Below are 123,804 nucleotides of genomic sequence, written 5' to 3'. Positions count from 1 at the left end.
TTACAGTTACAGCAGTTTGCAGTAGAAGACATTCATTCATCTTTGTATCAGTTTGGAATATTATTATACTGGCTAATTACCTGGCAACTTTGTAGAGGTTATTTATAAAGTTGGCTACTTAAATTGTTTGAAATATATGCTTCAATCAAGTGAAGTAGTAGTGCTTCCAAAGAAGCCCTTTAGCAGTCAGATTTAAACTTTCTAGTTCCGGCATGTATTTCTGCTTTACTGAATGGCAGATGCACAGAAGCATGCCTAGTTCCTGACATGGGGATGCAGTTACCTGGTTTTTAGTAGCTCATTACTTAAAAAATGACTTACTCTTAGAAAAAGAGTATTTTGTGGTTACTTTATTTATACATTTCTCCTAGCAGAAATAAGCTACAACTGTGAATCGTAAGAAGGTGGCACATGTAGTGTACAGTCGATTGTGCTATTGCTGACTAGAAGCGGCAAACAGGAAAAAGAAAACAAGTAGTCTTGTTACAACTTTATGAAGCAGCACAAAATCTAAAGGCCAGGGTAAAGGCACTAAGATTCCAAGTACGTTTGATGATTTTTGTTTCAAGTGATTTCCTCAATTTGACTTGTTCTTTTGAGTTAAATATCTATTTTGTTTATAAATTGGATAGCAGAAAGTACACATTTTACTTTAAAAACTGGTCAGGATATAATGTCAAAGCATTTTTGTGTCGGATATTTGAAATACTTAAATACATACGTGAAGTAAGTATACATTGTTTTCAGTTAAAAGTTATTTTTCGTATTCCTACAGATGGATTTTACATTTTAAAAAAACACGATTGATTTACCTGATCTCAAATGCAGTTAGAGATAGTAAACTTTTAATGGGATATTCATACTCTTTTATTGACACCAGTGTTTTACAGTCAGTATAGAATTCATGTGAAAATAGTACAGTATCTGGAGTATATTTCAACTTTCTCATTCAGAGATCCCATTTTTTGAAAAAATTAAAGGTACAATGAGATCCGTAGTAATGCTAAACTACCAGTCAGTATTCACAGAAACAATATTTTGCCACATTGTTATTTTTGTGTAAAGAAATAGTTATTTTAAAGTTGCTCAGCTAGTGAAAGGTAAAAAGGTGAAAAACTTACATTCATAAGCGAAGAAGGAGGTGGCAGTGAACCTAGACTTAAAAAGCAAGTAACCTCAAATCAAAATTAACAACTTCGGTGTATGCGCAAGCCACACTTGCAGCATTAAGTATAATGCACCAGGACTCACTGTAAGGGGATTACTAGGCAGGGTGCATCTATTCACAGTTGTTCTTTGCCATCTTGTTGCTTTTTTCTTTTTCACCATGTGTTGCTATAAAATAGTAGAAAGTTAGTTGCCTCTAAAATCCATTATTAGTCCTAACAAATGCCAACAAATAATTCTTTCCCATATGCACAGAGATTTTTTTAACTGTCTCCATGCTGCTTGCCATGAGTTACCCACTCACAATTCCCATGGACTTTACCAGAGTTCTGCATGTGAAGTAATTATAGACGTAGTTTTTCTGAAAGCAAATTATTCCTCAGGTTATCTGCTTTAGAAAGCCTATGGTTGGCTTGGTTGCATGTTATGTAAGGGTTTTTAAGCACATTTCAAAGTCACCAACACTGCAGTCTTCCCCTTTCTTTAAGCTTTTGAAATATTTTCAGGTCTTCTGTCGCTGCCGTATCAGATGAACAGCTATTCACTTGCTGTTTGTTTAAATTAGATTTTATTCTGTGATATGAACTGTAACTTGCAGCTTTGTTTTGAATGCCTATACTGCTACTAAAGAGAAAAGTTTGTTCATACTAGACTATACTGAAAATAGGTGCATATTTCATCTTTCTGATTTATGCTTGGCCTGGAAAAATAGAGTGGGATTCAGTCGGAGTTATTGTATTTTCCTCTTTCAGAAGCACTTATTTAATCATTTTAAAAAATGTACAGCTGGTGCTCAAAGTAACATTTGTTAAGATATATTTAATAGAAATTTACATTTGCATTTGATATTCATGGACATGGGTACATGTATTTTTTTAAGAAAAGGTATTGTAACACTATGGCACTGCTTTTATAGCCAAAGTATAAAAAATTTAGAAAACTGACATGTAAAGACTGCAGTTAATTCTGATACTGTATCTTATTAAATAGGATGACTTCATTTTATAAAATTATCCAGCACATTAAGCTGCATGCCTTAAGCTCTCTCTAGGATTGTGTTCCTGATAGACGACTGTTTGGAACTATGAAGCAAAGTCTGTAGTAGTACTTTAACTACCTTCTGAAATACTGTACAATGTTAGAATAATTTATTTTGCTTTACAGGAGTTTGTCACGTATTGACTTTAATATTGTATTTTGGTAATAAACTTTTTTTGTTAAACACTTTAGTCATTTTTATTTGACCTGTATGAAGTATGAATACAGAAAATGCAAACGCTGAACCAGTGCTTGGGGAGATGGGAATCTGTTTAAATCAAAAAGTACTTGAAATACTTTACTGCCATTTCTCACTCTTGTGTCAAGTTATTACAGTTTTAATACTCTTAATACAAGTTTTATAAAATAACTGTAGTGATTAATTATGAGACTGTCAAGTCAAAATACTTGTAAGCCTGCATGCAGTTAGGATGGGACAATGCTGAAGGACAGAACTGCTCTTTCAAAATTTGTAATGAAGCTAGTGGCAATTTTTTCCCTAATTTAAATGGAGTGAAAGCCTTAGGCAGCTTTTTTCAGGTAAGTGATTGACGCTTGCTTGTCCATCAAATAAGCTAAAACATCTTGCAACCTGATTTTAAATATACAACATGTTTCTTGACCTTGCTGGAGCTTTTCTTCCCGTTTTTTAGAAGGAAAAAAAAAACAAACAAACAAACAAACAAAAAAAAAACACCAAAAAACCAAACCGCAAATCTAACTTAGTTGCTATTGCTGGCCAAGGAGAGGAAAGTACTGCCAGAGTACCCATTGCTGGTATTATCATGGTTTACATTTACATAAACAGGCTATCTTTTTTCATTTTGTTATTATTATGGCCCTGGGCCAAATAACATTGAAGTAAAAAAAAAAAAAAGCTGGCACTACAAATGGGTTTAGATGCAACGCTACAGAGTGGTGCACCGTGCAGCTTTTTCACATTTGCTTCATTAATACTGACTTGACTTAATATTTACTAGGTAAAAAACTCAGCATTGATAAAACTAAGATGCTTTTGCCCAAAAGCAAAACTTCAGGCACCTGACAAGCTTCAAGAGTTGAAAAAAGAGAAAACCTATAAATTTTACATGCTTGCAGCACATCATATGGCTACCAAACAAAAGGTTGCAGGTTTAGACTCAAAATTTACTTAGGCAGAACTTGAGTCCTCCTGTGTTCCTAATTCACAGTAGCTCTTTCTAGAGTATTGAATGTGACAATCCAAGAGAAGACACAAGTGTAAATAGTAAAAAGAAACTGAATGTGAAGTCTCATTCAACCATTTTGTGTACAGTATGGTTTGTAGAAGTTTGACTAACATTTGTTGGGATTATGGGTAACTTGGTACTAACATGAAGACTGCTACCGTATGATCTAGATGGAACACAATGAGCAACAAGAATATTGATAAATAATACCCTTTTGCTGCTTCGGCAAGTATAAAGCCAGCATTACAGTATTATAATACAGCATTACTGATTGCTTGCTACAGTTTGATATATTTTAATTTTCATTTTATAATACCATTTTCAGAGATTAATGTCAATCTAGACATTCTGTAGTTTTTCTATATACACACAACTTAAAACATTACATCTCATTATCAGTGGACACGTTGCCTAACTAATACGTTGTTTCAGTGAGAGTATGTTGAGTAATAACTCTCAGGTGTGGCTCCCTCGTGACACAGGTTTTCTGCTTTTTACACTAATATTGCTGTAGTCCCTGGCAAAAAGAAGCAGTAAAGAATGCTATAGTGTGATACTTTCCAGCTATTACTGTATTTCAGGTGTCGTCCCTAGAATATTATGCAAAACAGCATCAGATTCATCTGTTCTAAGTACTTTCAAACACAGAATCAGGGCAGAGGGGTTTTCTCCCACTCCATTTCTTTTTTCTAGTGCTGTACCAAAACACTTAGTGCAACAGGAAGCGGGACTTGTGTCGAGGTTTGCCCGCAGCCCGCAACAAAGAACCACGCAGCCGCTCGCTCGACTCCCACAGCCGTGGGAAAAACCGGCAGAAAAGGGCAAAACTCGTGGGTCGAAATATTATCATTTAACAACAGACAAAGGGAAGAAGAAATAAAAACAATAACACCGATAAAGGAGTATAAGAACGCGATTACAGTACCGCCGCGCAGCGCACCGTCCGGACCCGCACCACCGCAGCCCGCCCCCGAGTGGCGACTGCCCCCCCCGCCCCGGCTAGCGCCTCTTATAGCCGGGCATGGGTCACGTGGGATGGAATGCTTGCCTCCCCTGCCGGCTCCTTGGGGAAATTAACCCCATCCCTGCCGGAACCAGGACAACTTGTTAAAATATTATATAGAATTCAGGAAAAAAAAATATTTTTTATTTTCCTTACTGTCTAATCTTCCACTATTTGAAACGTGCATAATAGGCATTAATATTTCAAAATGATGGTTCTAATCGATTAGTTATTCTAAAATTACCTAAAGGTAACATTTACTCTTAGATACATTCACCACTGTGTAAGGCTGTCTAAAGCTTTGCTATTATACAAACTGTTTGCAATTTAAATAACACTGTTTTACAGCGTAGATTGTGTTAGTAGTTCAAGAATGTCAGTGGAATTTGTACTGCTGGTAATCCACAGTCATTTCCACAGATGTTACCACTGTCCGTAGTAACTTGTTTATCACATGCAAATATATTACTTATATGCAGTGTAATAAACCGCAGTAGAATTAAGATGACTGTAACCCCCCCCTCTTCCTACTACTGCCTGTTGGCAACCATGCTACGCAGCCCATCATTTAGTTCAAGATAACATCTACCCAAGTTTTAGTTCTACAGAGAACAGGCTTCTAGTGGTCCCAAATTTACTGAACAATTACCAGATTTCTAAAGCTCTAAAATGATTATGTTTTCTAAACCATTTCCACAACTTTTTGTTCTGGGTAGAATTTTACTTTGCATTGGCCTCTTTACAGGTAGCGGATAAACAGAATTTCCATTGTAGGAAACATCTGCCACAGCATTCCCTTTCTCAGAAATTTAAGTACGTTATCTGACCTCCTTTACACAAAAAAAAATGTACACAAGATTTTTTTTTCCTTTATTTACACTGTAAAATCACTTGTATGATCTGTATACGTTAATTTTAACAAACACCTGACAGGTATGATGTGGCAGCGATGTTATTACTGCTATTAGTGATAAAAATAAGGTAAGTCTAATGCCCACTGTAAAGCCCATAATTCTTCAGTTTCCACATTCTTAGTTTAAGCATTCCCCACAGGTGTACCACCTGCCTTACAGCTCAAAAAAAAGAAGTATGGGTAGTCTCTGTTGTGAATTGACTTACAGTAGAAATTTGTAACTGTTTGGAGAGCTTAATCAGAGGAATTAAGAGATAATCATTCTGTTTGTTCTAAAAAAAATACTTATAAAACATACTAAGTGTGCAAAGACAGATACTGAAAAATTTTCCGATTCTAATGTCAATGGCTTCAAAGCTCTGAATTACCAGGATGATTACTAGTTAGTTTACTTGGCATCTTGGAGCATGTTTTCTTTGAATTTCATGCCTTTTGATTCTCAAAATACCAACTTTCCCAATGAACCAAAGATGCAGAATGAAAAATAAATAAATGTGGGATGAAAAATAAATAAATAAATAAAAGTAGGTATTGCTGGACTGTAAAATGATGATGGAACATCAAATGAATATTGTCCTGAAGAAGTGAACTCTCATCTCCATCTATTCCACAGAATTTGTATGGATTATTGGGAAATCTGCTTTCTGTGCCAGGATCTGGGAGTCGGCACGTTGGTAAAGGCTTTATGGGGAATTTCTTTTTTCCCCTGCAATAACTGTCTTTAAAGACACTGCAAATAAAATTTACAATAAAGAATTATTGTAAGCATAGGTTGTACCTGCTAAGTAGCAAAATGCCTGGTGTTGCCATTATATTCCTGCTACAGAGATAAGGGTCCTTCCCCCCTCCCTTGCATGTTTATACTGCAGTTGATCAAGAAATACAATGGAGTGTATAGTAAACAACACAAAGTACATCTCTACTGTTTAGGATTATCATTTAAATTCAAAAACCACTTCACATATACCTGGAAATATATCTATTTGGGGAAAAAAACAAAACAAAACAAAACAAAAAAACCAACAACCCAAAACCAACCAACCAAAACACCACCACTAAAAATAAATTCCAAGTCACTATTTCAGAAAAGAACCTCCACACCCGTTGAAGTCCACCGGGACAGACGGACCCGAGGCACCGACTGCTCCCCCTCCGCAGGAGGTACCCACCCGCCTTTTGTCATTTAAACTAGTTAAACCCCTTTCGGGCCGGGTCTGATACCGGGGCGACTGTGCCTCACTCCGCTTCCGCGGACCACCCCGTCCCCGCCGCCCTTTCCCCCGCAGAGCCCGCAGGCAGCGGAGGAGGCTGCCGGCGCCCCCCAGGCCCCGCGGAGGAAGGTGCCGCCCTACCGCAGCCCGGCCCCGGCCCTCAGCCCGCCCACTCCCCACAGCTCCTCCCTGCCCGGGCCTTCCCCGTCCGGTGGTGCCTGCCTGCCCGCCTGCCGCCCAGCCCCGCGCCCTGGCTGCCTCAAGCCCCGCCGCTCCGCCTGACAGGGGCGAACAAAAGGCGCCGCGCCGCCCCCTGCCCCATCTCCTCCCCTCCCGGGCGGTTCCGCGCAGGCAGCGCCGGTAGGAGAAGCCGCCGCCCCGCTGCAGCGACCCGCGGCCCTCGGAGCTCCGGCAGGTATCGACCCCGCCACGAGGGATGCGGAAGGGAAGGGGAGGAGACGGGCGGGCGGCGGAGCCGCCGCCGAACAGGCCGCGCCGGGCCGGGCCTCGCAGGCCGCAGCGAGCCGCGCCGCCGCCGGCAGAAGGGCGGCGCTGTGGGGAGCTGCCCGCGCCCCGCGGGGCCCGCCCCGGCCGCCGGGAGAGCCGTGGCCCCAGGCCCGACCCTCCTGCCTCCGCTTCCCGCCCTTGCGCGGCCCCCGGCGCCGCTTTCCCTCTCCCCGTCGGCCCGAGCGCTGTCGCCCTCGGCCGCCCTCTCGCTTGTCCGCCGCGCTGCCCCGCCGCCACCGACGGCATCGCCCCGGCCTCCCCCTGGTGCCCAGCCTGCAGCCGCAGGGCCCGCCCCGCCGCGCCGCCCCAGGCCTCGCCTCACCTCGGGCAGCTGTAGGGACGGAGGCGGGACGCTCTCCTTCCTGGTGTCCTGTCGAGGCTTTCCCCGTGTGCGCCGGGCCAAAACCCTTCCCTCCGGCGTAAGGCACTGAGGAGGGTTGGCTGGGACTGGCGGTGCAAAGAAAGAGCATGCTTATGATGACTATCTTGCCTGTGTTAATTAATTGTCAGGTGTTCTACGAACCAGCTGTTTAAAATCAACATGGGTATATGCTCACGTAGCTCCCTCCATGTGTTGCCCCAGGCATGAGGGAAAGAGGTGAAGCTGATCCACTGCAAAAGCTCTAAAACAAGAAAGTTGTGAAATGGAGGCATATTTCTTAGATCGTTACCTTTACCGGTCAGTTACACCTTTGGTAACACAAATATTGGCGTTTGCGTTCTGGGAATGGTAGCAGACTTTGCATTCAGGATGGGACACCATTGATTTTTCAAATGGAGAATTTTCAAGGCCAGGCTGGACGTGGCCTTGGGCAACCTGGTCTAGTGGGAGGTGTCCCTGCCTATGGCAGGGGGGTTGGAACTCCATGATCTTCAAGGTCCTTTCCAACCTAAACCATTCTATGATTATATGAATGGCAGTTTGAAGCAGTTTTATGTATGGACCGTGCTGGCAGAGCAGAGAGCACCTGGAAATCGACAGGGGAAGGACTAGCTGCTCTTTTTGTCTTTTTTTTTTTTGGTAGTGTTCTCCAATATTATGGTGCTTTAATAGCATAGAACATCAAGGATTTTTTTAAATGCTCTTCAGTTTTTCATAGCACATTTTCTTTGGCATCATTTTTGCATCTTATGGCCCCCTTTTCCCGGTATTTCTTGAAAGCCAAGATTTAAACACTGGCTTTCTATTTTAGGTGTCTAACTAAAATACCCTAAAAGGACTATTTTTTCTTTGAAGGGCTTACACTTTTTCAGATAAGTGGAGCCTGGTGTGCATTTTGAGTCAAGGGCCAAAGGTGAGAGCAGTCAAAATAATGAATCGTTCCAAATACCTGTTCAACAGCATGTAAAATGTCTTTACAAATTTAAGATAATGAATATTGTAAACATTGATAATGTTGTAAAAAAAAAAAAAATTTGCATTTCTGTAAGGTACACTTCAACAACAGTATAGTTCTGTAAGTCAAAGTCTCTTATGGCAGTAAAATATGGTTCTGTTTTCATATATTTCATACAGTGAATGTTTCAGTGGGAAGATGCATTGCTTGTATGTGTCCATTTAGGAGTCAGACTGAAGAATAATGAATTAAAGTGAGTGACATCATGACAACCATAAGACAGAGAAGGATTGGAAAAGGCACAGAAGCGGCTGAAGATCAGCCTTCAGAGGAAAAGAATGTGAAGCCTGATGGGAAAATTCTGGCTGGTGGGTAATGAAAAGGATTGTAACATTATGGCTTTTTAGTAGCGTTTAGCTTTTGGTATCTATCCTAAGCACAGGTTAGAACTAGGTATGTACCAATAGGTATTCAAGTATGAAAACGTATCACCAAAATTAATTGGATGAGACAGAGGGCAAGCAGATTACTGCATGCCAATCTCCTCTCTGTTTTAAAATTGTAATTTAAACTGATGAGAACAATTTTTTTCGATTTAGTATCAGTGACACACTATCAGATTTCATGTAGCCATCATAGGTTGTTAACCAAAGCAAGCCCAGTTCAAATCATTGGTCACATAAAATGATTTGAAGACCTCTGATGGGTTGCACTTAAATATAAGCAGATTGCACATGAAATCTGAATTTAACTGCAAACCCTTGCTTTTTTACTATAGGAAAGAGTAATCAGGTAAATTTCAAAGAGAGACATTGAGTGTCAATTGGAGGATCTGTTTAAGTAATGAAATACTGACAACATTTTTGTTTGGAATGATAACTTTAAAGTTAGCAAAGTTTGTTTTGTTTGTTTTTCTTAATCAACTTATTTTAAGGGATGTTTTGATCTAAATTCTAAATGTTTGTATATATGCAGTTTGGGTCCATGGAAGGAAAGCTACATTGTTGTTTCCACACAAGTACACTTAGGCTACCTACAAAATGGGAAAGTGGTCATAGTTCTCATCCAGCCCAGCCCTTAGTTCTGTTGGATTGCATATTTGGTACCCATTATGTAGATGTCACACGCTGTATGAAATAGCCATTTCAAAGATATAATTCCAGATCACTAAGATTCATATTAAGCCTTATATTTAAAAAAAAAAAACAACCCACAAACAAAAAACAAAACAACAACAACAACAAAAAACCAACTAAAAACCCCAGGAACATAAGTGTACAATAAATTGCTTGAGCTACCTAGAAACACAAACTTTCTTTCCCAGCACTTCATCTATAATCTTATTCTGGTATCAGCAGGAGGTCATCTGCAATTCAGAGCATGACACCATTATCAAAGGCTGCTTTGGTCACTGTTCAGTCTCTTTGTTGGTATTTAGTGAGACTTCTGAACCTTCAGTGTTGTTTTTTACAAAAACCAAGCAAACCCCAAAAAAACAACAGGCGTGTGTTAGAACAACACATTCTAAGACGTGTGAAGAAGATTTTAATATCTTAGTTTTTGATCTAACAGTCATCCTGTGTTGCCTTAATTAAAAAAAGTTGTCCTGCAGGATATTTAAATTTAGATTTACAAATAGATATGGTATTTATCTAGATTTGTATAGGATCATGGTGTTCTTAGCTATAACTGAATTGTGCTAATTAAGGTACACCTTATTTCGCTTTGCATGAAAATAAAATACTCTGAGTTTGCTATATGAGAAAATAAAAACAAGATCTCCATAAAGAGCTCTTAAAACAAAGTGTTCTGTTACCAACAGAATGTAAACTGTACAAGCACCGGCAATGTATAAATGAGTTTCCAAAATTCCTTTAAATTGAATTATGTGTTTCACAATTACAGAGTGATATATTTTTTTCCCAAGATCATACAGGTGGAAAGCTGTGGAACATACTCTCAGTAACTGTTGGTGGAATTGTTGCCATCTCTCTTGGACTTCTTACTTCTGTTTATGTTGCTACATTGCATGAAAATGACCTGTGGTTTTCCAATATTAAGGTAACAGTCATTTTCATAGTTTCATCAGTGCTTTCATAGAGCATTAACATGAGTGTTAGTTGAAATTTCATTTATTTCTGTATTTGTCTTGTAACTTGCTCAAAAACATAGAATATTTAATTTTTTAAATTTTAATTAAAAAAAAAAACAACTGTGCTTCCTTTCCCCCTGCTTCTTAAAGACTTGATCATTTCTATAAATCTTTCCCCAGATTTTCTCTAAAAACATTGCTACACAGCTCCTGCCTGAGTTGTAGCTATGGTTCTTCCAACCATTGATCATTATGTAGAATAGGATTTCAACAATCTACTACATGTTGCTCTATAATCATCTTCCTTTTATCCAAAGCAATCCAAAACCAAACGAAAAAACAGTTAAACAATATACAAAAGCCTGGCACATGGTTCTTTAATTTTATTTATACTGTGATATTGTAATACAGTTTAGGCACAGTCTCTTACTATTCAATACTTATTTTTATAATGTTATCTTAAAATTGCAAACCTCAAAACATATTACAGACATTCACCAATGTAAAAGCAACCGTTCCCAAGATCCAGGATTGACTAGTTTTTTTCTAGAATCGTTGCATGGGAAAATAATGCAGCTGTACACATATCTAAATTTAACCAGGTGAGTCACTTTGTTTTTAAATGCCTAAAAGTCACTCTGTTGTGTCCATGTATTATATTATTCAAAGAGTATGTATATTTAATTGGGATACTTGCATTGCGATATATCTTTCCTATACTATGCACTTTTCCTGTCCCAGAAACATTTATATTCCTGAAAGAAAAATAGCTGGCCCTTACTGAAACAATTGCTGTTGGGTACAAAACAGTATTATATGTGTATTACATTCTCATCTTTCTTTGATTATATAGATAGATTGTATATGTACTGAGGGTACACTGCAGGTTTGTCTTTTCCTTCCAAAAGCAAGTATTGATTAATTTCACAGATAGCGTATATTTTGAAGTACAAACAGGCATGGACTTGCGGCAGTGTATGAACATAACAGAGTATTTTCATTCTGTTGAACCAATACAGAGGGACACAAAGTTCACTGAGAGAAGCAATTCTGTAGTTGCAATTAAGTTGCTCCCCATGGATGAAATGCTCATTTTATTTGATAATTATTGTGTTCATTTTAAGTACACTAGAATGCCATTAGCTATCAAAACTGAAGTAAAACCCTCTAAATATTTTTAGCCTGGATTCTGTTCTCTGTAGCTCTCATTTCATCCTAAGGAGTTGATAGGATCACTAGTAACATTGGAACATAAGCAATTTCAGCCAATTTGATGGAAAGATTCTAAAAAGCATTAAGTTCATCTGCCAGCAGGTTTAAGGAGAAAGAAATGCAGATATTCTCTGATCTCATATTATAACGTCTTCAGTAGGGCTTCATACGTACTGCTGCTTTTTGGAGCTATGGGTTCAGCGAGTGTATGCTCTTTGTGTTTTTCATATACACACTCTCAACTTACATTATTTCTAAGGATATCTTCCCAAATAGAAGGCTACAGCTCTAACTTGATTGATCAGACAAATGCAACGTGTTTTGTAAACACTTAAATCCCAAGTGAGATTCAAAGGTACTTTTAAAGATTTGTTCTCAAACGTATTACAGCTTGAGACCAAACAGGTAGTATCCCCTGCGGTTTATTTGCAAATACAAAGAAGGTTTGGGATGAGTCAAGTCTGATCACATTTTCTGCACTCGTCTGCCAAGTCAGACTCTGACTCTGCTTTCACTTTGATTAACACAAAGCTTTCCAAGGTTTTACTGTTAACTTAACTATAGTCTAAACTTGTTTTCTTGCCAGTATCCGTATCAGAGCTTTTTGTGGCCATTAGTGAGAATAGCAAGATAAGAAATCTGAACTGTATATTTTGATACACTTTCTCTTAACTAAGCAGAGAAAGAATACATGGGTGAGATAAAGTTTAAACAAAATACTATTTTATGAGTAGTATGGGAAGACTGCATATGAAAAGCCTGTGAAATTTCCTGCAAAGCTGAGACAGGAAGGCTCATCCTAACATCTGTAAAACAGTATATAGACATCTCTGTGCCTCTACGTATGAGTGGACATTGTAGTATCTCTGGATGCATGTACATGGTTTCCAGCATTTCTGAATTGGCTAATCTTATATAATTACAGGACATACCATATACCAATAAAAGACAAGAATAAAATACAGTATGGAACAATCAGAGATCCTCAAAAATTATGTAAAAAAAAAAAAAAAAAAAAAAAAAGGAAAATTTGCTTTTCTCTCTAACATTTTATAGTTTGGCCAAAGCATATATTTTTGCTTAATTAAGCGAATTTTCTAAATATTTTGAAAGAGTAAGTTTTATTTTGATGTGTACCCCAGACAGAATTCTCAGAAGGGAGGACTGTAGTCTAATCCTTGATACTCAATTATCGCATGCTTTGCTTAATGAAATGCAATGCTAATACACATCCAGTGTTTCATTAATCCCCATACCTATGAAACATAGCAGTGCATCAATACTGCTCTGAAACACAGAAAAGAAAATAAATTCTCAATCAGTTATATTTCCTTACATTTTAAATTAGTAACTTCAGTCACTCTGAATTGGCTGTAGACAGTGAAATTTGGGGATTTAATGTTACTGAACTCTGATATAAAAATTATATAACAACATATTATCCCCCAAACTTTATTCCTTTCTTCCCATAAGCTACAATTAGTCAGATGGTAAGAATTCATACCCAAAAGGGTATGTGTGGCTACTAAATTAATATAGTGAGATGGAATGGGAGACTTGTTTTGTTATTTTTTCTTTTATGTGAAGGTAATCCTGTCTTTGTACACTGGTAGAAGGAGGTCTGCAGGGTTGAGATGACACTTTTGCACTATACTGGACAGAGATTTTTACATACACCAATTACGTACAAAAGGTGGAGTCTTTGTTCTAAAGACCCCATTGATACATGGACATCATGATTGCATAGTTACAAAATGGTGCAGTTTGGCAACTGTATTCAACCCTAAAAATTGAAGGTAAAAAGAGTTCATTATGCAAAGTCATGATTCTTAACATCTAAGTAATTGAAGTCACAACTTGTGCATACACTTGTACTGATTGCCTTTCTGTAATTTCAATTGCAGTTCATAGAAAACCAGTTCAGTTTTGGGTGTCTTCCAGCAATGGTTCACCCAACTAGAAAAATTGTTCTGTGGTTGTTATACTGTTTTGTTCTATTTTGAATATGGCTTTCAACAGTGCTTTGATTTCAGCTGCTGCAGTATGTGTGAATCTTGTTCTTACTTGCTAATAAATAAGCCTGCTATTATAAATTTGCCATGGTCATTGGAGAAAGATGTAAAATTGTTTTCTTAAAAACTGAAAATGCAGGTCTCAGTGGTTTATGCTGTGAAAGAGGTACATGACTGGTGTTCTCTCTTTTTTTTTTTTTTTTTTTTTTGTAATTATTCCAAGACCTTCTGAAAGAACAATGAAAAAAAAAAAAAAAGAGAATGCACAATACCAAGTGACATAGTCAGAAGCTGTGCTTCCAGCAGCAATTGCAGAAGGTTATAATCACTTATCTTGACCAAACAATATTGAAGAAAAATGTTTGAATCACTTCTCGTATACATTAAAACAACAAAGATTTCTGCTTATGATGGTGAAAGCCAAAACAGATTTCTTATCCAAAAATCCCTTTTCAGTTTTCTGAAAACTTTCTGGCACTACACATATAAAATGGCTAGTCTATTTTCAGTAATTTCAATAGCAGTTTAATGACTGCTCCTCAAGTATAGTATCTTTTGGGAACAGGTTCTACTATGAAAATAACAAAATGGGAGGCAGGGGGAGAATTGCATCACCTCTCCTGTCAGCTGTTGTATTGCTTGTTCAAATGCAAACTCCAAAGAAGCTGAACAGGAGTGAGCCAAGGCCACATAGCAAATTAATGCTGTAATAAAAACAGGTAAACTTCAGAGCTCTCATTTGTTCTTCATCCCTTCTGAGTAAGCATTTAGACTATTATTACTGAATTTTCCTTTAATAAAACTGCTGCTTGCAAGAAGTCAGGGATAAAAATAGCAAATTTGAAATCTTTCAGACATGCAGGATAAGAATCCTGGGACTCCTTCTGTGAAGTGCTTCTATTTTCCCTTTTTATATTTTGAATATGAAAGAAAGATGAAAGAAAGTGGGGAAACGGGTAGCCAGCTAATTAGAACTCTACGAAGTGAACACGTAAGCCATAAAGAGAACGAGGGCAGACCAATACTTTGGTGGTACTTTTCCAAAGAAGAACCTGTTGAGTGGTTATGGGTACTTTTACTCTGGATCAAAAGTCTGACCTGAGTAGGAACCATGCCATTCTAACAGATGGGCATGAGGTTAACCAGCCAAGAGACCGTGTACAAGGAATAAATACATTTGCTGAAGGCATGATTCTCAACCAGGAACATTGATAACAGCCGTCTCTATTGAGTTTCCACTTGTATGGTTGAGTTGATTTTCAGATCTTTCTGATCTTAAATTGAACAACTGAAAAATATTTTCAATTACACAAATTGTGCTTTAGCTTTGTCAACAAATAAAAGTAATTGGAGCTTTGCTCTTTATTTATAGAAAAACTCACCTCATACTTTGTTTGCATGCTCGGTATCCTGAATGACTTAGTTAAAGAGTTTGAGGACACCTAAGCTCTAGAATTTTACACTGCCCTTGAGAGGAAAAGTCCTTTGTATTTTGTTTTGAATGCTTAGTATTTAGGATACAATTGCATAAACTGAAATCATATGCAACTCTATATGTATCACGGAGGACAGTAGTGTTCTTTTTTTTTCCCCCTTGTAACAGCAGTAACTTCTTTGTTCAATACTCACAAACTGAATATACAGAATGATAAAGGTGCTCTTACAATGCTTACCCATAAGTCTGTATGTTTTTATTGACATGGAATACTAGGAAAAGTATAAATTGCTGTAGAACTGGAAAAGTATTGTGAGTGAATAAAACAGATGTTATCTTAGCATGAAACAGATGTAAAACTCACTAGTGTTTGTCTCATAAAGTATAGCATTTGGTTGAATCCAGCTGGTGCCAGGATTACAAATTAATCATGTTTGAATGCATTTTTGCTAATTAGATCCCCCTCTGTGACTACTTTCTCCCCCTCAATAAATTCCAAATGTTAACATTCCTTCTTTTTTCTTTTTCCTTTTTTTTTTTTATGAGCACTTAGAATCAGCCATTTTTTGGTATTAGAAAACTTTTAAGTAGTGATGAATTCGAGACTAGAGCTCATTCAAAAGCCAGCATTCTCATTTGCTAAGTGTGTGGCTTTTAGTATTTTGTGCCATTGTCAGTTTCTTCTGCTGGTATTATAATGATTTGTATGTCGTAGAGCAGCTGGAGAGTTTAATTGTGAACTTACATTGAATCAGATGCGGTTTTATGTGTTGATTTTTCTCAGGCCAGAACTAACATTGGTTTAGTTTGTCAACAGTTGATTTCAACAAAACACATGTTTTGAGATAAGATTCTATACTGGGCAGTAGAGGAGGGAGGAACATGGTTTTTTTATCTAGCTTTATGTTAGCTCTGAAATACTATTGATTCTGTTCCAGCAAAAGACATGGGACTCTTCATTTAAGAAAGGTGAAAGTCCTGGGGTTCTATGCAAGGTTGCATTAACCAGAATGGCATTCATAAAAATCTCAGAAAACAGTAGCATTCTGTTATTTCAGTAATGTTCTTTTGTAAAGAAAGCTGAATTAATAAGATTATCTTTAGAAATCTTATATTTTTTAATAACTTGCTTACAACACATACAGGAATTGTATGGGTTTTCAAATCTGGATATAAACCTTTTCTAACTTACTGCTAATCAGAGGTATTTGCTGCGATGGTTTTATATAAACTACTAAAAGGATCACAAATAACAAAACAATTTTGTATAAGATGCCTATTATTTCTCTTCAGATTAGTTGTTCATGGAGTCTTATTTTGTTTAAACAAGGCTACCCAAGACTGAATTTGTTAAATTTCGTTAGGTCTTCACAACTAATGAGTTAACAAAAGGAGGTGTATTCCAAAGCAAAGATGCTGTACTGAGCACAGTTTTTTCCAGGAGAGCTTTCATATCTCACTAGACTCCACCTGCTGCAATATCAGCCAAGAAAGAGGCATAGTTTGAAGTGTACCTAGTTTAAATAATTTTAATATTATTAAATTAAAAATAATATCTTTACCTACACTTAAAATCAAGTAAAGAATCGCTTTGCCTTTAACCTATAATGTAAGCATGACAGTGATGAACAGCTGGCTTCTTGCAAGAAACAGCATTTAGCAAGTGGGCAGCAGCATACCCTGCCAGCTGAAATCTCAGTGGCATTATGGTGCAGTCTTGAGTATAGCACACTGAATTAATCGAGCCTTAATGTGGCAAAGCCATGGAACGCTATGGGATATCTACATCTGGAAGAAAAGGTTAAATGCATGGAGCAAACATGCAGTTTTAAAGTCCAACTATTGGCCTAGCTAAACGTTGAATATTACAAAAAAATAGTAAAAGATCCAAAATATTTCCAATATCCGAATCACAAAAGGTATATACATTTCCCCAGTTAACAGAGGCATTTACATCTCAAGCTGTTTGCCTCTCACCCTAATTTGTCCGTGTATTTTACCTTTATTTGAACTAAATTGTGTAGAATGCACAAACCCAAAGACTCAAGCCACTGTACAGGTCAATTTCCCTGGTGCAGCAGGACCTTAGGTTGAAGGCAGCTTGTGATTGTGAAATTGAATTTACTATTGAACTTTCACTTGCAGGAAGTTGAAAGAGAAATTTCATTCAGAACAGAATGTGGACTTTATTATTCCTACTACAAACAGATGATTCAGGCTGCTTCCATCCAGCAAGGTATTGTAAACTGTAAAGTAAGTTTTACTTTGTGTTGCCAGCTGAATATTTTTAATATTTTTTCAAATGTAGTTGGGAACAAGGAATACCATATCTGTAAAAGATTGTGTAACAATTGCACTGGAGACAGATTTATTCTGTTCATATGCCAGGGAGCCATTAAGTTATGGACATAATAAATTTCACAGTTATACATTGGTTTCTGTGCCACACTTTCACATTCTGATGAAGGCAATCACTTTGAGGGACAACTTTCATGTCTGTTAAGGTTTCAGCCTTGCTGGTTTATTTAGTATATTACTTTCATTTTTATTCTTCTCTTGTTTAATTTGAATTACAAGCTATTTGTGAGAAGGGGCAATTTTTCAGCTGTATCCCTGGACAGTAAGCGACATAATGAACAGCTTCCATGGAAATCATATACAATGATGGGGTTTTCTGTGACAGTCTCGTGTTTTCTAGACACTTAACTGTTGCTCCCTAACAATTTTGCTTATACTACACATTTGCCAATATTAACATCACCTGTGTTCAAAGTAGTGACAAGAATGGTTCTCAAGATCCAGTATGTACCACAGATTCTATGCTAGGAATGTAAGTGTAAAAATAAATGTCTTATACGTTGCTAAATATATAGTACTTGAATTAGCACTCTGAGCCACATTCGAAAACTTCACAAACTAAAGACCTCAGAAGGTCATGTTGATTCAGAGGTAATGTGATCTGAATCCTTGACTCAAAGTTTGCAGTTTTTGATAAGAGATCCTAAAATACCTTTGAAAAAGTTAATCACTGTTCAAATGAAGATGGAGGGGGAAAATGACAATCTCCTATTTCAATTTCTCTTTATCGTTAAGGTTTACATGGTTTAGTATATGACAATAAAACTGAATCTGTGAGGACAATTAACATACTTGAAAGAATGAATGTTTACCAGGAGGTGTTTCTCAGCATTCTGTATAGGATTCTTCCAATTCAGGTAGGCATTTATTTATGGCTTTAGACTGTAAGTGCATTATGAAGATTGCGCAGTGAATCATGGTTCCCCTTTTTAGTTATTTTCTAATTAGAAACATTCCTGATACCTTTTTAATTTGTAAAAGCAAATTCTTATTAAGTGTAATCCCCCTCATGAGTGTTTTATGTCAACATCAGTATTCTTCTATTTTACAGCAATACCTAGAGCCCGTTTATTTTTATATCTACACTTTGTTTGGACTTCAGGCAGTTTATGTCATTGCTCTGTATGTAACAAGCTGGCTTCTTAGTGGAACATGGCTTTCAGGGTTGTTGGCAGCTTGCTGGTATATTACAAACAGGTAAGTGATATTAAACATGCAATCTTTCTAAAATTGTACCTCATGTCAAAGGTAAGGCATCAAACCTTCAAATGCATGATTAATTTGACAAAAAATGAAACTGTAAGGCCTCTCTCCAGATTAGCCAGAAAATGGGGAAAAAAAAGTTTAAATAATACAAAATAATTAGAAAATAATCAGAAATGAGCTGACATTGCAGACTAGGATTTTAAAGTTTTAAGAAGTTTGAGTAGAAAATTTTGGCTTAAATTGGTCTCTGGAAGTGGACCTTTTCAGGTGTGTCTGGATCTCCAGATGATGTACCCTGTCTTCTCCAGCCTAGGATCTCTTAGATGTTAAAGAAAGCTGCATATATGCCCTTCAGGTTTCTCCTCACTGCCCCACACCCAACCTCCAGGGGTTCCTTCAACAACCTGAGATCATCAGAAGTTCAGCTTCTCTGTTCCCTTATTCCTCTAGACATCTGCACTAAGACTCAGAGAAAAAAGATGGTAATTGAGCTGTTGTAGTGCTTTATCACTTGAAGAATTCTCAATTTGGAGAGAAAAAGAGAAAAATTAAAGAACTGGCTTTAGGCCAGCAGTAAGCTGCTGGCGTGAAGCTAAGACCAGTGACATAGGCTGTTATCTGTAACTTAATCAAGAAAATCAAGTACAGTGTCAGTTCTGTCAAAACTGTTTGATATGTTAATCAGCAGCTGTAAAGAAGTTTATCTGCAAGCATGCCTGTTACAGAATAATTATAGGTATATAGTGGTAAAATGTTTCTTTCTCCTAAGATGAAAGTAATTAAAAAATACATGCACCATGTATAGTTGACATATATACTTCATGAGGTCATCTTTTCCATTTACAGAATATTTGGAGCAGATTTGTTTTATCCATCTTTCTAATAATTCATGAACAATGGAAGCTTGTTGTCCTTTATGCAAATAGAATTAAGTGCATAGAATTGATTTGGATAAAGACTTTCTGTCCAGATGAAATACATCTGAGGCTGAGTAACTCCATTTTAGAAGGTTTTTTTCATCCAGCTAAGCATCTTGGATGTGTTGCTTACCTTCCTTTTTAGCAAACGTTTTCTCTACACAAGAAAATAGGGAATTATTTTTTGTTTTTAGCTTTTAATTCAGATTTTGTAAATGACTGCCCTTTGAGGAACTTTTACTAACTTCCGTCACATACTTTTTATGTTAGAACATTAAAAAATGATTAGAAGTTTCTAACCAGTTCAGTGGTATTCAAATCCAATGCACTGGGATCACAGTGAAGAAATAAATACCTATTTATTCTTATATGTGCTTTTTGCAAATCAAAAAAATGAAGCGAAATTACGTATGGTGTAAAGACTCCACATGCTGGATTTTGGGACTGGTTTTGTTTGGGGGTTGGTTTGTTCATTTTTAATTGCCCAAGCTGTACTTAATAAGAAAGATTTAATCCATAGTATAAGTTTTTTAATAGTAGATGAAGCTAAAATACAACATTTGAGCTATAGAAACAACAGATGACTTGCAGAAACTTCATAATGATGTTTTTTCAGAGGCAGGTGGAACTAGAGCATAGAGCCTCCTTTTTTTATCAATAACCAGAATTATTTGTGGTTAAACTACCACAAAAATGCCTGTGACTGCAACATCTCTGTCAACAAGTTGGTGTTTTATTTGTTTTAAATTTATGAAACTCCATTTGTTTTGTACAGAGTAGATACTACAAGAGTAGAATTCACCATTCCTTTAAGAGAGAACTGGGCACTACCGTTCTTTGCTGTTCAGATAGCAGCCATCACATACCTACTCAGAACTCATTTACAGCCTGTTCAAGAAGTGAGTATTTCTGGTAAATATGACACACTAAAATTAGTATCAGAAAACTGTGTGTAAAACTTAGGACAAAATACTTACTAAGCAGTTATAGCAGTAGATATACACACACACAAATCACTTATAGCATTGAAAACATTATTCAGATGAGCCTTCTGTTAATTTAAATATAGTTGAAATACAAAGGAATACATGTGCTCACCATAGGAAAAAAAAAAGGTAAGCTCTAAAGAGTGCTAGACAACAGTACTGTGTATTTTAAAAAACATAAAAGACTAACACAAAATGGGCAGGAGAAAAGCTTGTAAAGCACAAGGATTAAAGATTTATTTTTTATTTCGTTTGTTTTACAAATATAGGAGGTTGTCCTGATCTGCAAGAATAAAAGCAAATTGGTGATACAATTTCTTTGACAAAAAGTTCTTAAGTCGTTACTCCTCAGTTTCTTCAAATAACTGCTATTTATAGCACAGTAGAACACGTATTGCATGTTAATCTATGGGCTGAAACTATTTGAGATCTTGCCATTTTCTTGCAAGTGGTAAAATACAGCCATAAACACAAGAATATGTAACCCTAAAAAAATGTTCTTTATCCTCCAAGCAGTTATTGCAGTTAGAAAACTCATATTAATGTTTTTAAGATGGATTTAAAATAAAATGAAATTAAGGTGAGTTTTGGTTGTTTTTGCTGGGTTTTTTGGGGGGGTTTGGTTGTATTTTAATGAAGGAAACTATAAAGTGAAATAAAACTACTTTGCCTCCTTCCAGAGATTGACACTTATGGCTGTATTCATAGCAACATTTCTCTTTAGCCTGACTTGGCAATTTAATCAGTTTATGATGCTGATTCAAGCATTGACATTATTCATACTGGACTGCTTTGACATGCTTCCCACAGCAAAGGTACGATCATATTTGGAAATAGCAAAACTCTTTTTTCTTTTCTGTCATAAAGCTAACAATTTTGGACATATTTCATTAACCAGTGGCCTGGATGCTTAAAGTAATACAGATTCTTCAGCTGACTTTATTTCACTTTACGTAATGCACTTCTGTTGATTAATGTTAGTCTAGTTTTGTTTAGATGCAGCTATATTTTGACACTGTTAAGAGATTGCTTTTGAACACCATCATAACAGTTGACCTAACACTGCAGCTTAAGCATGTCCTCTGGATGTGGCCAGAAAAAAATAATAGTAGTACAAGAAATCTATGCCTAAGCTGAAGTCATAACAATGCATGAATTTTGCCTCAATATTGTGCATCCTTGTTTGAAAGTTAGGTGTAGGCACTGTACCACAAAGAGAAGGAAGAAGGTAGACCAGATTGCTCAAGAGAAGCAGTTATTTTTTGCACATAGAAATTCACCAAAAAATAACAATGTTGTTGCTGCTATGTTGCTGAACTGAATGAGCCAAAAAGTAAAAAACATGTTACTAAGGAGATAAGGGATCATTTACTGTTAATCTTAGGAAATAGAAACATACTGTAGAAGATGAAAATATTGTCTTTGAATGTAATGTCACTGTGAAATTCTACTGAGATTATTTTAGCCCTCATAAATCTTACCCTAGTTGAACAAGGTTCTAACTTTAAGGAAGGTTGCAGTAGGATGAAGAGTAATATGTGTTAATGTCATTGTAAATTGAATATTAGTGATTGTATTAATTTAACTGAAAATTAGTATGGTAGCTACATATCAAAATAAATGTGGTTTATTTAACAGTTTCTAAACTCTTCATTATATCTGCAAGTGTAAGCTGAAGTTAGCAATTAATGTGACTAATCAGCTACCTTAAAAGCTGGCAAATTACCAACTTCATCCTGAATTAAACTAAAATGGACTTACTGCACCACTCTCATTCCATACTAATTTTCAAAGAAGTGCTGTTTAAAGCCGTTGGGAGTTTGTTGGGCTATTTGATACTGATTTACGCCACTGCTGTGAAATCAGAGTCTTTTGCATCAGGTAACATTTATGTTCTGGTACCACTGTATTGAAAAATCAGTGGGTTTTAGTGTTTGCATTCAGTTGAATGTTTGTAATAGTTTTGCATAGCTCAAAAAGGACTATATAAAACTATTATTAAAAAGTTAGAGAAATCAGCTAATGTTTCATTGCTGAACTTCACTGAGCCATAACTCTTTAGTTATAAAGACATTACAGAGGCTACAAAAGCACTTCCTTGACTAAACAAAATACAAAACATCTTCCAAATATTAAGTAATTAATGTTTTCCTCCCTGCAATTGTTTAACTCATCTGCTTTATTGTAGCATCAGGCTTCTCTAGCTAAAAAACATGAACCTAACTAGTTCAGGACATAAATATAGAAAGGACATAGTAATGGCTCTAAGCATCATGATTTAGTGCAAGATGATACATTTTTTGTAAAAATAGTTGATGTTGAAGTAAATACTAAAACATATTCAAAGAAAAACAGCTATGACTGTAGAGTTTTGTATACATAAGTATCTCATTATTGTTACAGGTTACATGGCTCTATATCATTCAGATTTCTGGATTACTGCTAGTGTGTGTCCTACAGTTCTTTAATTCTATGATTCTTGGATCATTGCTTATAAGTTTTAACACTTCTGTCTTGATAGCAAGAACAATCCAGGTAGGTACCAAAATATTTTTGTAGTACTAAATAAAGAGTGTGATATATGTAGATAAATGAGTAATTTATATGCGTTATAATCTTAAATTACTAATACCAGTTAGAGAAATTACTAAAGTGTAAAGCAACAAAAACATTGCATGATCAAATAATGAATTCAATTATGCTAACTACAGCATAACCAAGTGCATCAGACACCATAATTCTGTGATTACTATTAACATTCACAATAGTGCAAGCTGCAGTTTGGATCCTGCAAAAAACTTGCATGAATGGACTTTACACCTGTTTCAGTAGGACTTGTTTTGGATTTATGGATCTGCCTCCAACAAAATATTCTGTGTGAAGTAGGCACATGTCAAATTCAGTTTACCGAAATCTGTTGTTTCTTTCAAAGATTAGATTTTTTTCCCTTGTATTTACAATTCTCTCTTTTCTGATACTGGCATTGATGAGAGCTTCTAAACAGAATATATGAACTGACTGGGCCATTTCTGCTGTCTGTCACTCATGACCTTTTAAAATCAAGACTGTGTTTTTTATAGTTAGATGATGTCTGGACCTATTCTAAACTGCCCATTCTCAGATCTGGAGCTTTGAACTAGAAAATTGCTCAAAATCCTATGAACTGACAGTTAGAGCCAAAAGATACCTTTTCCACCTCATGACTAGATATTTCAAAAGGCACACAATACTATTGAAATTAGGGGAGTCTTGGAACCCAACCACAGTTGCCCTGGGTGCCAGCAGTTGTATAAATATCCTGCGGCCACCTCTGAAGGGAGGCTGTTTGGCTAGTTACAAAACTCTGCCAGATCAATATGCTGGGGAGTTCTTATTGTACCGTCTCTTCAGTTTTGTGGAAGAAATATGTCTTTATTCTGGATACTTGGTTATGTATACATTTTTGCTTACATGAACCTAATACTAATTTGATCCTGATCAGGCTTAGCAGAGAAGCTATTTCAAATAGTCTGTGTTGCTTTTGTTCCAAATACATACAAATGTACTGAAATCCTAATATCTTCTTTCTAGAAAAACCTAAAAAAGGGTGGCTTGCTTCAAAGGCTTGGGAAACTTATCCTTCATGTACTATTAGTCTTGTGCTTGACTCTCCTAATAAATAAATTCGTAAAGGTAAGCAAATAATTTTTAATATAGAAACTGACAAAATGTATTATGTTAAAAGCTATTTGTTAATCATGTAGAGTAATATTAAATAAAAATTGCAATGAAATTTCATTGCATTTCAGAGACTGCATTTTAGAAATGAAAGATTGTTTTGCTAATCCTTTTGGTGCGTGGATTTTAAAACGTATTCTTAAAACTTCATAAATTAACACCAAATAATCAAATACATATTCGTAACTTGAAGCTTGCCTGTAATTTTATTACAGGTTAGACTTACACTGCATTCTGATACTGCTGAGCATTTTCAAATTGTTTCACTGAATTTACTTTTCCATGAACGCAGTTAGAAATGAATACTTGTTATAAAAATGTTGTAGACCATACCACGCTTTTATTTGCTTCTGGTACACACAGATACCTGGAGACATTAGTGACAGTAACACTTTTTGTGCTTTTGAGTTTTAAGTCTCTTCAAAAGACCTATGTCACAAGATTAAAACGTAGTACATGTAGAAGTTAAGAGTATCACAGTGAGATGTGATAAGTCATTGAAATAAAAAATACAGCTAAAACCAACTTGTCCTGAATAATCTTTATCTGTAAATGAGAAACTAAATAAGAAACTCTTCTAAAAAATAAGTTACCCTTTGGACCGCAGGACCATAATTACAAACTGAATGCTTATTTGATTTCAGAGCACCCTATCTCAGTAAGCCTGTGTAGCTTCACCGTTTCATTTCAATGATGAAAAAACTGTTAACTGTGTGAAGCTTTTTTGATACTTAAAATTTTCCTTTCTTTTTCCCCCTTTTGTAGAAAATTCTTAATCTTGAGTCAGATGAACATATATTCAAATTCCTGAAAGCAAAATTTGGATTTGGGGCAACAAGGTATGATTTAGCTGCAATTTTACTTTTTTGTATGACTTCATTAAGTGAAGCCCAAAGGTTGTTCTCATTTAAAATCTTGGTGATAAATCATGGGGTTTTACCTCATGTTTATGTCATACATTTTCCTTCATAGTAATCTGCACAGCTGTGGCTTTTTAATTGCTTGGGAAAAAAAGGAAACTTTGGTCCTTTTTGACATCAAGTTGTGAAATACATGATGACAAGGATTATTCTTTTTTCTTTAGAGATTTTGATGCTAACCTGTATCTTTGTGAAGAAGCTTTTGGCTTACTACCATTAAATACTTTTTCAAGACTCTCGGATACATTACTTTTTTACACCTACGTATTTGTTTTCTTCCTTATGGCAGTAGCAGCTGTAATTGTTGCCTTTCAGAACCTCAGGTAAAATATGTTTTAAAAATAATTCACATTTTTATCAGTTTCGTCTTCTTCAACAGGCTAAGGAACTGACAGTTGAATATAGCAGCATACAGTATTCCTTTTGGCAGATACTAAGGAAACAGTGGGACATATAATAGAGAGGTCAAGCAAAATAAGTAACTTCCTATTAAACCTAAAAATGTAAAGAATATAATGAGACCAAACAAAGAAACATTCTTCCCTGCATTCCTTCAAGCTCTTTTGTTTGCTGTTAAGTTTTGCAGGATGTGTAGGGTTGTTTGCTTGGGTTTTTTTTGGGGGAGGGTAAGCAGGAGAAGGGTGTCTTTGTAGAAAACGTTAGTTTCTTTAGTTCATCCCATTTTCCCTGTGGAAAGCACTCCCAATCAAAGATTTCCCTGGTGGCATCCTCAGACTGCCCAGAAATGAGCTAGGATAGTCTGTGCTGAACTTCCTGTGATCTGTGTGAAGAAGTAGGAGTGGTAGACTGCAACTGTGCATCACTGCTGTCAGTTGCCATAGCTAATCTGTAGGATTTGGAGGAATTTACGGAACACTAGAAGAAAATTAGTACTGAACTGCTATTAAAAACAACAACAAAAAAAAAAATTAAATGGTTCATTATACACCTCTCAGTTTTACATTTACAACCTGAGCAAAAGTTAGAAAGGATGATATAAAACTTGATTAAGCAAAACTTCAAGGAGTGTCATGTAACTAATGCCGCTCTGTAGATTTTATGGAAGACAGAATAAAACGGGGGGAGAGAGAGAGTGGGGAAGAGTGAGAGGTTCCAAGACATTCTGATTTTGAAACTGTTATAATTGTGAAGTCTTAGTCATCTGTAAGGTATTTTGGTACTATTGAACCAGCCTCTTAAAAAGCTCACTGCATTAATCAATTTTAAAAACAAACAAAAAGACTGTGTAGCTCTTATTTTCTGTAATCCTAAATGTAATCTCCAACATTACCCTAATTTTTAACACTGCCCAGTTATCTCAATTATCCCCCATCCAAAAACAACGGGGAAAAACCCCACACAATTAAGGAACTTTTTTTTGATCACCCTTCCACGTACGTTCACATGACTAGCCACATCAAGCAATAACCAGTCCTTTCAGCACTTCTTTTCTATAAACTTACTTCCAATCTACAACTTTAGTATCATCCAGATATACCAGCACAGCCCCACAAAACACAGTTAAATTCTTCACGCTCATCAAAAGCCCTGTGAACCCTGTGGGAGTAGCTACTTCAAGCAATAAACCAAGCATGCCTTTCTGTAAACGGTTGTATCTCATTATAAAACAGGCCATTTAAACCCATTGCCTTTTCAGAAAATAAACACCTGATGCTACATCAAGTTGGTGGTATCAGGCTTAATTATATTATAGATTTAGTAGAAGCTTGCGGACTGATAGCAGTAGTAATTGCTTTTTAGCATCTGAAGGATTAAATGCTTTTTCAAATGCAGACAACTATTAAGTTACAGAACTTAATATAACACTTTTTATTTTTCCTGTGTAATTAGTGGTTCAAATCAAGTCCAGTGCATGGAAAAAATGGAAGAATGCACAATTACACTGAAGCCTGATGCTGCTTACAATTTAATTCACACAGTTCTTTTTGGATGTCTGGCATTAAGCACAATGAGGTATTATTTTTTTTTTAAATTCTACTGAAGGCTTTTTTAGACAATTGAGTATGTTTTGATAAGAGTGTAAAATATACTGACCACAAACTGATAGGATCATGAACCTTCTTTCTTTCCCTGGTGTGTTTCTGCTTGTAGACTGAGGTAATTCCCAAAATTCTGCCAAAAAGAATGTTTGAAAGTTTGGGAGCAGAGATGTTCTCAAGAGCACATAGAAAAGTGCAAAGTCAGTCTTTTACTTAGTTATTTCAGAGTCCTGAGAGTCCAAGATAACTGTGTTCAGAATTTGACTAACGTAAGTGCTCTTATCAGCACAGCTTAGCAGAGCTCCAGATGATCAGCAAAAACTTCTCTGTATTCTTTCAGAATGAAGTACCTCTGGACATCCCACATGTGTGTATTTGCATCATTTGGCCTGTGCAGTACAGAAGTATGGAAACTTATGCTGAAATGTATTCATCTCTACACGTCACAGAGGGTTAGCACTATACTTAAAGTATTTAATGAAATTTGGTTTTGCTCCATATCTAAACCAAATCAAGACTCAGAATTATAAGGCATCTGAAGTTAATATTGTTTGTAGTTCTCCAACTGGATATCTCTGAAATATATTTGTACAAATTTAGTAAGTAAAATGTATTTTCTAGTGGTTTATATAGTAAAACAATTCCATTTGAATACACTAGATGGCAATATAGACATGGCTATGAAAAATGACCACAATTTTATTAAAAAAAATCTTAGTCACCATATTAAGAAATCATCAGTGGTCTCAGAAGGCCTTTACAGTCTATTATACTGAATGATACAGCATTTTCCACATTGTAGAAGATAGATTTAGGTATATAGATATAAATCCATCATTTGTGGTGGGTCTGTAGTAAGGGTTTTACTTGAAAACAAAATCAGAATATAGTCTTAAAATTCAAACTCTGTAAATTCCACCACATTGTAAATATGTCACATATCAATACATTAAAAATTAAGTCCATCCAAATAAATGTATCATCAGAATAACCAATTTTTTTTTGCTATTTCTCTTAGACACGTGTGATTAAGTATTCTGTACCAATAATTACATTACTATACATTTCTTATAAGGTAAGAAATTTTTTTCTCAATGTTTTGTTGGCATTTTTTACTTGCATGGAATATTCCTTTTTTCATAAAGGAATGTTGTTTTGTAAATAATTACATACACAAGACTTGTAGATGAATTTTAAAAATTGGGATAGACTGCCCGTAGTGCAAGTGCCTTTATGCATATGAAATTATATGTAAAGGATCAGTTGGGCTCATTTGATCCAAAGTAGTTCGTAGATACAAATGTTTGATTGTATGTGTAAGTTACCAGGTGTGATTTACATGGCCAGTTTTGTGGAAATGTAAGTTGTCTGTTTTGGTTTAAACTAGGGTGCAGATAAGAGGCAGATTGTTAAATTGTGTAATGATTCACTGTAGGAGCAGAAATAATCATAACATTCTATACTGCTGTGCCTCATCTCGTGTTTTAAAGTATAGAACTGTAAATTGAGACAAGTACTTATGTTATCTTCAGCCTGTCCCAGAAAAAAATTATTACGGTCACACATTTAAATGTAAATACATAAAATATATTTTAAATAATAACATGTACAAGATTATTCGTCTTGTCGGTCTGTCATAGCAGTGAGATTTAGAATATTAATTTAATGGGCATACCATTATTTTAGTCTGTAATTACAAAGACAAAAAAAATCAGATGCTACTTTGAAGGAGAAGTTATTTCTGCAGTACCTAGTGTGAGATGAGAAGATTTGTTAAACAATTACCTTCAGAGAAACTCAAGGTGAATTTCATTATTAAATTTAAAACTGTTATGCTTTACTACTACATTTAAGAAAGCTGCTAATAGAATTCACTCTGGAAGTCTGTTTCCCCCTTTAAAACAGTGAAATGAAAAGTCAAAAAAGACCGTAACAGTTTGTTTAGTAAAGTTACACTGATGTATTCCACTTAAATTTTCTTATTATTCTGCTAGAGAACTACTTAGGATTTTTTTTCATTAGTATGCTGGTTAGAGGAGTCATTTACTATTTTCATCATCTCTGAAAATGATAGAAATAATGCCATTTATTTTGACATGAGTGATGCCGAGAGCATGACGTTCTAATAGATAGCCTAATGTGACAGATCAACAGGGAATAATTTTCCTCCCACTCTTCGTGAGCAGATGTGAAGTTCCTAAATCCTGTCAGATTCAATTCTGAAGTCAACAGAAGTCACTGATTTTCATAGGCTTTAGATCAGTCATTAGTTGTGCTCAGTCTGCCTGAAAAGCCTCATTTTTGTGTGTCGTCTAAATATAGGAAAGAATTTTTATTGACATTAAAAATACCATTTTTCAAAGTGCTCAGTGGGAGTAAAGGAATATATGACACCTCCGTGTTTTTGTCTTAAGTTGGTTCTTGCAGTTCAGCTACCAGAGGAGTGACTATCTTTTGTGTGTCCGTGTCTCTTCTGCAAAGCTGTAAGAGTTAGTGAGCCTTCAGGAAAGAAGCCTACCTGACAGACAGATAAAACTGCCACCAGATTCCCTGGCAATGGTCAGAATAAAAGTTCTTACACAGTGAGATCCAGAAAGTATCCATTGCTTCTGTGAGAATGTTTATATATTCTGTCTCTGAAACATTTAGCAACAAACTGACAGTGCAAGTAGATTTCAATAACAGAGACTTCTTATCTTTTTTCTTTTCCAGATAAGAATTTATCTGTTCATGCACTGTGACTGCTCAAATTGCATGAGCAGCTTCCATATTCACCACAAAGTTCAACTGGTCATCATGGCTAGTTTTCTTGAACTAGTAGTAGGGCAATTTTGTATTTCATTATCTGCTATGGTTACGTTTGTCAGAAGAATAATTCATTAGTGCTATTCCTCAAAATAGGAGTTTTATGGGATTATTAACTTAATCCTGAATAAGCTAATGAAAGCCTCTTTTGAGGCACGTAGTTACTGCAGTCCCAAATACATCACTTGAACACTACGTTAGTGAGATACAGATGCAGCTACAATGCTAGCTATCTTTCAGATTTCAGGTACGGTATGTTTCGAGACCTATAAGACATCTACATTTCTATTTACACAAGTTTTCTTCATTAGTATAGCGCAGATGTCTTAGATAAAGTGAAGTGCTGAAGTGTTTTCATGTATACTTTAGCTGTGCTGAAGGTAACACAGCATGTATATAATGTAGTACTAAATATTATTTATGTTTGAATTTGTACTCTTCATAGATAGATTTCAGCTGTATCTGTGTCCATTGCATTTAACTTCTCAACAGAATAATAACCATCAATTTTTGTTTGTATGTCAGTTATTCCTATACAAATGGTTGGTACTTAAAATTAGTTCCTAAACTTCAGTAAGTCTATATTTCCTGGTTTTGCCAAATGATCTTGATTTTTCTTTGCTAGTAAACTATCCATTCATGTAATTTCTCAAACTGCATTTTTATCTTCTTCATGGCCAAGTCCTTTTGCTCCAAACATATACATTTATTGCAGCACATAGCGCAACATATACCAATGATCTGAGCAGTCTTCAGCTGTACTGAAGAGCTCCCTATATGTACTGTATGTATTTATTCTTTAAACCTAAATTTTGTAAGCTTGACAGTTCGTAGAAGAAAACACAAAAGAAAATGTCATGTTTATTTCTATTCATAATATCTAATCCTGTTCCTCTAAGGAGATTCTTAATTTTCATTCTTAGGCCAACAGTAGTTATAAATAATGTACTTGCTTTTCACTTAGAGGCCAAAGAATTAATGCTTATACTTTTTGATTTCAAAATAAGCATCCTTGTGTTTGAGAAGTACTGAACTCCTGTAATCATCAATGGACCATTCAGCATCTCCACGTTTGTGGCTAGCACAGTTGCCTAAGGCTGGCCTTTCTAGCTAGAATGAACAAGATAGGTTGTTTGTTGGGAAAAGCTGCAAGCTTTTAAAAATATCTGGGTTGTTATCACAGGCATTGAGTTAAACATTATCAAATCTATATCCTCATTATATATATTTGGGGATAGTACGCTGAAAACCCAAAGCACAAGGAACATACAATAACAAACTTAAGCATTGTTATACTAGATGAAATCCATGATCATGAGCCAGAGGAAAAACAAATGTGAAAGAGAAAGCTGAAATCTCTCTACAGTATTGAGAGTTGGGGTAATGTTTTTGCTCACAAAAGACATAATTTTACTCCTGAAAGTTCAAGATTGCCTTATGTCCACCAAGGAGCTAGGGTAGGGGAACAAATAACAACTTTAGTACCTAAATCTCCTAATAATTCATTTTCTATCTATAGTCACATCATCAAATTTGGAGCTTATTATTTTGTTTATTTTTGCAGATTCTAGGTTTTAGTGATATTTTTCAGTGAGTAATTACATACCTTAGGAAAAATATTCCCCATTATCAGTTTAAAGTATGCCACCTTTCTATTTTCTTGCTTTGTTTCTAGTCTTGATGTGAGTCAGTAATAACATTTCATACTTCCTTTTCCTATACAAGTATGTTTTTAAGCCTTTTGGAAATTACAAGTCCTTAAGATTTTTCCAGTCCAGAACAAAATCCCTGTGTTGCTAATTTAAGTCGCTTGACAACAGGCTTCTTTTCCTGAAGACTTTGACCCCAGAGAGTGTGTTACAAGTTGGAAACCACTTTTACGTACCACTCATTATTCTGAACACTTGGTTACATCCCTGATATACTCCATTTATTCTTTTTCTCAATCTGATATATACTTGATTTACAAGCCGAAGTTGTTATATCAGTGTTAGTGGTCAATATTTTTGGATGCTTTACTTTTTACTTACTTTGTCATTGTTATTCTATTGTATTTGGAACTCCCAAAGTTCCTCTGTTTTCTCTTGGCTTGACTAATTAGATGTAGTGTTACCTGAAAATTTTGCCACCTCAGAATTCTCTTTCTAAATTCAGTAACAGCAAGCCCTGCTAATCAAAATTTACCTCCAGTGAAAACTGCTTGTGCTCACTCAAAAGGTGCGGTAGTATGACATTGTGACTTGAAAAACCTATATAGATCAGTGAATGCCATATAATAGCCACAGCATTCAGTAGATAATGCACAGAGGCATGAGATTCTCAGTAGGTTGCAGGGCAGGTTTGCAGCACAGCAGAGCCCATCTCCTTCTCTCTCCAGCCTGAAGGACTCCAAGCTCTCAAAATATTTAGCTATCCAGGGTAATTTACTAATGAAGAGAGGAAATTTTGATTTATTATGAGACTCTACAGCCTCGTTTTACAACCTTGTTAATTTATTTACTAATCTCTTGAGAGATTTTCTGAAGAGCAGAAATATGTCTATTACAATAGTACGGTACTTCCCGAAACTGTAAGGCTGTGGTACTGCATAGCTATCTTTTAGATGTTCCTCAATCTACCAGACAGTATTACTTTAACAAATATATCAAATAAACAGTTAAACTAATAAGTATCTTAATTGGCCCAATTATATCTCCTGCTCCCCAGTCCTCCTACGTAAGTACAGTTTTAGTGAAAGAACGCATCTTTTTACTAAGTAGTTCAGCAGTGTCACATTCAAATGCCTTCTGAACTCTTAGATGAATATTATCTGAATTGGATGATTTATAGCTTTTTAGATTATCAGGTGGGTTTTCTTACACTTTTTCCCTGTGACATTTTACTTTGCAAGCCAGCAATCATTAGTTAAAGAAAGCGGGTTTGGAATAGGTTTCACCATAACATCCTCTGTAGTAAAGACTGATGCAAAGCAATCAGTTATTCATTAGCATTGTCATTATCTCTGTTAATTGCTCCCATTTGCTCTTGAACATTCAGTAGCTAAAACAACAAGAAACCCTTAGATAAATCTGTTAGCTTTGGAGGGTTAAGCTTTTCAGAATCACTTTCAATCCTTATTTCTGTCCTCCAAATTTGATTTACGTATTCTTTGTCTTCATTAAATTTTGAAGTGTTTTCCCCCAGTAGCCTATTGGATGTTGCTGTTCAGTCATGCTTCTCTTTTTTCCCTTCAGTGGTTCTCTTTGAATTCAAACTTCTGAAATGCCATTAATGGCATCCACAGCACATTGAGTGATTTTAACTTCTGATACAGATTTCATACCTTTTTTTTTTTTAGTTAGTTATAAATCGCCTTTCCAAACTTAATGTTAATTCCTGGGGCCTTTTCTTTCTCCTGTAATCATAGGCTTTATTTAATGGATTGGCTGTTACATATTGAACTTTTACACAATGCTTCTTTATCTCGTTCCTTTTCTTAAAGCTTGGTCTGTCAAGAAAAAATTTAAAACATTAACATTCATCCTGTAGTCCAGGGAATTGAGCTGGATCACTTGTAAAGTAGATAGAATGCACAACAGTCATATTTGGTGGCAAATTTTAGTTTCCTGTAGATTTTAAGATACAAACTGATCTTAACTAGTAGAGTTCTGAAGACCTCCAGGGAGATGTGCATCTGAGAAGATCTGTTTTCAGGCTCACGACAACAGGTAATTCTGTTTCTTCTGGTCACCTGGCAGGAGCTGCAGGTCTCAAACTCTGCAACTGTGTATTCACACTGCAAGGGTATAAGAAGGGTAGATATGATTGTGTCTTGCAACTTCTCCATGAGCTGGACACGATCAGTTACTAGCTAAGAGGAAATAATATGTTTCAACATCCAGAACTTGTTTTGTTCATTCTGTCTTCAGTTTGTTTTATTTTGTTTTCATTATAGTTCTGGCCAGGAATAATGGATGAACTGTCAGAGCTGAGAGAATTCTATGACCCAGACACTGTGGAGCTGATGAACTGGATTAAGTAAGAGGATTTTTTCTCTATTTAAGTTAAATGCTATTTGTGTAGGTCTAATGTTCTTAGTTGTAGTGTTCTCCTTATTTGTCACAGCTCATCAGTGAACTCTGGTGACCGATGGAGATAGTTAAGGATGAATGGGTTATGGAGAGGTTAGCATATTAACGGCTGTGCAGAACAGCTATATGCAAAGTCCCCTGGACTGCTCTGTTCTGGTTCAGTATCATGCATGTGCGTCAGAGAACCAGTTGACTCCATTTGCTCCCATAAGTACACGTAGTTTTCCCAGCCGAAAGAGGTCAATTTGGAGGTGTTAAGCTTCTTCCATGATATTATAGCTACCTCTTTACATTAATAGACCTTTGCAGTGAAATAACTTTATTTTTATTTTTTTGCCCAACCTGCTGTCCTTCTCTTCTCAACTTCATAACATTAAGAAGCTTGGACATACACTTGTAGGGCTGGAAAATCTGTACTCTGATTCTTGAACTTTAAAATAATCTAAATTGTTTATACTTATTAGAACTAATCCCAACATGTGTTCTAAACTGTAAACAAAATATTTGTAATTGAGCTTGAACATGCCACAGATAAACATAGGTGCAAAGTCTCTTGAAAGAGAATGAGTCAATCATTCCAACCCCACCTCATCACTTCTGCTTTCTCAGAGAGCATAGGAATGTATTTTTTAGGTGGAAACAGTTTGGAATACTGCATTTAGAAAACCCTGAGAAAAAGGGCCAGGTAGGATGTTCTCTGGAGGACTGTGAATTGGGATCTGTTCTCTAGTAACATACAGTAACCACTAAAAACTTTCAGGTTAAGTTCTGAACAGAGATATTCCTGGGACTTGTATTTATTTGGAATTCTGACAAAGATTTTTTAAGAAGAAATCTGTTTCATGTTCTGGAGAAAAACCATTCTGAAAGTAAATCTGAATTTACTACATTTAACATTGAACTATTTGAAGTATTTCGTTGGAGCCCTGTATTGTGTTTTCATATGCAATGAACTTCAGTGAAACCGGTCCCCCAGCCTATTCTACCCATAGCAACAAATTTACACTCAGTAATGATGTATTTCTTTAATCCATAAACTAGAAGGAGTAATTTAGAAGTAAAATATATTACAAGCCCTCACTGACTCATTTTGAAAGCAGACCGTGTTTTTTTTCCATCATTTAGAATTTTTGCAGCCATATTGACACATTTTTGTGACTAATGTTTACCAGCCAGTTCCATTTAGCACTACTGTTTTATTAAAAGATGGTAAATGTCTGATAGTTCAGGCCTGCTGTGTACAATATATAGAGTTATATATAGATTTATACATAAAATATGCATGTGGAGTTATTCCCAGCCATGAACTGGATTTGACTGGATCCGATGAGAATAATTTTTCATATGTTCTTAGTGCTGAGAATGCTAAACTGGTGCTTGTCCTCTTTTCATTTTAAGTCATGACAGATGATTACAGAGGGAAATTTTCTACTTAGAATTTATTGGTTTTAGAAATACTATTTCTGTAAAGAAGAGTTAATTATCTATGCTTTAAATACAAGTCAACAAAATTTATGGTAAGTTTCTTGAAGTGGGGCAGATTTTCTTAAATTGATGTGTAAGAAAACTATTTTACTCTACTAACACTTGATATTTCTGCTGTAGTTAATGATCTGTCAAGGTTGGTGTCAGGAACTAATCATTCATTATTAAAACTCAGTAAGAGAAGCTCTAATTTGTCATGTATAACAGTGAACTAGGAATAACTCATCTGTCTTGCAATCTCTCCACAACAAGAAAACCCTTCTATTTGTGTAGATCTAAATGCATATTAACTTGTCTAAATATACAATCTGAATAATAGCCAACTGTTAGTCTGTCCACTGTGAAGTGTCTGCAGATGTATTTTTTACTCTTCCCCATACTAAAATTACCATAGCGCTTTCAGGAAGTTATACTGGTTTATATCTTTACAATAAAGCTACTGCATAGTATTGGACTGCATCTATTGCAGAGCACAGTTTTTTACATAATGATCTCGCATATCCCAGTCTCTTGCTTTTTCCTACCCACCACCTCATTTTATTAGCTTTTTTAAAAGGAAAAAAAAAAAGTCGAGAAGGTCCTGCCAGTGACCCAGGGATAGTTCACAGCTGTGTTCCCAGATGGGAGGTACATTAAAATTCTTAGTTTTGGTCTTTCTCCCTAAGACAACAGGAACAACATGCTCATTTGTGAGATGGGGAAGAATATCACTAGAATGAGCAAATCAATAGCGTGAACTTCCCTACTCTGTTTACTTCTGGTAAGTGTTTAAGAAGCAATGTCTTCTGCCTTTAAAGGGGAAACCTGTCTAGAATTGTGGAATATTTCATAAGCAGTTACCAAAAATCATAGAAAAGCTTTTCAGAAATCTCAAATAACAACCAAAACAGTGGAAAAGTTAACTGAGACTGAGATTTGGCAGAGCATAATTGTACGTCAGCTGTATTTGAATGAGGTGTGGGGGACAAGCAGGCAAATTTTCCTATTAGTGGAAACCCCACAAATTTCCAAAAAGCTCCTAAGGTTACAAAAATGGAATACCCATGTTTCAATGGTGGTTCTTTCATTTAGTAATTTATATTAATGGCTATATTTTAATTTCAAGCCAGCTATAAATTTTGACTTTTCACTCTTACTTACGTCCCTGATTTTCAAGGGTAATCACACTGAAATCAACACATATTCCAGACTTTAAAGGCAATATTACACTTTTTTTTTTAATTATTGTTCTTAAATTCTTGGGCTTATCCTTTGTCATTGACTGATTTGTCAGTAAAATTCAGGCATGAATTTCATAGTGCCTGAGAACTAGGTTTATACCAACTGTGTAGGTGCACTCCTTAATGTGAACAAAATATGCATGCATAAAACTGAGGTTGGGACTAACAAAAATGCATCTTGTTGCTCTTTCTTTGTGGCTGTCGTTTTCCATTTTTGCAATTTTCAGTCTTTCCAAACCAGAGGGAAAAAAAAGAACCATGACAGTTTGACTTAATTATGCTTTACTGACTATCATTTGCAGCTAAACCTGTAATATTTTAATACAGCATTCTGCAAATAAAAAGACTTTTAAAGAAAAAAAAAACAAAACAAAACACTGACATGGCATATTTGAGAACCCTTTTTCAGAATCAACCCCTTTGCTTTGTAGATGCAGATCACACCTAGGCACTTTGTAAAGGAATGATGTGAGATTTGGCAGATTTTATGGCTTTGAAAACCAACTACAGAGTTCAACTCTGGAGGCTTTTAATAGAAATAGACATTTTATTTCTATTGATGTAACCTATAATTGCAATGTTGACCATTTCTGTAGCGCTTCCTTAAAACCAACTCATAATAATTCTTTAGCAGCTTAATAAGAGAAAGAATTAATGCCACTTTGAGAGTGTCTGCAAGTTAGGCATAGACATCTAGTTCCTGTGAAACCCTTGTTTTTTTAATGAGTTATTCTTTAGTGTTTACATAATTCTCTAAATTCTTAAGTGTAGGTAAAGAAAAGCTTCATACGATATATTACAGTGCTTAGTTTACCCATTAGTTCAGCTGTAATTAACTTGTTGAAAGCTTATAGCTTCAAAAATAAATGAGATTATTTGTTTAAAACGCCATCAGGTCTGCTTGGAATGACATTTAAATTATATAATGTAAATCAGTTTGACCTATAAGTCCTTGTCATTATTTAGTGACATTTCGGAGAGAATAAATTGTTTGCAGGTTGGGCAGTGTGGTATGGAGCTTGGCAGAAAGCTATAAAACAAATTATCCTTTCATTTTATACATCATTTGTTCAGACATTTGTAAAAATTGCTTCGTTTTTCTGTAATAGAGAAGTGTCACTCAGTGGTTTGAAGCACATTAGCTGCCTTGGATACAGAGCACAGCAGTTAGTGTCTGACTCGGGTAGGAGCATTAGAGAAAGACGCTCACACGAAATGTAGAAATCATCCTGTACCTGAAAAATATTAGTTAATTGTCATGTCTCCCTCTGGTGGCTGTTTCAGAAGGTAAACGCTCAGTAACAGCCACCAGCTGAAGTTCTTTTAAGATGTAGTTAAGGAGGGCTGACATGGCAAGAAGCTCAGCGTCGCTTTCAAGTGTCTGTCCGCAGCAGTGAAATCCAGTGCCAGGTTTGTGTTCTTGGCATTGCCAGTAAAGCTTGGGAAAAGAGTGCCTCCCAGAGCTCTGGTAGCGGCTCATGTTGGTCTGGGAACCAGGCTGTCCCCAGTAAAATGTGGGCAGTGATATGTCTTAAGGCATATGATTTTCTAGTACTTCAAACACGTAAATGTGAGTCTCAGGGAAACATCTGCCTTCACGTGGAATACCTGATTTTGAACTCCATCCAGGACCAAGGCACGTAAGCCAGTTGTTTTGAAAAGCAAGCGATGGTCACGAGATTGCTTCTGAGGTATAGGAAGAGGAGGAAGTGCTGGGAAAATTCTTAATACCTGATAAATAAAGAATGCACTCAGCTATATTTCACCCCTTCCGAGCAAGGGTGAGTGCTTTTAGAAAGGGGAGGAATTGAACCCAGCATCTTCTACATTTTTGACGAGCATTTTTACCAGTAAGTTATGGAAAAAGGGCACTCTCACCATTTCCTCTAGCTTTCTTTTGTAAGAAAGAGGCTGCAGGCTGTTTCTTGGGAATGGTTTTTGTTGTTTTCTTGTGATTTTGCTTTTGATACTTGCTGTGGCGTTGTTTTTTTTAAGAAAGCTCGATTCTGCAAGTTTTCATTATATTGGGCTCTTTAGGAATCGGAGATGCAGGATTGCCTCGATAAGGCCAAGTGAGGAGATAAGTACTGCAGAGCATTATAAAACTTGAACTAATCTTGAACAAACGGAAACAGACTTTTCACACAAGAAGTTTCCTGGCCCAGGCAGAAACACGTTGAAGGTGCTTTGAGAATCGTCATTTTCAGTGAGGTGTCTAAGCCCTGTCAAGTCCCCCTGTGAACCTCATCCACATGCTTTTCAGCGTAGTCTAAACAGTAGTGCTTTCCTGCAGCTGCAGGGATGAGTGCTAGCTGACAGCCTGTCAAGGCCGTTATATTTGCATAATATTACATTCTAAGATGAATTCATTCCTTTTAATGAAACATTTACTTCATGACACTTGTGGCTTTGAATATTTTAAGTAAAAAAGAAATTTTTAAAAGAGATTAAATATTTTTAGACTTTAAACTGGTTTCATAAACTGCTGAAAAACTAGTCTACCAGTAAAGTTAAACTGGCCTATTAAAAATACTACCTCTGTTCTTGCTAGATGAGATTAATGTACCAGTGCAAGAATTTTTAGGAAGGGTTTGTAATTATTAATTCATTTGCTAAGCATAATCTCTTGAAAGGCAATAATAAAATTTAATACTTGTCTCTTAACATTTTCAAGCCGATCCGGAGCTTAAAGAAGGCTGAATATATAGCTGCAGTTTCAAAAGGTTCCCTAAAGCACACCCCAAAGTGTCACAGTTATTTGACTACTGTAGGTGCCATATGTGCATGTACGTGGATGTTGGGCAACTATTCACATTCCTTTCTAATTTCATTTTACTTGATTTAATGTATGCTTCTTTCTGTTGTTTTAGTCTTCATAGAACTTTTCACGGTTGTATGCCTACTAAGCGCTAGAAAACACTTAAGGCATACTCTGACCATTTTTTATTAGTCTAATTATGGTAGTGTCTGTTGCCTGTCATTTTTACTTTCTCTTTCTGCTATGCCCTTCTGTTGTGTCTTTATCTATATTTTAGATTGTAAACTTGTTGGGGGGAAGGTTAGCAAAAAAATAATTTTTCCATTGTGTGTATTTAAACAATCCTGAGATACCGAGCCTGTTAATTCTAGACATTGGCTTTGAATTTCAGATGAGATGACAGTACCAATAATTTACAGCATTTCTATCTGGCATCTTCTGCATCTCCTCCCCCCCGCCCTGCTTTTTGCAACTGGGGTGACTTCTTTGATGATTTCTCTCCCACAGTTGTCAGAATAGGAGGATTAATGTCTCACATAACAAAGTTTTCATTCCAAGTGAATGGTGAGTGCCAGGACAGTAACAAGAAGCTTTAGCATTCAGATTAAATAACCCATTTTATATACAATACCTTATATATCAGGCACAAATCTAAGTCACAGTAAGTTTCTTGAAATATTAAAAGAATTAGGATGTAGAAATTTACAAATATTCACAGGCTCTATGAACCCAAGAAATATGAAATATGGAAGTGCTTTGAAATTTTCAGGATCATGTTTTCCCTAAATTTCCTCATAGCGCATAGCAAATTTTTTATTTGCAGTTAGATAGCATTATCGTGATTTGTCTGCTTCATATTTGAAGAACACACAGTTGCTTGAACAGTTTGCTCCCTGAATAGAGGAGAGGCGGAAAAATATTTTTTCAGTCTTTTTTTTCCTTCTGATCTGTAACAAGCAATGCAAAAAATACCCCTACAGAGACTTCCTCAGACTTATCAACATTTGTTTAGGTCAAACACTCCAAACACAGCAGTGTTTGCTGGGAGCATGCAGCTATTAGCAGGCGTCAAACTGTGCACTGGACGGACATTAACTAATCATCCCCATTATGAGGATAAGAATCTGAGAGAGAGAACAAAACAGGTAAGAGTATTCTGATAGTTTACGTTAATTCTTATCTATATCAGTGGCTCCATTCCCGAAAACGTACGCAATCTCTAATGGCACGTTGCAAATGACATCGCGTCATTTACTCATTGAACTAACTTATTTTCAGATACAGTTCCAGAATTTAACTTCTGTGAAACTCATAGTACTTTGAGCATCTGCTAACTTGCTTCTGGCAGCTGGTGTATGTCTGAATACCTGTACCCAGGTACTCCAGCTAGTTCTGAGTGAACGGGTTTGGGTGCTGTTGGCATTAATGGCTCTGGCTGCCCAGTTGCGCTGTTAAACCCGCATGGAGCATCTCCCCATTTCCCTGATGCTCCCTTCAGTTCCCAGATGAGCAGATAACATTTTATATAGAAGCCACCTTGAGAAACTCCACACAAAGCTGGGGAGATTGTTTTAAAGTATACTTTCCTGTAATTTAGACATTCTGAAAGTTTTACAGGCATCTGCCAAGGCCTTTCTGCAGACAGCAGCACCATCCAGTGTTTTTGTTGGCAGCAGCAGTACTGTAGCCATCATAGTAGCCATAACATAGAAGCTCTAAGTGGCTACTGAATAAAGCATTTATTAGTATTTTTTAAACATTTAATTCAAATCACCTGGATTATCAATCTTAATTCTTTCTCTGGTTCAAGATAAAGGAATCATGAAAGAGCAAACAAAGAAATAATGGTAATGTGCCTTACAGCTTAGTTTTCTTCCTCTATAGATTTATCAGATCTATGCCAAGAGATCTCCTGAAGATGTTTACAGAATACTGCGATCCTTTGGCACAGACTATGTGATCCTAGAAGACAGCATTTGTTACGAAAGAAGACACAGTAGAGGCTGTCGGTTACGTGATTTACTTGATATAGCTAATGGCCATGTAAGTATTACATACAAGATTTGTAAACAGAATACATTTTGCTTAACTTTTTTTTGAAATACAATTACGATTTGAAGTAGCTTGGGTTATTGCCACTTCATCGGGAGCGTGGGAAGTAAAATCTAATGGAGCCTTTAGACATTCTCAAAATTGTCAAATTGAACACTGCTTGCTTTCAGTGGTATTTGATAATTAAAAAAAGGCATTTCAGCCTGGGCAACATAAGTAATCACTTCCCGATGAGCTTCAGGTTAGCAGTACACTAATAGTGTTCGCTTTCGGAGTGTAAATCACTTCATAGCTTTGGTTCCCTCAGGACCAGTGGAGGGTTGTATTACTCCATTGTGTCAGGGGAGTTTCCAAGCATTTCTGGGGCTAACACGGAACCACAGCAGACCGCGTAACTCAAAGCAGATATGTACCTCTGACAAATCAGCTTTATCAGTAATAGAGACGATACTATAAATCTCCCTGCTTTAATGTTATTGTCTTTCTCCCACTTGTTTCATACAGTGACTGTTAACAAATCTGACCGGTCTGACACTCTGAATGTATTGTCGAGGTTGTTTTTAGCTTCTTGTTATTGCCTGTAACTGTGAACTGGCTAAAGGTATTTACAAATCTGTTCAATTTCATTACAGATCATGGATGGTTTGGGAGAGAATGACCCTGATTTGAAACCTTCGTTGTATCCTCGCTTCTGTGAGGAAATTAAAAAAAACCTGCCTTCTTATACAATACACTTTACTAGAGTGTTTCAAAACAAAACATTCCATGTTTACAAACTTGCTAAGCATAAATAACATTTCCCAACATGGCTTCAAGTTCACTATTTTAACGCTAGGACCCACAGTAGAAAATGCAGAATTTTACAAACATGTTACATTTGTAAGACATTTTACATTCATGGTTTCTTGTTTAATTACTGTGATTTTTTATTTTTTTTTTTAGACAGTTTAGTTTTGATAACGTTCGTGGTGTTGCCAAAATTTTCATAGATTCATAAATAAACGCTAGCAGGGACCATTTTGATTATAAAGTGTGACCTTCTGAATACCTAGGATATAATTGTTTTCCAGTTTTACTTGATTGGAAGACAGACAGAAGGAGCAGCCTGCATGACCGCTGCAGACTCGCTAGCCTATGAAGTTCTGCTCAACAGTTTGGATTTTTACTGTAAAGTGGTAGAGCTTCAGTGAAAGCAGGCCATGCTACTCCTATGATGAGTAGGCATTGCTTTTGTGAATCCTGAAAATAGTCACAAAAACTAAGTTTTGTCTTACAGTCTGATCCTCTTCGACAGGTCCGTGTGCTCTTTTAGTGCCTCTTTTTTGAAGTCTTTGGGAATATATGCGGATATGAGTTTCCGAGCTTGTGAGTGTGATTGCAGAATCAGTGAGTGCAGAATCAGTAAACAAGTTTGAAGAGTAAAATTTCAGTCATTGTCCAGCATTTTTAGTGATACAGAAACATACTGGTTTATAACGTTAAGCATTTAATGATGGAGCGTTACGTATTTCTAATGAGAAAAAAGGTTGGAGCATGCTTGATACATGTTGCATGTTTGTATCCTCGTAAAATGCTCAGAACAAACAAAAAACCAAATTTCTCAGCATGGATTCTCACAACACTATTTTCTGTATTTGCTTTCTGAACTACAGGGGATCCTTTTTCTCCCCATGTAAATTCCAGGAGTAGGATACCAAAATTGAACACTGCCAACCTTAAAAAAGAAAAATTCATCTCTAAAATCAGCAGGGAACTTAGGTATTTAAAATATGTTCAGGTACTAGAGCTTTGCTTTATGTTCTTTCAGTCACAAAGCTATATATTTTAGCACAGAATCATTGTGTCCTTGCTCTTTATCCTAAAAGATAGACTGCAGTTATTTTAAATTGACTTGGAAGATGAAATGAAGACAGGCCTCAATCCTGAGAATTTTGCAATTTGTTTGTACCCTTTGTCTTTTTCCAGCTAGAAATTTGTGAATTGTATCGACTTTCTAAATGCTATTAACTCATGACTTTTGCTGTGTTTTAGCGCTGCTTTGGTTTTATATCAAAAGTAGAGATTAAATCTGATTGAAAGTCTAACAGTACTCTCCAACTTTAATTAGACATCCACTAAGATCATTTGTTTCTTACGAAAAACAGAACTGTAATAATCAAGTGCCTCTAGGCCAACGTTGAATTAACATTTGAACACCTATAAGAGTGTTTGTGGCCTGTGCAAATAACTCAGTTATAATAATTACCACTGCAATTAATTTCTAATGATGGGAAACTTAAAGTGCTACTGATAGCAAACTCCACATTTAATTTAATCAAGATGTGTAATGAGATTAGCTTTCACAACTGAGCTGTGTTCCAATTCCAAATGATTTAAATGTTTTCCCTTTTCAGTTGTACTAAGGTAAATTACTGAAGAGATGGAGATGGTTATGTCACATGCTCAAACAATTTTATATTCAGTAAATACTCATTAACAATGTTCAACATCTTTCTGCACTTTCATGCTAACACAAAAGCAAAGTGTGCTTTAATCAGGCTGTATTTAAATCAAACATTGACAGTAGCTAGGTTGTTAAACTGAGCAACTGAGACTCCTGAGTAATTTCTCGCCTATATCCCGTAATGAGGTTGGAGACTACTGCAGCTTAACATAATACAATAATAAAACATTTTAATCAGTATTAAAACTCTAATTAGGCCTGTAATGATGCATGCCTGTTCTTGCTGAAAGCACGGGTCAGTGAATTCCTCAATGAGTGCCTTACAGTAATTGAAAACAAGCACACGCAAGGTAAGGTATGTCTAGGCTGTATTGTCTGATTTTTAAAATGTGGTTGTATCTTTCTTTAAAGGTGCAGTGACTTTCCTCTGATTGAAATGAGAGATTCCAAGATCCAGTGATATCCTATCATTTTCCAAATTTGCTTGTAGGTAACAGCTGAGCCTAAGGCCTGACTATAACGGTAATTATTTTTAAATAGACTTTTTTCAAAAATACAATCTCTAATGTTGCCAAAGGAGAAATTTTTCATAGAAACTACCAGGTGCAAATGTGTTTTGTTTTTCCCTTTTTTTTAAAAAAAAAAAACAAAAAAAGACCCCAAGCTACCATTGGTCTTGGGAAAGCATAAAAACCAAGGGCTCTCATGATCCAGAACCGCCACAGTAACATAGTTTGTTCTTGCAACACAAACATCCCCCAGAGTAGCACACCAGAAATTCAAAGTATTAGATGCAGACTGTTTTGGAGATTGCTTAACTCCTGAAGCTCACAGTCTTTAAAGCCTAGGGAGCTTGTGACACTTTTAAACAATTCCAACAGTTCCTGTACTTTTAATACTGAAAGGGAAGGGCATATTTCAGTGACTATGTAGTACGGCGTTCAGAAGACCAGTCTCCTTAAAATAGTAAAATAGAAAATGCCAAGGAACAAACTCACTCACCAGCTCAGAGGAAAGCAGCACAGACGTCAGGACAGCACTGGGAGAGAGGGAGCAGCTGTTTCCCTGTCCCTCATTTAAAGGCTTGCCCGCCCCAGCGAGGCCAGCTGGGGAGGGCTGGAGCAGGGGTGAGTGGTCAGTGCTGGCTGCGGGGCCAAAGGGCCGCCTTTCCTGTTCCTAGAGGTGGGGTGCAAGAGTCGGAGACTTCTAGGAGGTAGGTGGTGTTTTAGTGGTCTGATAATTATTTTCTCTACTTTCCATCTCTTGCTGTGATCTATAGTCACTGCATCAAAAATGTGCAATTTTTTACAAAATAACCTTACCTAGCCCTGAACGACATCATTCTGATGCACCTTATTTCCAAATGGTTGCTGTGGCATCACTGTTTCTCTATTAAGTAGGATCCACCCCCAGGAACAAGCCTTGTGGCAGTGCATTTACTGAAATCTTACAAATAACTAGCAACGGGAATGGCACCATCCTGACTTCTTGTGTATGTTACCTGTTGTCCGCAAGGACTTTTAAGCTGCTCATTATCAGTGGAACTGCGGTATGAATTACTTTTTTTAGATTGTAGAGACAAAATGCTATCAAGTAGCTGGAGTGTTTTCAGGGGAGAAGAGCCTTTGAGATCCATAAGTATATTTTCATTTCTTGTTTCAGTGTTCTGCCGGTGAGATCTAACATAGTTATTTTATAATATGTTGTTGTAAAGAGATGTAATGACTATTGTATACTAAATAAATAGTGTAATTTGAGAATCACTTTTTTGGTGGTTTTTACGTTGGGATGGATTGAGAAGGGTGCAGTTTAGGGAATCAGCTTTGCTTCAGTCCATATGGATGAAAGCAAAGTATTTTTCAGCAGGAAGTTTTGACTTTTCTCAACCATGTTACATTGCACATATCACTGACTTCTTGAATCATCGTTGTATTTTAACAGCTTGCTGGACTTCCTTTCTTTGTCACAAGGTAAAGGTGTCTCAGTCATGATTTTTACTAGTCGTCACCCAACACTCTCAAACTTTAGCAAGGTCAGTAGACTGAGGCAGTTACTCCATTGAAGTAAATATAATTTGCTTTGACCAGTCAGGATCTGCGTGTTCCCACATTGTAGCTCAATCTTTTGTATTCTTACACACTGAAAAGAAACATGCATTCTTTAGGAGAGCAAAGTTATCTGTAGCAAGTGCTTTCTGTGGATTAGGTCCTGATTTAGGTAAGCTTTTAAAAGCCTATGTGTTCTTGCGGCAGGGAGAAGCGGGCTGTGCAGAGCTATACGTACAACTGTCCAGCATGTCTTTTCCTCATTTGTGCCCGAGTGCAGTCACACCTTCACATGTGTAGTACTGCCCTTAGAGTGAGTTTTGGGGGAGTTTTGGCACTGCTGTTAATTAGGTACAGATAGGACTTCTGTAAGATTAATTTAATGGAACATGATCATAAGATGGTGTGCTTGCATAGAGGGGATTCAGGGTTCCAGAGAACCAGGTTTTTCAAAACCTCCTCATTCACCAACAGTTACCAATAGCATGGTGCAAGCTATTGATTTAAATCCCCAGGAAACAGCCATGGTTTTTAAAAAGCATTTCTATAATTAAGAAAATGCCCACATTTCTTCTGCTCACCTAATCCTGTTCCTTTTACAGCTGTGGTTTCCCTTTTAAACCTGCTGGTGCTAGCCAGTGGGTCAGACGTAAGGACAGTCAGCTTTTGTATGGCTTGGCTACATGTTATATACTTGGAATGTTATTTTAAAGGGGAAAGCCACAAAGATTAATGTAGTTGACGGGCAGACAGATTAAATACTAATATCCACATGATTATTTAAATTTCAGACCTTTACAAATACTTTATACTAAGTAAAATGTTCTTACAACATGTTTAAAGTCTGTAAAGAACATGGAAGAAGATTAATAAAAGTACCAGCTTACTGAAAATCCCACTACCTAGGGACCCAATGATTTTTTTATTCCATTTTTTTTTCTTTCCCCCCACCACTCACAAAGCTTCCTGTTGTCAAGCCAGCTGTTCCTCCTCTTGAGCAATGTCAGTGCTATACCATGATAAGCTTTTTTTGTAGAGGTACTGAAATATTTGTATGTGTCTGTGTAAATGCAGAACAAGTGAAGATATGACTTCAGAAATTACACAGTAATTAAAAGAGCAGCATGCAAATTAAAACAGATAAATAAGTGAACTAATGAGTAATCCCCAGAAAGAGGAAAAGTAGGTTTTAATAGGGCATGGCATCTGCAAATGAATATGTCCTATTACTGAGCTTGAATCTACACAAGTTCCTACAGCAGTTTTAAAATGTTTTCTGACCTTTTGTTTTATACTGTGTATTCTCTAAAATGTACAGCTAACTGCCATTCTACAAGCACTTCTGAGGTTGGGGTTGTTATTATTTCTTTATGGTTTTGTCATAGTTTTAAGAGGGGAAAAAGCAGTAGTACAGCAGCATCTTCAGGTTGGCTTCCAAAAAGCTGCCCACGCAGCCCAGCTGCCTGTGTGGCTCCCAGTCACCAAGTTACAAGATTGCGTTCAGGCTTGTTTTTACTGTCACACGGTGACCAGTGAAGTATTTCATGGATGGAGTAGGAACTTCAGCAAATGGGACTGAGACCTCCATTTCACAGAATACTCTGTAGTCAGGTTATTCGGGCACATTCCTGGAAAGGGGGGGGAGTGACTTTTTTTCCCCAGGTGCGCAGTAATTGGTGTAACTGTGATGCATTTAGAGCAAATCACCACTGACTCCTCTGTTGATTGCATTTTGCTGCAAATCTCAACTTGGTATTCATGTGGGAATGAATTAAGATCTCAGGCTGGGGAGGAAGAGGAAAGAAAATAACTGGAGTGTTTTGAGGGGTGTCTTGCACTTTCTCCTCTTCGTCAAGCCTGGAGATCTTTTGACGATATACCTTCTGTGCTGGTACGTGTCCTACCACCCACTGTGAATGTAAAGTTAAGGATTTCCTCCTTTTTAGATTAATTGTCTGTTTGTTGCACAAACCACGACCACGCCTAATGCAAAAAGCACGTGGATATCCGAGAAAAGTACTGGTCTGTAAATGGTAGCATGTCTTGAGTCCACGCATCGATTGGAAGCAAATGCTGCTTCCCTCGGGTTTTCAGGGAGAACGTCTGTGGAAGCATCTGATCAAAGCTGAGAGAGAAATAATTCAATACACTCTAAGCTTTAGTAAACCTTATATATGCGCAAGGAAGAGACATCATATACAGAAGGCTTATTTATTATTTCTACGGTGCCTTAGATATGCATGACACTTCACAGGCAAATAAAGACAGTCCTTGCCCCAAGGAGCTTACAAGCTAAATTAAATTAAAACCAGCCAAAATGACAGCATATCCATAGTTATGGAAAGAACACAAGGTATGCAGACAAAATTACTGCTGTTTGGGGAAGGAATAGACTTCTGTGCATAAGATATATTTACTTCATTTTCCATATCCTGTTTGTGACTGCTATGATCATGAAATACAGAATCTGACATACCTGATCTGTGAATACTGCAAGATATTCTAGCCTGTGTTTCCTCACAAGTAAACATTAATAAAATTGCAAAATCATAGACTATGTACCATCTGTGAATCAAAACTATTAGGCATAGGTAAAAACAGCATTTAGCTTTTCCAGATGAAAATGCCACATTATCTGCAGTGTGAAACCATTAGTTGACTGCATGCTCAAAATCTTCCAAAGATTGTTCCAAATGCATGCAGGAACAAGATACTGTGTGAACATTTCTCATTTGAGAAATGCGCAAATTAATCTAGCCCACAGACTGTGGTGACACATTTGTGTATGTTTTTAAGATATATATAAAAATAAAAGCCAGACCTCCCAAAACAAGCTACTGATGCAACTGTAAGCAAAGCAGTTTTAATGTCTGTAACAATACATTGTTTCCTGCTTTCTTTTAATAAACCAAGTTATCTTAGATTCTATCGGATATATTCATATTATTGGCTGATAATATATATAATTTACATATTATAGAAAGAAACAGCACAAAATAAGATTGTGTTCTTGCTGCGCTTTACTCCATTTATATATACAAGCAGTCTCAATTTAAATTAAAAAAAATCAAAATTAATTTTATGGAGCTTTCTCTCTTCCAAATATTGTCAAGGTTTAAAAAAAAAAAAAAAAAAGTCCAGAAGGGGACTGATAATTTAGAGCATAATATTCTACCCCCAGCAACCACTGTTATTTTTTTCCCTGTATTTCTCTGTCCCTAATTAATATTTTTCTACTAAAATGCATCTGAGGGAGGCCTGTATTATTATGTGCTGTCTCATTCACGGGTTTTGGAAAATTACCATCTTTGAATTATTAGACTTTTGGCAGGGTTTTGTTTATCACAGGATTTATTTTTAGCAGTCCCAGTGCTGAGTGAAGGGGTTTTTTTTGGATACAGGAAAGACCTTCAGTCTTCTGACGTCCTGAAGACACTAGGTATTTTGACAACATCCCAGGGATGTTGGGGTGTTTCTTCACTGAAAATGCATCCGTAGCCCCAGTCAGCTCTTCCTGGCAAGGCATCACCTGACTACAATCGTAATGCTTCTATGAAAGGAGGTTTAGCAAGACATGAGGGATGGGGTTTGGGCTGGTCCTTAGTTTAGGCTCAGTTTAGTAGCCCATTAGAAATGAGAGACTGGTGAACTGTGGTGTTTGCTAGAGAAATTCCTAACTAGTGACCTTTGAGGCTAGTGTATCTTAGAGAAGCTGGCCTTTTAATTAAGAAAAGTATTTACTTGCAAGCAGCTGACTTGATCTGTTGCGCCCAAATTCAATTTCTGCATTTATGAGAGCGTAAAGGGATTTTGTTGTTATAACCAAGTTAAGTTAAAGAATCACCATCCATGCTGCTTCATTCCTTTACCTGGATCCATGGACTCTCATCTGTGTGAGGCTCAGGGAGCAGGCGCTGGAACTGAGGCTCAGTCAGGGAAACAAGATAGGTATAATTATAATACAACATGGACTTTATTTCTACAAGAAAAAGACAGTGTGCTATTTTTTCTTCAAATAACTGCTAAAGCTCCTACTGAAAACAGTACACACAGTATGCTTTCTTCATGCTTTGTGCACCATTTTAGCTTAGATACATAGGATCTCTTAAAGAGTCCTTTATTACCTTAGTGACAAAAAAATTATTTATTTCTTAAACCCCATACGTGAATGACTAAGTACCCCACTTTGAAAATAACAGACTTGGTAATCTACAGGTCCTCTGCATCAATCTGTGAGTACAGTTCACTTAGTTTCTCAAACTTTGGTCCCCACTCTTTAATGTCATCATACACTAGACTCTCACCCAGTCCAGAGGAGCTCAGGGTACTCAGGCTGCTCGCAACCGAGCCTTCTCCTTCAGTGCAGAACACCCGCAGCGAGTCGTGGGGCACAGCCTGGGGGTGGCGGTCGGCATCTCTGACAACTTCTGACAAGTACTGACCAAAGTCTGCGCCAGTAAAAGAGAATTCTGTAGTCGCTGATGTTTTGGTCTGCTCCTGCACGCCTGGGGATGCGGCACTAAAGAAACTGCTCGGTTTTGTTGGTTTTTCTTTCTTGTAGAGGGAATAGGCCGGGCTGGTTTGAATAGAGACCTGCAGTTCTGCCATGTTGTATGCGTCCTGGAGTGAGAAACCGTGTACATTAGATTAATATTATCTCTAGGGTCTCAAAATTCAATGTTCTAGTGGAAATAAAGAAGGAACAATCCTGAGGCAGCCTGTTAGGTGTGAACACATGAAGGATTGGGTTGTTCAACCAATTCTGCCACCTGCAACGTGCCTAAGAAAGTCAAAACCCCCCAAGCAGGTGAGAATGCATGAGGAACCCCCGTGCAGTCTGCACTACTACAGTTAGGTTCAAAATCAAGTCTAATTTCATATTAGAAGCTAAATAAAAATGACAAATTCCCAAATTTTTGTTCTGAAATTCAGACCTGAATATTTTTTCATCATTAAACACTGATACCAAGTCTGGCAACAAAGGTGAGAAAGGATATTCAAAAAGAGCATGTTAAAAGAAACCTTTCCGCATTAATGGTTCAAACAGCTACTGTGATTTCTGTTAAAATTTTATCAATTTGTGGAATAATGGCTAGTTATGGTACATGGCAGTGGCCTGACTGTAAAAGCTAAGTAACTACCTACTACAAAATAAGAAATTATAAAAAATCCTTTCTAGTGCAGAAGCAGTTAATGCTGTCTGATTATTGTGCCGTAGCTCCTGAAGTGCAACTTCTGTCACTAAAGCTACCAGTGCCATACATGTTAATTGCATTAACTAATCAGAATCTTTAGGCCAGCTGAAAGAGAAGCAGCATTGTCCTTCACCTTCCTACAATCCAAAGGTTGTGTCTCTGGACTGACTTTCAGGCCAAAGAAGAACGTTGACAGGCTGTGAGAGACAGAATTCATTAGAGCACAGAAGTAATTAATTGTATTGCTCATGCTATTCATCTGAATAGTAGCCATCGATGACAGAGCCACCAGATTGGCACTTTCCAAAAGATTACATTTATTCTCTCACATGGCGAATTGTGCATGACCATTTTACGAGAGATTATCCTAGGTAATCTTGGTGAGCTTTGCTGAACTTCGGTCAGAGACAGAGAACTGCTTCAAAAAAAAAAAACCCACCTGCAATCAAGAAGCCATGTAAGTGGCAAGACTTGGGACAGGCCTGTAACACAGAATAGCTGCTTATTGCCATTCATCCAGTGACTAAATACTGTTAGTGATGGACAATGCGAGACCTACAGCGCAGATGCCCATCTTAGGCATGTTCTAACCAAGTGTAAGCTACCCAGAAGTCCCTGGAGTCCTACCCTCCACTGACATTACAAAGACAAAATTCTTTTGTCCAAGCACCCTCGTTATCCTTTAGTTAAGGTAACATTAGAATACAATTAAGGTATTGTAATTCTGGGTATTTGGGGGGTGTTGTTTTTTTCTTTTAATCTAGAGAAACAATTAGGTATTAAAAAGGATACTAGAAAGCTTTAGCTGCAATCCCAGCAACCGTAAAATTATTTAGGAACAGTATATAGAACCTGTAGAGGCTTCACTCAAAGTGGCATTTCTTCAAGACAGAGTAATAGCCTCAGATGAAGATCATCAAATCACTAATTTGATTCCACTGCTTAAAATAAGGAGTGTATTTTTACACTCCAAAAGTAATTAAACATGTCATACAGTAACTGTGGATTTCCTCACTCTATAGCTCTTCTGGGTATAAAATTTCAAAGTACTGCAGAGGACGTTAATCTTATTAAGGAAAACAGGATTTATGCATATAGCTGTCTATGTTATCACATGGAAAATGTCCCTGTATTTATTACATTCACACTAATTCATCAAGAAATAAAGGATACTCTACAAGTAAGAATATTTTCTCAGGTGGCCCTGTAAAACACTCTCTGTATTTTGTAACTAAAAATTCTTGAAGATATTTGGAATTTTGGGACAGATCACGTTTGATTTTATTTTTTTTAATCACTGGCTTTTCTTGATTCATCACATCTGTGCCCTGACTATTATTACCTCTGCAGAGTCACACCACCTTTTGAATCCATGAAATGAACAAGTTTCAAAGGCAGCAGTGAAGTTCCTTACCTTTTTCAAACACAGCAAATGTCTATGGGTCAGCAAATAATCTATTTAAATTACTCATCTGTAATATCTGCGGTTTTCTTTCAAAGTTCTGGCTTAAACTGACATGTAGGAATCCTTAAAACAGCTAGCGGAAAGGTTAACATTATCTGGTTTGGGTATAATCTGGTCTACTGTAAGTATAAACACAGCTTGTGTTCCCTAGTCTATTTCTCTCCAAAACAGGAAAACGCAGAAAGGTTCTTCCACAACCACCACCTGCTTTAGGGCTTAAGAGGCACAAACGTAGCACCTCGGTTTCTTAACAAGTCCAATCTGAATAACAGCTGTTATGAACAGTCTCCAGAAAGAGACCGTCCATAACGAAGAGTTCACGTCAGGCTCTTTGAAGCCCTCAGCGCTAGAGCAGTAATTACCCCTGAGAACCTCAGCAGCTCCTGAGCCATAAAACCAAAACCAGCAGCTGTTAGTTCTTTACTGCTAAACTCACTCTACAAGCAGTTTTAAATATGCACATAGGATCACTTGCTTTAAGACAAATTAGAAATTGATAGGCACTTATCTCCGCTTAAGAAACATGCACCCTTATGTACATAACCTTGCAAAGAAGTCATCTACTAATTGCAGTAATTAATTGGCAGAACAAAGTCTAAGGTCCTCAGGTATAAAGGAAAAGCATAAAATACATTTTCATTAGCATGGTGAGCCACCAGTCCTCTCTTAATTGTGACATTACACAATGATCCTTACTTGGTCTTGTTCCCCGCCCCCTTCTTCATTGTAGTTGAGGATATTTTCTCTGATGTCCTCCAAATCCTCATGATGCGCAGGTATGTGATAAACTCCTCCATTCAGATCTTTGTGACTCTTCCAGCGAGCCCACAAGAATACAGCACTGAACAGAGCTGTGTAAACACACAGGAGCAAAACAGAACATCATTCAGAAACAAATAAAACATTATACAGGTGTGCTGCAGGATGGCTTAGGCAGCAGCCGCTCTATAGGAGTACTGCAGCACTGGTGTCCAGTCAGAGCCAGCAAGGCTGTAGTTTTGCATTTCTCAGCAGATGTTTGATTTTTGCACTCTTCAATGTAGTTACAAGTGAACATCAGAGACAGAAGGCCTTTAAAGAGCATTTTAAAATACACTTTAAAGTACAACTTTGAAGTTGTTAAAGAACTGAACAACCCAAGTGGTGTTCAGAGCCCTAGCTGTTTACTGTATTGAGTGAAACTTTAAGAGAAAACATATACAAAGGGGTAGCACTCAAGTAACAATGTGTTGATAGTAACAGATAGAATTACACAGAAACGAAGCACAAGACGACACGAGACAAAAGAAGAAATTACTTTTATACATTTTACTAGAAAAAAAAAAAAATCAGGCACATTCTACCTTAGCATCCATGAATTTGAACATTTTTGTTAAATGCTTAGGTGCATTTTATATACTGACAGCTGTAAAATTTCAATATCAGATACTGAGCAACTTATGTACCACTGTGTTACCAACTATAAAAATTAATAAAAGCTTATAGTAAAACCTTAAACCATTGGATACCACAAACTAACACCGTAGTGAGTTAAAGAGACCAGAATCTCTTAGAGAATATCTACACGGCAGAGCACAGCTCTGTGGAGCAGCACGTCGATGATCTTGGGACTCAACCTGGTGTACGTGGGCTTCTATGCTCTGTACTGTGCTGTGTAGCTACACCCTTCAAACTGAAACAGCGCATTTGAGTTGTATATTTACCTCTTCCTCCTCCGCTCCCCAAATTTACAGAAATGTGTCACACAGATTTTCACACATGGTAACTTCTTGGCAAAGTAATTTTTTAGCTGAGCTGATTTTGAGATACTCAAGAAGTCTTTAAATGTTCTACATCTCTCCTATTCTTTTACTCTGACTGTTAATAAAAAGCCAATACTTAAAATGAATATAGCTCATGTTCCAAGAGCGTTAACCCGAAGTACCTCACTGAAGACAGTATCTCTTCCATACACATACCAACAGTGTAAGCTCCTGCCTGACTGTCATTAAACAGTGCCATCATTAAAAGCATTTTATGGAGTTTGTTGTTTCTTTGAGCCGTAGTGTTAGTATTAGGGCAGTTGCAAGCTCCGAAGTACCACAGTGTCTGAGCTGAAGACTCCTGGCAGAGAGGGGTGGGGAAGGCTCATGTGGTATTGAACCAACGTGAAGCTGCCCTGGTATTGATTTACTTGCAAAACAGTTCCATATTTGAATTTAAAAAGATGTAATCAGGTGTCAGAAAAGCAGCTTTCCTAATCTATTGGAAGTTACAAATTTATAATTAAAATTGCATGAGTTAATCACTTTTAAGTGCATTACCCCCTTCTGAAGTCTGTGTAAGAGAAAGGGCATCTGAAATCTTGAGAACAAGGAATTTTATTAAAAATTCTCCTAACAAAAATTACAGTTGTGTGGCAATACCATCATCCACTAAAATTTTCACAGCAACACACACCACTTGGTTAAAACCAACAGTTTCTATCTTGTCATTTAGACCCAAAAGATTAGCAGGATTGTTAGGTAAAAGACACTGTTTTTTCAGTCAAGTTCAGTCAAGCACAGACAGCAACACCAAGTCAGCTCACAATAAAACTGCTCTGACACAGACACACACACTCCTTTAACATAATGATCTCTGATCAATGTCCACTAACTGGGATTCCAAAAGCTGTGAAACCAGTTAGCTTCCCATGTTATTTGCTGTTCATATTTGCATGGCAAACAAAGTATCTAGCAGAGTTGGGGAAAACGATGGTATTTCAGGTACCTATAGATGGATGCTATAGATGATTTTCATACTCTTACTATGACTTTTGAATGAAAATTAAATAACGCTGCAAGCCATGAGAAAAATGCTATGTCCTTACTCAGGCAAACATTCATGAAACTTGAATAAACAAGAAGGACTCAAAGATGTGATCCTTCCCCACTAGTGATATCCTTCTTTGTCTTTTCTCTTCTTTTTGAGACCCAATGCCTAAGCCTGAAAATGGTTGAGGAAGCCAAAAGCAGGTGTTAGGAGCTGTGACCCAACTGGTAAGATGCAAGAGACTGCTCCTGTCTGACCAAGTATATTCCTATCAGACAGTGTATGTCTCCCAGACTGAAAAATCTGTTTCATGCTCAGTAGTACTTCAATGTTTATCTGGTAGCAATTTCCACTCTTCCTGTTCAATTGAATTTGCTTCCAGTTATGAATCTGAACAGTTCCTTAGCAATGAAGTGAAAATGTGCAGAAAATAAAACTGCAAAGACTTTCCATCGCTCACAAATGTTGATTCACTTAACAATATGTGCACACAGGGATGATGTTATTGATGGAGCTGCGACCATGGCAAAAAAAATGAAGGCAGAGTCAAGTCTCCATTAGGAAACTGAGTTTTTCAGCAGGAGGATGAGATGATGACTATTCAGGACAAGATGGATAAATGAGTTCACCAAAGGTAATACAAGATGTAGTTGCCATAACTACCTAACAGCGCCAAAAAGCAAATGCAGATGGCAAACATGGAACTAAAGCTCAGGCCTGTATCCTTGTGAAAGATCGCCAGTGTGATTTCACAGTTACGTCCAGTATAGCCATCAGGGCAGTGACATTGGAACTTGGTTGGTGACTGCGAGATGCAGGTACCATAGTTACACGGTCTTTTAGCACACGCAGTGTAGACACACTGTCTACCAGTGGCGTTCTCCATGATCATGTGTCCCGGGGGGCAACTGAAAAGACGAAGGCAAAACGAAACCATTAAACTTTGAGAAAAGTAGTCATGAAAGACAGCATTTAAGACTTTAAGACAGTCTTTGATGATACTCTATATACAGTTTCTGAAGTAGCTACTAGAAGTTACTTAGAATAATTACAGGATTGTAGTCTTTTCTAAAGCAGTCATACAACAGTGAGCTCCACAACTTTGAACCCTGGGGCTTTCAGAACTCGGGTAGTTCCACTGGCTTCTGCAAGATTAGCCATGTGAAAAATAGCTGGATTAGGGTCTGCAGTTCTGCCTAGGCAGGACAAGCTCTGCCATGTTCTTTGTGTTTCCATCACAGTGAATTTCCAGAAAAAAAATACATCTCTGGAAAACTTCACTTGTATGGACAGTGGCAGTCAGTAATGCTTGAAGTGTACGTTTTCACAGCACAACTATCTGGAATTAGTGTTGTCCTAACCTCAGCCCCAGCCACACACAAGAACTCTGAGCTTAATAATATGGTGCTTCTAATGCAACTTGTGTGGCCTGTAAGGGAACAGAAGTCATAGCTTAAGACAGTGCAAGAACTCAGACACCAACAAAAGAAAGCACATCAACATTGCACAGCACAAGCTTCAACAAGGCAGCTAGCCATGCTAGTGTTCCACTCCACTCCGGCTAACTTACCCTCTTTTCCTGGTTTTCAGGGGTTACAAACATTCTGGATTTGCTGCTGTTCTTTAAACACTTTCAGTTAAGACAGGCAGCCCAAAATTGTTACAGCACCAATGGAGATATGCTAATGGACATCAGCTAAAGGTAGTACCTAAAAGGATAGCATTCCATCCTAAAAGGACAGAGTAACCTGATGCCAATGCAGGCATCTAGCTAGGCATCTAGCTTTGTGTTTCACACTGGTTCAACTAATTTGATGGGATTGCCAGAGGCACAGGTTGCACACTTCTTCAGCATCCACCCTTTCCCACCTGAATCTGAAGGGGTTTTATTTCCACCAATTACCTGCATTCATGCATCATCCACAAATCAATACAAATAAATTCCTGGTTACAAGGGTTATTCCTACAAGCCTCTGAAGAACAGCCTTCTTTGATGCCTTGGGCACTTAATACTGACACCAGCTCCTTCACATGAGTATCCAGAGGGATCCTGTAGTTATTAAATCTGACATCCTTCATACATCCTGAAGCAAGGCACAAAGAGACTGTTTTAAAAGTCATTCAGCAAGAATGATTTGAAGCAGCTGTAAGATTTGGCAGTTTATGTTTAACAAAGGACCCAGGCTACCAAAGTTTAAATCTGGGACAGAATTTACGTAAACTTTCATAGCATTGTTCTCCATTTTTTGACTGAATTTGTTAAAGTTTTCATCAAGATTGCCCAGTGTTTTCCACAAGAGCCAAGTGCTGCTGCAGGACCCTATTTGTTTGTGTTCGAGACAGCAGAACACATACGCCTTCACTATGTTTTCAAAACAAAAGTCCAAATATTGTGGAAAATCTGTTACATTCTTCAATGTGTACCAGTATAAATTGTGTTTGGTTGATTTTTAATTGTAGTTTACAGCTTAACTTTACAGAAGAGCAAACCACAAATAATGGTGAAACAGCCTTCGGGCATTAATACAAATTTTGTATTGAAGATGTGTGGCAGTAATTTTGTATGCACAAGATCCCTCAGCATAAGAGCATACACCTTGATAAATTAAGTACATTTTGTAACTTCAAACCCCTTAAAGTTTCAGCTGCTTAACAGCAACATTATTTATCCTAATTAAAATTATCTTCATGTAACCATTTGACTTCTTTAATCTATTTACTTAAAAACAAATACTATTACTCCCATAAATAAAAATTTAAAAATTCCCTAGTTCTCAGCATAAACTTTAGTTATTGGAATACTTCTAGTGAAACAATAGAAAACAATCTTTTTCTAAACAATTTGTGATACACTTATGTTGTAAGTTGTTATTCTGTTTAATGCATATACATTTTATACATTTTCTCCTCACACTTTTGTGTTACTCACTGAAATACTTTTATCTGGTGACAACATTATCACCTTGTGTCAAATGAATTTACCAGAATCTGGTTAAAGGGGTGAAAGGCATGGGAGAGAGAGGGGACAGGCAGATACCAGGCACATTTAAGCAAGTAAAGTGTGTGTCTTCCTTGTCATTATAAAAGATGTGCTGCATTACTGTGCATTACTTATCCTATGATTTTAGGCAACGGGTGAGCTGCCAACTGAGGACAGAGTAAAAAGCTGTTATGGATATCTTAAGCTTACATTTCTCTAGATTTCTCCTTTGTGTAACTATTCCATTTCCATCCACTCAGTTGCTAAAAATTTAAATTCTTAGCTCTGATTTAATAAACCGTTTCTAATTTTAGTTAATGCTTCAACAGAGTGACTGTAAAATCCAATAATACAAAGGTAGTGCATAAAGGTAATAAATCAGAGTTTGTTGTGTGCTACGCAATGCACATATAAAATGGAAATATTCCTTTGAGCACAGGGACATTTGTATTTAGTAGGGAAGGAAAGCTGCTGAATGGACTGGATAGAACCATGCAATGAATCAGTACTGTGTATCTAGTGCAATGAACCATCCACAGCCCACTTGGGAGAAGCTTGTGGATATCCAGTTACAAATACTCTACATACAGTTGTGTGAAGAGGTTCCTATCTTTGTTCCAAGTCCAGTAGCTAACAGTATTTGCACATAATTCCCTGCTGTAGCTTCTTCCTAATCAGAACACTTTATTTGTCCCTATTGCAAAGCCAGAGAGATGCAAGAAATGTCATGCAAGAAATCTGTTTACTTTGGGCTCTACATAAACAAGATAGTTTCTCTCAATATGCCCATGTAGTACCAATAAACCTTCCTTCTTACACATGCATATTCTGAACAGTGAGATCAAGAACTCCTCACCTTGAAAACTCTTGTTTTGATTGAATGGATAGGTGTTTCCAAGGACCAAGCTGCTGGGGTCAATCACAATCTCTTTGTATATTCCTGCTGCTTTCAGAATTTCTCTCTTCCCACCTCCTTCATAAAGGCGAAGAGTAAATTCATTTTCATTTCTCTCCAATGTGATATGATGCCATTCACCATTATCAATGTGGTAGGAGGGAAGGCTTACAGAATAGTCTCCATCACCCAGATTATATGAGACCACTAAGAATCCCTGAACAACCTTGTGGATAATTGACAAAGTAGTGAGAAAAAGAAGAAGAGTCATCACCTGACATTTCATACTGACCTGTAACTGTCACATTACTTGAACTAAGACTTGTACATAATCATCAATCTTAAAGCGTTTGTTTAAATTTAGGGTATGTTTACACTGCACATACAGTATAATACAAAGATACTTTAGGTGCTACTGAACTAGACAACCTAAATACTGGTAGCAGTGTACTCACAGTAGTACATAATTCACTCTGAGTAATTTTACCCTGCTTCTCTCTTGGACGTATTTATGGGGTTCTTCAAATGGTTGAGAATCTGGCGTATCACTTCTACACTGACAGCTCAAACCAGCTTAGATGAAGAGGGGACTCACTCAGTGGTACGTATAGAATGAACGTGTTGCCATTTTGAGAATCTGACATCATTGGAACAGGCACCTTTCTTGACAGGGTCTGAACTATGCAGAATCAGCCACACGTGACCATGGCTGAATAGGACACCAGGGTAGACACACTACTCCTCCTATACTGTATAGCAAACTATAGTGCACTGCAACTGGCAATAAATTCCTTTGAAATCCAATGGGATACCACGGTTGTGCATCAATATTTTAAGTAAAGGATCAGATCTGTAAGTGTCCATAAAATGAATTCCAAAGTTTTTGTGCTCAGCATAACGTTTTCAGTTCTACTTCCAGCTCTTAAACTAATGTTTCTCTGGGCTAACTATTCACTATCATTGATTTAACATTGTGCAACTACTGTCTGGAATGCCTTGCTCACCTGTAGGGTGATGTGTTCATCCTTATTTCGAGACGACATGCTCGTGATGACACTGTCAGGCTGTCGTGTCCTAATCATGGCTTCAAACAGTGTCCTACGGGCAGGCACGTTGACAGGAAGCTGATAGCGAATGTAACTTCCTGGCCCAAATGTATATTCTTTGGCAACTAAAAAGACAGGATAAAGACCTTTAAATCATTTCGTAGAGACATGGAAGTATTATTGTTTCCATTATTTTCATAATAAGAGTTGAAAGTAAAAAAAAAAAAAAAAAAATTGGAATGCACAGCATGGATCCGTGAGACGTAACTTGTCTTTTGGGACACGTCCCTTTATCTAGTTCTGTAACTTCCCCAGTCACTCTCCCACTTCATCTTCTTCTATCAAGAGGTGATCTCCCTCCCGACTTGATTCTGCTAATGCTTCTCCTTACAATGGTGGTGAAAGCAGAAGCTCTGACCAAGACAAAAGAAGAGACTGCAGACAAAGTATTAAGTACCACAATCAATTTTCCCAACCTGCTATTTTATAGTTGTCTTTTTGCTGCAAACTTTGGCTCCGTGAGGGCTAAAGAAAAGATCCTACTATACCAAAAGCACAGGTCCTTAAGCCAATAGAGTCTCTTCCAGACACCAGCAAGCAGTAATTTCTAACTCCAGTTGTGTAGTTCTAATTCTGCACAGTAAGTGGTACTAGCACACTCACATTTCATTTTTAGGTTATTAGGTATCTCTGAAGGTATAAACGGATGCAAATTCAAAAAATTGTTACGAGAACAAATAATTTTGTTCACAATTCTTTTGTCATGCAGTCTCCATTGTACAAACACCCTCAGGACTAAAGAAATTATCTGATACTGAGGAAGTAATTTCTCAAAGGGAATTAGAAAAGAAATTGCTAATAATCGCAGGCAGTTACACCAAAACATGGCTTTACATAACATAAACATCAGAAACCACTTCAGCAATCACTACCTGCAAACATTTTAAGTTTTCTGTATTGTAAAATTTACCAGCCTATCAACAATGTAACAGAAAAACAGACTTCACCTTTATCACACCGATAGCCATAGTAACCCGGCAAACAATGACAAGCAAATGAGCCCCAGTCTCCAAGACACCTCCCATGAATACCACAGGAAGAAGACCCCATGGTCTCACAGCTCCCATCCGTCAGTGTGCAGCCAGGAAAGCTATTGAGGGATTCTGCAGGAGACTGAAGGTCATATACCTTCAAGAGAAAATTATATGACACCAAAATATTATTTAAGAAATACGCTTCATTTTTAAACAGAAATAACTACATCACACAACAGTCTGTTCTTCGCCTGCATTGCTTAAGATGTCAAGTTTGCTTTTTGACATTCAGATTTCAACTTATTTTATCAAGATCATATTTTACCTTTGAATAAACTCAACTGGTTATGAAAGCAAAACAACCCTAATATTTCCTAACAAAGCAGGCAGCTGGCATAAACATACCATCACACAACTGCCACTCAGAAGTTCCCCGAATGCACAAAGAAGCTTGGAAGACAGCTGCATGAAGTAGGAGATAAACAAAGGCACAGTTTCTGGCTCACAGATACGTCTGTTTGTAATTGAGAAATAATTTTTCAAGGTAGTTATTCTAAGTATAAGAGAAAGAACAGAATTTTCTTGTATTTTACACTCCTGTATATCGGCACTGAATAAATTAATGGAAGCAAAAGTTTCAGGTATAATACAAAACTCCCAAAAATTTAATAAAGAAGTTTACTCCTTTGCTAAAGCAAAATATTACACTTCTCTTACCTGAGTATCCACGATGAAATTGCGCAAACAACCAGAAAAGTGTTTGTGTAACAATTGTGGGTAAGAATATGGTAACGATTCTTTTACACCACCCAGCTGTAGAACATGGTTCACATTCAAATACCTTTAAAATTATATCAATAATAAAAATAGATGTGAATTTACATTCAAACATAGGCATTATAAATTTTTTATATATGTTATATAATAAGGCAGATAAATGAACATCTACATTGCATTTCCAAATAATAGAGGCTTTATAAAATAACAAAAGAATGCAATTGTTTTATCTACTTCTTTCTCTGAAATAGAGTCAGTCAGTGAACAGAAGCTGGTCCTTTAAAATAAAGGGTAATTTATTTTTTAAACATGACAGTGAAGTCTATTGCAAGTTAACTGTGGGACACTACTACAATTCAGGTACCTTTGTGTTCAAGTCAGAACAGCTGTGATATTCTAAACACCATGTTCTCCTTCAAGTGCTTCTGTGTGTGCACATTCATCCTATACAGCAGGAATAATACAACAAAGACCGTTTTGTGTATGATAAAGGCTGGAAACCTAAAAGCTGGGTCAATGTGGTCTAAAAGGTACAGTACACATGCCCAGGCTCTGCAATGTCTCTAAATCATCTCTCTGAGCCAAGGAATTCCACGTATTTTAGTCCTCACAGGGTTTCTTTTTCTCTGAGTTACCAGCTCAAGTTTTTGTTTTCATTTCTTCTTCTATTTTCCCTTTTTGTGTGCTCCTTTCATGACCAGGAGGACCTCCATGCATCTGCTTACAAGGCTTAATCCCAATGCTGATCAGCACACTTGCTGGGACTATCTATTCCACAGCTCAATTATCTTTATTAGTACAAAGGTTTACTTAAGAGTTATCATACCTCTCCTCAGTTTTCCCTTCTTTCCCTTAAACGACCTCAATTCCTTCATTCTTATTCTCAAGGCAAGCTGATTACAGTCACTGCTCTTCTCTGGACTATACCCAGTTGATACGCACCTATCCTGCAGTGCGGTGCACAAACTGGACCCAGGACTCCATCTGAGGTCCAACAGTGCTAACCAGAGTGGAAGAATTCTGTTCCGTATCTTGAAGATCTACACACGTTGAGGTATTACTGTGTAATGCTTGCCTTTTTCACATTGACGTGGCGTTGCTGGTTCACTGTCCCACTGCCATCCATATCTTTTACTGATACATAGCAGTTGTTCCCTTCTCTCTATTCGTGAGGCTGATTATTTCTGCCTACATGCAGTACTTGGCCCTTTGTTGCAGTGGAAAAATACAGTACATTTCCAGGTCCTATTTTCAGTTTGCTGAGATCATTTTTAATTCCAAGCCATGGTCTACAACATACTGGTCATTTCTCCCAGCTTGGTGTCATCAGCAAGGGCAATAAGCATCAGTCCAAAGGACTGAATTATACTGAATCAAAACCCTTGCAGAACACAGCTGAACACATCCTTCTCTCTTTAATGTAATAACTGCTTTTTTAATAAGATTTTCCAACTTTTTCAGTTTAAACTGAGGCTAAGGGCTCACCCAACAATACAAACAATTTAAGCCACCAGAGTCATTAACGCACCTTGGCTGTATTACTTTGCTGGAAAGCACACACAGGAGGATTGTATGTCTCATTACAAGACGCTGCAGCCAAAATCAGGCACCTCAGTACCAGCCTACTTTAATCAGCAGTTTATATGAGTACACCAGGCTGTGAAGTGAACAGCTGAGATATGGATACACGTGCACTTCCTCTCACTCTGCTGTAAAGCCAGTAATCTTGGATCCAACGGAGACCCTGACGTGTTAGTCTGCCTTGATACATTCACCAAAAGTTGTCAATAGGAACCCTCAGACTTACACCAATCAGATAGTAAGATTGGTTGAGGATCCAGAGTTATTGCCATTAAAAAGTTAACTGGCCTGATTTCATAAGGTTTTCAAGAACAGGCTTACAGTGACTTGATAAATAAAGTGAGAGAAAACCTGTGGGTAAGGGATAGTACACAGTACCCACAAAAGCTCTGGTATTAGCCACACAGTGTTCTGGGGTTGTCATTTAGTCTTTCAACACTACTCAGAGGAAGACTGGTTCCTTAAAATTTGTTTAGTGCTTTAAAGTCCTGACTTGGCCTTTAAAATCCTAGAGAAAAGCAAATACTTCTATGCTTCTAGTCATTAATAATTTTACTTTAGTTTGATAGGTACATTTTCAAAGGCCTTAGAATAAACTGGTTTTCAGTGAATCTCCAGAAACGTACCTTGCTCTTCGTGGAACAGAACCAAAGACTTCACAATTTGCACGATCTTCAGTGGACAGCCATTTGCCTATTCCTTCTATCTCTGAAACAACAGCTGCACTGCAATGATCCAAAGTGAATCGAACATCCTACACCAAAACACAGGATTATTGAAATAACAATTTCTGTAAAATTCAATAAACAATTTATATCAAATGTTCATCTTTTTCTTTTTGCATACCATCAAGCAAAAAGGGTTGAGTTTTTTTCCTGCTCTGTTTTCAATCTTGCAATAAACAGTAAAGCTGAAAGAAGGCACTTAACTCTGCAGAGCTTAAAAAAACAGGAAAAACATTCCTCTGATCCTGGAATATGGATTACAACATAGGTAGATTTGGAATTAACGATGCTGTCTTCCCAAAATTCATATTATTCATCAAATCTACAGGCACAGTTACAATAACACACATAATTACCCAGTCTGTTTTTTCTACCCTCCTGTTTCTGCACAGGCACATGCTACTAGAAATACAAATATCTTGATTTGGTAAAAAATCAAATAACTGACCTGACCATTGGTTCTGACTTCTAGTCGATGCCATTTTTTGTCTGCTACATTCAGGTGACTTGGAAACTGCAGCATCACAAAACCTGAGCCGTGGCTCATCTTCAGCACAGGAACACCACCAGAGAGTTCTAACGCAACATGAAAAAGGATTCAGCTACAAAAATCTTTCCATTTTGGATGTATTAGCAGTAAGTGAATGTATTCATTTAATGGTATTGCTGGTCACATCAAGTAGGGTTCACTATAGAAATAACTAGGATTATATTCTATGACTTCTATTATGCAGAAATACTCATTCAATATAGATTTTATTTTTATAGTTTAGATTGTGCCACTTCTTTGTCAAAACACTGGAACTAATTCCTGATAAGCAATCTGCAAGTTTATAATGGTCTAAAAAAATTAACACATGCAGGTTTTACTCCCTCCCATCTTCCACTCAAATTTACAAGTAACTGCAAAACAAAGCAAAAAAGAGGTTAATAATCATTAACAATATCCAATAATATAATCATTCAATTAATTAGGAAAACATAAAATAGCAACCATACTGTCCATCTTGTATATTAATTCACAAAAAATGAGCAATAGTAACCTTTTAAATATGTGTCAACATAAAGCAATGAGTTCTACTTGTGTATAAATTTTCCTACAGTGGCATGCTGGGGCTGGATTCATCCCTCAAAACATTGCCTGTTTAAAAAACATGCAAAAATGCCCCAAGACTGAAAGCAGCTTAAGTGGATTTCTTTTCTCACTAAACCAGATATGAATGACATGCAACTAAGACTGCATTAATCATGTAATACCTATCTTCAAAGTACCTAAATTCCTTTATACCACTACAGTTTCCCAGGGGGACTCTTTTTTTTATGTATATATATCAGTCTAGTTTGCTTTCCCCTTGATTTCTACAACTCTGTGATGGACCTAAAGCCATAGGTGCAGGCTACACAAACAGACATCAAAGAAAGACCTATTAGGAAATGTCCCAAATTATTTTCAAACCAGAAAATACATTACCTCATAAGATGGAAAGACAGAATTCATACTCTGACCACTACACTGTGCACAGGCAACCCATTCCCAAAAGACATTTAATCTTTTCACACACTTTTGCAGAAGTACCTATTGCAATGAAGTTTTCTGTACTCCCAGGTTCTGGATTTGATAAAGGACCACTATATAGTAAAAGTCCATCTGGAACCACAGTAATAAACTCCAGAGAGAGAGAGCTTTCAAAGCAAGGCCTGATGGGACGAAACCATGCATAACCATTTCCATGGAAACTGTGCTTAGTCTGCTGGCAGTCTGGTCCATGAAACGAAGCAGGACAAAGACATCTGAAAGAGCACAAACACAAAAAATAGTCAAAATTCCCCAGTGTTCAACTTTATTGGGGTTTACATGCACCAAATGTAGCACTTACATCACAGTAAAAAAATAGCAGTGAAACAATAAAGATTTTAGCAGAGTCTCAGAGGTGCTTGGCAATTATTAAAACACTTTAAGAGTACAAGGCATATTTATCCACTATATTATCTCCATCAAAAAGAAGGATTTTTGAGGCCATGTTTTTGAGAACAATGACTTATTTCACTAAATAAGTAACACAGAACATTAAATATCAGTTGGTCAATTTATTACAGAGAAAACTCAGGGAGATTAATTCCCAGCTAGAATAAACTAGGATAATTTCACTAAAGGAATACCAGTGCATGCCAGGTGATGCTATAATATAGCAGGTTTCCTGTCCAATATTTTCTAAACTCCTTATTGCCTGTTCTTTAAACTACATTTCATTCCCCCTACATCCCTGCTGCTACCACTGATATTCACTTTTATCATTACTTTTCTGAAAAGAAAAAGGAAAAAAAAACAGATCGCACTTCCCATTCCTTCATACTGAATTAGGTCCTCTTAAAAAATGACACGTGTTAATTGTACCACGTTTCTTCCCCAGCCTTTTCTTTCTTACTCACACACTATTTCCACTGCCTTCAGGACTACAGCACCATTATTGGGCCATTAGTAAAGACCCTGTTGTCATTAGGTTTACACTCCAGTGCACTCGTGGGGTTTTTTGTTTCTCCTTCAGTCAGAAGTATATTTATGATTTTTTTAGACCTGTATCTTGTAAGCTCCACTCGACACTTTAAAAAGAGAAGAAAAAACTAAGAGAATCTGCAATACAAGTTTTCTCACCTGTAACCATTCAAAGTGTCAATACACATCCCACCATTGAGACAAGGGCTTCGAGGGTAGGAGGAACAAGACTGATGAACTCGGTCCCTAGCTGAACACATGCAGACCGCTTTGATGGTGGTTGTTACTGAGACAAACGACATGCTTCCAGTATCCGTCACTGTTGGGATGTCACTCACAGCGAGGTAGTTTGTACAGCCGTTGCCCTCACTACAGTTTGCACTCCTACATTCATCTACATCGATCTGTGAAATGTTCAATTGTAAAGCTGACTGGATCTAAGAGAAAATACAGTTTAACACATCACCAGTCTCCTCCTAATGAATACTTCTACTTACTCTTTAATTTCTGAAAAATCTAAGCCATCACAGACTTAATGGAATGCTTTAGTTTCCTGAGCATTAACTAGCAACATCCCTGACTATACAGGCAAGCAAAATGATTTGACAAATACAGGAAAATTTAAAAAAAATTTACAGTAGCAGTATTTCCTAAAAACTTAATCACTGACCCAACTGATTGTGAACGTGTTAAATCCGTACTGGCCTACTAATATTGTTTCCAAGGACCAAAGCCCTGACAGCAGTGATATTCCACCTTCTGAACTGTGTCATCTGCATCACACTTCTCTGCACCCTGATAGCAACAGGCATGCTTTAGCTTAAGCCAGGATAAAAATTCTTCCTTGTGAGTTATACCCGGATATTATTTCTCACATTCTCTTGCACATAAGGATACAGACACAGGAAAACACAGGGCTAAGCTGCATTCAATAATAATGTCCACAGAGAGTGTCCTGACAAGACCACTTTGTAGCAATTAGGATTCAGTCTACTGATTCATACCCCATAAACTTACATTTAATGTCAAACTGTCTGAAACAAAATGCAGTCAACTTAGCATACTGGATACTATATTCTATTCTACATTGATCTTTGCTAGTTCATTGTTTTTATCATTAACTGGGGTTGCACCTGAAAGCCCAAACACCCAAATAAAGAGAAGACCCTCACTGTATATATAAAGTCTTGTAACGTAGTAATAGTTTCTCTGCAGTTTACAACTTCTAATCCAAACAGAACACAGAAGAACTAGCAGAAAGCACAAAGAAGGGAAGTAAGCTGTTCACAACAAGCCTGAGGACAGTAACAGGGCTGCCATTATTTCAGACCTTTTGTACTTCAGCCAGTAGACTATTCACTGGACTAAGTTATCACTAAGTTTGTTTCCTGGCACAACAGATTTCTTCCTTCTACTTGTTTGGGGATTTTGCACAGGTGCCTATAAAGCTTCAGAATTTGATTTGTATTTGATGATTTGAATACATTAAAATTATGTGTATTTAGTGTCCAAACCTGAATACAAGAGACCTCACTACTCTCACATTGGTATACACTGAGATACACAAACATAAAATTAACATATCAGACTTAGACTCTCTTTATTTATACATTTTATATGTTTTTTTCAAATTATAAAATGTATAACAAATATTTTTAAAATAAGCTTTGAAAAGACTAAAATAAATACATATATACTAAAGTGCTGCTTTTTTTTAACTTGCACAGTCATCTCAATTCCCCACTATAAGAACTTTGACCTTTATAATCATCGGTATCTCCTCAAATATCATAACATGTATTGAAAAACACGTCCCCAAAGGCATAAAATATACTTTATAATGACATGATGCATCTTGTCAATGGAGTTTCGTGTCTGCTGCCTACATCTATTACCATTAGTGGAGAGTCTATAATGCACATTTAGACAGCTATGTAATACTGTTATAGAAAAACATAGCATATATAAACAACCTTGGCTCCTTTACAGTATTAGAATAGATTATTTTTCTGCTAAATAAAAATAGTTGTTGTAAAGCTATATCCCAAGGAGCCAGTGCAAACGTATTATTTATTTAGTAATTCAATGAATAATTCCAGTGCTAATTACTTATTTTCTATATTTATAGTTAAACACATGTACAAAAACTACTGGAGAAATTCTCCAGCTATGACTGATTTTCTGAAAACTACTGGTGATTACTCACTAGAGCTATTCGTTAAATATTGAAAGGTGATATATAATTAATACAAACATATTTTTTCATTAAAATACGTGAAGCAATCCCCTTGTTACCACTTTGATGAATTCACCTGCCACATATTATGGCACAGAATATTTGAAATCTATGCAATTTTCTATATTATTGTTGCAGTAATTCAATAAATATGTAAAAGAAGCAGTAGCTATGCTTCAAGAATACTATCTGTCTCTGGTATTTCCTACTTGGTCACTCTGAAGAGTCTCATAATCCACACAACTACTTAAGATACAGTAAGATGTAGGCAGGCGGTAAGTTAAGACATTCCTGCTTGGTTCCCAGAATCAGGCAGACTCTAGCATATTCATACAAATGGAAAGTGTAACCACAAATGACGTTAGGAAGTGCTGTCTTGTCCAGGGCAAGTTACAAGTCAAACAGTGGCATCTTGCCTTTGAGCAAGGCAGCAGCCTTAGTGTCTATTCGCCAGCATCTGCAGGACTTCAGCAAAGCCAAAATCCAGAGGACTACAGAAAATAAAAGTGGGGCCAAGACAGACTGTGCCTGGGTAACTGTGTTAGAGGGCATGCAGGATCTAGTAAGAGAGTAGAACAGTTAGGGAACATCAGAAAGAGGAAGAAATCAACTTACATTCAAAAAATATTTTCCCCTTATAACAGTAAAAAAAGTTGGGAGATGGTGTCACCTTGTATTTAAAGTTGTTCTTTGGCGAGTTAAATACAATCATAAAATTGGTTGTCTACATCTTACTGATCTACTGTAACTGTTCTTCTAACCTGCATATTCCTTCCAGCAGGATTTTTTCTATGGACCGTCATTTCTTTGTACAGTAGAATTTCCATCTGGGTGGCATCAAGCCTCTACTGTAAGTGTCTAACCACAAGCTGATGATTTGGGTATTTCCATCAGCATCTGCAACGTCCAAAAAGCTGTCATTTTCAAGACATTCTCCGTACTACAGTACCACTTTGGCTTCTAGGGATTCTGTTTTCATATTGCGAAAAGCCTGATAGATTACACAATGAAAGACAGACTGAAGAAAACACAGGCAACTTTACCATGATGGGAACGGACGACCATCTTTCTGCAACTAAGAAGTGGCTGTATTTATTGAAGCAGAAGCTAGTACGACTATTTATGGGACTAAGCTATTTATGGAACTAAGGAGAAGGGACAAAGCTTGCATTAAGCACTTGCTGGATGAGCGTTTCTGTCCTGAGTGAAGCAAAAAACCTTATCTGTAGGTATAAGCATATTCTTCCACTGAGGTTTGGGATATATACCTCACAAACTCAGTATCTGGGTGAATTACACAGATGCATGATAACCCTAGAGAATATACCTCATTTTTAAATGCTGCCATCTCAGCATGAAGTTTCTCAGGTCTGTAATATGCCGATCCATCACAGACTGCAAATCTTACATCTGTCTGTTTTCCATCAATGTTTATCACACCGAAGACAATGATATCACTAAGTTTAGCAGGTAACATTTTTGCTAGTAATTCCTTGAACGTGTCATGTCTCGTTTTGCCGTGTTCATTTCTCCTTATGAACTCCTCTGCTGTGACATCTGATTTTGGGATTCAAAAACAGATAAACATGAAATCCTGGGAGACCACAGGTTAATTACTGAATTTATTTCTTGTTTAACAATATGGAAACACCCCAGAAAGTGCCCTACAGTGATAAGTAAATCAAGTATCGATGCAATAACACATCACATTATCATTCAGTTATAGAAGCAGTTGATCTAAATTCTCACCAGCAAAACAAAACTAACCTGACAGACGCACAGTGGCTGAGTTTTGTATGGCTTCATTTTCCATCTCTTTGACGTGGATTTCTACCGTAGATATAACATCAGGACAAACTCCATCAGAAACTCTAACTTTTAAGTTGTATATTCCTTGAGGAGTGTTATCCACCATCATCAAAGAACCAGTCCTCTGATTTAATCTGAAAGACCTAGACATAAACATTCTATTAGGAAACATTAATAAATCAAAATTGATAACTTAATTTATTCATTAACATAATTCAGAAGACCTTAAATGTTACTACAAAGGTCTTAAGATAAAAACTTATGGGAGTTAGCAAACAACCTCAGAAAAGCACCAGAAACACCTTAATTCAGAAATTAAAATCTGCAGATCTTATAAAAAGATGTTTCTGGCACTCCCAAATCCCCAGACTTTCCCAATCCTGAATAAAAGCAGCGTGCAGTTGAACTACGGGACTCAACATAGCCATTGTGGGCAGGTCTATGAGATAAGTAATAGAAAGTGACAAAACCACACAAAGTTGTTCCTGATGCTCATTTATCTATCTGGAACAGGATGAAGTCTGTATGAAATCTCTGATATCATCTTATGCCTGACAAATTTGGTGGCCTTCCACAAAGGGGTTACAGCGGCAGTGGACAAGGGAAGACCAACTGATGTCATCTACTTGGACTTGTGCAAAGCGTTTGACACTGTCCCACACAATATCCTGGTCTCTAAATTGAAGAGACATAGATTCGACAAACGGACCACTTGGTGGATAAAGAACTGGCTGGACGGTCGCACTCAAAGAGTTGCGGTCAATGGCTCGATGTCCGAGTGGAGAGCAGTGGCATTCCTCAGGGGTCGGTACTGGGACCTGTACTGTTCAACATCTTTGTCAGCAACATGGACAGTGGGGTCGAGTGCACCCTCAGCAAGTTTGCTGATGATACCAAGTGGTTTGGCGAGGTAGACACGCTGGAGGGAAGGGATGCCATCCAGAGGGACCTGGACAGGCTGGAGAGGTGGGCCCAAGCCAACCTCATGCAGTCCAACAAGGCCAAGTGCAAGGTCTTACATCTGGGTCGGGACAATCCCAAGCACAAATACAGGCTCGGTGGGAAATGGCTGGAGAGCAGCCCTGAGGAGAAGGACCTGGGTGTGCTGATTGACAAGATGCTCAACATGAGCCAGCAATGTGCGATCACGGCCCAGAAGGCCAACCATATCCTGGGCTGCATCAAAAGTGTGGCCAGCAGGTCAAAGGAGGTCATTCTGTCCCTCTACTCCACTCTTGTGAGACCCCACCTGGAGTACTGCATCCAGCTCTGGAGTCCCCAACATAAGAAGGACATGGACCTGCTGGAGGGTGTCCAGAGGAGAGCCACGAGGATGATCCGAGGGCTGGAGCACCTATCCTATGAGAAGAGGCTGAAAGAGCCGGGGCTGTTCAGCCGGGAGAAGAGAAGGCTCTTATTGCAGCCTTCCAGTACCTAAAGGGGGCCTACAGGAGAGCTGGGGAAGGACTTTTTACTAGGGCATGTAGTGATAGGATGAGGGGGAGTGGCTTTAAACTGGAAGAGGGCAGGTTCAGATTAAACATTAGGAAGAAGTTTTTCACTTTGAGGGTAGTAAAGCACTGGAACAGGTTGCCCAGAGAGGTTGTTGAGGCCCCATCCCTGAAGGCGTTCAAGGCCAGGCTGGACATGGCTTTGGGCAACCTGGTGTAGTGGGAGGTGTCCCTGCATATGGCAGGAGGGTTAGAACTCGATGATCTTCAAGGTCCTTTCCAACCTAAACCATTCTATGATTCTATGATCTTCATTTGCCACCCGAAAGGGACAGTAATCAGTAATTATGGAAATATTCCATGACCACTATTATGGAACAGTAACCTCTGAATATGGAAACAAGCCCAGGGGCTGCTGACAGACAAAGTCAGTCTTTAATTTTGGGCCACATAAAGCTTTTAAACTATTATTCACAGCGAAGACAAAAATTCACATTTATTTTCACATCCATTTTCTGTATTTCAAACAGCATACCATTATGCTCTATACTGTCTCATTTAATAACATGAATAAATAATGTAGAAGGAGGAATTAAGGATCAAATTCAACATTTCAATTGGCAAAAACCTCTACTAATCTAAAAGTCATGGCTTTTGCACGCAATTGTAAATTTAGCCATCAATGGAGATCACCAAATTCCCTTCCACTTTTGATTAAATGATTCCATTCTGCCCTTTTAAATTTGAGATTTGTATTCCATCAACTCTAACATTTGAGGGCAAGTATTTTATAATTAGATCTTACAAAATGCACATTTTTAAATAAATTAATGATGACATCTGACTAAAAATCAACATCATGGTGTGATCCTGCATTCTCTTGGAAAAAATATTTCATGCATTAATTTCTTAACACCTAGTTACCCAAGTAAAAAAGAAAAAGAGCATTCGGAAAGTACATTCCTTAACACGCTCAATAACCCTGGCTTTATGCATGTCTTGAACACAGAGAAATGCCTGGTGAGTAAAATAATTACAGAAGCATAAATATTACTCATTTTGACACAAATACAATCCTCACTTGAGCAGTTTTCCTTCAGAGAGAAATGTTTTATTGTCCCAGTCATCTTGATCTGGTGCAAACACCTCCCCAAGCACTGTTGTTGACCATTTTCCTGTTGAGATAAATTACAATAAATTTGCATTTAATTTTTGCTTTTCAGTGCACTTTATATTCTGCGGCATTCATTACTGCATTTATTATTTTCAGATTCCTGCTCAATTTGGTGATGGTTATGATCCAAGATTTTTAAAATAATGCATAACCTGTCATACGATTTCTGCCAGTTCTGGAAAGGTGAGTACACTATGGATGTCACATGAAAGAAAAGCTGAAAACACCACAAAACAGAATCATACATAAATACAAATCTATATAAAATTTTCAGACAAAAAAAAATAAAAAAGATCACCACATCAGGAGTTAATCTCCAAATGTTTCATTGCTACTCTACTGTTTCAAATGGCACACCAGCAGAATGCAGCAAAAGATGAAGAGCATCTTGTGGGGTGCAGCTGGGAGAGAAGCACATGACTGAGAAAAGGAAATGGGCAGGAAGCCACCAAGCTGTGCCAGTTCTTGGCCCTTCTTTCAGGCCCCTGTGAGCTGTCACAGAAGTGGAACATCCAAGCAGCTGTTCTAAAATAGCAAAAGGAGAAACTCCAGGGAAAGGAGACCTTTGAATTCCATAGCCAAGATCCAGCAACGTGGGAAATTTTTAAGGTTCAAATCTGGATCCAATCCACCCTAGAAACTTCATTCTTTCATTTATATGGTAGGATCTGGTCACGTCTTCTAATTTAGGCATACTGAATTTAGCAAAAACATCTCATTGCAAAAATACCTTCTATAGATTGATCTTCGCTATTATTTATCAGAAATTCTACTACTGCAATGATAACTGAGATATAGCCAAGTCTATCTGGAATGAAATATTCAGGGAAAGGCGTAATAAACTGTGTGTAATAAGGGCCACCACGACTAGTTTAAAGTCAAGTTCTACAGGTAATTTCAGGAAAAAGACACAGTAATAGAAATTCAAGAAAAAAAATTAGAAAATATTGTTAAACTGTACATCCTCTGCTAAACCACTATGATGAAAAAGCACAAAGCATTCACTTAATGAACACATTTGCTGTGCTCTCTCCCACTACGACATTAAACCTCATAGTATGGTGGCTGCTACCACAGAGCAGCTCTCCTGCTAGCATTGCTTGGACTAGGTACCATGCACCACTCGAACATATCCAGAATAGCATCTTTTGGTTTTTTTTCAGTTCAAAGACTACTTGTTCCAGGAAACAGCCACTTAATTGCACCCCAAAGATTATTCTCTCCCTAAGAAAGCACTGACCCAGCTTTCCCTCAGATCCTTTCTTGCCAGCAGAAAGCCTCCCTCCAAGATTTCTATCCTGCTTGGCCACACAGTGGCTGTCACAGCAGAGGTGGGACTGGTCTACAATTTTTGAGTAAGGCTCTTCTATGAACCTCCATTTCTCTAAGTTGCTTTGTTTCTGCCGTTCTCATTTCCAGATCTCTCAGTGTCAGATACTTTTCGAATCATGTGTGCACACACAAAAACCCTTTCCTCTGTGTAGGTAAAAACTAGTGAATGGAAAATAGATTTTATTGATTTATAAAAATACAGCTTTTTCTGCAAGTGCAATACGTACTTGTTTGCAGACAACAGATCATCATTAGTAGATGACCTTTTACACACTCGGGTCTGAGCTTTGCAAATATACTTTACTCATTCCACTTAATATAGTAGTTTATAGAACTGGAGTTTCAGTTTCAAAATATGTAAACCATTAAAAAACAAACAAACAAACAAACAAATTGAGAACTGCAAGAGAGAAATTATGTGTAAAACTGTGCTATATTCATGCATCTGATATTTTATCCAGATAGCACTTACCTTTGTAACTGTACACATAGACTTCCTTATGGCCAGCTTCATGGCAGTTGTCATTTTCATCACCAATTGTTATAGTTAGGGTGTTTGTAGAACTCATAGCTGGAATCCCACTATCTGTTATAACTACTGGCAGATGAAAGACCTTCTGCTTTTCTCTGTCAAAGGACCTCAAAGCAGTTACAGTTGCTGTGTTATTTCTGTTATCAGTAAGAGAAAAATCCAAAGAATTCTGATAATCTGATGGCAATGAAAATATAAAGGGTGGCCCATTTTCCTCACTGTCCGGATCAAATGCATGAAGCAGTTTTGATGTATGGTTCATATACACTATCCCAGGCCTCAATATATTTTCCCAAACTACAGGCATGTATGGTGCCTCAAACCTTGGTCCATTGTCATTAACATCAAGCAAGTTAATCAAAACTGTTATGCTTCCAGTGTGGGCTGGTGTTCCTTGATCTGAAGCTTGTATAATTAAACTGTATTTTTGAATGACTTCACGGTCTAGTTTATTTGCCACAATCACATGACCGTGTTGGTCAACCACAAACTGTCTCATAGGATCCGAATCTGACTTTATAGAATATATAATGTTCCCATTCAAACCAGAATCCTTGTCTGTAGCTCTCACTGTGGTTACTGTAGTACCTACAGGCAGGTTTTCAAAGAAAGGGCTTGTCTGAATAACCTCAGAAAGGAAAACTGGGCTGTGGTCATTAGAGTCTTCAACTTCAATCAGGCACGCTGTGATACTAGAAAAGTCAAGATCTTCCACTGTAATAGTAAGATTAAACTGCCTTTCACGTGCATTCTCAAAATCCAATTTTTTTTTCAGTCGAATAGTAGCACATTGCCATTCTTTGTCATTCTCTATATAAAACTTCTGATCTGGGTCACCCCCGATGATACTGAATATTAAGTCAGCATTTTCCCCAACATCTGCATCTGTAGCACACACTTGCAGAACTTCCGAGTCGATGGCACTGTTTTCAGGAATTGTTGCCCGCCACATCTCTTTTGTGAATTTAGGTACGTGATCATTGACATCTGCAATCCAGATAGTGGCAGTGCCAGTTCCTGTTAGCCCTCCCCCATCTCTTGCTTCAACAGTAAGAAAATAATTTGCAGTCCTTTCTCTGTCTAGCATTCCCCCTGCTACATGGATTTTACCAGTATTGGGATTGATATTAAACATGTCAGTACCAAACTCATTTTTTACATTCTCTGTTATCCTGTAAGTGAGGACAGCATTAAGACCTACATTTGGATCATCACGATCAACTGCACCCATTTCCATGACTAATGTGTCTGCAGGAGAATTTTCAAAGACAGTCCCGTTGCAATCATCAGGCATGCATGTGAACATGGGTGTATTGTCATTTATGTCCCACACATTAATAATTACGTCGGCAAATCCCGTAAGTCCTTCTCCACCTTCATCAGTAGCCAATACAACAAATCTCCACAGTGCTCTCTCTTCCCGATCCAGCATCTTGTGTGCGTAAATGCTGCCTGTTTTCTCATCTATTGTGAAAATATCAGCTGCACCATGCCCATGCAATGAGTATCTCAAATCTCCTTCATCCACATTGCTATCAGGATCATTTGCCATAACCTACAAAAGTTTTGAAAACAAAGACATAGAAATTATAAAATATGCAACAATTCCATTATATCTTATATGCTGCTACAGTCTAAAGGAGTCCAAGCAAAAAACATATGACTGCTATTAATATGTGCATGCCAGATGAATGGCAAATGAGAGGTGGCTGAGGAACGATTCAGAGTAGATAAATACACTTTGCACTACAATAACAATGTAGAAATTCTAATACTAAAATAATATTTTGTTTTTTCATATTTTAGAGGTATTATATTATGGTATTCTGATAGCTACTTTAAAACTTTATGATTTGCTTTTTAGGATCACAAATGATCAATCCTGCTTATCATAATTATTCTCTTTGTAATTACTTTTCCTTTTTTTTTTTGTTGTCACTTCCACTGACAACAAAACTCAGTAAAATCAAATTTCATCAATATATCTGTGCTGGATTATTACTAACATAATTGTACCAGAGTAATCTGTGCTCTTTCATTGATATATTATAATCTCTGAAACTGCATACACTACCTGAAGTACAAAGACTGGTAACCCATCCAGTTCCTCAATTATACTTCCATAGTATTCATTGATGGAGAAAACTGGAGTCTCATCATTTTTATTCATGACATTGATGACGATAACTGCATAATCTTCCCATTTCCCATCAGAGGCCAACAAGTGAATCTCATACATTTTTGTTTCCTCAAAATCCAGTGGCTGGGCAATAAAAATAGCTCCTGTTTCTGGTTCTACATCAAGTACTCCTCCTGGGTTTCCAGCTGTGATCTGATACCGTAATTTAGCATTTGTTCCTGTCAATTACCAACAGTGTCAGAAAACACACATTTCTTGAAGTAGATTAAAACATGGGATGTTAAGATGTAGTACAAATCATACAATAAATGATTTTTGATATTATAGTTTTTTTGAATTTTAAAATACCCAGCTATGTCAGATTACTTATCAGCATTCTCAATTCTGGTATATCCAATTGTAATTTGTGTCTAATTATAAAATGTGTCTTTGCAACAAAGTATTAATTCTGCTTTTACTTATGATCCCTCGAATTCACTGAAGGATCAATATGACTGGCCAAGGCTATGGGACCAAAAAGACAAATTCTTATTTGCTAACATCCAGCATGTATCAAAATTATCACGAAGTACTTCATACCATAGAACCATTCTGCACTCACATTCATTTAGGCACAGACTTTACCAACAAACAGGATAATTATGTATCAAGCCAGAGGAGACAGTCCTAACAGAACTTCTCAAAATTTCAGAGGCAATACCAATTTGCTGATGGTTTTAGATCAAGTAAAGACCTTTACACTTTCTGCAAGCTCTACCTTCACATTACCATTCTTCTCTTCTTCCCTGCTTTCATAGTTACATCTTTAATAATTTACTTTATTAAGAGGACAGAAATGAAGTGCTGTACATCCATCACATCAGGTCCCCAATCCAATACTACAGAGGAGATTTACAGGCAACGTAAGTAATAAACCAAAAGTTCTGTCAGTAGGTAAATCCTTCAGTACAACTTAGCCACATTTGCGTCAACCTCCTTGAGTAGGGTGGGAATCAAATGCAGCCAGGATGTACTTACACTTCACAGACATGCTGACAGAACAGTCCTTTAGGACTTGGACATCAAAAAAACTGTGGTTTCACCACTCAACAAAGTGTACCGTGGCCAAAAGATGGAAGTCTGCACCGTTCCCTCCCTCATTTATGAGCACTGGTTATGTACTTAGTTTTACATAACTTATGGCTGAATTTCTGACTGATTTGTAGATAAAGCATACGCATTTAGGAAGTCTGGTTTCAAATATGAGAATGTGTACCAAAAAAAAAAAAAATAGAAAAAAAAGAATACAACTATACTGTCCATAGAGAAAGCAAATAAATCTCACTGAAATCAAGTCTGATTCATTCTAGTTAACCAGGACATTTTTATTTGCACTCATTTGTAAGAAAATTATTTAATCTATAATAAATTTTTATTTTCTGGCACAGAAATTATTCCCCATCATCCCACATTAATGCATTGCATCCTAAAATAAGTTATTTGACTTATGCTTCACAGCTCCATTATGAACTAATGTTCATGTCTGATCAGTTCACACTTAAAGAAGTTTTAAAATCTAGAGACAAAAAGACATTTTCCTTTCTAATACCACTAAATATGTTTTAGTGTGCTGGAATTAACTCATTAATATTTTAGACACAGCTATGGGGAATTCCAATACTTTACCTTCATCTTCATCGTTAGCACTGACTGTAATGATGGTCGAGCCCACATCCTGGTCTTCATCCACGTTTACTTCATAGACACTTTGAGTGAAGACAGGCTTGTTATCATTCACATCACTGATAAAAATGCGCACATAGGCCGTGTCTAGAGAGACAAGAAACAAGAGATTAAAATACTCAGCTGTGCCACTTCTGTCAGCTACAATTCCTTAAACTGTCTAGCTGCACATTAAATGAAGACAAATATGCAGACAATACAGAAACAAACCCTTAGGGTTGTGGACAATATATATACCAACATTACTCAAAAGCACTTTGATATCAAATGAATGCCACATCCAATTTGTTTAAACAGATAATATGTGAATAACTGATGCTTAATATGGCAATTGTACAGTTTTTAGTCATAAGTTTTTGTCCTGAAGCCACAAAAGCCAAATTTTAAGGCTTTATTTAAGTACAGCCATCAATTGAGAATGGAATTTTCTATCTTGAACTTTCCTCCTTCATACTTCATAATTACTTTTGACTGAATACAGCACCATATGCAGTGCTTTGAGAAACACCTCTGCTACCCAAAGATCTTTGCTAGCTAAAAAATACTCTCTAAACTCTGGCTATGAAGTCCTATTTTTCTTTAAATTTCAGAACAAAAAAATCTGCCTGATCATCATATAAAATAACTCTTCCAGCTCTGACACAACTGTTGCACAGATAAACAGTAAAAAAAAAAAAACAAAACAAAAACAAACCCAAAATAAAACAATGGCCACTCTTACACAAGTACACTTCAAAAAAAGGAAATTAATATTTAATATTGCATTTCAGAACTTCTGTTCTGAAATTGATCTGACCAATCCAGGTAAGCTCATGCTTGTCACAGGCATCTGTCTTTTACCAGAGTTTGGCTTCCCATGTTTTCCAGGTCGAGCTGATTCAGAGCCGTCTACTGATTTGACTTCTAGAAGATAGGACCCCTTCTTCTCTCTATCAAACACTGAGGCACTGTATATTGAGCCTGTCTGTGAGTCCAAGTGAAAATGTGTGTAGTCTCTGCCACTGTCATGTAACAGGGAGTAAGTTATCTAAAGGATTAAAAAGAAGTTGTTAATCTATACTTTCCTTTTGTTGGACAGTTCACAACTAAACAAGGACTTAAAGAGAGGAAGAACAGTCTTGTGTTTGAGAACTTGACCAGGGCCAAGACTGCGTAAAACTGCCAGTTTAAGCAATCTAGTTCATTGCATATTGACTGCCGATGTGTAAATGGAAATAATTTTGTCTTGTCTAATCAGTTCCTGAGATCACTAGTTCATGTTTGCACAGTGCTTGTGCAACACCATTCAAACTCAGCTAAAGATCCCAAGTACTAATATAATAGCCACAGGTGAGTTGAATTTGAACTTGCTCAGTATCATGGACCAGGTTCTAGTCTCTATTATATATATGTTTTGGTGCACTTGACTTCAGCTCACACTCGTGTTCTAAGGATATGCCTACTTTCAATTTTTAAAATCAGTAACAAATACCTCCACTTTTGGTGCTAACTTGACATATTTTCTAAGGATTCCGTTTTCACTGACCCCAATGATTTAAAACTCACAGAAGCTTCTAACACATTTTTTCTTCCATTAATCTATCCAATCACGTTGTAGGTCTATGTAGACCCTTCCAAACCAGAGCATTCTATAGCAAGTTTTTCACCTGAACTACAGGCTGTATAAATGTTTCTTCTTTGTTTTCTGTCTCACACCTACTAGTTTTAGTTGCATTTTTCACAAAGCAAGACAGAGAAACATGTAATTAGCAACTTTATTTCATCTTATGCTTCCCTATTAATCATCCTTTTTCTAGGTTGAAGACTTCTAGTCTATTTAGCCATTGTTCATACAGAAGTTATTCCATACCTTTCATCACGGAAGGTGTAGGTCCCCACTTGCTTACCTCACCATTCTGACCAAGGTCAAGGTCAGTGGCAGAGACCTGAACAACAAATGTCCCAACACCAGCTCCCTCTGATACCGAGGCTTCATAAATAGATGAAGTGAAGAATGGGACATTGTCATTGACATCTAAAACATCAAAAAGAGCACATGAAGAGAATATTATAGAACTTTGAAGAAAAAGGAAAAAAAAAGTATGATTATACCATAACATCACTGAACAGCTTACACACCTGTTACATTAATGTAGACCGTAGCAAATGCTGCCAGAGGAACTGCAGCAACATTCTGTGCTCGAACCCTCAGCAGAAAGCTCTTTGTTGTTTCATAATCTAATGGCTCAGCTACCAGGATTGAAGCAGAACCATCATGTCTGTTTGGAGTCAGGTAGAAACGAATTGGCATGTTGGTCTCCGGAACAAGTCCCTCTTCTAGGTTGTAAGTCACACGGGGATCACCGAGGGGAGAAGTTGCTTTGATTGTCTGCAGAGTTCAAAAAGTGCGCATAATCAACACTTTTATAAGTACAGCAACATTTCTAAAAGCTTTTGTGTATTGACTCTCCCAGACCTTCAGCTCTCAACTGAAAACACTAGGACAAGAATTTCCTGATACCAAATCTTAGCCCTGCTTGATACATCTCCCAGCCACAAACACCTGCAGCCAAAGGTTACCAGTCATTGCATGTTTGGTTACTTGCGCTTTTATCCTAAATATATGTGTTTTAAAGTTACTTCATAAAGCTGTTTGGATTACTCATTCCAAGCAATCAAACTGAACAACTCTAAGTACTTTAGGCCCAATAATCAACTCGGGTCATGCAGCAGCATTCAAAAAACTGAAACACCTACAGCGTTGTCCAAATGGGAAAGAAATTAAATAGTGGTTGCACACATTTAAACTAGGGCAAAAATGCTGGTTACCATTAGCATTTCTGAAAGAAAACTGATAACAGATCATTGGTCCCTACAATACACAAAACTTACTAAAGCTCACTACATTTAACCAAATAAGCAATGTTCAGTTATGCTATAGCCTTAGAGCTATAGACAAACAAGTCTGTCCCAACCTTACCAGAATTGATGCATCTCGTGTAGTGTTCTCTGGAATAACAACTTCATAGCTGTCTCTTTCCCACTGTGGAGGTTGGTTTTTTGCACTGGTAATAGTTACTACAAGTTCAACTTTACTGCTCCTATTACCTCCATCTGTAGCAATAATCTCTCGAATTATAGATGACCTCTGAACAGTGAAAAAGGTTTAATTAGAGAGAGGGTTTTGATCAGGGCTCCTATGAGCTTTTTTTTTTTTTTTTTCAAAATAAATGAATACATAAAATTAAAGGCACGCTTAAGAAAACCTGCACAGAATGAAAACATCCACAACTGCACAAAACTGAGCTCAGAATATTTGAAAATGTTGCTATTTGTCTCCATAAACCTCAGCAAATTTCAAACAAAGTTTAAAATGAAACCAAAAAAACCTACTTTGTGGAGCCCCTTATTTCTTAAGCTTACCTCTCAACAGTTTTTAAGGTTCTTAGATTCAATAAAGAAAATATATTAAAAGGATACATCTTCACCAAAGTTTTGCGTGTCAGTTACTTAGAAGTTAAATTTCACTATTAAAAATACCTATTAGGTATTTAAAGATTGACATTTACAACCGTATTTTCGTTTCAACACAAATTACTTCACAACTCTGAAAATATCAAAGTGCTTATGTAGGTATCTAGAAATGGCTGAAACTGATAAATTTTAGATAACTACATGCAACAGTTTTGTTCATTATGCTTTCACCTTCCTGAGGGATAGCTATGCTTAGTCCACCGTGACTAACGTGTATCAAACTGGGAATCTGTATCAGAATCAAAATTTCACACTCTTTCACATCCAGGTTTATGTCTTACCCCAATGCCTGTTAACACAATGAAGTCCTACACCTGGGTTCTTGTTCCCCTGCTTACGGTCTCAGCCCTCCAGTCCTTGGTATTAGTATGCCAAAGCTAATGAAATTGGAAGAACAAGTTCTCAGAGGCAGTGCTGTCAGCTGCTACTTTCCAGCTGAAAGCAGGACTGGCTTATATGCAATTCATAGTCAATGAACTGAACAGCTAAAAGCTTTAGACTCATATTTAATTTAAACATGACATATCGATCCTTCAATGTGAAGGGGTAACACAGAGGTAAGGACAAACTCGTGACCTCAGTCCCTCCTAGGATATATTGAGATAGCCGGCTTAAAAGGAAAGCTAGTGCCATACCTGAGATATGGGTTGGTTCACAAACACCCAGCCTGTAGTAGGATTAATCTGTAAATAATTTGGTTCTTCATTTGCAATCGAATATGTAATGGCAGCATTTGAGCTGTAGTCATCATCATGGGCTGCAACACGAAGAAAGCTGGTCCCAACTCTTGTGTCCTCTCCTAGGAAATCTAATGTAAGGAAAGGATATTTCAAACTGATCATTAATTCACTAAAGTACCATGAATATCTTACTAAGAAATGAAGAAATACTAAAGTAATAATGTATGGAAGCTATAACTTTATATTCCTTGGAACAATGGCCATAAAAATCAAACTGAATATTTTCAAGAGCTGCTATCATTCCAGAGCTATAGATCACACTTGAACTTCATATTACCACATTCATAATCTGCAATTCTCATTTCTCATAAGATACTACTTTTTTTTCTGTCTTGTGCTCTGTATAAAATATACATAAATGAAATTTTAATTTCTTGCATAATACCAGAAGAAAAGGACCACATTGTCAGAAACTACTTCCTAGGATTTGCACTGTGTAACTAACTGAGAGTTATCAGTCTTCATTTTTTTATTAATATCATGCATGCCTCTGTTTAACTATAAACAGGAAGGGGTTTTTGAAGAACCAAGAAGGAAAAGTAAAACAACAAACAATGAAGAATGATGAAATCCAAATGGGAAAATGAAAAGTGTGTAATCAAAAGTTATGACAAAAATCTATTAATCAGAAAACAAAGGATACTGTTAGTGCTCAACGCTGCACACTCACATGCTTATCACAACTTTCACATCTCTGTGTAGCACCACAGACACTTGGTATACTCAGGTAAGGAAAGATACCGACATGGCTATTGTTTCAAGGAATTTTCCTGTAACAACACTCAGGAAGGCCTATGAGTCAAGATTGTACTTGTTACATTGCACACTACACAGAGTAACAATTCTGCAATTAATTAAGGTAAGTGCATCTCTGGCTAAAATCATCTAGTTGGTCACAGGATCTACTGCCAGGAAAGACAAAACCCAAAAATCTTAGACGTCAGGTAAGCTCACACTCAGGGCACCGAAACTCTATCCAATGACTCTCAATTACATTCATAGTGGGTGTTTTCAAATCTGGGATCATTGTCATTTTCGTCCAGGATGATAATATTTATCTGACATATTCCAATGAGTGGTTCCACTGCCAGATCTGTTGCTGTCACAGTGACAGGATATTCCCTCTGTTCTTCTCGATCAAATACCTGAACAGTTGTCAGAACTCCTGAAAAGAAATTAAATACCAGAAAGTTAAAATACTATGCATTTGACAATATTCTGCATTCAGATGTTTATTTGTCTGCCAGTGCACTGAGATACAACGCATAGTTGAATACACTTACAATGTGAACCTCAGGTTCAAGGATCCATCCAATCACAAGATTTAACAATTTCAGCTTAAATGGTACTGCTCAGGCAGACACAAACTTCATACACACATCTACACACAATTGGACTTAAATTTAGGAAATGAAGATAAGTACCAAACTAACTTTAAGAGAATGAGTTTATAAAAAATATTTCTTTTCAAGGGCAGTAAGTACAGGGCACAGGCACGTCTTTTATCCTCCAAAAGTTCAGCCTGAATTTAGTTTTGGTCTTCCAAGACTTAGCCTCTTTGTTGTTTGTAAGACTACTGTCATTTGGATAAATCATTTGTATGCCACGAGCAATGTTGCAAGATAATGTGTACTTAAAATACGGTGGTTTTTTTTTAAATCTAGTTACAAAACCACACAAGTTATTTCACACAGCAAAACTTCCACGTTTCAGGGAAAACATCAGTTCTAGTATGAACGTGTATGAAACTAAAGAAGAGTATTTGTTCATGCAGTTAATACAGTTTATATTTTGTCTGCTATCAAAAAAACTGCTATGAAAAAGCACAAAGTCTGATTTTATTTAAGTTTATTTTCCAGTGTAACAAAGTGGTTTCTGTATTCCAGTATCGGTTCTGCTATTTGCTTTACCTGTGTCAGGATGAATACTAAATGCTGGTAGGACACCACCTCTGTGCATCAAGCCATATTTCACTACACCATTGGCTCCTTCATCAGCATCAGTGGCTTCAACCTGCAGTACAACTGTCCCTGAAGGCTGGTTTTCCAATACAGAAGCATGTTCCCGATAATACTGACACTAAGAGAGGGGAGGGGAAAAAAAAAAAAAAAGAAAAATCAAGGACTTACCATGCCATTTGATTTAAAGATATACTAGAGGGGAAAAAAAAAAAAAAAAAAAAAAAGAGATTTAGCTACACTTACATTCACATGCACTAATGTTAATATTTTATCTGTACCATGATTAATTTACAGACTTCACTTGCTATTTTGCGGTTATACAAACAACACACAACATAAGGCCACTGAGCATCTCCAACTAATGAAAATATTTGGAGAAAAAGTTACAGTTGCGTATATTTCTAAATGCAAATATCCTTCTATATTAGCAAAAGTCTTATAAAAAAGAGGGCATACACTTGCCTAAATCCCAGAACTGCTTTAGTTCTAAAAAAGGGATTGGTTGTAGAAAAGAGATTTCTACACGAAGTAACTTTGTCAAGGACAGATTACAGTTTCCAAGACTGACATGAATAGTCAGTCAAAATATGCAAAATTACCCATCAACATTTTAGCCATCAGCATCAAACTTGAAATTTTTAGACAACAGATCTTTAATATGAATTAACATTCTGAAAACATACTAAAGCATTTATTTTTTACAGTACTTTACAAATTAAGCTAAAACATTTTAATTCTTCTCTCTTTCATCAGTTCTAGACATAGAATCCTCAAAAGAAGCCTATGTAATTTAAAGAGGTATTTTTGAGTATTATGGAACAAGTCCACTGCACAGATAGCTATACCTATCGATTCCTCCTCACATATGTCACACTGAACCTCCAAAAGTAATTCACTCAACTTTATCTCCTAAAATGCCAGAGACGAGATGTTGGTCGGGGAAGAGAGAGTGCTCACAGGAGCTGTTCTGCCACAAGAGGAAAACAAAACCTGTAAGTCTTAGGAGAGGAATGGAAAAGATGGAGAAGGCAGCAGCATCAGGACTCAAGGAGAGATGAAACCAGACCATTTCTTGAATAGCTCATCTGCTGCATCCTTTGCAGTGACACCACAGTCTTAAACATTTACCACACAGTCTAACACAAACAGCCTCCTATATTTACCTTCTGAAAGACAGGTTTGTTATTGTTGACATCATCAATTTTCACAACAACCTGGGCAGTACTTGTAAGAGAATGGGGCCCTCCAGAGGCATTATCATCAGTAGCTGTGATGTTAAGTACGTACTCTGTCCCCTGCAGCTTAGGAAACGGACTTGAACGAAGTCTAACTAGCCCTGTAAAAACAACAATAGGTTGTGGGGTTGGTTGTTTTTTTTAATGACATTAACCAATTACTGTTATTCTTCCCACTAGTAAGCATGACAACAAACCATTCTGGTTTACCCATTCACCTATAAACCACAAGGCTGCTAGGGTTTAATTTAACTATGATATTTTTACTGCAGTCTGATATTAAAACAAAATTAAGACAGCACAACAGATTTGTCTGTCTGCAGGTATACCTACAAAGCTAAACGAGATATCAGCTACAACTCAGCTGACCTGCACATCTTAGCTCTAGTCTATCTGCTACAGAAAAAAAAAAAAAAAAAAAATCCAGAGAAACATTGTGGCAGACTTCTGTTTAACCTGCACCAGCCCCACCAGTGAGCCTAGCTATGTTCCTGCATCATGAACGCCATGAAGCATGTGTCACCATGTAGCTGCCAATGCTAGATCAACTGAAACTAGTACAAGTTTACCTTCCTGCAGCACAATCATAGCAGCATTTAGCTATATAGGCATATCCTCAGAAACCTGTATTTCATTGCTCTCCCAAGTCACCCAAATGATACACCCTGCTGGATGGGACACAAAGGAACTGTCAGAGAAAGATGTATGAAAGATTTGCCACAAAAGCAAAAGAGACTACAGCTATCTGAGACCACACAGTAAGAAGCTGTCATTCTTGTGCTCCATCATCCACCAATCACCTCTGTTATTCATCAGGCATAATAGCAAGTGTCATTACAACAGAGTATTGTCACAGCATCAGTGTCACTCAATTAGTTTGCAAATGTATTGTTTTAGCTGAAGCAATTATTTTTGACACATCTCTACTTTACCTTGGCATTTCTGCAACAAGGGGGTACAGACTATTCCCCTCACATCATTTCTGAAAAGAAACTGCTGCAAGCCACTGTATCAACCTTTATTGGTTTATTAAGCAACAAAAGCCCAAAAGTGTTTTAAAAAAAACAACTGCTAATGTTTCTAAAATTAAGTTTCAAAGACAATAAAAATTAAAAGTATAAAAGTACATATACATGATTATCGATATTAAAACTATGGAGCTAATCCTAAGAGATGCTATCAATCAAATGTTAAGATTCTTTAATAACTTACAATAAAGATTTTCAGAAGCATCAGATATACTACCCCTGTGGCAATTAGACAATTTTAAAACCATTGCTCCTCTTCAGGTGCAAAAGTATCTTTAGAAATTTAACTCTTGGAACATACAACTCTATTTTTAAGTCAGAAAGGATAAAAAGAGCTCTCAATAAATTCAAGTTCACACTTCAACACTTGCAAGTTACCTGCAGACCATATTTTTGGGAACATTTCAGAACCTAACATTAATATTGCAAAAACATGATTCACATTGAAATTAAAATTTCATGCTAAGTGAACTTTATTAAATAAAGAGAAGAAATAACTTAGGGCAGCTTACTCCTCCCTGTATATTCAATGCTTGTGCTTTGAAAAATACAAGTTCAGATTTTGATTACAGTTAAAAATAGATTAAATATAAAGTAGTTTAACTGAAGTTAATTGTTACTTCATTCCTTCAACGGAATTTCAATTTGGTTGCCTGTCTCTGTCTCAAAACATCCTCTTTTGTTTTTTCAAGCAATCATCAGCAAATAAATCCTATTAATTTAAAGGGATATGTCAGCCTACTCAGATGATGTGTGTTTGTGCATTTTTAAATTTTTTTTTATTTAATAAGGACACAAATGTTGTGACTGAAAGCAAACAATGAACAAGTAAGACAGGTCTATTATACAAAGCTTTTAGGAAAACAATATGATTTTTTTAACATTTTAAGAGAGCGTAGAACAATTGCATCTTTTTTCCTGCGCTTTTAAAAATTAGAACTGTAGAATAATTTGGGTTGAAAGGATCCTTTAAAAGTCATCTAGTCCAACCCCCCTGCAATGAGCACGGACATCTTTCACTAGATCGGGTTGCTCAGAGCTCCATCCAACCTGAACTTGAATGTTCCCAGCGATGGGACATCTACCACCTCTCTGAGCAACCTGGCTTAAGAAGTTAGCCTCAATGCACTCCAGGAGTCTCCTGGATTACTACAGCTCACCATGCAGATGTCAGGGTGGCTGAAGCCCCCCAGCAGGACAAGAGCCTGTGAATGCAATGTGTCCTGTAGCTGGAGTAAGAAGGCTTCGTCAATAGGCTCCCCTTGACTGGGCAGCCCGTAATAGGCACCAACCACAAGGCTCCCTTTGTTGCCTCAGTTTCTAATTCTTACCCATAACCTTTCAACCCGCTCATGGCTATTCTTCAGAGACAGCTCTTCACACTCTACCCATTTCTTGAGGTAGACGGCAACACTTCAAGCTGCATCACATCAGAATCAACATTATGACTCCACCAGCAAAGAGCTAATATATTATTACCTTTCTTAGGGTCAATAACAAAGTTTCCTTTTTGATTCCCAGACAGAATATCGTAGGTCACACCATCTCCATCAGGGTCAACAGCATTAACTGTAGCAATCAGTGTGTTTGGGCCTGCCTCTTCAGAAACAAAACTCCTGTAGCTGTTAAAAGAAATAACGACAACACATTTATGAATTTATACAGAAAATAATACTATGTTTTACAACACCTACTGACTACCTATACAAAGGGTACTGCAGAGATTTGTAATTTATTAATACAATTACACTCATAAGATGCTTCTTTGTTAACCAGTGAAATGACAGTCTTGATAACCTATCCAAACATTCATGTCTTTCTGTTGTTACCTCCCATGGATTTCCACCACAAACTTTAAGCAGTGTTGAAGCTTTGAAGCTTAGCTTCACAACAAGACTTCGGCTAAATTCAGAATACTTTTTTTTTTATTATTTTAAAAAATAAGTTGCGTGATTTACAGAATCAAAGCAAATAAAGCATTGTTTGTTATAGCACACTTTCTGACACAATCTGTCAAAATGCTTTCAGTGTAGTCTTTGCACCAGCATGACTAAGATGAGAATCAGATGTGGAGGATATATGTGTAATGCCAGTTTTACAAAAATCTCTTCTCAAGTCCAGACACATCACTGACATTGTAAGCTCTTAAGAGGAATTATCAGCCTAAGCATAACACTCTCTGGAGTAGAAAAGCCCCCTGCTTTAGCAAAGTCTCAAATATTTATTATTTTATCTGACTGGATTGTGCATAGGACAGACTAAGCACACTACAGACCATAGCCATAAGAACAAACTACAGCTGGCTATATCCAACAGTATAGATAAAATATGTATGTGCCACTGGGTTCAGAGGGCTTATAGACCCACTCTCCATATCCTGAGAATAGGAAAAATTTCAAATAAAAAGAAAATGGATGCACAGAAAACCTCTCCCTTTGCTTTTGCTCTCTAGATATATGTGTTTTCATCAAAACCTTTGCAGAGACAGCTTTGTTTCTTCCTCCAATTTAATATGCAATGAAGTAGAGAGAAGTAAATTATTTTGGCTTAGCTCAGTCACAACCCTCAGGACTCTGTCTTAACTCTGCATCTGGAAAGCAAATGAATAGTAATTCTGATAATTTTGAACATGAAATACAAGGACAGAAGAGTTCAAGTCATCAGAAGAGGTGTCTCAAAATGGAGAAAGTAAAAAATGAAACAGAGTGGTAGCCTTAAGCATTTCATAACTGAGATACAGAATAACTGTGATGAAAGAAAGCTCGTGGCAAGGAATCATAAGTTTATACTGGACTGTAAATCTATTTAAACAAAAGGCTAGAAGGACAATATCATCATCTTGATTTGTATTAGTCTGCCACAGAGTATAATATTAATTGCAAACTAGTCTCTCAACAGGACTTAATTTATGGGTGTCCGTGATGAATCTATTTCACAGAAAATTTCAACTAAGTTCTGTCTGAAATTCATCTCTGGATTCAAGATTTTTTTCAAAACTGGAAAGATGAAGTAAAATCAAAGCCTGGTTAAAAAAAAAAAAAAAAGAATTGAAATAATTTGAATTCCAGGAGCTGAATTCAATTCCAATGCCAATCTATACACATATACAATAGCAGTTTCCCTGCTATTGCATAGGAAAAAGAAAAGCTTTTTCTGAATATTTGGTAATTTAAAATAACGTTCATTTTAATCATATTCTTCAGTAAACTTTAAATATAAGAGCTGGCAGGGTTTGAGGTTTTTTTAAACTATGTTTTCTGCTTCCTATTTGTTAGAGATATCTACAGCATCTTTAATACTATCACTCATTTCTGATTAAAAATTAGGAACAGACACAAGATTAATATTAAAACAAATAAATATATGAAAAATAGGCATAATCTGGTTTAGTATTTGAAAATGCATAGAAATAAAATAAGAATTTATAAAAGATCAACTTTTCCAAGACATATGTCCTAAGAAATGTTTAGGATAGAAAGGAAGGCACAAGATTTTGAAGCCAGAGGTTACCTTTATGTAAAAAAAGGACTGTCAGAAAGCTTTGATGTTTTGTTCAGCTAAACCACAGGTTTAGCGTTACGGAAATCTCTGCCTGGGTTTTGCTCTGAGCAACCTCTACTTTTAAGAGTAGAAAGCTGATACAGAAGCCGACTGGGAATTCCATTACTAAGCCTCTAATGCAAATACAAGTTTATAGTACTTCTGACATTGCTTCAGATGCTTCTGGGCCCCAACTATGGAAGAAAAATGCTTACTGATGCTTTAGGGGGAAAAAAAATACAGTTTGTAGGGCATGGGACTAAGTGAAATTAAGTGAACTCCACTTATTGACATTTATCTTGTGGTTTTCATAATTCAGTGGTCATTTAGGATTTTGCCATCTAAGCGTTTTTCTTTAACGATTATAAACCAGGGATGCAGACTGTTGACTCTATCTAAGCTTTAGATGCCTAATTAAAAGGCAAAATTCCACCATGTACTCTGGATGAGGGCTGATGACAACACTGAGTTGCCTGCTTTTTCTGCTTGATTTCCTTTGGTGGTGGAGAGGTCCCTTTGAAATGTATAATCTGAATTTACTGCACCAGCTGTTTCAGTACATATTGGAAAAAACTTAAGTGCAAGATCTGTCAAAAGAGGCTGTCGTATATACTGCCCCATCTAGCTAGATACATAAGTCCTACTATACATTGAAAGTAGGCCTAAACCTTAAAATTAAGAACAAAATGTAAAATGTAAAGCTTTTTTTTTTTTTCCTGGTAGTAACAGAGTCTAAGAGTCAAAAGATCACCCCACGTTTTTCAGTCTAACTTTCAGATTTGATTGAATCAAAGCCAGTTACCATCCTGTAATGATCAGCCTTACAACCAAAATAAAAAAAGCAACAGTAATAGACAAAGAAAACGGAGTTTTAAGAATGTGTATTTACATTGTCTGGGAAAACTCAGGTGCTTCATCATTGACATTTGAAACATGGATCCTAACAGTTGCTGTCCCAGTCTTCGGCTCTTCCCCTTTATCTACAGCCATAATTATGAACTCATAAAGATGGTTAGGTCGCTCATAGTCTAACTGTGTTGCTGGAAAAATAGTACCGTGAGAAGTAATACTGAAGTCTTGACTCAAAGTGTAATATAGTATTTCAGCATTCTCTTTTGAATCGCAGTCAGTGGCTGTCACTATTAAAAGAGAAGAGAAAGACATTGTGTAGATCAAAGTTTGCGAATTGGAATGTTAAGTCCTTTAACAAGAGAATTAGCGTGTAGTATAAAACTGTAATAGCATTTGCCTTGGCATGCGGTGCTTGAAATAATTCATAAAACTGTGCTACCCTCTATGCTTTTCATTGAGCTTACCCTTACTTCAAAATAAGTTGCTTAAAAAAAAAAAAAAAAAGTTAAGTCAAGTCCCTGGTCGAATTCAGCCACTAGATCTTGTCTTTGTCTGCTGAATTTAAAGACCCGTGTGCTACCAAGACCATATTCCCAGAGACGTATATTCTCATGTCCATCTCATCTATACTGCTGACTTAAGATCACTCGGACAGATCACACCCTGTGTGATTAAAGATTAAATATTTACATATATTATTCAGCTGATGCAAGTTAAATTAATGCATTTGTCAGATTCTACCCACAACCTACAAAAACCTATGCTAAAAGCATACTTACCAGAATAGTAACTGACAGACTACCATTAGTACAGGATAAATCGCTAAATAGAACAGTTATAAAATCCTATTTAATAGGGAACAGCTATTTTCCTGTAGTTTAATTTCCGTTTTCCTCTCAAGATTTATAAAAAGTTTATGTAAGGGTTAAAGATTAATGTAAGGCCCTTCTATAACTGTTTAGTTGACATAAATTTGTTTTATTGCCAGGACTTCCCCATTTCTTTATGAACATTTTCAATGTAAGATTTTTGTGGTTTACATAATCAAACTTTACATAATTTACAGAGCACCATCATTTAAAGCTTAATTTATTGGTTACATCGGGAAGAAGCAAAGTCTTTTTCTCAAACAAAACCTCACATACAACAGTTAAACCATTCAAGAGGTTTTTAACACAAAAGAGCAGTATTCCCTACAGTAAGCCCACATAGGACTCAAAAATGGGCAAAGAAGGTAAGCTGATGTGTCTATAATTTCTGATCCAACATCCCTCTCTTCCTTCAAAAAAAGAAATGTTGCAAGATTGCTACTATAAACCTGCTGCTATAATACCAACCACAACTGAAGTTCTGTTACTTCAAAATCCTACAAAGATGATTTGCTTCCTTTGTCTCCCATCCCCCAAAATTGTTTGGGTTGTGGCAGTAGTAAATAATTATGACCCAGTTCTACAGGGTGCTATTTGCCTTCAGAGAGTTGCAATGACCCATGCTGGGACAGGTAATTTTGCCTTCTGAACTGAATTCTAATTAGAGGGAGGAACAAAAAAAACTATTACTGAATGTAACAAATAGTTTTAGAAGTACTAACCTTGTAGAAGTGCAGTTGTCATAGTAACTGTTTCAGGAACACCAACTTTGCTGTAAATTGATTGATGAAATTCAGGGGCACAATCATTCACATCTGTGATTACAACCAAAACCTGAATGGAAAAAGACAGGAATGTTAAACAGCAAAGTGAATTAAGACTTCATTGGTCTAGAAATATCGGATGGACTAATTTCCCAAAAATATCCTTAAGGTCTTCAGAAGCTACAGCACACAGGATAAGCCATTTTTCTTAGACTCCTCTTTTCCTGCTGAGAAACATTGAAATATTAGATTCCAAAATACTAGGCTTTGCCAAGTCCCAGTCTTTTACAGCAACATTCAGCACTCATCTTTCATCTCTGTTGATTATTTGCTATTACTAATTTAAAGGAAAATGGCCCATCTGCTTTCCAAGCATCCTTTTTCCATTATCTTATCCTCCAACACTCCTGTGATTTGTAACACTAAAAATTCTACTGCCAAGCATATTACATTTTAGCAGTATCAATCTCCACGACTAAGTTCTGAATTCAATTACAGCAGCGTAAATCAGATGTAAATGGACCCGATTATGGCAAAACAAGTCAGAAATACAATTCTGCTTTTAACATCTTTTAAAATGTTTTCTTATTCCTATGTCAAATATGAGTTAAAATTCAAACAGTAAGAAGTGTGTTAAAATAGCCTTTATTAAAGTTCATACTGCTACACTTCAGACTGTCTAAAGTTGGTTGAGGTATTCTGCATCACAGTGCAACAGGTAGACGTATAGTCCATCTACCCTTACATAGGTTCATATAAACTGGGAGTTGCTCTCTCCTAACTACCAAGGTTTTATGAGTGTAAAGCAACTACAAGGTAAACTACATTTAGGCTAAATGTATTTGTAAAATCATCTCGTAATCCTCTTTCAAGTCATATTCTACCACTCTTGTAGTATGTAAAAGGGTCGACAGAAATTATCTGTCTCTGCTGTGCTACAGCCACTGTTTGTTACACTGACACATTCTTTCACCGTCTCTCACTCATTCCTAATAATTCTGCCTTCAGTTCCCTCTCTAGCACACATCTCATTTCCTGCAGCAGGAACAAACTGTTATATTGCATGCATTTCCTAGCTCAGTGAATCCTTGGATTCAAACTGTAATAACTATATTTAGAAATTTTTTTGCTGTCAAACAGCTTTCTAAAACACCATGAACCATCATCACTTAATATCTGAGTTTTTATTACTTTCTCTCTTTACAAGCTCACTTTGTGTTCCTGATACTAAACAAATCATTTTCTGTTCTGCTTTTGTTTTAAATTGGAACAATCTCAAATATACATCATACTTTATGAAGGTTTAGAGTAAGACACAACCCCACATTTGACTTGGCCACATCTGTTTCCACATCTTCCCAGATGAGGCCTAGAACCTATGATGGAATTGTATATTGATCCCTCAGAAATAGCCTTTTCAGCATCAGCAACAGTGAACTTTAAGAGTACCTAAGCCAGCCCTCAACATCTACCCATAGACAGAAAGACTTTTAAAATGGACAGCATAATAGACAGCGTGAACTGAGAAAACGAGAGCCCCTAGTGAATCTGTATAGAAATCTGGGAAGGCTGAAGGAAAGCAGAAATACATACTGACTGCCAGAAGTGAACACCTACCTCAGCTGCATTACTGAACTGCTGCTCATTTTCCTCTGCTCTGACCAAAAGAAGGTACTGGTGTTGACCACTCTCATAATCCACACTCTGAGTTAAACTGATATCTCCTGTTGCCCGATCAATACTGAATAGACCACTAGGATTTGTTAACAAACTGTAGCTCAGGGATTTCTGTTGATATGATACAGCAGTGACTGTAAGAAAGCTGCATTAAAAAAAAAAAAAAAAAAAAAAAGACTCAAGCACATAATACAACATACTGGAAAATATGATAAAAATTATACATATCAGAAATAACAGTGTTATCCTGTAGGTCTGATCAGAGCAATACTCACTGAAGTCAGCGATAGCTGTACCTAAATACCAAATTCAAACATTTTGTTATACAGTAGTGCTATCATCTTGAGGTTAAATGGATAAAGATAGGATCCTTGGAGGCAGAATACAGTAAGGATTAAAAACACAGGAACAGAGATTTAATTTTTGCTGCAACTGCCTACTCTAACTTTCTTCTATGGTAGTGATGGTTTTCAGGCAGGAAACTAAAAGATTAAGTAAGATGCAAAAGATTCATTTTAATAACAGTATGGTAAGTTTGCTGCTGCAGTCATACCATCCTATAAAAGCCAGTCGCTAACAGCATGCATGCTACAGGTTAAACAAGACGGATGTTTTTAGCTCTTTTTTCCACCGAAGACCAATGTGTTTAAAGTCTTCAAGTGGGAAAAACAGTTTCAGCATGAAGTAAAACAAGAAATTAAAAAAATATATCTCTTTAAAGGGTTTAAAACAGAATACTAATTCCTCAAGTATCTGTTGCGTTATCATGCAGGTTTCTTAGGAAAAAGAATTCTGTCTCCCTGGAGAACACACCAACATGTATAATCTAGTGACAACTACAAATCAAAGAGACTCTGTTTGTTCAAACACCTTTTTTCCTTTTGTATTTCCATGCTGCTGTCTTCCCTCAGGTGCAATATCTAAACAATGGAAAGGTTGCTGTAGGTCATCTCACTTTAGTCTTTTTCTGTATTTTCCTATGATGTGGTTTCAGCCAGTGCCAAGACTGTGTTCCTACCAACAGGAATTATTTTGCCCTCTTTCTAGTTTCCTACCCTGGCTGCATGTTCACGCCACCTCTCCTCTCCTGTCAACACTAAAAATCACAGGGCCATGGTGTGAGCATGTTTAACAACCCAACTGATTTTTTTTTTTCTTTTTTGGCTTTGTCTTTCATTGGATCAGCCTGCCCATGCAGCTAGCGCATTAGCAGTAGCGGCAGAGCAGAAGAAGAGAAAGATTTTGTAATGTTCCTCTGCTCAGCAGCAGTCTTAATTCAGCCTACAATTGTGAAACCTCAAACCCAGAAATCCAGTGCATGAAAGCAACTCTGTTTTCCTGCATACTTGTGCAATTGGTCCAATTTAAATATTAGAACTTTAGGATTCTACACAGATTTTCATGGCTATTTCTGGTCAACACCTAACAGGAAACTACGTTCCATAGGTGCATTGTTTACACTCAAATCTATTCTGACATAGTAACAACCACACTAAATACTTCATTCCTTTTGGATATTATGAAGTAATTTGACTAACTGATGAATCTACTATCATCTTAGGTGTGCAAACCTATTTTTAAATAGTGACAAAAGATAAAGAATTTCATTATTTTTAATCCTAAACATTATTGAACCCAAGATGGCAGATACCTGTTAGGTATTGTAGCATTTCACAGTTCTTACATTTCTTTTATGCCTGTGCTATTTAAGTTTATTGCAGTTTTAAAGAAAAACCTTGTTATCTATTAGCAGTTGCTAATTTTTTTTTTTAATCTTAACGCATCTTGGTTATTTAGACACTGTAAAACTGAATGTTGTAGGTTGCACAGTAAAATACAACACCACAGACAATATAATATGAATAACAGTTTGATGGCCACACAAGGAAGACCTTTACTGGATAAAAGTATTCTCAACACAACTAGAAGGGGAAATGTTTGCCGTAAGAACAAAACAGTTTGGGGCAGACAGAACTGAGTACTCAGCTGGACTTGTGTTACTAACATTTTCTGTGATATTTAGATCCACATGGTTAGACAAAGGATGGAAAAATAAAATGACAAGTTCTGTGGCATCTTCATTTTTGCTCAGTTTGTCACCATGAGTGATGAAGACAGCAAAGACAGTATTTTGTTTTTTTCTGATTTTCACTTGATGGAGAAGGCATGTCTCCAAATTTGACACACAACATTAATATATTCTTTTGCACCAGGATATCTTTCCTCATGATGTAAGAGTTCCAATTTGCATTCTGCATTTTGTTGGAAAATTAAGACACTATCAACATCTACTAATACTTTCCATATGATTTTAAAAAAAGGAAGAAACAGTAATTATTCAATACTGCTTTTCTCTATAAAAGGGTGACTAAAAAATACATAAATCAACTGTATCTGGATCATTTCTATTAAGATATCTAAATTACTACTCACAGTATCTGTTTATGATTCACAAACAATACTAAGGCTTTGGGGAGAAGAAACACGTGTTAAACTAGGAACACAATCTCATTGCATTATTTTTAACTATTACTTACGATTTTCCTTGTGGCATACTTTCAGGAACATAAACAAAGTATGATATGTTGGTGAACTGTGGTGGTCGAAATCCAGCAATTACAGAAACAGAGGCCGGAGACCCTCTGCTTCCAAGTTTATCTGCTGCTAATACAGTGAGTATATACTCCTTGTCCCTCACCAACGGCAAACCTGTTGTTTTAATCCAGCCACTGTCCTTCTCAACTTCAAATCTGTCTTCACCACCTAAAAAGAACAGATCCACAAATTGCTGTCAGCAAGCACATTTTCACTTGATTAAAATGAGAATACGGTATCAATTCTTGGCTTGGTTTTGGCTTAGAAACAGCATACACACAAAAATTCAAAAGTTTGTTTAGAAATTAGAAATCAGTAATTACATTCATAATTACACTTCTAAGTTGAATTTAATTCTCTGGACAATTATCACTCTTCTTTATCCTTGCATACTTTGGTGGTGTTTGACACTAAATATCCCGTACCAGAAAATACCCTGATAAACTCCTGCCCAAGAGGAACAAATTCATCTCTGGAGCAGTATTGCTACTCTCCTTCTGCTTAGACAGTTTTGAACTATTACTGAGGTTTCTTATAAGAGTCCCACAAAGAAAATTATTAATGAGTCTGTAGTAGCTTTACAAAGCTAAGGCACAACCCAGACCCTTAAAAATTTGTTAGAAATGAACCAGAAGCATGACTCCCACAAGGGAAAATGAACATTAACCCTCTCCACCCAACAAACTGTGCTTCAATACTGCCCTATCTCACAAACAGGCAGTCCAGCAGAGAGGCGCTGACTACTGCTGCCATTGCCACCCGTTGCCAAAGGCTTGAAAAGTACTGACTGCTCCAGTCCCCCCCCAGAGGACAATTTGGGTAGGAACCCAACTTTGCAGCAAGAACACAGTTCAAATCTGGCAAATATATCCATACCCTCAATAAAAGTTTATTTTTCTCACACACAGAGCTGAAGGCTTAAGAATCTTTTGCAGGGGGAAGGGAAGATCTTTCACTAACGAAACTGAAGATAAAGGACAAAAAAGTCACAATAGTGAAGCCTAATAGGGAATCAGAGGGTTAAAATTTACCTTCCAAGAGAAAATATTCTACAGCTCCATGGATCCCTTCATCTGCATCCACAGCAAGCAGTTTGTATACTTCAGTACCTCCTGGAGCTTCAGGGGAAACCACAGCCAAAAACGGGAAGGGCTCCATGGCCCATTCAGGTATGTTGTCATTCACATCTGTCACAGTGAGTGACAAGTGCACCAAGTACCAATCCTTCCCTAATGGTCACAGAAAAATGAAGAAATACTCAGACAGCTATTTAATGGCACTCAGAGTAACAGAAACATGTATCAATTCCTGAGCAAGTATTGTCTGCAATATTGTTGGCATGTAATCCAGAAAAACTTGGTTTTCAAGGCTCTTCTGCAATTAACAGCATCCAGACACAATGGAGGGAAAAAATAACCATCACAAGTACTGCTGAACTGCAACATCGAGGCCAGCCATGTTACATTCTACTAATATCTCTTTTTAGGAAAGATCACCAATTCTTAACTTTTCAAAATTTAAATACATGTTTTCTGAAAAGTTTTTTTGCTGAAGAAAAGAAAAAAGTATTAAGAAATATTTTGTTTATGCAATGATTACAGCAACTCTGAATTTTGAAAAATAAAAATGTGTCTAAAAAATTCTAGCCAGTCTACCCTAACTAGTGATTTTCCTGGTTAGAAAGTTCACTGAAATCCTAACACGGTCTTCACTTCTATTAAAGATTAAATGCTGTTAAAAACAAACAAGCAAAAAAAAAAACCCAAAACAAACAACCACAGAATGGAACGATTCCGCTCTCTGAAACTCAACAACAGAAGATTCTTAAAAACTGAGCAAAAATTATTTGTTATACCTCTGCCATTATTAAAACAACCAGTGAAGACAGTAGAGCTCTTAAGTAATAAACATCAGGCAGGTATGGCTGAAAAGGTAGCAGAAAGGAAAAACGTCAGACTGAAGAAACTGCTCCGAAATCTCCAGGAATGGAGTTAAGCATGACTGTTAAAGGAGGAAAGAGTGGGAAAATATTCTGGGTGAAGGAAGTTTCTGAACACAAGACAGGATTAAAATATTCTCATTCCAAAGAAAGCAAAGTGATACAGAAGACAGAAAGCCGCCTTCTCATTAGTGTATTTACGTACTATTATGTTATAGGCTGGGTGGAGAATGGATTGAGATCAGCCCTGCCAAGAAGGATTTCGGAGTGTTGGTTGATGAGAAGCTCAACATGAGCCAGCAATGTGCACTCACAGCCCAGAAAGCCAACCGCACCCTGGGCTGCATCAAAAGAAGCATGGCTAGCAGGTCCAGGGAGGTGATTCTACCCCTCTACTCCACTCTGATGAGACCCCCACCTAGAGTACTGCGTCCAGCTTTGGCATCCTCAAGGACATAGACCTATTGGAGCAAGTCCAGAGGAGGGCCATGAAGATGATGAGAAGGCTGGGGCACCTCTCCTATGGAAGACAGGCTGAGAGAGTTGGGGTTGTTCAGCCTGGAGAAGAGAAGCCTCTGGGGAGACCTTATAGCTGCCTTCTGCCACCTCAAGGGGGCCTACAGGAAACATGAGGAGGGACTTTTTACTAGGGCATGCAGTGACAGGGTGAGGGGGAATGGCTTCAAAGTGGAAGAGGGTAAATTTAGATTAGGAATAAATTTTTCACTATGAGGGTGGTGAGACTCTGGAACAGGTTGCCCAGAGAAGTTGTGGATGTCCCATCCCTTGGAAGTGTTCAAGGCCAGGCTGGATGGAGCTTTGAGCAACCTGGTCTAGTGGAAGGTGTCCCTGCCCGTGGCAGGGGGCTTGGAACTAGATGATCTTTAAGGTCCCTTCCAATTTAAACCATTCTGTGATACACCTTCAACTGAAAAAATGCTTTCGTCCTTCCTGATGCTAGTTCAGCTTTTGAAGCAACTTAGTAACTGATAATATTTATCAGTAACACCAGGAAGCACAGTACAAATATAACCTGGGCCTTTTGGCCAGTTTGGTTCCAAGTGGACTGGCACAAAACTTGCAAGAAGTTTTGCTACAGAAGCCAACTTGAATGTTCCTCTAGTCCATATTTAATGCTTCTGGCTCCAGAAAAGCTGTGAATGCACACCCAGTCTGACTCTGAAAGCAGTACAACTGCATTGATGTGGCACTGTACCCCAGCTAACAAGCCTGGAGAAGTAAAAGGGAATGTGGTCCAGGTAAAAACAGCTGTTTACATTTACAACACGATTTATCCACAAGTTTAATAATGGATGTAAAGTCAGAATTTTTAAAGTTGATGGTGTTAATACTTGATTTCAGTGTGTATTTATTTTTTATACATACATGAAAACATATCTACACACACACGCATTTATTTTCAAAATAGCTTTACATGAACGGAAACAACATACAAGGAGGAACACCTAAAATTATCAGTTTTAATTTAAATCCAATTAACAAGACAAATAACTTAGTATTTAAGACTAAACAAAAATTGTTGCCAAAACATCTAATCTTGCAAACAGTGTTATCTTGCTAAGGAGAAATATTCTCCCACAAAGGTGTGCGACTTAGGCTGAACAGCTGTACTCTCTCCCCCTCTCCACTACTTTAATTCCACCATTACATCCCTCTTCAAAAGACATCCATGTTCCAACTAAAATATGCTATTTTTGTCTGATGTATGCATTTACTAATGTTATCCCTTCACTCCCACAGCAGTACTAATATCTTTCACATCAGTGTCTTGCAAGCTTCAGCTTTTTATAATTACAAACCTCTGTCTGATGGCAAGTGGCATATTTAGTACACCGTATCTTAATCTGCAATCTATAAACCACCATTAAGTGGATTGTCGTAGAGAAAACTCCTTGGTGCTATGATTAACAAAGTCAAATGTAAGTTCCTTAGTTTGGATTCCTGAGACTTAATCTATCATGACCTTTAGTACTTTCTGTTCTCATCCAGAAAATTCTCTTAATAGAAAAATCAGCATTCACCCAAGATAATTACAGTTCTTAGTTAAACTCGCAAAACTGTATTAATTCATCTGAATTTTAGAACTGTAACTGTGAGTACATCGCTTTTTTTTCCTCTTTCTCTAAAGAGTAACAGAAAGCATATTGACAACAACTTGTTACATCCAAATTAATTTCTGTACTCAGAATCTAATGTTCCCCGGAATATAATATTAGCTTAAGATATCACATATGTAAAAAAACAGTGGCTACAGCGAAACCAAACTTCTAATTTATCAAACAGTAAATCACAGAAGTGATCAGTTTCTTGAAACCTTAAACATGCCTTGTACCATCGTAGAACATGGATACATACCACGTGCATTTTTACATTTTCATGGAAAAATTCTCAGTTACCATCTACATCTAAGACTTACAGAGTCTTCTCAACTCTGAGATGAATTGTGTGTGTTATGCAGCCAGAAGTGTTGGGAGACCTGGTGTAAGGATGCTCAATTCGGCTTCCCCAGCTTTTATAACATTGCACGTGAAGCCAAAGTTTCCCAAGATAAACTTGAATTGCCTCATTACAAAAAAAGACTGACACTGAGGCAAGACTACTGTAGCCCACACTGCTATTGCACTGTTCTCGTAGTCACCCAGGTATAATTCCCTTCAACATTTAGACAGACTCTGTGAAAGCAGCTGTGTGCTTTCTCCTCCGTATAGCACAAAAGAAGCCAGAAGGACCACCAAAAAACCATCCAAAAATCACAATGTAAAAAGCAGCAGCATGGATATTATTTCCCACTACCATATTAAATAAAATCAGACATGTTTCAAAGAGATATGTTTCATGTCAGAATGTGCGTTCCGAAAGTCCCAGGACAGCCAGTCCAAGACACCTGAAGAAACTGCAGGGGAGGGAACTTGTTAGATATTGAGCTGAGTCTGAGGTTGAAATACACCATGGAAATGCACAACAGGGTAAGTTCTAAATGAGAAGTGCCAAATGAGATCAGCATCTGCTTGAACACTCCAAAGATTTTAATTAAAAGGTTGTCCAAAAAGAGTAAGTGTAAAAGGGAGACAGTGTCAAAACCGCCTGTCTCTTCTCAAAAGAATGGGTCTTGTGGAAGCTGTCACAGGTTTGTAAATACCCACTATTAGCTTAGTTTGCCTGGGCATACTGCAGGCTTAAAATAGCAAGCACTAAATTAGAAGCTGAGTTAAGACCCTTTGAAAATCTGCCTCTATAATAGCAAGATCTATTGAGGATTTGAATGCCACCTTGGTAACCGTGCCAGGAGTGGAAAGGTTACTGACTTTTGTCTCTCTGGAGTCTGGAAATCAATACCCTAATCAACCCATGAACTCATTCTGTTCCAAGTTCTGCTAAAGTTCTTAACATGCATGTGTTCCTCTATCAAAAAATGTTACAATTGAAGAATAATTGATTTTATTGAAGAAACAGTAATAAACCTGGATACAAATTCCACTTTCATCACTTAGTGATTGTCAGTTCACTGAACATTAATGTGCTGGTCCTTAGTACATAATGATAACCGAGAAATACCTCTTGTAAGGGAGCAGGGGAAAACTGCATCGGGACTGAGATTAATCCTCACATGGTATGTTCCTCCAGGTACTTGTGTTTTAATAGTTAAGAGACCTTAATGTCATTTGACATCTTGGCAAGATCAAAGCTTTCAGCAATACGTTGGTTACCTCTGAAACATCTGAATAGTCTAAAGAATTTTATTAGGATAGTCAGCAGGAACTGCAATGCACATAATCAAAGTACAGGCATAAGTGCCTCTCTTGACCAGTACACATATCCCCTGCAGATGACCTTACAGATCTTATTGGTATGTTATCTTCTTCCATCAATCATAGGCAATCTGATTCACAAGCAGAAATACTAAATAAATCATCATGATTTCACTTTCAGATAAAGGCAGTCTGAAGGAAAGTCACTGTAAGTAAGTTTTCCCTTGACTGCATACCATATATCAAAGCAAAAACTATAACAGAAACACCAAACAGGACTGTACTTCTCTGCACAGAGACCTACAAATGTGACCTGACAACTCACAGAAAAAACATCAGGGTGTCCAAGGAAGCATGATTGGACAAGGACTTGCCAGAGGACAACGAGTGTGATGAAGAGACTGACATGGACAATAATGTGTAATATATGTATGTCTAGCATGACAACACATTAAGAATTCCAAAGTATATGTTCATGAATGTGATTTTTTTTAAAGCATAACTCCACGTTCCAATGAGCACAGCAAATACTTTAAAGTTTTTCATTTGCTGTAATTGTCATTGCAAATACATTACAAAAAGCAGTCTGTCATATTTTGTAACTGATACAGCTGCTTTTCTACAGAATAGTTGTTTTCCTACAGAACAGAGCTTAAACCAGAATTTTAACTAATTTTTAACATGGTATATAAAATTAATTTTCTCTCCTATTTACAACAATGAATTGTGCTTCAAGACAGTGAAAGGAAGGAAATTTTAGAAACATACATCTCTTGGTCGTTAAGACGTCTCAATGCCTTCTTCCATCAAAACACCCCCCATATGTATCTTGCAGGTACATTAATTACACATATACATCAGTATATTAACAGTAGTAGTACATTATTATGTATCTGCATTCATATATTATGATTAATAGTAGTTTATTAGTAGTATATAAGTAGTACATGTGCAGTTATATAGCTACACTATAGGAGAAATAATATGTTACAATTCCACTCAAAATCTTAGCAGAAACAGCTTAAAACTGGTAATCCTTTGCGGATTTGGGTTAAGTCCTACAAACACACAGACAGGTTCTACTTAAATTATCTGTTCTGAATACCAGGCCCTGACAAGTGGAGATACCTGCAACTATATTCAGCAGTGCAAGTCAAGCTACTACTGAGATCCTAAGTCAGGAATCTGACACAGGCTTAATTATCCCTAAAAGAATTTTCAAACTGTTTTGTAACACGCTACCAACAAGAATTTACTCAATATTAAACACTAGATACTTAACTTTCAAGCCAGGCACACCATAGGTATCTTACGCAATGTTATCTATTAAAAAAAAATCCTACCAAAAGAATAGTTCTGCTCATTACATTGTTGGCACACATGCAGATTTTGTATTTGACAGATTTTCTTCCCTAGGTTTAGACAACAGAAAAATTTAAATTGCTTTCTCACAGATATTGAGCAACACGACATAAAACTCAAAATGTCTCTTGCCACGACAGTAACATAATACTTGAAACACCTTATATTAAAAATTAGTATTTTTAAAAATCATATAGGAAATAGTACTTCATATTCAAAAGGGTACAATCATCTTTTTATTTGATCAGAAAGTATTTTTTCCTCTTTTCTTATTTTTCTTCACTACAGAAACTAATGAAAACAGGTTCTGTGAGCAGATTGCTTTCCCCACATATTTGCAAATACCACTTATTTGTCCTTTGCAATATCAAAACTAAGCCCTCTCTACAGCTCTCTTTTCAATTTATAAAAAAACAAACAAACAAACAAACAACTAAAATTATAAACTCTAGTCCAGAGGTTTTTCCTACTTTAGCTGCTTAATTCCCTATTAGACTCAATTTGTGTATCATCAAAAATCCTTCTTAGGGCAGCTCATCCTAGAGTCTGCTTTTTCTCTGGTATTCCCTCCAGCTGGAATTACTTCCTTCCAACTTAATATTACTGACAAAAGCTGCAGTGCTGAAATTCATTCCCTATCACCAAAATCAATCTTCATAATCCACTGCTGAAATCTTATCACAGGTATCTATCTATAATTGCTTATTTTTCATGCCTATCTGCAGTTGAAAACTGATAAACAGAAGGATTTATTACTATGCCTTACTCTGAATTCCAACTACATTAGGAGATGTAATACACTAGCTGGCCCAAGTTTCTGCTCACAGGAAATAGATGATATGCCACAACTGACAATTTCCATCCTTCGAAAAAAAAAAAACAAACCATAAGCAAAATATTAAGTGACTTGCTGGGAAGTTTAACTATAGCAAAAAATGTTCTTTAAAAGCAGCAATAAGTAATTAAAAAAAATCACAGAAAGAGTTTCTAAAATATCTTCTATCTCCATACAGCTCATGAAATCAGTTCTCTACCAACATACTCATACCAGAAGAATTATACATCAACACAATCCAACTGTTGGTTTCTACAGCAGAAGCATTTCAAAGAATGCTGTCAGCTTGCTCGCTAGATTCCTTTTTCCAAATCTCCTCAATCAAAAGGCAGACAGTGCCTCATTAAGCATAGTTGTTAAGAATGAGAAGCTTTAATAAAGGCAGAGTTAAATATATAGGAGAACATACAACATTTTAAATTAATTATTCAAAGTTAGAAATTTGATCCTTTGAGATACAAAACCACATTTGTATAATAAAATAAACTGTCCTTATTAAAAAAAAAAAAAGGCAAAAAAAAAAAAAAAAACCCAAACCTTAATACTCATATAGTATGAAGAGTGGGTTATATACTTTGTCCAAACAGCTTAGAAAAATTTCTAATAAATTAAAAAGGGTGCAAACGGTGTAAAATTTTTCACAACAAATTTAATACATATACAGGGACTTAGTATTTAGAAGGAACAGAAAGCCCTCTCAAAATCATGAACCTCCAGGGGCAGTCCACGTTAAAGACTTGTCAAAACTGAAGAACATACTAAAAATTACAAGAAGCAAACAAATATCTTTATTGGATTTTGGTTCCTTTCTTCTTCAGGTTCTTCACCAGTTCTTTATGGCTCTATCGAATCCAGATTTATCTGAAAAAACTCTTAATTTTATAGGACAGGGTTTCAACACAAAGTAACATGAACTAGCTCCTCCAAGCTGGTATCGAAGCTGGGTTACAAAGATCCATTGGATTGCACATAGATACTGCAAACTAATAAATCTTGTCATTTCATACAGCAACTGGAAAAAAAAAATATTCCGCCACCTACCTATATTGTTACACCAATGGCAAGATAGAGAAGAGGGCTTTAATACTTAAGCATACAATTAACAACTTTTGAATGTTACAATGGTTAAACCAAGCCTTGAAAATCATGCATGCTGAAATAGCTTGATGGCAATTTCAAATACTATAGGTTGGAGATGCCTCTAAACCCATCTCTTTTCCCCGTACCAAATTATAAAAGATGCTGTCAATCTGTGAAATCCAAAGTATTCTCAGACTTCTGATTTCATTAGGATTATATGACTGTCTTTTCTCTTAAAAATCCAATGGATACTTCTATAAGACGGGACTTGAAAATAAAATCCTTGTTTTCGTTAAAAATGTAGGCTTCTCTGAATCAGTGTAATTGATAAAACTAACAATGCCAGACATTCTGATTTAAAAAATCTGACAGTATAGAATATGTACTTGACTGAACATGTCTCTACAATTGTGGACAAATATTATCCATTCCCTGAATGTACTGAGGGAAGAGGTATTGTATTACTATGATTAAACAATAATGGGTGAGAAGCTAGGTTGCTCCTGGCATTTTCAGGTCATTTCAGTTTATTTTTAAAAGGACACTATGAGAGCGTTAAAAGTCTTGCAAGCCTTTAGGTCAATATCTCTATGACATTATGATCTATGTCTATTAGCAAATTAAGTATTCAAGTTAGTATTTTCCTTTTTGTTTTTTAAGATTCTTCAACTTCTAAGACCTTTACCTTAAATAGTCAAATGTTTATTAAAAACTCAGGGGTTTGTTATTTGTTTGGGTTACTGCAAGTAAAATATTTTGGGTTTGGTTGAGAGAATGTTGTTTTGAGGAGGCTTTGCAAATAACATACTGACCTCATTCTATGATATGTCTTCATGTAAAATATCTACTGACTTAAAAGTTTGGGAAGATACATTTCCAGAAAAAAAATCTTAATGTCCTGAGCCTCTAGCTACAATCAGGAGAAATCTCTGTTTCCATTTCCATACCACAACATGAAATAAAAGCTACTGGTTATTGTACCCAGTCCTACTGTATATCCTTCAAAAAATAGGACAATTATGCACAAATATTTCTCTACTGTCATTTCTGAAAATTCATGAGGTATTTGATAGGCTACTTTTAAGTACAGTAGTTTGCTCATTCATAAAACATAAACCTTCTAGAGAGATAACTTTGATGGGCTCAAGCTGTGGACAGCCCACATTCCCTCCTAAGATGCCTTATCTTTTTTGTAGATAGAATAATGACAGTCTGTCACTTCTCTGTTCTATACCCTCATATGGCTTTTAAAATAGAAGTTAAAGCAAACCAGAAAACAAAAGTAAAAGAGTAAAGAAAGCATCAGAGGAGATAAATTATCATGGCAGAGTGGATCTTAATACAAATTACCAACTAAAGAAGAGTAAAGCGATGACCACGTTATCAGGGATTTCCCAGTGTGGTACCCATCTGCTATGAGTGGCAGACTGAAAAGCCAAGCCTGCCCAGATGTGAAATAAATGGCTACAAATTAATAATCACAATAGACATCATTAAATAACAAAACATGTATCTTAAAAATGATTATCGATTGCCAAAAAAGGCATTATCATAAGGAGAGAACTTAGGTAAAGAGGTAGCAGCTACTGTACCACTGTAAGACTGGAAGTTCTCTTGAAATTTTCCTTAGAACTTCTTGGGCAAAATTTGGTTTGTTTCTCTGTAGTCCATCATGTGCAAGGAAAAAATAAAAAAATCCACCACAATCAGTAGCCTTACCAAAACCGCCTGTTGTACTTCTTTGTATCATCATGCACAGAAAGTCTTTTAAACTAAATATATGGACTGCAAACCTAAAAACATTAAAGACAGGAAATCATTAATTTTAATTTTCCAGAAAAAATAAAATTAAAAAGAGAAACCTGACCATGGCACATCACATATCAACATTTATATGCACCATCATATATGCATCAACTGAAGCCTACTCATATCACACACAACTTCTGTCATTAGGGCTAGGAAAAAGCAATAAACTGGTATCTGTTGACTGCACTGTTATTACGGGGAGAAAGGACACTAGGCTGTGAGACTTCACAATCATTTTTTTGCAGCAGGGAATAAAGACTGACGAATCTCAGCTTCCATTCCAAACTGTGTTGAGGAGCAAGCTGACACACAGACAAAGCCTTCCTTATCTATTTCAACCCTCTTCGCTCTATCGCCCCCAGCTGTCCGCATCCCAAAGCTGGCACTTCCTTAATACTGACTTCATATGTAATTCCCATTTAAAGAAGTAAAAAATTTTATATGCCTAAGGTTAATCATCTAAGGCAATTATGTTTTCTATTTAAGAAATTATGACCTCATTTATGAGAAAAAGGAAAACCAAAAGTGTCTGAAAAACTGTATATTACTAAATACTGTATACTATTAAGTGAATCAAAAGGAAACTGTCTTCAAAATACTGCATTTGTTCCCTATTTACACCAAAACACTTTGAAGTCAAAGGAAAACTTACTGTGGACTAAGTCTCAGTCTCTCTTTTATTCTAAAACCTAAACTCAAACAATAACAAGAAGGTTTAAAGAAATTCGATCTACAAATCTGGACACTACACTTCTAAGGCTAACTGAAAAAAGAGAGGTTAGGAAAAACTGAAATAAAACTATTTCATAATCAAATAAAGAGTAACATAATTGCCACGTCAGTCAGAGAATCAATGTCCAATTGAAGATGTTACAAACAAGCTTTGAGAAACATCCTATCCATATGTTCTATAATTTACTACTTCCATCAGATTAACAAATTTGTGCTGAAATTTAGTTAGATCTTAAAAAAAAAAAATTATTTTGCAGAATCCGGATGTTCGAGATGATAAACAGACAGAAGATCTAAACAGCTTTGGTGTTTAAGTCTCAGTAGTCTCACAAAGATATTTTTAATCTGACTGGAGTAGACAGCATATAGTATCAAAACATTCTGACTGAATAAACATCAACATGGTGCTCTAAAGCTTCCCCAGACATTCCTTTTTACCACGAATAAGTAACATTCCAAACCTGTAAACATCTATAGTTGTCCCAAATGCACACAGAATGTCCATTTTCTTTTGACTTAATAGCATGAAACCCATTGCAGTTCAATGAAACACATCTGCTGGATAACAGATGACGATTTCAACTTAAGCCCAGCTTGATGTGTAACTGTTAACATGGTTGTAATTCATAGAAGAGGTTAATAAGAATTGTAAAAGAGAAATCATAACCCAGAAGCTACTTAATTCCTAAGGATTATAGCCACAGAATCAATACACAGCTAGTAAGGAACTAAAGCCTCAGGTAAAATTAAAACAGATGATCCTTGGCTTCCAAGCATGAAAACTTTCAAGGTTTAAAATATATGTATCAATAAAATTGGTATCTCCACTCTATATGTCAATTTAAACAGGACAAATGTACTTAAGTGACTGCTGTTAACTATGTGGAAGGCATGTCAAACACCACCCTTAGTAAATCCTCTAATAAGAAAAAATGAACGATGGGGGGATTACAAAGCTAATGCCCATGGATGAAGTAAGGTCAAAGGATCTCGAGATGACAGAGGATTAGAGAGACGGGACCTTTCATGCACTTCCCCCAAGCATTAATGGAATAATAATGGCTCCTTCTCAAATTAAATGCTAGCTCTATGTTAAAGTATTAATGTCTATGACAGTCTAAGATATTTTACCTTCTGTTATTGGGTAAAAACTTAAAAATAGTACTACACTTCTGAAAAGAATAAATAAATGGTGTCCCTATAAATTAAACGGGATAAAATACAAAATGCTACAGAAAACGTGAGCATAACCATCACTTCTTCGGGCAAGGTTAACTGAAGAATATAGCCCAGTGCTGAGTTACCAGTGGGGTCACTAGAGGAATTTGGGGTTTTGGCACATGGTTCTTGATGAGCATTCTCATGAAATTAAGCTCTGAAATTTTGGAGTTCTGTTTAGCGTCTTGTTGCTCAAACTAATATATGAGTTTTTCCTTGTGTTTCTCTTTGGTTTGGGACTGTGGGGTTTGTAAGGGTTTGTTTTGTTTTGTTTTTCTTTTGGCCAACATTTTTGTAAATTATGAAAAATTTAAATATTGTTGGGGCATATTTCAATTTCAAACGAGTGGTTTCAGCTCTCAAGATTGAATTTTTGGTCCAATGTCCAGGCAGAGCAATTTAAGCTCTCAAGGTAGTCAGGGTACAGAGAATATTTTATACAAATGTACGTGTGCTGCTGCTGAAGCTGCAGAATTTAACTGCCAAGTAGCAGCAAGGACAAGCTGCTCTGCAGGGTAAATGAAATGGGGGCCAAGGGTGACAGGAGGCAGGCAGGGACCTCAATGTCACGGAGCAAGAAAAGCAGAGCAGGTACCAAGATATAAACCTGGTTCATCCAACAGTCCAGTGGTCACCAGAGAGATTTGCAGTGATGAGGCAGGTCTCAGGTCAAGCTGGGAAGCCAAGTCAGCAAGACAGCGTCAGGGTCAGCAACGTATGTGGCCAGGTACAGCGCACCCCTGGGGGAGCTCAGGAAAGGACCTAGGCTTAAGTGCAGCTCCCAAGACATGAGGCAGAGGCCACAGACAAGGCTTGTGACAACTAACTGTCTGATCCAAGGTTAGCCAGCTGCATGGTGTGGGGGGACCTGGCCTTGAACACGGGCAGCCAAACGCAGGGAGCTGAAAGACCCGTTACTGCACTCGAATGCCTGACAATCATGTTGGGCAGGTCAGCCCTAATCTGAAAGGTAGTGTTTTACCAATCTGTGAAATCTATCAGGCTTGACTGATCTGTGATCTCTTCTCTAATTCTTAAAACTGACTTCTGCCAGTTTTTAAACCTTCCTTCTAAGAATTTATGCAATGAACTCACCTGAAGTTGAACTACGAAACAAGACAGTATCTAGTCTCTTTTCTAGGGCCTGGAACTATTATTCCTCCACAAGTACAGCAGAACCCATGTAATAAAGAATGCACTTTGCAATATAGGTCCAGATATTCCTGTTGCCACTTTACAGTAACTACTGTTTCCAGAAAAAGTATAAACTATGTTAAAAATAAGTCTACAAACTATCATATGGCCACAAAAAGATACACAGTGAATAAATAGAACTAGTAACGTACCATTTCCTCTACAAATTGCAGGTAATTTTACTGTAGCACTAAAATATACAAAATAATTATTTATTATTTCAAAGAATATAAAATTGGACTTTTTTTGGCATCTAGATTTAAAAAAAAAAAAAATTGTAACCAAAATATCTCCTGTCAAAAAAATAACTACAGCATGTAGTTGCACTGGTAATGACAATAGTGGTAACAGTAATTTGTCCACATCACTACAATAAATGACGACAGGCTGAGACAGTTGGGGTTCTTCCGCCTGGAGAAGAGAAGGCTCCAGGGAGACTTTATTGCGGCTTTTCAGTACTTAAAGAGGGCCTACAGGAAAGATGGGGACAAACCTTTTTACAGGGCCTGCTGCAATAGGACAAGGGGTAATGGTTTTAAACTAAAAGAGGGAAGATTTAGACTAAATAGAAGGAAGAAGTTTTTTACAATGAGGGTGGTGAAACCCTAGAACAGGTTGCCCAGAGAGGTGGTAGATACCCCACCCCTGGAAACATTCAAGCTCAGGTTGGACAGGGCCCTGAGCAACCTGATTTAGTTGAAGGTGTCCCTGCTCATTGCAGGGGGGTTGGACTACATGACCTTCAAAGGTCCCTTCCAACCCAAACTATTCTATGATTCTATTATCACTACAGTAAATCTTAGAGGTCAATTGCAGCTTTGCCAAAAAACTCAACCCTGCATGCCGAAGAGTTGTTCATGCTGCAAATGCCTCTCAAAGCTACCTCTGATGCAGGAAAACAAATACCAGTGCCAAGCCTATGGTCACACCATACATTTCTAAGAGATAATCTATGTAGTGAGAAGTCAACCTGTTACACTGGTAGTTACTTCCCGTGCCAAGTGGAGTGAGCTAGGTTACCCCATACCTTCAACAAACTTTAACTTAGAGTGAGAAAACCCTTCTTCTTCTATGAACATGTGGAAGATTATCTGGATACTGAGATGCTAAAGGTCTGGCTGGAACAGTATTTACTTCAATGGAACACCAGCCCTTGACACACAACATGTTGATTACCCAGGACAGAACTGAGAGAAAGCAAACAGAACAGTATTTAAATTCTATTTGAGCTGAAGAGAAAAAATAAACAATCATGCAGCCTGTTACATATCCTTTGTGCTCCTCTGAATAAAAATTAATTCAGAAACAGAACACCTCCTACACAGTCCCATTTATGAACTAAAGCGTGAGGGCTGTCACATAAACCAGGAAGAAATGCTGCTGAATGTTGCTTTATTGCCATATACCAGTCGTCTTACTGCTATTTTGAGGATACTCCATTGGCCAAAAAAAAAAAAAAAATTTTCTTCCTATAGATGTATTAGGACCACTTGTGCCACAATGCTTTTAAGCATTGTTTACTACTTTAGATAACGAAATGCACATTACAAATGAATCATAATAAACTACATTAAAAAAAAAAAAAAAAGGACAAAGAGGGTACACTTTCTATGCTAAAGCATATAAAAAAAATTGTCTTACCCTTGACATCATTGCCTGGGTTGAAGAAGAGACTAAAGCCAGAAACAATTATTGTTTAATTTTCAATTCTCAGCTACCAGGCAGCAAGAATTAGGGGGTTAGAAAATTAAAAATATATATATTAAAGGAATTAATATAGCTTTATACCACATGAACAGAAATCAACATCTGATACCATAAGCTCTGATACCAGAAAACCATAGCTGCTGGAATATTTATGGCTATAAATAAGCCAGCACGAATGTTCGAAGCAAACAAACAAACTGGAGAAAGAACCTGAACTTACACTTTCATTCACAACAAAATTCAGTGTAACCATCTCCCCACTTGAATTCATCCTGAGAGCTCACTTCTGTAAATACTGGTTTTGTTTCTGGAGCTTTTGCAATATTCTATATCTTCCTTATTTCAGACTAATTAAAATATCTAGTTATGCTAGCCATCTTTCTCCTTCTCCTATCCCATCCTTTTGGTTATCTTTTGTGACATTACTGAAGTTTGGATTGCGCATAAAGAAAGAGACGTAACTTTCTAAATACGTTTCAAGTACCTATGTATTTTAACTCCTTTAAAATAAGAATGTAAACATCCTGCAACTTAAAAGAGTTTTAAAGGTGTCAAGCCATTATTAACCTTTATTTGATGAAAAAATAATATAGGTGTATTTTTGCATTTAGGCTCCTTTAGATGCTAGTGATTCTAAGTTTCTTTGTTTAAAGTATGCCATTTGTACTGTTCAAAATTATTTACCATCTATCTAGTCTCTGAGAGTCAGAATCTAGTTCTACATATTTCATAGAGATTATTATCTCATTATGTCATACTACTAGCAGTAACATATCAGGCTAGTGGAAAACACTCCATACTCTTTAGTGAAACTACAAGATGGTGAAAAAAATCCCTGAAAATAAGTTAAAGTTGGTTCATGTTTTTTTAACTGGGTTAGCAAGCAGTGCTTTAGAAAAGAAATCTCTGCCTGGAACAAAGCTTGTGACTCTGTCATGCCAATCTCAGACTTCTACATTCAGACTAGCTAAAAGTAAAAACCATCACAAAGGTGAGAATAGCAGTAACCGGGGGCAAGGTTAGCTACTACTTTTCCAACATCTGCTTGATCCTGACAGAGGAAGCTGTGACACCAACAAAGGGCTGAAACTTGAGCTACATGACAGAGTGGGTAAACATCCCAGAAGCATACTCAGATTGACTCGATAGATTTTGTCATTGACTCTGCGTAATGACATCCCCTTTGGCATACAGCCTTGCTCAAGATTGAGTAGCAAAGATAGGACACACAAAGTGTTTGTGTCTTGGAAATTGTCTATCAACCTCCTGGTTAGCAGCCAAAGCTCAAGCTGGAACACAGCGCAAAGGCAGTCCAAATGACTGACATCAAATATGCTACCACGATAGGCATGACAAAAAACAAGTGGGAACGAGAGAAAGATCTGAGAGTTGTTCCTCAGGACCCAAGTGAAACAAGCTGGTGATCTAGCCTGTTTCACAGAGGGAAGTATCCATGTCACTGAAACCGTCAGCACTAATTAGAATCCCTGCAGGCATCCTCAGGGATTTAACGGACACCAAGGAATAAACTGTCTCACTCCTATGGGCTGCCCCTCAGTCAGAAAACAGATGAGATGAGGGAAGGAATAGCGTGGGAAGCTTTTCATCTCTCCCGCCAGTGCTGCTCTGTGGCTAACAGAAGTTACTCTAAGCAGCTGCACTACTGAGAAATTAATAGTTTTCCCAAGCACTGGAAGTCACATAATACAAAACCCTTTCTAAACCTTTCCAAGATGAAATCAAGCCAACCAATGCATTTCTGCTGATACAATTTTCTCCAGAATACTCACATTCTAGACAATCTTCAGAACATTGTTACAATCAGAAGTAACATGAAAGTAACAAGAGAGGTGGTGAAGGTACACAGGTATCCACCATCCAGTGAACTAAAAATATGCTTAAACTAAGGTGTATTTCCATAGGTGAAAAATATTAACCAAGATAATTCAAAACAAAAACAAAGTTTAAAAAGTAATAGATGTAATGAGCAATAGGTAAATTGAGCTACTCTATTTAACTTCAGACCCTGCAAATGATGACCATTTAAACCATAAACATGCCATTTTAATTGTGCACATTGGACCCATTGTATTTATTCAAAAAGAGCAGCCACATAAACACGAAGACATCAATCTTGCAAAAACTCACATCATGCTTGTGAGTCAAACATGCTTGACTTTAGTAATGACTCAAAACTCAATGACTTCAGCTGCACGCTTCATTTATAGGATCAGAGCTATGGGAAGCATTTTAATAGAAAACAACACTTGTGCATAAGAAGCACGGTATAGCTAACATGCATTGTCTCAATGCATATATAAGTAATGCTCTTTGTTTACACTACACATTTTCCATGCCACTCATTAATAACTAAGAATTTTAACAGGTGAAATAGTTAAATGCTGATAACTACCTTACTGCTCCAAGCATTTTACACAGCTTAGTGAAAATGGACTGTACAGCTATGTAATGCTTCTTGTCACCTACAGCGTTTTAATATTAACAATTTATACATTTAAAAGATCAAAACTACCTTCCACAACATAACAGCACAGGCCACCTGACGCTAAACCATCGTTATGTGCTTGTTGTCACTTAGGGACTTTTTACTCCTTAAAAGGCAAACCGTCCTCCAGCTTACTGAAGGGACAAGAGCACTACTCTAAAACGCAACTTTTTTTGCAGCTGCAACCGCGTGTCCTCACGCCCGCACCTACCTTGGCGCTCCTGGACGCGGACGACGAGCTCCCAGGCGGCGGCCGCCTCCCTGTCCAGCGCCGCGGCCAGCCTCACCTCGCCGCTCTCCCTCTCTACCCGCACCGGCGACTCCTCGACGGGCGGCGACACCAGCTCGAACCAGGCGGAAGCGAAGCGCCCCGGGTCCAGCGTCGCTAGGCGGCTGCCCGGGCGGGCGTCCTCGGGCAGGAAGAGCGCCAGGGGCGCGGCGGGCGGCAGCAGGGCCCGGCGGCGGCGGGCGGTGGCGGTGCGGGGCGGGGGCAGCCGCTTGGCCTGCGGCAGCACCTCCAGCTCCAGGGGGTCGCTGAGCAGCGCCGGCTGCCCGCGGTCCCGCGCGTAGAGGCGCAGCGGGATGGGGGCGCGCAGGTGGAGCAGGGAGCGCACCAGCACCACGCGCCCGCTGCGCGGCACCACGAAGAAGTGGGCGCTGCGCGGGAGGGCGAAGTAACGCAACTCCGCGTTGGTGCCCGCGTCCGCGTCCTCGGCCCGCGCCTGCCACACCTGGGACTTGAGCGCCAGCGTCTCCTCCACGCGGAGCTGCGTGACGCCGGGGCGCGGCCCCCCCACGAAGCGCGGCGCGTTGTCGTTGTCGTCCAGAACGTGGACGGTGAGGGCGGCCAGCTCGGCGGCCGTGGGGCCGCGGGGCCGGCAGTGCTTGCAGCACAAGCCCAGGCGGAAGGAGTAGAGCGCCCGCGCCTCGCGGTCCAGCGGGCGGCTGGTGCGCAGCCAGACGCGGGCTGTGCGGGCGTGCAGCGACACCTGGAAGTGCGAGTGGCCCTCGCCCAGCAGCTGCAGGTGCCAGCGGCGCCCCTGTACCTTGGCGCACCAGGGCTCGGGCCCCAGCCGCGTCAGGGGGATGCTCAGCCCGCGCACACGCGTGCCCGCCGGACGGTTCTCCGCGACGTGGCCGCCGAATGAGGGTTTCCTGCGCGGGGCGGCGCGGGCGGCGGCCAGAGCCCAGCAGAGCAGCAGGCAGCCGGCGACGCGCCAGGTGCCGCGGGGCCCCATGACGGCTGCTAGCGGCGGCGGCTGCCGGGCGGGCTGCGCGGCGCTGCCCGCCGCGGCGAGTGGGCGGGCGAGGGGCCGGGGCTGCGGGGACCGCCGCCCGCGCCCGCGGGACTCGGCCGGCCAATCGCCCCGCCCGCCCGCGCCGCCCCCCGCGCCCGCGGGGCAGGGCCGGGAGCAGCGCCGGGGCCGTTACCGGCAGCGGTGCGCGCGTCCCGAGTTCGTGCAGAATAAACTGTCCCGTGCATCTGACTTAGGACGTCTCTGCTGGGTTAACTACTTCTTAACCTAAATTATCCTTCTGATGGAACAATCTCCCTTCCCTCCTCAAGCCCCCCACCTTCCCCGGGAGCCGAGTTCTTCCTCTGCTCACCCCGGGTACCAGTGCACGGGCCATGTCCTGCAGTCTGTCACGTGTGTCGGACAGGCTCTCCCGGCACTCGGCTGTCTGGTGAAAATACCTTCTTATTCATTTCTAGATACCTACGTATTATAAAATCCCAGTTTTGCCCTCAGCTTGTACTTGAGCAATGTCACTGGCCTAACATTACACTTTAGTCACAATTAATCAGCTCCCTAATGCCTCCAGATTGGCAAAGGTAAAACAATTTTTTTTTTTTTTTTTTTCGGTAAAATGTAGCTTAACTAGAGAATGTTTCTGGTAACAAACAGAAAGAAATAGAATCCAACATTTATTTGACTGTGTTGGGGTTTTGGCATAAGTAAAACTAAAAACCCAATAAAATTAAATTTCACCATTAAAGTTAACTGACTACATAAGTCAGATGTGTTGCAGAAAAAGTTACTACATTAAGCAGTTCCTCTTCAAAACAGAATTGAGCTTTCAAGAATAAAGTCAAAAAATATAAAACTGGTGTTAGCTATATTTATGTAGTACATAAATTTAATCTTAAGAATCATCCTGAGATTAAAGAAAAGTAAAAAAATAAAAGACACTCTGTATGAGTAATTCAAATTTTATGAGACTGAATAATGGTTACTTTTCTTATAAGACAGACAGCACAGTTGCCTTACACTTCCCACCCAAGACTGTGAAAAACTTTATAAACACAATATTGTACCTTCATGATATCCTTTCAGAGAAACTGGTTGCCTTTATAGGGAAATGGGAGTCCGGGATCAAGTAGGAAGACTATAGGAGACTCAGAATGAAAAATCCAAGTGCTCTACTATTACCACATGAGTGATCTTCTCCAGTTCATCCTGAAAGTTATTAAGGAGATATAAATCATCAGCTTCATACATTAATATATTATCTCCGTGTAAGCCTTACAGTGTGTCCTCTTTCAATCAAGCAGCATGCTATTGTCAGCTGTAGAGTAGCTGTACTCACCTCCCCTTCCACACCAACAGTCAGTAGCAATTTCAGACTGACACATTTCTTTGGGGTCCAGAGCAGGGATTACTTTTCTATTCACCCACAGAATGGGATAGGCACAAGAACTTCCAAAAATAAACCATCTATCCCTAATATGCATTGAAGCACAGAAGAGGGGGGAAAAGAGGCTGAGGAAATGCTATCTGAGGTAGAACACTGCTACTGATAAAGCTCTAGTGGCCCAGCAGAAAGGCAGAATCATGTACCTGAAACAAGAGAAATTCATCTAGAGTCCTAAAAAGGAATTATTTCTCCCATGCCTCAAGTGTGCCTGACATTGCAAGCATTTTCAATTCTACTTTGGCATCTAACCCCTGGTGTAACAAGCTGCTGTATCTGAATTCCAATGCAGGCATAGAAATTTTGATTTGGATGAAATAATAAATGTGTCAATCTTTCATCCATTTCTCTAACAGAATTGAATCTTCTATAATAATGAATATCCCTTCTTTTTAAAAAAAAATACAGTTGCATTGATGTAAAAAAGTTGAGATTATGCAAATTCTTAGGAGTTTTCCTCACAGAGTTAAAATAGCCTTGAAATCTTGGTATAAAAGCACCCTCCTATATGGGATGTTATCTTCAGTGCTCTGGTGATGGCTTTTTTTCGTTTTTATCTTAAAAAAAAGAAAATTTGTGAGCTCTATGGATTGCATACAGAACAAAGGACTATACAGATTGGGATGGGAAGAACCCATAACTCGGTCATGAAGATTTTTATGGCTTCAAAATAAAAGGAACTTTTCCAACAGTTCCTTAACTGGTACGATACTATGAAGAATCAACAACTAGTATTTGATCAAACCATTTTGTGGGATCATTTTAGCGAGTTCTGTTTTCTACATCCACTAGGATCTCTCTCTGTAAAAACCTGTAAAAATATACCAGGAATGGAACTACATTTTGAAAGGTCTTTCATTTCTGCATCAAAAATTCAACAGACATTTTAATTAACATAGACACAAGTGTGGGTCTAACTGACTTTAAAGATGAACCTCATTCATGGTTTCAAATGCAGAATTCAACCTACTTTATTTTAATCAGTATGTAGACAGAAAACTCAGAGATTACACAAGGGGGTTTTTTAGGAAAATAGAGACCTTATACTGTTGTTTGTTAAAAAATAAAAGGTTGTTGATTTTTATAGTTCACTGCCCTATGGTAATCGTAGACAAATACTTGAGACTGTAATCCTATTACTAACTGTGCAAATTAGAGGGAATCTAAATTGGTGTCCTGGATACTTGGTACAGTCAAAATCTTTCTATCTTCATCCCATCTCCAGAAGTCCTGACCATATGGACACTGACTTTACAATACAAGCTCCTCAGCTCTTCTACTTCACAAGTTTATTGAGATAGCAGATCTAGAGAGTATAATAAACCTTATGCATCATTTGCTTCTTTTTCCTGACTGTTCAACACCACTCTCTGAGGTTACCTCAGGGTTCTCTGAATGTTCCAGACCATTCTCCCATGTATAGCAACTCCCTTTATTTCTGCTAGCTCTAATTTTGGATTTAGCAGTTAAGAAGCACCACTTCTCACACTAAAGCAAGAATTCTTTTCTTGCTCCTGCCTTGAATTACCTGTATGCATCTTTTAATACAGTAATTCGAAGTTTCCCTCTTTTTTTTCCTCTGTAAAAGCCAGGACTTACAACTCTAAGGGTATACCTACATACCTCAGAACGAGCTCACAGGCTGTACAGATTGCTAGCTTGCAAGCCTGGGATGCAAGGTAAGCAGAGTTTCCAGAGACCTCACATGACCAAAGATATCTAGTGGTTACGCACAGCACCAAGCACAACCGACCTGCTGGTTACTGAGGTTCACCTGTGTGATCAGGCGATGGCAAGGCCAAGACAAAAATCATAATCTCTGTCAAAAATGATTAATTCATGTTTGAAAATTACTGAATTATACTCTTTGTAACTTACTGATTCATAGTATTAATGTAAATTTTTGCAGAAAGATCACGCAAAGTATTTGATGCAGAATTTGCGTTTTACAAATTAGATTTCGTTTGAAATATGAACAGGAGACATTCTGAGGAAAATCTTGCCTTAACCTTATGGAACTGCACTGTAAATATTGAGGCAGGAGAGAAGAATGATGCTAGGCATTCTTCCTGTTTTACATATACCTTGAGCTGAAGGGCAGGATGGCTTAGGGAAAAGCGGCACAATTTACTTTGCTTTTGATCAAAATGCAAATATGCCTGAAGCAGTGAATGCTCTTGATTGCCACATACTCAATAGCTGGCTTTCAAGCAGGAGAAAGGAACTGGAAGCCCCCTAGGATCTTTTACTATAAATAACTATAAATATATATCAATAACAGAATTAATATACACCTCTGGAGCAAGCTGATATATATGTCATCTGGTACACCTGACAGACATTACTCTCAAGCAGTAGTTTAAACTTTCAGGAAGCGTTCTGCCCTGCTCCACATCTAGACAAAGGAAGCTCTTTCTACACTATTTACTTCCCACTCATGATTCTACGAGTGCCTTGGCACACAGCTCTGCAGCATCTAGCCCAAAGTGACAAGATAGTCCCTGTGCTATTTTAGACTATTTGTACATTGTCATTTTTTATAACACTTGTAGCTCCATTTTCTCCAATGCCAGTATAAGTGATAATCCTTTCCTGTATAATTTTGCAAACTAAACCTAAATTATTCAGAAGTACAGCTGCTGTTGTCTAATCCTTGCTAGCTCTTTATGCAGCTTTCTCACTATACTTAACAATTTTTTCTTGGAATCTAGCAGTCGAATGAGTGCAAGAAACACCTTCTGTCATGCTAAGAGCAGAATCCATCCTCCAAAACTGAAAAATTGATGACATTTTCAATATCTTTCAGTATTTTATAACAATTACTTTCCAGTTTATTTCAACCAGCTGGAAGACTCTTTCTGCTGTTAAGCATACTGTGCTATATACAAGTCCAAGAAGGTTAGAATAAGTGTTTTAATTACAATAATCTATGTAAATGGACATACTTCTTATGCGGCCAGAAACACCTCCTATGTAACTTACAATCAAACTGAATGAGCTATACATACATATAAAAAAGTGAAATCTGAGGTGTGTTGAAATCAGACAATACAGTAACAATAAATTCTCACCAAGTAACACTAATGGTATATCCAGTTTTCCCTGCCTGGTGCCTTACTACTTACCAAATTAGTTACATTATTAATAATCTCAGTAAACAGCTTTAAAATCTTTACAGAAAAGCTTCTCTTAAAAATCCTAAGTTTTGACATGATAAATTTTTTTCTATTAATCAGAACTTTGACTTAAGTGACTGACACAGTTGTCAGGTTGTTGTTTTCTTTTTTTAATAATGACCTTTGTAAATTACTTTATACTACTCTCTAAACATCCATTTTTCCTCAAAACTATGGTTCATCTCTATAACTGCCTTAACAAAATATCTACGTGAGAAGCAGACTGCTGGTTTTGCATGCAATACATAAAATACAATGAATGCATATGCCTGGCACTAAATCTTAGCAAACCTTGCTTAGAGTATTTTTCAGTTATTTGTATACATGCAGCATGCAATAAGCAGGAAGAATCCATTTATTCTTGCTTGTATTTCCTATTTGTAAACACAATTCTCCAAAACTTCAATATCTTTTGTTCTGGTCATTGCATTTCTCTGTGTTTCAGAATCCCAAACTATTTTCACCTCAGCAGAGCTAATCAGAACACCACAATTTGCGGATTTGGCAAAGTAAACATATCTGATTTAATTCTGCTCAGGTTCCAGCAGAAGCCAGGCAGGTTTCTGCTGAGCTTCTCATCATCCTGCTGTTGAGAAACCTGGTCTTCCAAATTCTGCAGTTCTGGGAAACGCCTCATATGGAGTGCAGCCCTATGGCTTGGGATGTTAAGGCCTCCAGGGTCTGGAGCAGACAACTGCTACAAAAATCAGGAAGCCCACATCTGCCAAGGTCAGAAGCCCTGAAAGCCACAGATGGACTGACCTAGATCCAATGTAAAACTCTTCCATAGAGATTTTCTAGATTTGAGAGGGGTTTACTCCTAAGTGGTATGAACCAAATTTTTAACTATCACACATCAGCACATTTAACAAAAAGGTACTTACAACAAGTTTATAAAGAGTATCCTTTGAAAATAACATATGTTTAAATAACTACGAACAGTGTGACAATACCAAACACTGGTGTCTCTCTGAGAGCACTGACTGTGATCATTTGAGGTGTCTTAAATTGTACATCAGAAATAGCATGTGTGTCTGTCAGACTGACAATTATTATAAGAAATATTCTGGTTTAGTGAGTAATAAAGAATAAAGGTGCTTTCTGCCTTTGTAGGTAGTATATTAAAGTTTAAAGTAATTAGCTTGTCTTTGAAAATTAAAAAAGCTCTTAAGTGATACAAACCTAAACTAATATGTAAATTTGGCTGACTTCCACTTCAAGCTCTTATGTGCTTACATACTCAACCATGTTATTGCTGGCAATTTAGAAACCAAAGCTTATGGCTGCAATCAGGGCATACCGAAAACCTATACAAGGGAATACAAAGAAAATATTCTTCCTTCTACAGCCCAAGGACTCAGTAAGAAGTGATGCCTCCATGAAAGATTCATCATCTTCCTTCATGTTATATGAAGGTGTGGTGAGACAAGCTGAAGACAGTCTACCTCTTATTTAATTCTATTGTAAATAATTCTAGGTAAAAGACTGCTCAGGCAGCAGATTGTCTGCT

The 123,804-nt window shown here is 37.4% G+C and overlaps 2 protein-coding genes across 2 annotated transcripts; one reads left to right on the top strand and one right to left on the bottom strand.

Annotated features, from left to right (window-relative positions):
* The first annotated feature begins 8,464 nt into the window (after positions 1 to 8,464).
* Positions 8,465 to 45,826, top strand: DPY19L3 (dpy-19 like C-mannosyltransferase 3). Its single transcript, XM_082489542.1, has 20 exons — positions 8,465 to 8,752; positions 10,312 to 10,445; positions 17,281 to 17,371; positions 18,229 to 18,350; positions 18,545 to 18,690; positions 20,392 to 20,515; positions 21,283 to 21,417; positions 23,006 to 23,137; positions 24,173 to 24,274; positions 25,085 to 25,158; positions 25,404 to 25,562; positions 27,091 to 27,213; positions 27,580 to 27,691; positions 28,258 to 28,314; positions 33,979 to 34,061; positions 40,590 to 40,722; positions 41,462 to 41,620; positions 42,262 to 42,508; positions 44,484 to 44,594; positions 45,473 to 45,826. Exons 1-18 carry the CDS (start codon positions 8,650 to 8,652, stop codon positions 42,421 to 42,423), a joined length of 2,151 nt encoding a protein of 716 aa, XP_082345668.1. The 5' UTR covers positions 8,465 to 8,649; the 3' UTR covers positions 42,424 to 42,508; positions 44,484 to 44,594; positions 45,473 to 45,826.
* A 4,500-nt stretch (positions 45,827 to 50,326) lies between these two features.
* On the bottom strand, positions 50,327 to 117,662 carry LOC309676972 (neural-cadherin-like; the record flags this gene model as incomplete). Its single annotated transcript, XM_082489638.1, has 33 exons — positions 50,327 to 50,737; positions 53,474 to 53,628; positions 56,234 to 56,478; positions 57,474 to 57,654; positions 59,407 to 59,671; positions 60,450 to 60,616; positions 61,499 to 61,679; positions 62,243 to 62,366; positions 64,510 to 64,637; positions 65,057 to 65,184; positions 66,185 to 66,399; positions 67,262 to 67,539; positions 70,666 to 70,895; positions 71,106 to 71,290; positions 73,680 to 73,773; positions 75,577 to 77,191; positions 77,711 to 77,994; positions 79,442 to 79,585; positions 80,339 to 80,525; positions 81,385 to 81,512; positions 81,617 to 81,866; positions 82,458 to 82,625; positions 83,647 to 83,819; positions 84,746 to 84,916; positions 85,662 to 85,830; positions 86,876 to 87,048; positions 89,455 to 89,597; positions 92,405 to 92,654; positions 93,959 to 94,070; positions 95,618 to 95,822; positions 98,215 to 98,440; positions 99,304 to 99,501; positions 116,636 to 117,662. 33 exons carry the CDS (start codon positions 117,660 to 117,662, stop codon positions 50,327 to 50,329), a joined length of 8,610 nt encoding a protein of 2,869 aa, XP_082345764.1.
* Between the last annotated feature and the right edge of the window lie 6,142 nt (positions 117,663 to 123,804).

This window comes from Vanellus vanellus, assembly GCF_965231255.1.
Source record: "Vanellus vanellus genome assembly, chromosome: 12".
Taxonomy (NCBI): Eukaryota; Metazoa; Chordata; class Aves; order Charadriiformes; family Charadriidae; genus Vanellus; species Vanellus vanellus.
This window is presented reverse-complemented; position numbering and strand designations above follow the sequence as displayed.

Bases quoted from the DNA above. Each gene is read 5' to 3' on its own strand.
- DPY19L3 (XM_082489542.1), top strand. From the start codon at position 8,650: ATGACAACCATAAGACAGAGAAGGATTGGAAAAGGCACAGAAGCGGCT. The intron at 10,446-17,280 runs GTAACAGTCATT...TTTCACTTGCAG, and splicing joins TGTGGTTTTCCAATATTAAG to GAAGTTGAAAGAGAAATTTC. The intron at 25,159-25,403 runs GTATGATTTAGC...TTTTTTCTTTAG, and splicing joins TTTGGATTTGGGGCAACAAG to AGATTTTGATGCTAACCTGT.